This window comes from Nannobrachium achirus (genome assembly GCF_963921795.1).
Source record: "Nannobrachium achirus genome assembly, chromosome: 7".
Taxonomy (NCBI): Eukaryota; Metazoa; Chordata; class Actinopteri; order Myctophiformes; family Myctophidae; genus Nannobrachium; species Nannobrachium achirus.
Genome location: NC_137816.1, coordinates 71202896 through 71347074, shown reverse-complemented (window position 1 = coordinate 71347074; position 144179 = coordinate 71202896). Strand labels below are relative to the sequence as shown.

The window sequence follows — 144179 nt, the reverse complement described above, 5'->3', positions numbered from 1 at the left end:
TTGGTCAGATATGATCATGGGTGGTGTTTACCATCAGTTGGAGATGTTTGGTCAGATATGATCATGGGTGGTGTTTACCATCAGTTGGAGATGTTTGGTCAGATATGATCATGGGTGGTGTTTACCATCAGTTGGAGATGTTTGGTCAGATATGATCATGGGTGGTGTTTACCATCAGTTGGAGATGTTTGGTCAGATATGATCATGGGTGGTGTTTACCATCTGTTGGAGATGTTTGGTCAGATATGATCATGGGTGGTGTTTACCATCAGTTGGAGATGTTTGGTCAGATATGATCATGGGTGGTGTTTACCATCAGTTGGAGATGTTTGGTCAGATATGATCATGGGTGGTGTTTACCATCAGTTGGAGATGTTTGGTCAGATATGATCATGGGTGGTGTTTACCATCAGTTGGAGATGTTTGGTCAGATATGATCATGGGTGGTGTTTACCATCAGTTGGAGATGTTTGGTCAGATATGCTGCTACTGAGAGGATGGAGGGCAGAGTTGCATTGATCATTTTGAAAGCCAATCTAGAGATGGACCGATTGCAAATTTCTTGGCCGATACCGATCCCCCGGTTTTATGAAGGTCTGACCTGCCAAAACCCATTTTTCCGATAACGATTTCTTTAGCTAAGAACTAGAAAATAGGGTTGCTCCAATACCCTTTTTTCAGGCCAAGTAGGCCTACAAGACATACTTCAATTTGAGTACCAATAAGCTAGAAGAACACTAATGCCAAATCAATCACAATAGTACAATATCCAAAATCACAGACAATATCCAGTCTAATATGACCGTCTGGACTAGGCAGGAGGAAAGCAGGTGACACATGTTTTTTTTTTTTTTCCTTCTTTTTGAGAGACGACATTGACACAGGATTATGGAATATATCCTTACATTGCAAAGGCAATCAGCACCATCTGTATTCTGTAGGCTGCCACTAAGTAGACTGGCTGCTACTTGCTAATGTTTACTTTAGTCACAGGACCAGAGCATCATGCTCGGCAAATAAAACCAGTATTTATGTCAGTGACCTGCCGGTCACCGATTTGGATCATACCTGCCGATTTTTGATATTTTGGCCGATTCCGATTTCCATCCCTAAGCCAATCCCATGTTTAGTTGTTTAAAGGGCTTTGCAGACGGAAAGAAAATGGACAATTTCTTTTTTTCTTTTTTAAGAAAACAATTATTCTCTATGATCTCATATGTTCTCTATAGTATATATATATATATATATACTATATGTATATATATACTATATATATTCTCTATGATCTCATGCACACTGGCTCAGAATTCGCCGTGTGGCAAGTGGCTGCAGCCGTGTGTTTTCTTCCCGATCGAACCCAGTTCAAAAATGCAATGCGCTTGACGTTTACCCTGAGCCATCTAGCAAAATGTATGGGACAAACATATGTGTCCCAATCTCCCTGAGAGCCAGTCATTGCAATTTTTTTCATTTTCATGTTTTCATTTCATTTGAAAGCTGGGGATCATAGCTACAAAATGATATATTGGTTGTGGAGATTGACCCAACAGTTTTGAAGATATGGCTTATAGAATGATGCCATGCTGAAATAGTACTTTTGAGATATTCAAGTTTTAAATAAATTTCTAACCTGCAATGACCTGACTCCGCCACATGGGGAGCAATCTTCAATTCAATCTTCAATTCAAAGAAGCTTTATTGGCATGAGAACACAAACGTTTACACAGTGGTGGAAAAAGTACCAACATTTTATAATTAAGTAAAAGTATCAATTCTGCAATGTAGAATCACTCTGTTACAAGTAAAAGTCCAGAATAAAAAATGTACTTGAGTAAAAGTACAAAAGTATTGGTATCCAAATGTACTTAAAGTACCAAAAGTAAAAGTACAAAATGTTTGAAAATAGCAGATCTACAAGCTCACAACGCGTCGCACCGCAATGCGTTGTGAGCTTGTAGATCGTCTATTTTCAAATAGCCTTGGTATAACATAGGGCTAAAGTGGTTTATGTATGTTTTAAACTTTAGTTATTGCTCTCTAAAAAGATAATGCCACAACAGCATCTCAAGCATTATTGGGCTAAATGTAAAGACGCTACGCTGCGCCAACCGTGAATTCAACACAATCTGCTGTTGAGCAGTTTAACCAATTTGCTACATACGTCTACACAAACGGTCAGATTACAAAGATAAATTGCTTATTGAAGGCTCACAGATGTCACCATAGGGTACGCTCCAGCAGAATGTCCCGTAATGATCGTATTATTTAATGAGGAGCATTTTAATCCGATCGGTCGTCGTTTCCTTAAAAAGGTATTAATGTATCTAAGTGCAGTACACCTCGCAACCGATGGGGTCGCATGGCTGAAAAACAACAGAAAATGGCATCTGATCGGATTAAAATGCAGTTTATTAAACAATACGAAAGATACGGGTAATTCTGCTTGAGCGTACCATACTGTGACATCTGTGAGACTTCAGTAAGCACTTTATCTTTGAAATATGAAGGTTTTTGTAGACGTACGTAGCAAATAGGATTAACTGCTCAACACGAGGTTGAAGTGAATTTATTACGTGCGCAACAGGGCTAACTGTGCTAAATGTAGCATAATCAGTGTTTGTGTAACTTCAGTCAGAAGGATTATCTGACCTGATAATAAAACACAATCTACAGGCTTAACCGCCTCGCGTTGTGAGCTTGTAGAAGAGAGCAACAATAGAGTTGGGTCACGTTTTATTTGTTTATAGCCTGCAGCTAGCGCTAGCTAACGCTAGCTAGCGTTAGCCGTTAGCCACTCATAGCCAGTCAACCAGAATAGTCTACTCTAAAGTCAACTTTCCGACGGCGAGTGAACGATTGCATTCCATCCATGTTTTCTTGGCTGTCAATTTATTGTCCAAAAAAACAAACGCCCTGAACGTTAGAACTAGATAGTTTAGGACGACACTGATCTATTCAATGCTAAGCTAACTCAGTGACAAAGGAAGCTTCCGCACCGGAGCTTCACGGAAGACAAACGCATACGTCACAGACGTCTCCAGGCAGGCGATCATTTTCACCAGCGTAGAAGAAGAAACAGCGGAAGAACGGCGGAAGAATAATAAATAACATAATACACTAAATCATACATTACGTGGTTAATAATTGTTCATTTGGAACACACGTGGCATTAAATTAATGGGATAAATACTGTGGGTTGCATCGCTAAGTAATGGAGTCCCGATATTACCGCATTTGGCTACAAACGGCTAACAAAGGCGTATTTTGTTAGCATTAGTTAGCATTTTAGCTAATTTCAACTGGGAGGACTAACAGAATTATGTACCGATCTCTCACATTAATTAAAAAAAGTCTTATTTACATGCAGAGTTAAGCTCTGGCGTTTAAGTGAAATGTAGCCTAGATATTATGAGATGCTGTTGTGGCATTATCTTTTTAGAGAGCAAAAAAAATAAAAAATCATATTGGCTGCAGGGAATAATGACAGTCCCCGAAATGACTAGCTCTCAGGGGTGCTGGGACACATATGTATGGTTAGTATTCATTAGGGTTAGTTAGTTTTTTTTTTCTCAATACTAACTAACTAACGGTTAACTGTTAGTTGCTAGTTATGGATGACGTATTGAGGGACTCCTTTTAGTTGAGTTCTGCTCAGGACCCCCTGGACCTCTCCTCAGTGACTCCTGGGGGTCCCCGAACCACACTTTGGAAACCACAGGTCTTTAAGAGCACACCAACGTGAACAGAACTCTGTGTGTGTGTGTGTGTGTGTGTGTGTGTGTGTGTGTGTGTGTGTGTGTGTGTGTGTGTGTGTGTGTGTGTGTGTGTGTGTGTGTGTGTGTGTGTGTGTGTGGTGTGTCCATTCCATTGGGGGTTAGTGTGGTTGTTAATTAATAATAATTATGGTGTAATTATGACCATAATGATGGTGAACTTTGGCGTCTGTCTGTCAGTGCTTAAACCCCAGCATCCCTGTTCTGAAAAGAAAATACATAGCAGATCTACAAGCCCACAACACGTCATGTTCTGATGCGTTGTGACCTTGTAGATCTGCTATTTTTATGCGGCGAAGAGATCTTTAGTAGGCAGAGAAACACACACACACACACACACACACACACACACACACACACACACACACACACACACACACACACACACACACACACACACACACACTGTACATATACTGTATAAATGTGTAATTGATGTTAATTGCCTTTGGTTTTTAATTGCATAATGTTGTAGACAGTCGTCATCACATTCCTGCAGAGGTTTTTATAGAAGTGATCAAATCACTTTCCCAGGCCCTTTTATATCATTTATTCATCATTAGATCTACAGAACCACCGTTCCATGACATCTAGCCTCTCACAGCCAGAACTTTTGTTATCATAGGAATTATTTATACTTAGATATACAAGCTCACAGCCACAACCTTTGTTATCTTAGGAATTATTTATACTTAGATATACAAGCTCACAGCCACAACCTTTGTTATCATAGGAATTATTTATACTTAGATATACAAGCTCACAGCCACAACCTTTGTTATCATAGGAATTATTTATACTTAGATATACAAGCTCACAGCCACAACCTTTGTTATCTTAGGAATTATTTATACTTAGATATACAAGCTCACAGCCACAACCTTTGTTATCATAGGAATTATTTATACTTTATACTTACAGATATACAAGCTCACACCCACAACCTTTGTAGATTTTTTTTTTTAATCGTGAACATATTTGCAAATCTTTGAATATATATATTTTTCAAAGCAAACGTTTGTAACTCAAATCTCTGCTTCTGGGGGGTCCCTGGAACAACATGTTATTTTGAGATGGGGGTCCGCGGCCAAATGCATGTAATTCTGGGGGTCCTTCACATGACAACGTTTGAGAAGCACTGATTTAGAAGAAGGATTTAGCAGTCATTTATAGCATGGAGTGAATATATTTATATTCCAAGGTAGCAGTAGCTTTATGTGAACTCATGGTCAGCATGTGCACAGTGTAGGAGTCACCAGTCTGACTCATAGTTTGATGCTGGGTTTAATGTGAAATGTTTAACCCATTCAGGCCTAGAATTATTGACTGCTTTAACCAGTGAAAAATAGCAGATATACAAGCTCACAGCGCGGCACCGAGTGCCGCGCTGCGAGCTTATAGATCTGCTATTTTTTGGAAAAAGTCGTGAAAATGTGTGCAAATATGTATTTTCAAAGCGAACGTTTATATCATTTTGGGGGTCCTTCACATGGAAAAGTATGAGAACCACTGACATAGACTAACTGAGCTCCAGTTAAGTGAAAAGGACCTTTTCTTTGACGACGGCTGGCCAGATTGCTGACATAGAAACATAGGGTTTTTCAAAAAATCTTAGAAGGATTCAAAAGACACTTATAGAATCGGGTCAAAATTCTAATTTTCACGATTTTTCAACTCTTTCACACGTGGCCTCAAGTAGCACCACCCTTTCCCCCCGCCTCCACATTCCTCTGAGTTTGTGGAGAGTAAGAACCTCCAACCGATTCCACCCCAGGTTTCTCCCATGGGTCCACACTTCATTCCACAAGTCATTCCAATGACTTGTGGACCAAGTCATTCCAATGACTTGTGGAATGGTCTGTCGACACATGGGAGAAATCTGATATAATCAGATATCTGATCATATTTATTATTGTTTTCACAGAGGAGAGAAGCTCCTGTGTGAGCGTGTTTTTTTTTAATTTCCATTTCATTCTCTTTCTTCTCTCTAGTTTGGAAGATTTCTGAACGGGGAGGCAGGGGAGTGGGGTCCCTCTACTTGAAAGATAGGCAAGCGCGCGCGTGTGCATGAGTGTGTATTTCAGACCACATACACTATAATAGGTCTGTACTAGACTACTAGACTAGCAGTGGTTTCTCAAACCCTCTCTGACTCTGGTCAGCCCTCTACATCAGGGGTTTTCAAAGTGGGTGACGGGGCACCCTCGGGTGCCGTGACGGCAGTCCAGTGGTGCCGTGAGATCATTTGATATTTGAAATGTATTTGGACATATTGAAAATATTTTGAAAAGTACAAAGTTATTTTCAGTCAGTTCTAACCAAAATGGCTGTTATCTCAACATTTTCCTCGCAACATAATCACTAAAATATCGTCACTGTCGGGCAGAAACCTCGTATCTCCAAGTTTCAAATGTGTACGTCTTTTGGTAAAGCAAAGCCCTGCTTCATCATACAAGACTGTCGCACAAAACTAGTGAAAACAGATGATCTACAAGCACACAACGCCTCGCAACGCCAGTACATTTTATAGATGATAAATACAAAACGAACGGTTTTGGACATATAAGGTTTCCACCCGACAACGACGATATGCTATAAATATAAGGTGCTGGGAGTGAAAATTATAATGTAGGGGTGCCTCGGATTAAAACAAATATTTATGGGGTGACCTGAGACAGAAAACCTTTGGGAACCCCTGATACATGACTGTACAAGTACATGACTTCATCATCCACAGAACTCCTGAATTACACTGTTCTGTTTTTAGAATCTTATGTTGTGTTTACGCTATATACTGAATACTGAATATGCTAATCTTCCCCCCTAAGATACACTTCATATCATGGAGGAATGAATATCTGTTAGGTTTATGTAGTGTATCTTAGGAGGAATGAATATCTGTTAGGTTTATGTAGTGTATCTTAGGAGGAATGAATATCTGTTAGGTTTATGTAGTGTATCTTAGGAGGAATGAATATCTGTTAGGTTTATCTTAGGAGGAATGAATATCTGTTAGGTTTATGTAGTGTATCTTAGGAGGAATGAATGTCTGTTAGGTTTATGTAGTGTATCTTAGGAGGAATGAATGTCTGTTAGGTTTATGTAGTGTATCTTAGGAGGAATGAATATCTGTTAGGTTTATGTAGTGTATCTTAGGAGGAATGAATATCTGTTAGGTTTATCTTAGGAGGAATGAATATCTGTTAGGTTTATGTAGTGTATCTTAGGAGGAATGAATATCTGTTAGGTTTATGTAGTGTATCTTAGGAGGAATGAATATCTGTTAGGTTTATGTAGTGTATCTTAGGAGGAATGAATATCTGTTAGGTTTATGTAGTGTATCTTAGGAGGAATGAATGTCTGTTAGGTTTATGTAGTGTATCTTAGGAGGAATGAATATCTGTTAGGTTTATGTAGTGTATCTTAGGAGGAATGAATATCTGTTAGGTTTATCTTAGGAGGAATGAATATCTGTTAGGTTTATGTAGTGTATCTTAGGAGGAATGAATATCTGTTAGGTTTATCTTAGGAGGAATGAATATCTGTTAGGTTTATGTAGTGTATCTTAGGAGGAATGAATGTCTGTTAGGTTTATGTAGTGTATCTTAGGAGGAATGAATGTCTGTTAGGTTTATGTAGTGTATCTTAGGAGGAATGAATATCTGTTAGGTTTATGTAGTGTATCTTAGGAGGAATGAATATCTGTTAGGTTTATCTTAGGAGGAATGAATATCTGTTAGGTTTATGTAGTGTATCTTAGGAGGAATGAATATCTGTTAGGTTTATGTAGTGTATCTTAGGAGGAATGAATATCTGTTAGGTTTATGTAGTGTATCTTAGGAGGAATGAATATCTGTTAGGTTTATGTAGTGTATCTTAGGAGGAATGAATATCTGTTAGGTTTATGTAGTGTATCTTAGGAGGAATGAATATCTGTTAGGTTTATGTAGTGTATCTTAGGAGGAATGAATATCTGTTAGGTTTATGTAGTGTATTTTAGGAGGAATGAATATCTGTTAGGTTTATGTAGTGTATCTTAGGAGGAATGAATATCTGTTAGGTTTATGTAGTGTATCTTAGGAGGAATGAATATCTGTTAGGTTTATGTAGTGTATCTTAGGAGGAATGAATATCTGTTAGGTTTATGTAGTGTATCTTAGGAGGAATGAATATCTGTTAGGTTTATGTAGTGTATCTTAGGAGGAATGAATATCTGTTAGGTTTATGTAGTGTATTTTAGGAGGAATGAATATCTGTTAGGTTTATGTAGTGTATCTTAGGAGGAATGAATATCTGTTAGGTTTATCTTAGGAGGAATGAATATCTGTTAGGTTTATCTTAGGAGGAATGAATATCTGTTAGGTTTATGTAGTGTATCTTAGGAGGAATGAATGTCTGTTAGGTTTATGTAGTGTATCTTAGGAGGAATGAATATCTGTTAGGTTTATGTAGTGTATCTTAGGAGGAATGAATATCTGTTAGGTTTATGTAGTGTATCTTAGGAGGAATGAATATCTGTTAGGTTTATGTAGTGTATCTTAGGAGGAATGAATATCTGTTAGGTTTATGTAGTGTATCTTAGGAGGAATGAATATCTGTTAGGTTTATGTAGTGTATCTTAGGAGGAATGAATATCTGTTAGGTTTATCTTAGGAGGAATGAATATCTGTTAGGTTTATGTAGTGTATCTTAGGAGGAATGAATATCTGTTAGGTTTATCTTAGGAGGAATGAATGTCTGTTAGGTTTATGTAGTGTATCTTAGGAGGAATGAATATATGTTAGGTTTATGTAGTGTATCTTAGGAGGAATGAATGTCTGTTAGGTTTATGTAGTGTATCTTAGGAGGAATGAATATCTGTTAGGTTTATGTAGTGTATCTTAGGAGGAATGAATATCTGTTAGGTTTATGTAGTGTATCTTAGGAGGAATGAATATCTGTTAGGTTTATGTAGTGTATCTTAGGAGGAATGAATATCTGTTAGGTTTATGTAGTGTATCTTAGGAGGAATGAATATCTGTTAGGTTTATGTAGTGTATCTTAGGAGGAATGAATATCTGTTAGGTTTATGTAGTGTATCTTAGGAGGAATGAATATCTGTTAGGTTTATGTAGTGTATCTTAGGAGGAATGAATATCTGTTAGGTTTATGTAGTGTATCTTAGGAGGAATGAATATCTGTTAGGTTTATCTTAGGAGGAATGAATATCTGTTAGGTTTATGTAGTGTATCTTAGGAGGAATGAATATCTGTTAGGTTTATCTTAGGAGGAATGAATATCTGTTAGGTTTATGTAGTGTATCTTAGGAGGAATGAATATCTGTTAGGTTTATCTTAGGAGGAATGAATGTCTGTTAGGTTTATGTAGTGTATCTTAGGAGGAATGAATATATGTTAGGTTTATGTAGTGTATCTTAGGAGGAATGAATATCTGTTAGGTTTATGTAGTGTATCTTAGGAGGAATGAATATCTGTTAGGTTTATGTAGTGTATCTTAGGAGGAATGAATATCTGTTAGGTTTATGTAGTGTATCTTAGGAGGAATGAATATCTGTTAGGTTTATGTAGTGTATCTTAGGAGGAATGAATATCTGTTAGGTTTATGTAGTGTATCTTAGGAGGAATGAATATCTGTTAGGTTTATGTAGTGTATCTTAGGAGGAATGAATATCTGTTAGGTTTATGTAGTGTATCTTAGGAGGAATGAATATCTGTTAGGTTTATGTAGTGTATCTTAGGAGGAATGAATATCTGTTAGGTTTATGTAGTGTATCTTAGGAGGAATGAATGTCTGTTAGGTTTATGTAGTGTATCTTAGGAGGAATGAATATCTGTTAGGTTTATGTAGTGTATCTTAGGAGGAATGAATATCTGTTAGGTTTATGTAGTGTATCTTAGGAGGAATGAATATCTGTTAGGTTTATGTAGTGTATCTTAGGAGGAATGAATATCTGTTAGGTTTATGTAGTGTATCTTAGGAGGAATGCATATCTGTTAGGTTTATCTTAGGAGGAATGAATATCTGTTTGAACAGAGTGAAAATAACGTAATACTTTAACCAGCTGAACCCCAGCATACATATCGTCGTTGACGGGCAGAAACCTCGTATCTCCAAGTCTCAAATGTGTTCGTTCTTTCGCAAAGCAAAGCCCTGCTTCATCGTACAAGGCCGTCACACAAAAGTAGTGAAAACAGCAGATCTACAAGCTGTGTGCTTGTAAATCGGCTGTTTCTTGAGAAATGAGAAATGGACCTTGAGAAATGGACCTACACTTACAGGTCCATTTTGGTCATTTCATTTTACGCACTCCAAATAGTCTACGCTCTCTAAATTATTGCTCAACATCCACATTTCTTAATTTACCAGAAGTAACACCTATAGTCAACACGATCAGCGAATGTGGAAGAATTGTTATTATTGTAAAAATTGTGGACAAAATCTGTCTGTGAGGATAAATGCAATCAAACGGTGGTTCTATGGTTCAAATGCTGAATAAATGAAAGAGGTTTCCTCAGTGAACAGTACAATAACAGGGTGTCTCCTCAGTGAACAGTACAATAACAGGGTGTCTCCTCAGTGAACAGTACAATAACAGGGTGTCTCCTCAGTGAACAGTACAATAACAGGGTGTCTCCTCAGTGAACAGTACAATAACAGGGTGTCTCCTCCAGACAGTGAACAGTACAATAACAGGGTGTCTCCTCCAGGTGCTGATGGTTGGAGGAGAAGACTTCACGCTGATCGGCAGACCTCTGCTGGGGTAACACTCACTCTGTGCACACGCACGCGCACGCACACTCACACACACTCTCATACACACACACACGCACACACACACACGTATGGATTAGCCTGGAAACCAGACAGATCTGACATTGCATATTTTGTGGTGTGTGTGGAGAAGACAGAGTATTAACAGTATAATATATAATATGTTATTAACAGTATAATATGTTAATTAACAGTTTCATATGTTAATTAACAGTTTCATATGTTAATTAACAGTTTCATATGTTAATTAACAGTATAATATGTTAATTCCAGGGGTCATGTGGTGCATGTGGAGAAGACAGTGTTAACAGTTTAATATGTTAATTACAGTATGTTAATTCCAGGGGTCATGTGGTGCGTATTAACAGTATAATATATAATATGTTATTAACAGTATAATATGTTAATTAACAGTATAATATGTTAATTCCAGGGGTCATGTGGTGCGTATTAACAGTATAATATATAATATGTTATTAACAGTATAATATGTTAATTCCAGGGGTCATGTGGTTCGTGTGGAAGCCACCATCCTAGAGAAGACAGAGTATTAACAGTATAATATATATTATGGTAATTAACAGTATAATATGGTAATTAACAGTATAATATGTTAATTCCAGGGGTCATGTGGTTCGTGTGGAGGCCACCATCCTAGAGAAAACAGAATCCTGGCCTAAAGTTGTTCAACGCTTCAGGAAACGCAAGAGACATGAGAGACGGACATGTAGGTTATGATCTGTTATTATTATTATCACTGTTATTACTGTACATACTGTACATACTGTACAGGAGACATGAGAGACGGACATGTAGTTTATGATCTCTGTTATGACTGATATCATTATCCAACCCATGCATGCATGGATATGATATTTATTATCTGGGTTGGGCAGGCAGTAGTCTCGCGAGGCCAGACTGTTGACTCCGTGATTTGGTCAAATGCTCCCGTCTACAGTCTGGGGCATCGAGAGAATAACGATGAGTACCGGTTAAAGCGGAAGTGAAGCCTCCTCGTCACTTCCGTTTCAGTCTCACATGGCACACATTTATCATTATATAAATAAAAATCATTTAAGCATGTTTAGCTTGCTGCTTAGCAGAAATGACATTTTAAAATATATTTTCTTGAACGGTAATGACCGTTTCCATTACTCGCCGTTAGGGAGCTGCTGTTCCAGACTCTATATAGCATTCAGAGATTGTGGAATAGTTGTCTGTTAGGGAGCTGCTGTTCCAGACTCTATATAGCATTCAGAGATTGTGGAATAGTTGTCTGTTAGGGAGCTGCTGTTCCAGACTCTATATAGCATTCAGAGATTGTGGAATAGTTGTCTGTTAGGGAGCTGCTGTTCCAGACTCTATATAGCATTCAGAGATTGTGGAATAGTTGTCTGTTAGGGAGCTGCTGTTCCAGACTCTATATAGCATTCAGAGATTGTGGAATAGTTGTCTGTTAGGGAGCTGCTGTTCCAGACTCTATATAGCATTCAGAGATGTGGAATAGTTGTCTGTTAGGGAGCTGCTGTTCCAGACTCTATATAGCATTCAGAGATTGTGGAATAGTTGTCTGTTAGGGAGCTGCTGTTCCAGACTCTATATAGCATTCAGAGATTGTGGAATAGTTGTCTGTTAGGGAGCTGCTGTTCCAGACTCTATATAGCATTCAGAGATGTGGAATAGTTGTCTGTTAGGGAGCTGCTGTTCCAGACTCTATATAGCATTCAGAGATTGAAGAATAGTTGTCTGTTAGGGAGCTGCTGTTCCAGACTCTATGTAGCATTCAGAGATTGAAGAATAGTTGTCTGGCTACGCCAGACTAGGCAGGCAGTGGACCAAAAGCAGAAACACATTAAAATCTATATAATGCCATTAGATTTTACTAATATGGTGAGTAATATCGATATGGAGGTATTCAACAACGTTGGCCCAGCCTTACCGTACACCAGTGGTGGAATAGAAAGAATATTCATATTGTGTTGTGTGTGTGAGCCCTACACTGTACTATTATTAATAGACTTATTATTAATAGACTTATTATTTATAGACTTAAAGAATGCTTTAACCAGTGAAAAATAGCAGATCTACAAGCTCAAAGCGTGGCACCGAGTGCCGCGCTGCGAGCTTGTAGTTCTGCTATTTTTGAAAAAGTCATGAAAATGTGTGCAAATCTTTGTATATATGTATTTTCAAAGCGAACGGTTGTAACTCAAATTTTGCTTCTGGGTGGTCCCTGGAACTAGATATTTTGAGACGGGGGTCCGTGGCCAGATAAATATCAGTTTGGGGGTCCTTCACATGAAAAGGTTTGAGAACCACTGACATAGTAGTCTCTAAAGAACAGACTAACTGAGCTCCAGTTGAAGTGAAAAGGACCTTTTCTTTGACGATGGCTGGCCAGATTGCTGACAGAAACATAGGTTTTTTTCAAAAAACCTTAGAAGGATTCAAAAGACACTAAGGGTCCAAATTCTAATTTTCACGATTTTTCCAAAAATAGCAGATCTACAAGCTCGCAGCGCGGCTGTGAGCTTGTAGATCTGCTATTTTTCACTGGTTAAAGCAGTCAATAATTCTAGGCCTAAATGGGTTTTAATAATAATGTAATATTAATGTGTTTCAGGGATGGTTTAGCCCCAGACTGTATACTGTAATAATAATGTAATAATAATGTAATAATGTAATAATGTAATAATAATGTAATAATAATGTATTAATGTAATAATAATGTAATAATGTAATATTAATAATAATGTAATATTAATAATAATGTAATATTGTGTTTCAGGGATGGTCCAGCCCTACACTGTACTGTAATAATGTAATAATGTAATATTAATAATAATGTAATATTAATAATAATGTAATATTGTGTTTCAGGGATGGTTCAGCCCTACACTGTAATAATGTAATATTAATAATAATGTATTAATGTGTTTCAGGGATGGTCCAGCCCCAGACTGTTCTGAGGATCAACACCATAGAAGTGGCTCCTGTTCTCACATGAATATTAATGTTCACATGTTTTATATAAAAATATACTCCTCAATATAATGTAATAATGTCTTCTGTTCTGTACGTCATATAAAGATACACGTCAGTTAAAATGAAGCAGGTTTCACTTGGCTTTTTGTGGTGATGTTGTCATGTTGTGTGAATTAGGGCAATCATCAAATATTCGAATATCAAAGTCACTATTCGACGTTGTTCACCGAAGTCGAATATATATTTTTTTTATTGTTTTTTCTTTAAAATATCTATAGTTTATAAAGCTTGGCTAGATAGGAAGTTATAAGAATGAGTTGTCAATGCCCCTGGTGGATGAATGTGTTAATGCTCTATACCAGGGCTTCTCAAACCTTTTTAGGCCGTGACCCCCAAAATAAACATATTTGAACTGGGGACCCCCACCCTGACAAGCACTTGGATTTGTAGGTATTACATTTAATGTGACTCCGTTCCGCAGATAATTATTTGGAAAATAGCAGATCTACATGCTCACAAATCTGTAGGACAACCAAAAACAACACATCTAAAGATAAAATAATAAGTCATAATGACTTAGGAAAGAAAGAGAGTGCAAAAGAGCAAAGAGAATGTAAAAATGTGGGTATAATGAAACACTTAGCAGTGTGTTCTATGTGCAACAGGTGGGTATAATGAAACACTTAGCAGTGTGTTCTATGTGCAACAGGTGGGTATAATGAAACACTTAGCAGTGTGTTCTATGTGCAACAGGTGGGTATAATGAAACACTTAGCAGTGTGTTCTATGTGCAACAGGTGGGTATAATGAAACACTTAGCAGTGTGTTCTATGTGCAACAGGTGGGTATAATGAAACACTTAGCAGTGTGTTCTATGTGCAACAGGTGGGTATAATGAAACACTTAGCAGTGTGTTCTATGTGCAACAGGTGGGTATAATGAAACACTTAGCAGTGTGTTCTATGTGCAACAGGTGGGTATAATGAAACACTTAGCAGTGTGTTCTATGTGCAACAGGTGGGTATAATGAAACACTTAGCAGTGTGTTCTATGTGCAACAGGTGGGTATAATGAAACACTTAGCAGTGTGTTCTATGTGCAACAGGTGGGTATAATGAAACACTTAGCAGTGTGTTCTATGTGCAACAGGTGGGTATAATGAAACACTTAGCAGTGTGTTCTATGTGCAACAGGTGGGTATAATGAAACACTTAGCAGTGTGTTCCATGTGCAACAGGTGGGTATAATGAAACACTTAGCAGTGTGTTCTATGTGCAACAGGTGGGTATAATGAAACACTTAGCAGTGTGTTCTATGTGCAACAGGTGGGTATAATGAAACACTTAGCAGTGTGTTCTATGTGCAACAGGTGGGTATAATGAAACACTTAGCAGTGTGTTCCATGTGCAACAGGTGGGTATAATGAAACACTTAGCAGTGTGTTCCATGTGCAACAGGTGGGTATAATGAAACACTTAGCAGTGTATAATGTATATATTTATGCAGGGGCGCTGGAAGTGGGGTGCTGAGGGAGCTGCAGCTCCCCTGGTGGTGGGGAGAAAAAAATTGTTTTTTTTTTTGTTTTTTTTTATAAGTCTATATATATACACACACACAGAGCTATATTAAAACAATAATGTATTTGACTTTGGGGAATAAAATATGTTGAAAAAAGGTATTTGATTATCACATGGTGACCTAATCACATGGTCACCTTGCCACTTCCGGTCAGAAGGGAAGTCAAATTTAAATCCCGCTTTGATGGCACACTAGTCTCGCGTAGCCAGACAACTATGCCACAATCTCTGAATGCTATATAGAGTCTGGAACAGCAGCTCCCGAACGGCGAGTATCGAAAACGGGCATTAACGTTCAAAAAAATATATTTTAAAATGTCATTTCTGCTAAGCAGCAAGCCAAACACGCTTATATGATTTTTATTTATATAATGATAAATGTGTGTGATGTGAGACGGAAACGGAAGTGACGTGGGGGCTTCACTTCCGCTTCATCTTCGCACTCATCATTTCTTCCCCGGTCTGCCAGACTGTATGCTGGGAGCATTTGACCAAATCGCGGAGGCAACCGTCTGGCCACGCGAGACTAATGGCACACCAAAGTCTATTTATTTGAGAACTAGAAACTGTCTATAGGCTCATTGTTGCAAACTAACACCGTTGTATATGGGGAATAAAAAACAGTAGAAAACTGTTACAAAAATAATACCTGATTTTGTAGTGTGTGCGTGAGTGACTGTGTGTGTGCATGCGTGCTGTGTGTTGCACTGTGTGCTAAAATAACTAGTAACTATATAGCTCCTTGTTACACCGTTGTGCGGGGAATAAGCACCCGAAACCGTAATAAAAATAACTCAAAACCGGATAAAAAACGTGAATTTTTCGGCGTGCGTCCTTTGGCCGCACGCATGAACTCCTCCAGGCTCAGCTCCCCTTGGGATTTGGGAGTTCCAGCGCCCCTGTATTTATGTACAGTAGGTGCAGTTCAGCCTCATAGTATCGTATGTACTGTAGGTGAGGCTCCAGCATAGTAGGCATGGGGGGGGGGGGAGAATGTAGCCTACTGCAGTGTTTCTCAACCTTTTTTCAGCATGGGGTCACTTCATGTCCCAAGAATCTATGGTCACACCAACATAATACGGAGGTGTAAATATCATCACTGTTGGGAAGAAACCGAGAGGCGTTGTGTGCTTGTAGATCGGCTGTTTTCACAAGTTTAAATCATTTTTAAAATGATAAATACAAAACTGGCTTTCAAGCAGTTTCAAGGGGCACACTTGATCTGTAACTCTAACAGCATAACAGTGGTGTAAAGTAACTAAGTACATTTACTTTTACATTAGTTGCTATAGTTACTTTGCAGATATAAATTTATAATATTATAAAACATAAATTAATGCACTTTAGCCCTATTCTATACCGTGGCCATTTGAAAATAGCAGATCTACAAGCTCACTGTGAGCTTGTAGAGACCTTGACATTTAAAGGAGCGACACTGATTTAAGAGATGGTGCTTGGAGCAGCAGCGACCTCTACTGGCAACAAGATGCATGGACAGAACGGATCAGAATTATTACTTCAGATCGTTTGATTGATTGAAGACTTTATTGTCAGTTTGCATAGGAAAAGGTACAGTTTCATGACGGTACAGTTCACTGGTACAAGGTCTACTAGGAGATCCATGAAAAGACTAAGCAACCATTGAAGTATCTCATATAACATTGAATAACAGACGAATAGAACACAGTACTATGCAGTAGATATGGTCAGGAAAAAAATAAAGAAAAAGAAAAGGATAAAAAGTAAACATACAGTAGGCAAATAATACAAAGAAGGGGGAGGGTAGGGCTGGGCTAGGTTAGTTTTTTTTACCAGTTGCGAACGGTTGCTGCCTGTAAGTGGTTTTTCAAGGCGATTTTGAAGGATGCTAGTGATCCACACTCCTTTAAGACCTTGGACTGTCTTTCTGTCTGTGTGGGACCGTGTGGGACCCGCCTACAAGATGACGTCACTCTGTGTATTTGTAGTTTTATCAACGGGAGCTGTGAGAGTAGAGCTCATTCAGTCAGAGGACCTGGAGATGATCATGTCTGTCTGTCTGTCTGTCTGTCTGTCTGTCTGTCTGTCTGTCTGTCTGTCTGTCTGTCTGTCTGTCTGTCTGTCTGTCTGCTGTCTGTATGGACCAACCCAGGATTACATGATGTCTGCTGTCTGTCTGTCTTATTCTGACATTATGGACTGATCAACCCTGGATTATATGATTTCTGCTGTTCTTCAAGAGGACTGGGATTATTTACACCAGGGGTGCCCACACTTTTTTGACTTGAGAGCTACTTTTAAAATGACCAGCTCAACATGATCTACCCATCCAAAAACAATGCATCTAAGTGGGCTTCTTTGGAATAGCGGCACTGGCATTGCATATAAGACAAACACACTTAAATAGTAGGGAAAGAATAGGGAAATAGTAAGGAGAAAGGTCTTCATCCCATTCTGTATGGAAGTGGTAGGTATTTGGGTTCTTTATAACGCTAGTGACTCTTGAAAACAAAGTTGCTTTTGGGGTTTGCCTATACTTTAAAAGCCACGAAGGGAGCTGACAAGCCCTTAATTCTTGACCTTAATTCAAGTGACAGATACCATGATTTTTGTTTATAATAATCTTTGTTTTTATTGATATTATTATTTTTAGGGGCATGTCATGTGATCTACTGGTATAGATACCATCTACCTTTTGGACACCCCTGATTTACAGCATGTGATTAAAGTTGTGAAAGTGTGTGAGGACGTGAGAAAGTGAGATGGACGGCGGTACGGTGAATACAGTGTACGGTACGGTATGGTACGGTACGGTACGGTATGTATACGGTACGGTGAATACAGTGTAGTTAAACAGATGGACATGCATTAACTGATGAGTGGTTTTATTATATCGGTTATTAGTCATTTGGAATGTTTGTTTTATCACGAAGTGACATCGGTAAAGCTAAGACGGATGTTTGAGTGTTCATGCAATTTGAACTTTTATTACAAATTGAAATGTTAATTTTAGAGGAAAAGGACGGGCATAAATAAACTATTTTTTTTAATATATATTTTGTGATAAGTTTGATGTGGATCAAAATAAACTAAACTATTATAGCCTATTAACAGGGAGAGAGGGAACCTCTGTGTAAAACTGTCCATTTGGTCCCAAATGTTCAAAACAAAATATTTGGAAAACGTTCTCAAGTGTAATCATGTAAAATACACTTGATTATAACATGATTGAACATTTGGCATTTTAAACTCTATTCATTTAAATGTTCTGCAGTTGCTACAACACGTTTAAATCCCATCGTTATGAACTTGAACCAGAAATATTATTCTGTGTTGGACAGAGAAACCTCATGGATGTCTGGATCACTAGAGATGGACAGGATTGATTGGTTGGTTGGTTGGTTGATTGATTGATTGATTGATTGATTGATTGATTGATTGATTGAATACTTTATTTTGACAGTTTGCTAAAGCACAGAGGTACAGTTTCATCCAGAAGGGACATGAATACAGTAGGCTGGTTTAGAGATGGATAGCAGAACAGGACAGGACAGATTAAATGGACAGTTGCTAGATGGACAATATTATATTCTAGTAATGAACAGTTCAGATTAAATGTAAATTTACAGTAATTTTATATTATGTCTTCTCGTTTAATATCTGGTTCTTATAACGTTTTATTTATGCTGTGCATTTGACCTTGCTTATTGTAAATCGCTCTGGATTAATTATTATTATTAGAATGGCTGGATCAAACTAAATGGACAGTGAATGGTTGGGTCAAACTAAATGGACAGTGATTTCTGGGTCAAACTAAATGGACAGTGAATGGTTGGGTCAACTAATGGACAGTGAATGGTTGGGTCAAACTAAATGGACAGTGAATGGTTGGGTCAAACTAAATGGACAGTGATTTCTGGGTCAAACTAAATGGACAGTGAATGGTTGGGTCAACTAATGGACAGTGAATGGTTGGGTCAACTAATGGACAGTGAGTCCAGGATGTCTGGGTCAAACTTCAGCGGGTTCTCCAGGAGCCTACGGAGGACGGGTAGCCTACCTCTGACCAACCGGACGGTGAGGATCGTCATCCTGGGACAAGCTGCTGTCGGAAAGACAGGTTGTTGTTGTTGTTTTATTATTATTATTGTGGGCTGAAAGCGAGCATCATTATTGTATCAGTCTATCCTAGTCAGCCTCAAATCATGAACACAGCCTGCGATGTGCGTGAAATTTTGCACACACATTCCCACTAGGTCAAGGAACAGATGCCACCCTTCTCACAATGGCCTGTTCTAGCGCCACCAGCGGGTCAACTTTTGCATAACACATTTTTGGAACAAAATGCCTCAAATCATACCGTTAAGTTCATGTAATAACACTGCTTGTCTGCACTGTAGTTCGATTACCATTTTACAGTAACGTCAAAGAAAGCACTGCCTGCGATCTTGACATTTTGTACTTTTATAGCCATTGTTTTTTGGCTTGAAGCGAGCCCACAATTGTTTTGAAGGAACAATATTTTCTAGTTATTATTGTAGTTGTTGTCTCCACCAGGCCGAAAGGCATGGCAGAGAGAATGTTTTGCACCCTGTTTCACTTGGGCCTGTTATAGCGCCACCAGGAGGCCGGTTTGTACATTTTTGGTACACAGTAGGCTTTCATATTCCATCCTGATTGGCTAAGACTGGCTATCAATATTTGCAGGATGTGCTCCGTTTTTAACAAAATGACCACAGAGTGTGATTTCTGTGAATGTTTACACACCAACACCCATTAGGCAGAGGAAGAAATGCCACTTGAACATTTTCAAATTAGCCTCATGGTGGCGCTATAACAGGCTGATTTGTGTTTTTACCTATACCTGCAGCGATCTGTGTAAAACTTTGTATGCAAACTTGCATAGAGGCCAAGGCGCCACCTGGAGGCCAAAAACTAAGTAAAACTATCTTTTTTACATTACTGCTGCAGACTAATGGGTCCACAGTATCTCTATAGTCATGTGATCAAATGGGTACACAGTATCTCTATAGTCATGTGATCAAATGGGTTCACAGTATCTATAGTCATGTGATCTAATGGGTACACAGTATCTATAGTCATGTGATCTAATGGGTACACAGTATCTCTATAGTCATGTGATCAAATGGGTACACAGTATCTCTATAGTCATGTGATCTAATGGGTACACAGTATCTCTATAGTCATGTGATCAAATGGGTTCACAGTATCTCTATAGTCATGTGATCAAATGGGTTCACAGTATCTATAGTCATGTGATCTAATGGGTACACAGTATCTATAGTCATGTGATCTAATGGGTACACAGTATCTCTATAGTCATGTGATCAAATGGGTACACAGTATCTCTATAGTCATGTGATCTAATGGGTACACAGTATCTCTATAGTCATGTGATCAAATGGGTTCACAGTATCTCTATAGTCATGTGATCAAATGGGTACACAGTATCTCTATAGTCATGTGATCAAATGGGTTCACAGTATCTCTATAGTCATGTGATCAAATGGGTACACAGTATCTCTATAGTCATGTGATCTAATGGGTACACAGTATCTCTATAGTCATGTGATCAAATGGGTACACAGTATCTCTAGTCATGTGATCAAATGGGTACACAGTATCTCTATAGTCATGTGATCAAATGGGTACACAGTATCTCTATAGTCATGTGATCAAATGGGTACACAGTATCTCTATAGTCATGTGATCTAATGGGTACACAGTATCTCTAGTCATGTGATCAAATGGGTACACAGTATCTCTATAGTCATGTGATCTAATGGGTACACAGTATCTCTATAGTCATGTGATCAAATGGGTACACAGTATCTCTAGTCATGTGATCAAATGGGTACACAGTATCTCTATAGTCATGTGATCAAATGGGTACACAGTATCTCTATAGTCATGTGATCAAATGGGTACACAGTATCTCTATAGTCATGTGATCAAATGGGTACACAGTATCTCTAGTCATGTGATCAAATGGGTACACAGTATCTCTATAGTCATGTGATCTAATGGGTACACAGTATCTCTATAGACATGTGATCAAATGGGTACACAGTATCTCTAGTCATGTGATCAAATGGGTACACAGTATCTCTATAGTCATGTGATCAAATGGGTACACAGTATCTCTATAGTCATGTGATCAAATGGGTTCACAGTATCTCTATAGTCATGTGATCTAATGGGTACACAGTATCTATAGTCATGTGATCAAATGGGTACACAGTATCTCTATAGTCATGTGATCTAATGGGTTCACAGTATCTCTGTAGTCATGTGATCAAATGGGTACACAGTATCTCTATAGTCATGTGATCAAATGGGTACACAGTATCTCTAGTCATGTGATCAAATGGGTACACAGTATCTATAGTCATGTGATCAAATGGGTTCACAGTATCTATAGTCATGTGATCTAATGGGTTCACAGTATCTATAGTCATGTGATCAAATGGGTTCACAGTATCTATAGTCATGTGATCAAATGGGTTCACAGTATCTATAGTCATGTGATCTAATGGGTTCACAGTATCTATAGTCATGTGATCAAATGGGTTCACAGTATCTATAGTCATGTGATCTAATGGGTTCACAGTATCTATAGTCATGTGATCTAATGGGTTCACAGTATCTATAGTCATGTGATCTAATGGGTACACAGTATCTATAGTCATGTGATCAAATGGGTTCACAGTATCTCTATAGTCATGTGATCTAATGGGTACACAGTATCTCTATAGTCATGTGATCTAATGGGTTCACAGTATCTCTATAGTCATGTGATCTAATGGGTACACAGTATCTCTATAGTCATGTGATCAAATGGGTTCACAGTATCTCTATAGTCATGTGATCAAATGGGTTCACAGTATCTCTATAGTCATGTGATCAAATGGGTACACAGTATCTCTATAGTCATGTGATCAAATGGGTACACAGTATCTCTATAGTCATGTGATCTAATGGGTACACAGTATCTCTGTAGTCATGTGATCAAATGGGTACACAGTATCTCTATAGTCATGTGATCTAATGGGTACACAGTATCTCTATAGTCATGTGATCAAATGGGTCCACAGTATCTCTATAGTCATGTGATCTAATGGGTACACAGTATCTCTATAGTCATGTGATCAAATGGGTTCACAGTATCTCTATAGTCATGTGATCAAATGGGTTCACAGTATCTCTATAGTCATGTGATCAAATGGGTACACAGTATCTCTATAGTCATGTGATCAAATGGGTACACAGTATCTCTATAGTCATGTGATCTAATGGGTACACAGTATCTCTGTAGTCATGTGATCAAATGGGTCCACAGTATCTCTATAGTCATGTGATCTAATGGGTTCACAGTATCTATAGTCATGTGATCAAATGGGTACACAGTATCTCTATAGTCATGTGATCAAATGGGTACACAGTATCTCTATAGTCATGTGATCAAATGGGTTCACAGTATCTCTATAGTCATGTGATCAAATGGGTACACAGTATCTCTATAGTCATGTGATCTAATGGGTACACAGTATCTCTGTAGTCATGTGATCTAATGGGTACACAGTATCTCTAGTCATGTGATCAAATGGGTTCACAGTATCTCTAGTCATGTGATCTAATGGGTACACAGTATCTCTATAGTCATGTGATCAAATGGGTACACAGTATCTCTATAGTCATGTGATCAAATGGGTACACAGTATCTCTATAGTCATGTGATCAAATGGGTACACAGTATCTCTATAGTCATGTGATCTAATGGGTACACAGTATCTCTATAGTCATGTGATCAAATGGGTACACAGTATCTCTATAGTCATGTGATCTAATGGGTACACAGTATCTCTATAGTCATGTGATCTAATGGGTACACAGTATCTCTATAGTCATGTGATCTAATGGGTACACAGTATCTCTATAGTCATGTGATCTAATGGGTACACAGTATCTCTATAGTCATGTGATCAAATGGGTACACAGTATCTCTATAGTCATGTGATCAAATGGGTACACAGTATCTCTATAGTCATGTGATCTAATGGGTACACAGTATCTCTATAGTCATGTGATCAAATGGGTTCACAGTATCTCTATAGTCATGTGATCAAATGGGTACACAGTATCTCTAGTCATGTGATCAAATGGGTACACAGTATCTCTATAGTCATGTGATCAAATGGGTACACAGTATCTCTAGTCATGTGATCTAATGGGTACACAGTATCTCTATAGTCATGTGATCAAATGGGTACACAGTATCTCTATAGTCATGTGATCAAATGGGTTCACAGTATCTCTATAGTCATGTGATCTAATGGGTTCACAGTATCTCTAGTCATGTGATCTAATGGGTACACAGTATCTCTATAGTCATGTGATCTAATGGGTACACAGTATCTCTATAGTCATGTGATCAAATGGGTACACAGTATCTCTAGTCATGTGATCTAATGGGTACACAGTATCTCTATAGTCATGTGATCTAATGGGTACACAGTATCTCTATAGTCATGTGATCAAATGGGTACACAGTATCTCTATAGTCATGTGATCAAATGGGTTCACAGTATCTCTAGTCATGTGATCAAATGGGTACACAGTATCTCTATAGTCATGTGATCTAATGGGTACACAGTATCTCTATAGTCATGTGATCTAATGGGTTCACAGTATCTATAGTCATGTGATCAAATGGGTTCACAGTATCTCTATAGTCATGTGATCTAATGGGTACACAGTATCTCTATAGTCATGTGATCTAATGGGTACACAGTATCTCTATAGTCATGTGATCAAATGGGTACACAGTATCTCTATAGTCATGTGATCAAATGGGTACACAGTATCTCTAGTCATGTGATCAAATGGGTTCACAGTATCTCTATAGTCATGTGATCTAATGGGTACACAGTATCTCTATAGTCATGTGATCTAATGGGTACACAGTATCTCTATAGTCATGTGATCTAATGGGTACACAGTATCTCTATAGTCATGTGATCTAATGGGTACACAGTATATCTATAGTCATGTGATCTAATGGGTACACAGTATCTCTATAGTCATGTGATCTAATGGGTACACAGTATCTCTGTAGTCATGTGATCAAATGGGTACACAGTATCTCTATAGTCATGTGATCAAATGGGTACACAGTATCTCTATAGTCATGTGATCTAATGGGTACACAGTATCTCTATAGTCATGTGATCAAATGGGTACACAGTATCTCTATAGTCATGTGATCAAATGGGTACACAGTATCTCTATAGTCATGTGATCTAATGGGTACACAGTATCTCTATAGTCATGTGATCTAATGGGTACACAGTATCTCTATAGTCATGTGATCAAATGGGTACACAGTATCTCTATAGTCATGTGATCAAATGGGTACACAGTATCTCTATAGTCATGTGATCTAATGGGTACACAGTATCTCTATAGTCATGTGATCTAATGGGTACACAGTATCTCTATAGTCATGTGATCAAATGGGTACACAGTATCTCTGTAGTCATGTGATCAAATGGGTACACAGTATCTCTATAGTCATGTGATCAAATGGGTACACAGTATCTCTATAGTCATGTGATCAAATGGGTTCACAGTATCTCTAGTCATGTGATCAAATGGGTACACAGTATCTCTATAGTCATGTGATCAAATGGGTACACAGTATCTCTATAGTCATGTGATCTAATGGGTTCACAGTATCTCTGTAGTCATGTGATCAAATGGGTACACAGTATCTCTATAGTCATGTGATCTAATGGGTACACAGTATCTCTAGTCATGTGATCAAATGGGTACACAGTATCTCTATAGTCATGTGATCAAATGGGTTCACAGTATCTCTATAGTCATGTGATCAAATGGGTTCACAGTATCTATAGTCATGTGATCAAATGGGTACACAGTATCTCTGTAGTCATGTGATCAAATGGGTACACAGTATCTCTATAGTCATGTGATCAAATGGGTTCACAGTATCTATAGTCATGTGATCAAATGGGTACACAGTATCTCTATAGTCATGTGATCAAATGGGTACACAGTATCTCTATAGTCATGTGATCAAATGGGTTCACAGTATCTCTAGTCATGTGATCAAATGGGTACACAGTATCTCTATAGTCATGTGATCTAATGGGTACACAGTATCTCTATAGTCATGTGATCAAATGGGTACACAGTATCTCTATAGTCATGTGATCAAATGGGTACACAGTATCTCTATAGTCATGTGATCAAATGGGTTCACAGTATCTCTATAGTCATGTGATCAAATGGGTACACAGTATCTCTATAGTCATGTGATCTAATGGGTACACAGTATCTCTATAGTCATGTGATCTAATGGGTACACAGTATCTCTATAGTCATGTGATCAAATGGGTACACAGTATCTCTAGTCATGTGATCAAATGGGTACACAGTATCTCTATAGTCATGTGATCTAATGGGTACACAGTATCTCTATAGTCATGTGATCAAATGGGTACACAGTATCTCTAGTCATGTGATCAAATGGGTACACAGTATCTCTATAGTCATGTGATCTAATGGGTACACAGTATCTCTAGTCATGTGATCAAATGGGTACACAGTATCTCTATAGTCATGTGATCTAATGGGTTCACAGTATCTCTGTAGTCATGTGATCTAATGGGTACACAGTATCTCTATAGTCATGTGATCTAATGGGTACACAGTATCTCTATAGTCATGTGATCAAATGGGTACACAGTATCTCTATAGTCATGTGATCAAATGGGTACACAGTATCTCTATAGTCATGTGATCAAATGGGTACACAGTATCTCTATAGTCATGTGATCAAATGGGTACACAGTATCTCTATAGTCATGTGATCAAATGGGTACACAGTATCTCTATAGTCATGTGATCAAATGGGTACACAGTATCTCTATAGTCATGTGATCAAATGGGTTCACAGTATCTCTATAGTCATGTGATCTAATGGGTACACAGTATCTCTATAGTCATGTGATCAAATGGGTACACAGTATCTCTATAGTCATGTGATCTAATGGGTACACAGTATCTCTATAGTCATGTGATCAAATGGGTACACAGTATCTCTAGTCATGTGATCAAATGGGTACACAGTATCTCTAGTCATGTGATCAAATGGGTTCACAGTATCTCTATAGTCATGTGATCAAATGGGTTCACAGTATCTCTATAGTCATGTGATCTAATGGGTACACAGTATCTCTATAGTCATGTGATCTAATGGGTACACAGTATCTCTATAGTCATGTGATCAAATGGGTACACAGTATCTCTATAGTCATGTGATCAAATGGGTACACAGTATCTCTATAGTCATGTGATCTAATGGGTACACAGTATCTCTATAGTCATGTGATCAAATGGGTACACAGTATCTCTGTAGTCATGTGATCTAATGGGTACACAGTATCTCTATAGTCATGTGATCTAATGGGTACACAGTATCTCTATAGTCATGTGATCAAATGGGTACACAGTATCTCTAGTCATGTGATCAAATGGGTTCACAGTATCTCTATAGTCATGTGATCTAATGGGTTCACAGTATCTATAGTCATGTGATCTAATGGGTACACAGTATCTCTATAGTCATGTGATCAAATGGGTTCACAGTATCTATAGTCATGTGATCAAATGGGTACACAGTATCTCTATAGTCATGTGATCAAATGGGTCCACAGTATCTCTATAGTCATGTGATCTAATGGGTTCACAGTATCTATAGTCATGTGATCAAATGGGTACACAGTATCTCTATAGTCATGTGATCAAATGGGTACACAGTATCTCTAGTCATGTGATCAAATGGGTTCACAGTATCTCTATAGTCATGTGATCAAATGGGTACACAGTATCTCTATAGTCATGTGATCAAATGGGTACACAGTATCTCTATAGTCATGTGATCAAATGGGTACACAGTATCTCTGTAGTCATGTGATCAAATGGGTACACAGTATCTCTATAGTCATGTGATCAAATGGGTACACAGTATCTCTATAGTCATGTGATCTAATGGGTACACAGTATCTCTATAGTCATGTGATCAAATGGGTTCACAGTATCTCTATAGTCATGTGATCTAATGGGTACACAGTATCTCTATAGTCATGTGATCAAATGGGTACACAGTATCTCTATAGTCATGTGATCTAATGGGTACACAGTATCTATAGTCATGTGATCAAATGGGTTCACAGTATCTCTATAGTCATGTGATCAAATGGGTACACAGTATCTCTATAGTCATGTGATCAAATGGGTACACAGTATCTCTGTAGTCATGTGATCAAATGGGTACACAGTATCTCTATAGTCATGTGATCAAATGGGTACACAGTATCTCTATAGTCATGTGATCAAATGGGTACACAGTATCTCTGTAGTCATGTGATCTAATGGGTACACAGTATCTCTATAGTCATGTGATCTAATGGGTACACAGTATCTCTATAGTCATGTGATCTAATGGGTACACAGTATCTCTGTAGTCATGTGATCAAATGGGTACACAGTATCTCTATAGTCATGTGATCAAATGGGTACACAGTATCTCTGTAGTCATGTGATCAAATGGGTACACAGTATCTCTATAGTCATGTGATCAAATGGGTACACAGTATCTCTGTAGTCATGTGATCTAATGGGTACACAGTATCTCTATAGTCATGTGATCAAATGGGTACACAGTATCTCTGTAGTCATGTGATCAAATGGGTACACAGTATCTCTATAGTCATGTGATCAAATGGGTACACAGTATCTCTGTAGTCATGTGATCTAATGGGTACACAGTATCTCTGTAGTCATGTGATCAAATGGGTACACAGTATCTCTATAGTCATGTGATCAAATGGGTTCACAGTATCTCTATAGTCATGTGATCAAATGGGTACACAGTATCTCTATAGTCATGTGATCAAATGGGTACACAGTATCTCTGTAGTCATGTGATCAAATGGGTTCACAGTATCTATAGTCATGTGATCAAATGGGTACACAGTATCTCTGTAGTCATGTGATCAAATGGGTACACAGTATCTCTATAGTCATGTGATCAAATGGGTACACAGTATCTCTATAGTCATGTGATCAAATGGGTACACAGTATCTCTATAGTCATGTGATCAAATGGGTTCACAGTATCTCTATAGTCATGTGATCAAATGGGTACACAGTATCTCTGTAGTCATGTGATCAAATGGGTACACAGTATCTCTATAGTCATGTGATCAAATGGGTTCACAGTATCTCTATAGTCATGTGATCAAATGGGTACACAGTATCTCTATAGTCATGTGATCTAATGGGTACACAGTATCTCTATAGTCATGTGATCTAATGGGTACACAGTATCTCTATAGTCATGTGATCAAATGGGTACACAGTATCTCTATAGTCATGTGATCAAATGGGTACACAGTATCTCTAGTCATGTGATCAAATGGGTACACAGTATCTATAGTCATGTGATCTAATGGGTTCACAGTATCTCTATAGTCATGTGATCAAATGGGTACACAGTATCTCTATAGTCATGTGATCAAATGGGTACACAGCATCTCTATAGTCATGTGATCAAATGGGTTCACAGTATCTCTATAGTCATGTGATCAAATGGGTACACAGCATCTCTATAGTCATGTGATCAAATGGGTTCACAGTATCTCTATAGTCATGTGATCAAATGGGTTCACAGTATCTCTATAGTCATGTGATCAAATGGGTTCACAGTATCTATAGTCATGTGATCAAATGGGTTCACAGTATCTCTATAGTCATGTGATCAAATGGGTTCACAGTATCTCTAGTCATGTGATCAAATGGGTACACAGTATCTCTATAGTCATGTGATCTAATGGGTTCACAGTATCTCTATAGTCATGTGATCAAATGGGTACACAGTATCTCTATAGTCATGTGATCAAATGGGTACACAGTATCTCTATAGTCATGTGATCAAATGGGTTCACAGTATCTCTATAGTCATGTGATCTAATGGGTACACAGTATCTCTATAGTCATGTGATCTAATGGGTACACAGTATCTCTGTAGTCATGTGATCTAATGGGTTCACAGTATCTCTAGTCATGTGATCAAATGGGTTCACAGTATCTCTAGTCATGTGATCAAATGGGTACACAGTATCTCTGTAGTCATGTGATCAAATGGGTTCACAGTATCTCTATAGTCATGTGATCAAATGGGTACACAGTATCTATAGTCATGTGATCAAATGGGTACACAGTATCTCTATAGTCATGTGATCAAATGGGTACACAGTATCTCTATAGTCATGTGATCTAATGGGTACACAGTATCTCTATAGTCATGTGATCAAATGGGTTCACAGTATCTCTATAGTCATGTGATCTAATGGGTACACAGTATCTCTATAGTCATGTGATCAAATGGGTTCACAGTATCTCTATAGTCATGTGATCAAATGGGTTCACAGTATCTCTATAGTCATGTGATCAAATGGGTTCACAGTATCTCTGTAGTCATGTGATCAAATGGGTTCACAGTATCTATAGTCATGTGATCAAATGGGTACACAGTATCTCTATAGTCATGTGATCAAATGGGTACACAGTATCTCTAGTCATGTGATCAAATGGGTACACAGTATCTCTATAGTCATGTGATCAAATGGGTTCACAGTATCTCTATAGTCATGTGATCTAATGGGTACACAGTATCTCTGTAGTCATGTGATCAAATGGGTACACAGTATCTCTGTAGTCATGTGATCAAATGGGTTCACAGTATCTCTATAGTCATGTGATCTAATGGGTTCACAGTATCTCTATAGTCATGTGATCAAATGGGTTCACAGTATCTATAGTCATGTGATCAAATGGGTACACAGTATCTCTGTAGTCATGTGATCAAATGGGTTCACAGTATCTATAGTCATGTGATCAAATGGGTTCACAGTATCTCTATAGTCATGTGATCAAATGGGTTCACAGTATCTCTATAGTCATGTGATCTAATGGGTACACAGTATCTCTATAGTCATGTGATCTAATGGGTTCACAGTATCTCTATAGTCATGTGATCAAATGGGTCCACAGTATCTCTATAGTCATGTGATCAAATGGGTTCACAGTATCTCTATAGTCATGTGATCAAATGGGTTCACAGTATCTCTATAGTCATGTGATCAAATGGGTCCACAGTATCTCTATAGTCATGTGATCAAATGGGTACACAGTATCTCTATAGTCATGTGATCAAATGGGTCCACAGTATCTCTATAGTCATGTGATCAAATGGGTTCACAGTATCTCTATAGTCATGTGATCAAATGGGTTCACAGTATCTCTATAGTCATGTGATCAAATGGGTTCACAGTATCTCTATAGTCATGTGATCAAATGGGTTCACAGTATCTCTATAGTCATGTGATCAAATGGGTACACAGTATCTCTATAGTCATGTGATCAAATGGGTTCACAGTATCTCTGTAGTCATGTGATCAAATGGGTTCACAGTATCTCTATAGTCATGTGATCAAATGGGTACACAGTATCTCTAGTCATGTGATCAAATGGGTACACAGTATCTCTAGTCATGTGATCAAATGGGTACACAGTATCTCTATAGTCATGTGATCAAATGGGTTCACAGTATCTCTGTAGTCATGTGATCAAATGGGTACACAGTATCTCTATAGTCATGTGATCAAATGGGTTCACAGTATCTCTATAGTCATGTGATCTAATGGGTACACAGTATCTCTATAGTCATGTGATCAAATGGGTACACAGTATCTCTATAGTCATGTGATCAAATGGGTACACAGTATCTCTATAGTCATGTGATCAAATGGGTTCACAGTATCTCTAGTCATGTGATCAAATGGGTTCACAGTATCTCTGTAGTCATGTGATCAAATGGGTTCACAGTATCTCTATAGTCATGTGATCTAATGGGTACACAGTATCTCTATAGTCATGTGATCAAATGGGTTCACAGTATCTCTGTAGTCATGTGATCAAATGGGTTCACAGTATCTCTATAGTCATGTGATCAAATGGGTTCACAGTATCTCTATAGTCATGTGATCTAATGGGTACACAGTATCTCTAGTCATGTGATCAAATGGGTACACAGTATCTCTATAGTCATGTGATCAAATGGGTACACAGTATCTCTATAGTCATGTGATCAAATGGGTACACAGTATCTCTATAGTCATGTGATCAAATGGGTTCACAGTATCTATAGTCATGTGATCTAATGGGTACACAGTATCTCTATAGTCATGTGATCAAATGGGTACACAGTATCTCTGTAGTCATGTGATCAAATGGGTTCACAGTATCTCTGTAGTCATGTGATCAAATGGGTACACAGTATCTCTATAGTCATGTGATCAAATGGGTTCACAGTATCTATAGTCATGTGATCTAATGGGTACACAGTATCTCTATAGTCATGTGATCAAATGGGTACACAGTATCTCTATAGTCATGTGATCAAATGGGTTCACAGTATCTCTATAGTCATGTGATCAAGGCAGATCTGTTAGATTTTTCATATTCCATCCTGATTGGCTAAGATTTAAATCTAAAGTTTGTGAACAAAATGTTGAAAATCATGAACACAGCTTCTCACGCACATTCCCACTAGATTGTAGAAGAAATGTCACATGAATAAATACAAATTGGCCTCATGGTGGCGCTATAACAGGCAGAGTTGCTTCTTGACCTATAACCGCACAGATCAGCGTACATTTTGTATGTATTTTGTAAATGTGTCTGTCTGTCTGCCTGCCTGCCTGCCTGCCTGCCTGTCTGTCTGTCTGTCTGCCTGCCTGCCTGCCTGCCTGCCTGTCTGCCTGCCTGCCTGCCTGCCTGCCTGTCTGCCTGCCTGTCTGTCTTTCTTATATAATGTGTATGCATTTTATTTCAGCGATGGCTGTAAGGTTCATCACTAGAAGATTCATTGGAGAATACGACCCAACGTTGGGTAGGTTTGACCCTCATCTACTATTACATTTTTCTTAGAGCCGCATCCCACTTCCAAGCCCATACACGCCCATTTCGCCTCCACTTCAACTCATAGCTAGAGCAGATGTCGGTAGAGCGTAGGGAATAAAACCGCCCATAACTCTATCATTGGCCCCCCGTTGCCGTGGTGACCGCCGTCCATTGGCTCGTATTCCCAGCTATGGGACCCGCGGATCCAATTTCAACCGAGGGGGGCGTAGCCAGAACACACACACACACACACACACACACACACACACACACACACAAATAGCTAATAGTTAGCTCACAACTTTCCACTTTTCTCTTTCACCTCAATCGCAGTAACATCCGTATACACCACGTCATCGCATCACCAATACGTTTTATTTATTATTATTATTATATTTTTTTTTTCTATTTTTTTTTTCTCAAACATTTTTTTTTCTCAAAATAGTTTTTTCTCTAAATTTTTTTTTAAGAACATTTTTTTTTTGAGAATTTTTTTTTTTCTCAAACAATTTTTTTTTCTCAAAAAACTTTTTTTTTTCTCAAAAAACTTTTTTTTTTCTCAAAAAACTTTTTCCTCAAAAAACTTTTTTTTTCTCAAAAAACTTTTTTTTTCTCAAAAAACTTTTTTTTTCTCAATTTTTTTTTTCTCAAAAAAATGTTTTTTCTCTAAAAAATTTCGATTCGATACGAAAAATTTCGATTCGATACGATACAAAATAAAACAATACGATTCGATTTTAGCTGTTTTCATTTCGATCTACTTCGATTTTTTAAGTTAAAAACGATATTTCGATACAGTTACTATATCGTTACACCTCTACTAATTAGAGTACAGATTTCATGTTTTAATATTTAGAACATTTCTCCTCTGCTAACCCTTCCATATATACATGTTTTAATATTTCTAACAGAGAGCATCTACAGACATGAGGCTCTTGTTGGAGGAGATGTGGTGAACTTTGAGATTCTGGACACAGCAGGACAGGTGAGCTGTTAGGACTTATATTACATATTTATGTTATGATTTAACATGATGTTAGGACTTATATTACATATTTATGTTTTGATTTAACATGATGTTAGGACTTCATTAATATTGATGTTATGATTTAACATGATGAACAGGAGGTTCGTCTACGTTCATAATTCATCATTCATTCTGAACATTATTCATGAAGCTCTTATTGGACAGTATTCATCAAGCTCTTATTGGACAGCTCTTATTGGACAGTATTCATCAAGCTCTTATTGGACAGGTGAGCTAAACAAATACCCTTCAAATCCTGACCTACGTTTTCTGGCAAACATCACATTTTCATGAAAATGTGATGTTTGCCAGAAAACGACATAAAAAAGGGAAAAAAATAAAAATACGTACAAGTGGAGGGCTGGACTGGTTCAATGTTAATTTAAAACGTATTGAAATGATTACACATATTGAACCTGAACCTACAGTAACACATTATTGCACATTAATCATTACATAATTACTGTAAGTAAAAGTGCAAGTGAAAACTCGTAGGCAAGCGGCAATGAAGCGATGTCCCTTTAACCCATTCAGAACGGGTACACCTTATTGTGTATCATTATTTTATGCTTTAACTATTGAAAAATAGCAGATCTACAAGCTCACAGCGCGGCACTCGGTGCCGCGCTGTGTATCTGCTATTTTTCAATAGTTAAAGCATTCAATGATTCTAGGCCTAAATGGGTTTTAATACAAATGCAAAAATGAAACTGCATGCATTATTAAAGCTCATTTTGCTTCTCTATGGTCCTCACCAATCACTGCCTTCATATTGTAATGTACAATGAGAAAGTAAATCAAATCAGTTGCATTCATTTATTTTGGCTCCGATTACAAATTTTCAGTCCATTCAACTGGAAAAAAACTGCAGGAATATTATTAGAACAGCGGGCCGGTTCTACTTCTAACCCTAACCCAGTTCTAATAGTAATTAAATATCATCCCGCGGGCCAAAGATAATTCACTGGACTGATTTGGCCCTGGGCCTTGTAGCTCTGCTATTTTTGAAAAAGTCGTGAAAATGTGTGCAAATCTTTGAATATATGTATTTTCAAAGCGAACGTTTGTAACTAAAATTTTGCTTCTGGGAGGTCCCTGGAACTAGATATTTTGAGATGGGGGTCCGTGGCCAAATACATATAATTTTGGGGGTCCTTCACATGTAAAGGTTTGACATAGAAGTCTCTCAAGAACAGACCAACTGAGCTCCAGTTGAGTGAAAAGGAGCTTTTCTTTGACGATGGCTGGCCAGATTGCTGACATAGAAACATAGGGTTTTCAAAAAACCTTAGAAGGATTCAAAAGACACTTATAAAATTCTAATTTTCAAGATTTTTCAAAAATAGCAGATCTACAAGCTCACAGCGCATCACTTGGTGCCGCGCTGTGAGCAAGTTAAAGCATAAAATAATGATACACAATAATGTGTACCTGTTCTCAAAGGGTTTAATGTTTAACACACAACACCAGAGCTCACTAGCGCCCCCTCTCTGCAGGAGGAGGACGCTCTGCTGATCCAGGAGAAGATCAAATGGGGAGACGGCTTCCTGATCGTCTACTCTGTGACTGACAGGTGTCAATCATTCATTCATTACTATAGGATCAAAGAGAGACAGCGTAGCGTCTCAGCAAACTATAGGATCAGAGAGACAGCGTAGCGTCTCAGTAAACTATAGGATCATAGAACGCAGAGAGACAGCGTAGCGTCTCAGTAAACTATAGGATCATAGAACGCAGAGAGACAGCGTAGCGTCTCAGTAAACTATAGGATCGTAGAACGTAGAGAGACAGCGTAGCGTCTCAGTAAACTATAGGATCGTAGAACGCAGAGAGACAGCGTAGCGTCTCAATAAACTATAGGATCGTAGAACGCAGAGAGACAGCGTAGCGTCTCAGTAAACTATAGGATCGTAGAACGCAGAGAGACAGCGTAGCGTCTCAGTAAACTATAGGATCATAGAACGCAGAGGGACAGCGTAGCGTCTCAGTAAACTATAGGATCATATAACGCAGAGAGACAGCGTAGCGTCTCAGTAAACTATAGGATCATAGAACGCAGAGAGACAGCGTAGCGTCTCAGTAAACTATAGGATCATATAACGCAGAGAGACAGCGTAGCGTCTCAGTAAACTATAGGATCATAGAACGCAGAGAGACAGCGTAGCGTCTCAGTAAACTATAGGATTGTAGAACGCAGAGAGACAGCGTAGCTGGCCAGTGATGTATATCGGACCAGTTACCCATATATGGAGATCCATGTACTGTATATGGAGATATGCTGTGAGAGCCCAAACATGCTTACTCAGTTATGTGAAAGTCCTATGATGTCTATGACATCTGACATCATACATACAATCCCTTTTATGCCCATATATGGAGATCCCTGTCTGTAGAACCAGCCACACAGATATGGGCTGTCTTCATCCATATATGGGCATTCCCATATGAAGTCCTGTTAGATATGAGCTTAATATTGATGACATCCCCTAAGTAACTAACCTGACTCGGCCAGATGGTGAGAGTAGTGCGTATACTGCATATAACCGCCCTATCTTATATTTACAATTGAGTAAAAGCCGCATCCCACTTCCAAGCCCATTCACGCCCACTTTGCATCCACTTCAACTTAACGGTAGGGAGAACGTAGGGAATAATACCGCCCATAACTCTATCATTGGCCCCCCGTTGCCATGGTGACCGGTGATTGGCTCGTATTCCCAGCTATGGGACCGGCGGATCCAATTTCAACCGAGGGGGGCGTAGCCAGAACACAAACACACACACACACACACACACACACACACACACACACACACACACACACACACACACGCACACACAAAAAATAGCTAATAGTTAGCTCACAACTTTCCACTTTTCTCTTTCACCTCAATCGCAGTAACATCCGTATACACCACGTCATCGCATCACCAATACGTTTTTTTTTTTTTTTTTTTCAAAACTTTTTTTTTCTCAATTTTTTTTTTCTCCAAAAACTATTTTTTTCCTCAAAAAACATTTTTTTCTCCAAATTTTTTTTTTTCCAAAAAAAACATATTTGGCCATTACACACACCACACTGCCGCGACATGGCGGTGAGGGCCGCGCAGCGGCCTGAACTCTAGACTTTTGCGGCCCAAAGGGCCGCAAACTTCTAGTTTTTAACATCTGGGATTGCTCGGGCAGACCCCATGTAAGGGGCGATACACGAAAGAAGAAGAATATTGATGACATCAGGGATCTCCATATAAGGGCATAAAAGGGATTCTGTTAGTGTGGTTCCAGTGACATCACAGTGATGTCAGAGCGTCAAACCCATAGACCTTAAAAAAGCGTACATGGACGGAGACAATATGTGCCGTTTCTCATACTAAACTGCGACCTTTGGTCGCAATAAAATCATTATTTCTGTTTGAGTGACAGGTAAACAAACCAGTAAGACTCATCGGGAGATAAGCCACCGTCAGGTCACATACACAAACTTTAGAAGGCAATGGTAGCCAATCAGGAGGGAATATGGGAAATGGGACAGATCCATGTTGATGACATGACTTTAGACATACTGTGTACCGCTTTGTGTGATTTTAGGCCAAAATCTGTAGGAGCAGTGTCCAAAAATGTGTTTTTTAAATATTAGCCTGATGGTGGCGCTAGAAGAGGGCCATGTGAGAAACGAGGTTGTGGTTTGACAGCCAAGGAGTGTGTGTGCATAGTTTGGCATGGATCGGGGCAACGGTGGCGGAGATATGAGTAGGGGCAAAAAGTGTGACGTGACGGACTGACAGCCGGTGGAGCTTTAATCATGATCTCTGTGTGAGTGACAGGTGTCTCTCTGTGTGATTGACAGGTGCAGTTTTGACGAAGTGATGCGCCTGTGCTTCCTTGTCAATCACCTGAGCGGGGGGCGGGCCCTGCGGGCCGTGGTAGCCAATAAGAGAGACCTTCAGTACGACCGCATGGTCAGCCCCCAGGAGGGGCGGGGCTTAGCCCAGCACCTCAGGGTGCCTTTCTGGGAGATCTCTGCACGGGACGGCCTGGACGAGACCATACAGGTACCCCTGTTACCCCTGTTACCCCTGTTACCCCTACCCCTAAATACTAACCCATACCCCTAACCCTTCTATATTATATATATATATACCCCTAACCCTTCTGGGAGATCTCTGCACGGGACGGCCTGGACGAGACCATACAGGTACTCCTGTTACCCCTGTTACCCCTGTTACCCCTACCCCTAAATACTAACCCATACCCCTAACCCTTCTATATTATATATATATATATGCCTAACCCTTCTGGGAGATCTCTGCACGGGACGGCCTGGACGAGACCATACAGGTACCCCTGTTACCCCTGTTACCCCTACCCCTAAATACCAACCCATACCCCTAACCCTTCTATATTATATATATATATACGCCTAACCCTTCTGGGAGATCTCTGCACGGGACGGCCTGGACGAGACCATACAGGTACCCCTGTTACCCCTGTTACCCCTACCCCTATATACTAACCCATACCCCTAACCTTAATCCTTCTGGGAGATCTCTGCACGGGACGGTTTGGACGAGACCATACAGGTACCCCTGTTCCTCCTGTTACCCCTGTTACCCCTGTTACCCCTAACCCTAAATACTAACTCCTAACCCTAACCCTTCTGGGAGATCTCTGTATACCAGGGGTTCCCAAACTGTTTTGTCTCAAGGCACCCCATAAATATTGTTTTAATCCGAGGCACCCCTACATTATAATTTTCACTCCCAGCACCTTATATTTATAACATATTGTCGTTGTCGGGTGGAAACCTTGTATGTCCAAAACCGTTCGTTTTGTATTTATCACCTATAAAATGTACTAAACTAGTGAAAACAGCAGATCTACAAGCACACAACGCCTCGCGGTGCGAGGCATTGTGTGCTTGTAGATCTGCTGTTTTCACTAGTTTTGTGTGACAGTCTTGTATGATGAAGCAGGGCTTTGCTTTACCAAACCCGTCACCCAGGGTGCCCCGTCACCCCAGGGTGCCCGTCACCCCAGCACCCCAGGGTGCCCCGTCACCCCAGGGTGCCCCGTCACCCCAGAGTGCCCCGTCACCCCAGGGTGCCCCCCCCCCCCGTCACCCCAGGGTGCCCCGTCACCCCAGGGTGCCCCCCCCCCCCGTCACCCCAGGGTGTCCCGTCACCCCAGGGTGCCCCCCCCCCCCGTCGCCCACTTTGAAAACCCCAGCTGTACGGGACGGCCTGGAGTAGACCACACAGGTGACCCCTGACCCCTAACCCTTAACCCTAAACCTAACCAGTGTTGTTTTTGACTGCAAATGTTGATTTAGTTTTAGTCATAATTTAGTCACCTGAAAAGTTTTAGTTGTAGTCTAATTTTAGTCGACTAAATATCATAAGATTTTAGGCGACTAAATCTACAGTTTATTTAGTCAACTGAAATGTATTTTGTCCCGAGTTAAAATATGATTATTGGAAATGTTGAGAACCTTTTATCCGTCTGTAAGAAGTGTCCTCTCCTCTCCAGACCATGAATGCAGTTTTTACTATGGTGAAAGAAATGTCCTCTTTCCATGCCATACCTGAAGGCAGCATTCAAGAGAATTGCCTTGTCCAAACTCTCCTGAACTTGAATGCAGCATCTTATGTTGAAAGAATTGCCCTCTCTGTGTAGAAATCCATGCCGTTACGCCACATCTCCAGTATTCACTTGATTATGCTTAGTTCAGTGTGGGATCAGGCACCGAAAATAACCGACCTCCAAGCTCACAACGCGTCGCGTTGTGAGCTTGGAGGTCGGCTATTTTCGATATTTTCACCAAAAGGCCTCTAGACCTCTACTTGTAACAGAGTATGTCTACATTAGTCGGGGGCCTTAGGGAGATAGAATGGTCATTTCGCGCTAATCAGTCTAAAAGTGCCAAGTTTTGCACAGATGTAGATGTTTTTCTGGGTATTTTCCTCCTGTATAGAAAGTCAATGGGAGCCCAACTTGATTTGGCCGCTGTGGCGACCCTGAAGGTCGCCGACTCGGGCGCCCTTAAATCATTAGAGCAGCCCTGGGATACACCTGAGCTACACCTAACCCTAACCCATAGCCCTGAGCTACACCTGAGCTACACCTAACCCTAACCCATAGCCCTGAGCTACACCTGAGCTACACCTAACCCTAACCCATAGCCCTGAGCTACACCTAACCCTAACCCATAGCCCTGAGCTACACCTGTGATAAATGTGGTGCTTTAAGACTGATTGGAGTGAAAAAACCCTTAGGCCTCCGACTACATTGCAGTATTGATACTTTTACTCGAGTACATAATGTGAGTATTTCTGCAGGTGTTAGTACAGTACAGTATTGATACTTTTACTCCAGTACATAATGTGAGTATTTCTGCAGGTGTTTCATGACCTTTATGTGTTTATATTCCAGGTGTTTCATGACCTTTATGTGTTTATATTCCAGGTGTTTCATGACCTTTATGCCCAGCTGCTCCAGCAGGGGGCAGACTCTGGCCCCGCCCCCCGGCGAAGGGGCGTGTCCAAGCTGATGGAGAGAATCCCTCGCCTCAGCAGCTCCGCCAGAGGAGGGGGTCCCCGAGTGCTGGCCGGACCCCCGGCTGCTCTGAGGACCCCCAGCCTGTCTGGAGGACCCCCTAGGACCCCCACTCTGTCTGGGGGACCCCCTTGGACCCCCACCCCCTCTGGGGGACCCCCTTGGACCCCCACTCTATCTGGAGGACCCCCTTGGACCCCCAACCCCTCTGGACCCCCTAGGAACACCACCAGCACCTCCGTGGCCCCCTCTACCAACACGGTCGTTACCAGGGGTCCCTGGGCTCCCGGCACCCCCCCATGGCCCCCTGGGCTCCCGGGGGTCCCCGGGCTCCCGGGGGTCCCTGGACACAGTGTGAGCCTGGGCTCCTTCAGAGACCTGCAGTCAGACTGATGTGAGGACCCCCCCCCCCCCCCCCCCATGCAGTTATGGGAGGGGCCCTAAAAAATGATGGGCCCCATGCAGGGCCCTCACGGGGGTTGATCCTGGAGGAGACACAAACCAGGGGCGTCAACAGGGTATGGCAGGGGTATGCAGCTGCCATACCCAGGGTCCAGGGGGGAAAATAAAAGTTACTTTTAAATATAAATCCATGAATGTCTTTTTGTCTATCTGTGCTGGTTATTATGTTGTTAAATTACAGTAAAATAACTACAAATGCAAAATGTAACAAAATGGTCACTTTAACAAGGTATTATAATTATATTCTCCACACTTGTATTCTCCCCATCTTGACAGAATGGTTTATATTCCCAGGTTCCGCAGGTCAGCTGCACATGTTCAATGCATTATTGTTAATTGTGGCACGTTTACTAACATGCCAAGTTTAGCTGCACTTGAACAACCGTTCCAGTCTGCCATATCCAGCCCAAGAAACGGGGAAAAAAATAAAATATACTTCTTAATATAAATGTATCATGCCTGTTGCTAAGGTATGGCAACATGACTGGTGTTGCGCGCGTGCAAGACACCAGTCATGTATACTGTATGTACAGTATCTGTACATACAGCATTATGTCACTCAGAGATTTGGAGGACCCCCTGTAGTAACTCTGAGGACCCCCTAGGGGTCCCGGGCCCCCTGTTGACATCCTTTAACATCCAGTATCTGGGAAATTTGACCTATGACAAGTCTTTGATGAACACCAGAAAACTTGCCCTTTTTCAAAGTCACCCCAAACTCGTTTCCCAACGGGTCTGTGGCCTTAAGCTAGATGCAGATTAGACTAAAATCAAATCTGTGCTTCTGGGGGTCCCTGGAACAAAAAGGTTTGCGATAGGGGTCCATCCCTGGAACAAAATATTTTGAGATGGGGGTCCACAGCCAAAAACACATTTTGGGGGTCCTTAACCACTGATAGGCACATTCTACAAGAGGGCGACTTATCTGGCTACCTCTTTGATGTCCTTATATGGAGGCTAGGAATGTGTGTGTGTGTGTGTGTGTGTGTGTGTGTGTGTGTGTGTGTGTGTGTGTGCGTGTGCGTGTGTGTGTGTGTGTGTGTGCGTGTGTGTGCGTGTATTGTCTGTAAGCTTGTAATTAAATAAGGCAGCTTAATTGCTGGTCAACATCAAAGATCACGTCATCATCATCATCATCATCATCATCATCATCATAAGTCAAGCAGAAAGCAACCATCTCCTCCCTGTTGTCTTTCAACCCATTCAGGCCTAGAATTATTGAATGCTTTAACCAGTGAAAAATAGCAGATATACAAGCTCACAGCGCGGCACCGAGTGCCGCGCTGCGAGCTTGTATATCTGCTATTTTTGAAAAAGTTGTGAAAATGTGTGCAAATATTTGAATATATTTATTTTTAAAGCAAACATTTGTAACTCAAATTTTGCTTCTGGGGGGTCCCTGGAACTAGATATTTTGAGATGGGGGTCCGTGGACAAATAAATGTCATTTTGGTGGTCCTTCACATGAAAAGGTTTGAGAACCACTGACATGGTAGTCTCTCAAGAACAGACTAACTGAGCTCCAGTTGAGTGAAAAGGACCTTTTCTTTGACGATGTCTGGCCAGATTGCTGACATAGAAACATAGGGTTTTTCAAAAACACCTTAGAAGGATTCAAAAGACACTTATAGAATCAAAATTCTAATTTTCATGATTTAAAAAAATAGCAGATCTACAAGCTCGCAGCGCAGCACTCGGTGCCGCGCTGCGAGCTTGTAACTATTTTTCAATGGTTAAAGCATAACATAATAATACACTATAATGTGTACCCGTTCTGAATGGGTTAAATAATCACCACTATTGACCAGCCTTTATATATGTGTGGCCTTTACACATTCAACCAATGAAAAACATTAAAAATCTCTTCTGACTAAGACTCTTAATTCTATTGGATCCTCAAACTGTCAGTCAAATCTCCTGTATCACCAACTCTTTGTCTTTTTAATGAATGATGAACAAAACAACATCTCCTCTTTAAAGGGGAAGACCACCCATTTTCATATTGAACTGTGTCATTAATATACCTTAGAGGAGTTGTGTGGAAATAGAAAAAAAAGTTCCCCCCCCCCCCTTGATTCGGGGTTTGTATTGTAAAGTACAACGGTGTGATGTCATCAAGTTGTACTTTACAATACAAACCCCAAAATCAACCTTTCAGAGCGGATTTAAAGGGTTTTACACTCCTTTAAGGCCTTCGTTAGGGCGTTCCACATTTTAGCGGTATAAGCCCTATTCACGACCCGCCCACTCAGCATCCCCCCGGTGCTGAAGTCACGTTTTGAAGGGTAAACCCTGCTAAAAGCCCATAGAGTTAACACAGAAATCACACATTTAATGCAATGTCCGAATAGTAAAGTATAAAATACGGCTAGCATGATCAAGAACACAAGATAGTAAAAGGCACAAATCATTATAATTTACTTTACCGTTCGAAATAATGATTTGTTGGCTTTAAGTCCAGCTATTTCTGTTAAAGTTTCCCCTTCTAAACTGACCTCAGCACCAGGAAGTTGCTGAGAAATTTGCTGAGTGGGCGGGCCGTGAATAGGGCTAATAGCAGGAGAGTGAATTCCACATTTTGTATAAGATGAATCTGGGTTGAAAGTGATCTGTGTTAGGGTTAGGGTTAGGGTTAGGGTTAGGGTTAGTGATCTGTGGCGCTGCCTCTGGTGTTAGGGTTAGGGTTAGGGTTAGGGTTAGTGATCTGTGGCGCTGCCTCTGGTGTTGTAATTGTGGACGTCTGTGACATTTAGGAAGTATCTTGTCAGGTACATCATGGGTGTCTTAGTGTTCAGGGCAGAAACAGCCAAAACAAACCGTCTCTCCAGGGGTGTGGCACCAAATCCTGGGCCATGGGTACAAGGATTCACTGCGGGCCCCCCTGTGAATGTTCTTCATAGGGGAAGGCGTTTAACCCATTTAGACTGGGAATTTAGACCCCCCCACACACACACCAGAAGCAAAATTTGAGTTACAAATGTTCGCTTAAAAAACACATATATTCAAAGATTTGCACACATTTTTACGACTTTTCAAAAATAGAAGATCTACAAGCTCGCAGTGCGGCACTCGGTGCCGCGCTGTGAGCTTGTATATCTGCTATGTTTCAATATATAAAGTATAAAATAATGAAGGCCCCTCCACCTTGGGCTCTGGTAACTCAGTCCCACTTTTCCCCCCCTTGTGACGCCCTTGCCTCGATCGACTGTATTACGTTACTGAGCTTTCACATCGAGCCTCCGCATTCCTCTGAGTCTGAGCAGAGTCCAGGGACGTGCTGGGCCCCTGACTACTTTTGTGCGACGGCCTTGTATGATGAAGCAGGGCTTTGCTTTGCGAAAAATTTATACATTTGAAACTTGGAGATACAAGGTTTCTGCCCGACAGTGACAATTTACTTTGTTGGCCGCCCAGCCCCCAAAATGGAACAAAGGCCAACATTTTATTTAAACTTTTTTTCCTAATGGCCGGCCTGGACCGGCCGGGAATGAACCGGACGTTCGGGAGTTGTCCCGCTTTTCCCAATGGCCAGCACGTCCCTGGACCTAACCCTAACCCAATGGCCAGCACGTCCCTGGACCTAACCCTAACCCTTAGGGTTAGTTAGGGTAACCTAACCCTAACCCTTAGGGTTAGTTAGGGTTACCTAACCCTAACCCTAAGGCCAGCATGTCCCTGGACCTAACCCTAACCCTTAGGGTTAGTTAGGGTTACCTAACCCTAACCCTAAGGCCAGCACGTCCCTGGACCTAACCCTAACCCTTAGGGTTAGTTAGGGTTACCTAACCCTAACCCTTAGGGTTAGTTAGGGTTACCTAACCCTAACCCTTAGGGTTAGTTAGGGTAACCTAACCCTAACCCTTATGGTTAGTTAGGGTAACCTAACCCTTAGGCCAGCACGTCCCTGGCAGAGTCTGTCACAAACAACTGTTATTCCTGTGTTTCATACCAGAGGGAGTTATGCTTTATACTGTAACAATAATACTAATAATAATAAGAGTTATGCTTTATACTGTAACAATAATACTAATAATAATAAGAGTTATGCTTTATACTGTAACAATAATACTAATAATAATAAGAGTTAATATTTCTACCGAGGTGACAGGGATATGGTTACTGTACATACAGTAGGACAATACCATTACAGCCACTATGATGTCATGCTACTGTATATACAGTATACTCTACACCAGGGGTTTTCAAAGTGGGTGACGGGGCACCCTGGGGTGACGGCAGTCCAGGGGGGCCGCGAGATCATTTGATAATATTTGGGAATTTATTTGGACACTTGAAAAAAAATTATTACGTATAATTTTAAACAAGGTTATTTCCAGTCAGTTCTAACCAAAATGGCTATTATGTCAACGTTTTCCTCGCAACATAATCACTAAAATATCGTCACTGTCGGGCAGAAACCTCGTATCTCCAAGTTTCAAATGTGTACGTCTTTTGGTAAAGCAAAGCCCTGTTTCATCATACAAGACTGTCACACAGAACTAGTGAAAACAGCCGCTGAGAGGCGTTGGGAAACACTCGGCTGACTCAACAGGTGTTTCTACAGAGGAACATCACGTAGGAACTACCCGACCTCTAGACACAATCATGACCTTGTTTCTGGTTCAGTGAAGGTCATGATAATGATTTAATGTCCTGACAGACTTAATGAGATATTTACCCCAAAATATCATCTCTTTGAGGCACCAGAGTCTCTTTGATCAACCAGTCACGAGGTTTAAACGTAACCCTGTATGTATGCATGCCAGGGCTTTTCAAAGTGGGTGACGGGGCACCCTGGGGTGCCGTGACGGCAGTCCAGGGGTGCCGTGAGATAATTTGATAATATTTGGAATTTATTTGGCCACTTGGACACAAAAATATTTAGTATCATTTTAAACTTGAAGTACAAAGTTATTTTCAGTCAGTTCTAACCAAAATGGCTGTTATCTCAACGTTTTCCTCACAACATAATCACTAAAATATCGTCACTGTCGGGCAGAAACCTCGTATCTCCCAAGTTTCAAATGTGTACGTCTTTTGGTAAAGCAAAGCCCTGCTTCATCATACAAGACCGTCGCACAACTTTTACAGCCAGATTTATTATTTTTTTATTGGGGCTGGTGCCAGCAAAAAGCAGCTTATCTTTGCGATGTTATAGAAAAAGATCTATTGATTATTTCCAAACCATTTTTTTTAATTGGACCTATTATATGTGTACTTTAGCCAAGCTGGCGGCAGAGGGCAGCCTTATGCAAAGAATGGATGTGAAATGTCCCTCCCCTCTTTCCGTCGTTCAGAGCGTAGAAATGCATAATCTAGATCAGGTCCACAGAACACAGCCAAGGAAGATCAAAGAAGGAATGGACACCGACGTCATTTTAGGCTCCATGGCCATCCGCCATGACACTTTGGGTGGCCAAACTTGCAACGGAAGCTCGATGAATAACATTGCGTCTATGAGCTTCAGCTGGGACAGCTCATGAACAAAAAATTATTCTGAACGATAGAGACCTTCATAAAACACTCAGCTCAGGAATATAAAAGAAGACATGTGACACATTGTTTTGTGCTGTGTTGCTTTTCGGTGAGTACACTGTTTAACATTATAGAGGCATCTAAAGAGCACAATTTACGTTTCTGAACTAGATAGTATCGCGAGACTCTTTACCATTCCCTGTCTGGAATCCAAATCTCGCGATAGCTCCGAGACAGAAACGGCCGCCGCCGCTGTTTAGCTGCCTCAATAACATTATGTACCGTGCACATCGAAAAGCAAGTGATTGTAAAAATACCTGTGATATGTCTTCTTTTGTATTCCTGGAGCGATTATACAACAAAGGTCTCAATCGTTCAGAATATTTTTTTGTTCATGAGCTGTCCCAGCTGAAGCTCATAGACGCCAATGTTATTCATCCAGCTTCCGTTGCACGTTTGGCCACCCAAAGTGTCATGGCGCATGGACCGTGGTGTGGGCTGACTGTTCTTGCTGAGACTTTCTTTGAACACAGCCAGGAAGTGAATCTGACATCATTGATGTTTACGTGTGGTGGAGATTTGAGAGCAGCGTTACGGGAGATGTTTTTTACTGTACACACCCGCGCGACCCCTCATCAGCTTACAGTCATCAGACAAGGTAAAAGAACGAGCGTTCGTATCGGCTTTGAGCCGCGTTCAGATTTGGGAGGAGCGTTAACGTTGGAAGCAGTAAAAGAGTTTTAATCCGTTCATGGATTTTTTTACCAAAACATTTTATAAAGATGTTGCCTATAATTAATGATGTTCAAAACAGGAACTCTGGCATTGAAAGGGTTAAGTCCCAGGTGGAAGCATGTGTGTGTGTGTGTGTGTGTGTGTGTGTGTGTGTGTGTGTGTGTGTGTGTGTGTGTGTGTGTGTGTGTGTGTGTGTGTGTGTGTGTGTGCGTGCGTGCGTGCGTGCGTGCGTGCGTGTGTGGACAGGAAGCTCTCCAGCCACTTACTGTCACATGAGATTTAATGCCTGAGCAGCATGACCAGTGGGGGGCGGTAGAGAGTCATGTGTAATCCATTAAACTATTCAATAATTAGCCTCTTCATAACGACCCAGTCAGTGTTGCCATGTCTGTGTCTTATAAGCGACTTTAGGCTTGTTTTCCTCTACAGTCTGTTTTAAACATGGATAGTTTGTGGGTTGTGATGCTTGTTTCTTTTTTTTTTCTTTTTTTTTATAATTCAAATGTTTTTATTTGTTCTTCTTAATACAAAAAGTGGTAATGGATGGTACAGTGCAGCACAACAACAAGTACAAATATATATACAGTCAGTCCAAGATAATACAGAAATAAAAATACAAAAGAAATAAAAGTAGGAACCTCTTCACATCTTCAAATAAGTGTCATATATGTTAGAAAACTATCCCATATCTCTTTCATCTTTCTCATACCATTCACTCTTCCCAGCATGTACTCATACCATGTGATTTTGATCATCTCCTCGTTCCACTCTATAAAAACAGGGGTTCTTGGGGCTTTCCAGTTCTGCAGCAGGATTCTGGCTGCTGTGACCAGTCCAACCTTTACTATTATGAATGCTTTTTTATTTAACCTAGGGACCACTGTCCTGTCTCCTAAAAGACAGAGCAGGGACCAGTGTCCTGTCTCCTAAAAGACAGAGCAGGGACCACTGTCCTGTCTCCTAAAAGACAGAGCAGGGACCACTGTCCTGTCTCCTAAAAGACAGAGCAGGTACCACTGTCCTGTCTCCTAAAAGACAGAGCAGGGACCACTGTCCTGTCTCCTAAAAGACAGAGCAGGGACCACTGTCCTGTCTCCTAAAAGACAGAGCAGGGACCACTGTCCTGTCTCCTAAAAGACAGAGCAGGGACCACTGTCCTGTCTCCTAAAAGACAGAGCAGGGACCACTGTCCTGTCTCCTAAAAGACAGAGCAGGGACCACTGTCCTGTCTCCTAAAAGACAGAGCAGGGACCACTGTCCTGTCTCCTAAGAGACAGAGCAGGGACCACTGTCCTGTCTCCTAAGAGACAGAGCAGGGACCACTGTCCTGTCTCCTAAAAGACAGAGCAGGGACCACTGTCCTGTCTCCTAAGAGACAGAGCAGGGACCACTGTCCTGTCTCCTAAAAGACAGAGCAGGGACCACTGTCCTGTCTCCTAAAAGACAGAGCAGGGACCACTGTCCTGTCTCCTAAAAGACAGAGCAGGTACCACTGTCCTGTCTCCTAAAAGACAGAGCAGGGACCACTGTCCTGTCTCCTAAGAGACAGAGCAGGGACCACTGTCCTGTCTCCTAAAAGACAGAGCAGGGACCACTGTCCTGTCTCCTAAGAGACAGAGCAGGGACCACTGTCCTGTCTCCTAAAAGACAGAGCAGGGACCACTGTCCTGTCTCCTAAAAGACAGAGCAGGGACCACTGTCCTGTCTCCTAAAAGACAGAGCAGGGACCACTGTCCTGTCTCCTAAGAGACAGAGCAGGTACCACTGTCCTGTCTCCTAAAAGACAGAGCAGGGACCACTGTCCTGTCTCCTAAGAGACAGAGCAGGGACCACTGTCCTGTCTCCTAAGAGACAGAGCAGGGACCACTGTCCTGTCTCCTAAGAGACAGAGCAGGGACCACTGTCCTGTCTCCTAAAAGACAGAGCAGTGGCAGTGGGGGTAGGGTGAATCCCAACCATTTTGATAAGTAATCAAGAATTGTACACCAGAAAGGATACACCATGCAACATTCCCAAATCATATGCATATACGTGCCAACTTCTTCCTTGCACTTCCAACATGTATTACTCTCTGTAATTCCCATTTTCTGTAATCTAGTTGGTGTGTAGTAATATCTACACATCTATACTAATATCTATGAATTATTTTATATTGAATAAATGTTCCCCTTGCTTCTGTGATGCTTGTTTCTACAGTGTAGGTGTTTGTTTGGACTCAGACCTGTGTTGATTTTGTCGACTAAAACTATGATAAAAAATGTTTGTCTCTGCGTTTTTTTCACTGACGAAAACTAAATAAAAACTAAATAAAAACTAAGCTGTGATGACTAAAACTAAGACTAAATATATTGACAACAATTCGTCAACAAAATAGACTAAAACGTTAGGGAGGGACTGGTGGAGAAGAGTCATTTTATGTTTGGTTGCTCTCGGGTGTTGCATGTTGATAATAGCAGATCTACAAGCTCACAACGCGTCGCGCTGCGACGCGTTGTGAGCTTGTAGATCTGCTATTTTCAGCACGCAACCAAGTGTAAAATCAGCCATTACAGTGTCATCAAGGCCTGCCAAAATACATTTTAGTCGACTAAATCACCTGTAGATTTAATCTTATGATATTTAGTCGACTAAAATTAGACTAAAACTAAAACTTTTCAGGTGACTAAATTATGACTAAAACTAAATGACATTTTATTCAAAAGACCATGACTAAAACTAAATCAAAGTTTGCTGTAGGGTGTCAGGGCACCCTAGGCCAGGGCACCCCAGGGTGTCAGGGCACCCCGGGGTGCTAAGGCTCTCACTGTGAGGAACCCTGAACATTAAAACCATGTCTTTCTCCAGGCTTGTAACTTCAACACTGCTGCTCTGCTGCCCCCGTGTGGCTGCTACAGTAACAGCACCCTGCACAGTAAACACTGTTATTATAATTATTAATAATCTGTCAGATGAGGGCCCCCCCCCCCCCCCCCCCCCACACACACACACACACACACACACACACACCCTGACCAGTAAGACTCCCTAATCGGGAGATAAGAGACCGTTGGTCGCTTATCTCCACAAATAGGCCAAAAGTTTGTTTTACCAATTATCAAGACATACGGGCAGTTGACAGTTTGCCATGGTTACTCATTGAAGTTGAATCTCCATATATGGAGATAACCTACGCATCACACTAAGTCTGACCTCACCAGCCCATATTTGGGCATGAGCAACTTATGTCTCCATATATGGAGATATGATGACATCACACAGTCCTCAGCCGATGATGTGGCGTGATGTCATACAATACACAAACGAGCCCTACAGTATAAAGGGGCAATTCTTGCCAGGAAAGAAGCATTTCTTCGACTCAGACCTTATCGCCAGGGTTGGCTTATAGCAGCTGTCGGTAGGACCATATATGGATTCTGTTAGTGTGGATCTCCTAACAGGGCATCATCTGGGATACAATCCCTTTTATGCCCATATATGGAGATCCCTAACAGAATCCCTTTCATGCCCATATATGGAGATCCCTAACAGAATCCCTTTTATGCCCATATATGGAGATCCCTAACAGCATCCCTTTTATGCCCATTTATGGAGATCACTAACAGCTAACATAATCCCTTTTATGCCCATATATGGAGATCCCTAACATAATCCCTTTTATGCCCATATATGGAGATCCCTAACAGAATCCCTTTTATGCCCATATATGGAGATCCCTAACAGAATCCCTTTTATAGCCATATATGGAGATCCCTAACAGAATCCCTTTTATGCCCATATATGGAGATCCCTAACAGAATCCCTTTATGCCCATATATGGAGATCCCTAACAGAATCCCTTTTATGCCCATATATGGAGATCCCTAACAGAATCCCTTGTATGCCCATATATGGAGATCCCTAACAGAATCCCTTGTATGCCCATATATGGAGATCCCTAACAGAATCCCTTTTATGCCCATATATTATGGAGAAATCCCTGCTCTGAGTATCTGACATCAGTGTGATGTCACCTGTTTATGCCCATATATGGAGATCCCTGCTCTGCGTATCTGGTTGCTATGGTAAACAGTTGGTTGCTAGGGTAAAAAAACATGGTTGCTATGGTAAACAGTTGGTTGCTAGGGTAAACAGTTGGTTTCTAGGGTAAAACCATGGTTGCTAAGGTGGTTGCTAACGTATACTAACAGACCAGCAACAACAGACTGTTGCCACAGCAACGTACACAAAGGTTTGTGTACACATGTGGTGTGATGTCATACTGATGCGGAGATATGAGCAGGGCAAAGGTGTGACGTGTGACGTGTGACCGACGGACGGACGGACGGACGGCCGGTGGAGGTTTTCATAGTAAACTGCTCCCTGACGGTCGCAACAAGCACTTACATTGTTGAGTGTTGAGCCGTTACATTTAGTTACATTTAGTTACATTATTGAGGGAAAAAGCTGAGCTTGAAGATCAATGATTTTCAAAATGTTTGCCTCTTCCTTGTTAGGGTTAGGGTTAGGGTTCCTTGTTATTATTTGTTCCTTGTTATTATTTGTTCCTTGTTATTATTTGTTCCTTGTTAGGGTTAGGGTTCCTTGTTATTATTTGTTCCTTGTTATTATTTGTTCCTTGTTAGGGTTAGGGTTCCTTGTTATTATTTGTTCCTTGTTATTATTTGTTCCTTGTTATTATTTGTTCCTTGTTATTATTTGTTCCTTGTTATTATTTGTTCCTTGTTATTATTTGTTCCTTGTTATTATTTGTTCCTTGTTATTATTTCACACAATGTGTTTGAGCAGTTTTTATAGCAGGTTAAAGTTTGTTGACTAGGCTGCTATTGATGCAGTAATGGCAGTATTTTATTTCATGGTTTCATTTTTCATAAGGTATTAAAAATATCATAAAAGTCCTTAAAGTGTCTCTGTGATCTGGGGACCCCCGGGGGTCCCGGCCCACAGGTTGAGAACCACTGGTTTTAGTTTCCAAACAAAGGAAAAGCAACTTGTTTTACGAGACGAACAACAAACTACTGTTTGTTTGTTCACAATCTGCCAAACTTCCTGCTACCCGTGATGTCACAATGCACCGTAAACAATGGAGCCGCGCCCTCCTCTGATCTAAAAATGAACCCCGCCCACGCAGCCATCCAGGAAGCCTCTGGGAGACACTTATAGATCTGATATTTATAGCTGTGACATCATGGACTGATATGATATTTCCTCTTTCGGTGCAGACTCACCGGGTGGAAGGTGACGATGAGTTGACACTTACTGATATTACAGTGTGTTATAGACTGTTATGACACAGTTTACCAGGGGTTTTCAGGCCAAGGACCCCTTAGCTGAGAGAGAGAAGAAGCAGGGACCCCTTAGCTGAGAGAGAGATGAAGCAGGGACCCCTTAGCTGAGAGAGAGATGAAGCAGGGACCCCTTAGCTGAGAGAGATGAAGCAGGGACCCCTTAGTTGAGAGAGAGAGATGAAGCAGGGACCCCTTAGTTGAGAGAGAGATGAAGCAGGGACCCCTTAGCTGAGAGAGAGATGAAGCAGGGACCCCTTAGCTGAGAGAGAGATGAAGCAGGGACCCCTTAGCTGAGAGAGAGATGAAGCAGGGACCCCTTAGTTGAGAGAGAGATGAAGCAGGGACCCCTTAGCTGAGAGAGAGATGAAGCAGGGACCCCTTAGCTGAGAGAGAGATGAAGCAGGGACCCCTTAGTTGAGAGAGAGATGAAGCAGGGACCCCTTAGTTGAGAGAGAGATGAAGCAGGGACCCCTTAGCTGAGAGAGAGATGAAGCAGGGACCCCTTAGCTGAGAGAGAGATGAAGCAGGGACCCCTTAGTTGAGAGAGAGATGAAGCAGGGACCCCTTAGTTGAGAGAGAGATGAAGCAGGGACCCCTTAGCTGAGAGAGAGATGAAGCAGGGACCCCTTAGCTGAGAGAGAGATGAAGCAGGGACCCCTTAGCTGAGAGAGAGATGAAGCAAGGACCCCTTAGCTGAGAGAGAGATGAAGCAGGGACCCCTTAGTTGAGAGAGAGATGAAGCAGGGACCCCTTAGTTGAGAGAGAGATGAAGCAGGGACCCCTTAGCTGAGAGAGAGATGAAGCAGGGACCCCTTAGCTGAGAGAGAGATGAAGCAGGGACCCCTTAGCTGAGAGAGAGATGAAGCAGGGACCCCTTAGCTGAGAGAGAAATTAAGCAGGGACCCCTTAGTTGAGAGAGAAATGAAGCAGGGACCACTTAGCTGAGAGAGAAATGAACTAGGGACCCCTTAGCTGAGAGAGAGATGAAGCAGGGACCCCTTAGTTGAGAGAGAGAGACGAAGCAGGGACCCCTTAGCTGAGAGAGAGATGAAGCAGGGACCCCTTAGTTGAGAGAGAGACGAAGCAGGGACTCCTTAGTTGAGAGAGAGAGACGAAGCAGGGACCCCTTAGTTGAGAGAGAGATGAAGCAGGGACCCCTTAGTTGAGAGAGAGATGAAGCAGGGACCCCTTAGTTGAGAGAGAGACGAAGCAGGGACCCCTTAGTTGAGAGAGAGATGAAGCAGGGACCCCTTAGTTGAGAGAGAGATGAAGCAGGGACCCCCCACAACCTGTTCATAGATTCCATATAGTTTCATTGTTTGACAGCACAATCATCAGTGTATTTTGGAATCATGTCAATTTGTGTTTTCAGATATTTAACCACTTGAACCGTCAATACTTAATAAACTTGACCTTTCACTCTGTACTTAGTCTGTTCTTTTTCCCCCTCTACACCAAAGCTCTTTGTCGAAAAATAGCCGATCTACAAGCTCGCAGCGCCTTGTAGCGCAGTTCAGAATATGGACACTAGGGTTCAAGTGGTTCATATAAAAAGGAGAAAAAAAGTTTCTATCACACAAAGATTTGGAGGACCCCCTGTAGTAACTCTGAGGACCCCCTAGGGGTCCTGGACCCCCTGTAGTGACCATGACCCTGTAGTGACCCTTTATGATTCCCTTCACCTGGAAGGCCATGTGTGGCCTGCTTCCTGCTTCCTGCTTCCTGCTTCCTGCTTGGGCGCAAAGCGCAAGTTGTCACCTCGACAGAGTGCAGTTGCAGTGGCGTCACTTCAGAAAAAGCTAAGGTATGGCAACATGACTGGTGTCTTGAAGGCGCGCGTGCAAGACACCAGTCATGTTGCCATACCTTAGCAACAGGAATGATACATTTATTTTAAGAAGTACATTTCATTTTTTACCCCCAGATTTTCTAGGGTTTCTTGGGCTGGATATGGCAGCCTGGAACGGTTGTTCAAGTGCAGCTAAACTTGGCATGTTAGTAAACGTGCCACAATTAACAATAATGCATTGCACCTGTGCAGCTGACCTGTGGAACCTGGGAATATACCATTCTGTCAAGATGGGGAGAATATAATTATAATACCTTGTTAAAGTGACCATTTTGTTACATTTTGCATTTGTATTTATTTTACTGTAATTTAACAACATAATAACCAGCACAGATAGACAAAGAGACATTCATGGATTTATATTTAACAGTAACTTTTATTTCCCCCCTGGACCCAGGGTATGGCAGCTGCATACCCCTGGACCCCCCTGGACCCAGGGTTTGGCAGCTGCATACCCCTGCCATACCCTGGGTCCAGGGTATGGCAGCTGCATACCCCTGCCATACCCAGTTGACGCCCCTGCATGTCACCCAGGGTGACATGGTTTCTCCTAAGATACAGTTTATGTGACGAGAAAAAACCTTTTAAGAATATCTTTTTCCATGACTGAAAATAACTTGTATTCTTGATGTTTAACCACTTGAACCTCAGCATATTCTGGGGGGAACTTTAGACAAGAAATGCTTTCAAATGTATGAAAAATAAATCTGTTGAAAATAGCAGATCTACAAGCTCACAGCGTGTCACATTGACTTTTATTCATAAAGTATTCCTAGGAGTTAGGAAAGCCTTCAGAAACTATAAGTCACACAGTTCACCTCTGCACACACAAACATGCACACGCACGCACACGCACGCACGCACGCACGCACGCACGCACGCACGCACACACACACACTCAGAACATTTTGTTTGAGTGTTATTTTTAGAAAGACACAAAAGAGACAAAAATCTTTTTGTTTCAAAGTGAACAAACTGACATAACAGACTTATGTAACCTGTCTCCTATTGGTCGATATTTCTGAGACACAAACGTGTTGATTGGATCAAAGGTGAAATAACACCTTAAACTAGGGGTGTAACGATACATGTTAATATCGATGCGATACGCATCACGATACGATACATGGACGATATTGGTTCATTCATGGCGATATGATACGATTTAATGATTTAAAATCCATATAGTAACCATTTAGCAAAGAAATTAAATGTGTGTGAAACGTGTAAAAAATCTATTATTATGGAAGTAAACACTGTGATTCTCTAGCAAATACATGGACATTATATTTCAACACATGTGGACAAACCTGCACCTTGACATGAACACAGAGATTACACACATTTATCCATAGACCAAGAGTAGCTTTATGGAATGGAAAGGTAATTAAACCACTCTTTTACATTTTACATCTTAAAATTGACAAATACAAGGCACACATACAGTTTCCATACAATCAATTATTTTCACTGCAAAAGGATTCGATATCGATTATCTGCATTGTAAAACGATACCGATACGATACAAAGCCAAAACGGCACGATATTTTGCTTTTGCAAACAATATAGTGGATCGATAAAGTAGATCTAGTATATATATAGTATAGTAGATATAGTAGATCACTGCTGATCACTGTAGATCACTGTAGATCACTGTAGATCACTGCTGATCACTGCAAATTAAAATGGATGTTTCGATTCAGTTACTGTGGGTTAAACGTCTACCCTGGGTTTGTTGGCTGATGTAGAAAAATACCTTCTGTCGACCTGTGGTTTATTCTCAAATGATATTATATTACATAAGGACCCCCAGAATGATGTTGGTAGTCGTTTTTAACCATTCAATGCTTTATAAACCAACTTTGAAAATAGATTCTTTGACAGTTTATTTGACAAATCATACGTTTCAAAATATGTTTTTGAAACTAGCCGACCAATACAAGCTAAACGCGTGTAGGCGTTAGAGTAGTTAAAGAAATGTATTTTCCTTCGTTACGTAACCGGAACAATATGAAACATGCATTGAGGAAATAAGCTACTGTCTGTTGACACACACACACACACACACACACACACACACACACACACACACACACACACACACACACACACACACACACACACACACACACACACACACACACACACACACACACACACACACACACAATGGGCTGAGTCACTGACACAGGGATTAAGTCAGTAACAAAAGCCTGTGTGTGTGTGTGTGTGTGTGTGTGTGTGTGTGTGTGTGTGTGTGTGTGTGTGTGTGTGTGTGTGTGTGTGTGTGTGTGTGTGTGTGTGTGTGTGTGTGTGTGTGTGTGTACCAACAGATTGACAGAAGGTCATGCCCTTTTAGGAAAAGAAATGACTTGTCATGAAGTGTGGGGTCGGTTGTGACTGCGTTCACAGTAAAGAAGTGCATTTTTTCACCGAGGAAATTTAAATAGAAACTAATCTAAGACTAAACACACTGACAGTTTCACCAACACATCAATAATGATGTGTGTCAGTTATGGAACATAACATGATTAAATAGGATTGACCAGTGGTGTCAGTTCAGAAAAAGCTAAGGTATGGCAACATGACCAGTCATGTTGACATACCTTTAATATTTAATATAACTTTAATATTAGGAACACAGATGTTTACTAAAGAAAATGTCAAACTTTTTGAAATAAAACATAAAACTCAGTTGAGAGGCATGTTTCTGCTGGCATGTGACTTTTTTTGTAGGATATTATATTTTGTTTCATGTACACCAAAATGTACATTCTCAATTTAAAAAAGTAACTCAAGTTACTTTTTCTATGTAACTTGAAACTTTATAAGTTACATTTCTCCAGGGGTATAACTTTAACTTGATCAAGTTACTGCCATGGTGAGTTACTTGTAACTGTACAAGTTACACTTTCAAAGTAACTTCCCCAACACTACAGTTAATACATAGCCTAGTAAACGACCAACTTCCGTTATCCTTGCGAGAAACAAATGGAATGGTTTCCGGAAGAGGGCGGGTACGAGGCTAGTTATACACAGTGATACCATCACATAGCATAGCTCACATAGTAACACATGGTGTTGGTACCATGTGTAACTGACTCAGTTACACAGTGATACCATCACATAGCACAGCTCACATAGTAACACATGGTGTTGGTACCATGTTTAACAGTGATACCATCACATAGCATAGCTCACATAGTAACACATGGTGTTGGTACCATGTGTAACAGTGATACCATCACATAGCATAGCTCACATAGTAACACATGGTGTTGGTACCATGTGTAACTGACTCAGTTACACAGTGATACCATCACATAGCATAGCTCACATAGTAACACATGGTGGTGGTACCATGTGTTACTGACTCAGTTACACAGTGATACCATCACATAGCATAGCTCACATAGTAACACATGGTGTTGGTACCATGTGTAACTGACTGTATGGTACTGTACAGTCAGTTACACCTTGATACCACCACCACATAGTAAAACACTATAAAAACTAAATAAAAACTAAGCTGTGATGACTAAAACTAAGACTAAATATATTGACAATTTCGACAACAAAATAAAAACTAGACTAAACGTTGGGGAGGGACTGGTGGAGAAGAGAGTCATTTTATGTTTGGTTGCTCTCAGGTGTTCTGCGTCGCGTTGTGAGCTTGTAGATCGTCTATTTTCAGCACGCAACCAAGTGTCAAATCAAGTCATTACGATGCCATCAAGGTCTGCCAAAATACATTTCAGTCGCCTAAATCAACTGTAGATTTAGTCGCCTAAAATGTTATGATATTTAGTTGACTAAAATTTAACTAAAACTAAAACTTTTCAGGTGACTAAATTATGACTAAAACTAAAATACATTTTATTCAAAAGACTATATATGACTAAAACTAAAATACATTTTATTCAAAAGACTAAATATGACTAAAACTAAATCAAAATTTGCTGTCAAAAGCAACACTGGTCTGCATAATGAGTACTTTTACTCCCATTACTGTGGGTACATTTGAACAGCAAATACTTTTGTTCTGTTACTCAAGTAAGTTTTGAACTCCAGTACTTTTTCCACCCCTGATTTTAGTTGAGAATATACCTCCGTCACGTCACGTCACGTCACGTCACGTCACGTCACGTCACGTCACGTCACGTAACGTCACATACGCCCTACTCTTATCTCCGCCACCGTTGCCCTGACCAATCTGTCTACACTCCAAAGCAAAGCCCTGCTTCATCATACAAGGCCGTCGCACAAAAGTAGCGAAAACAGCAGATCTACAAGCACACAACGCCTCGCGGTGCGAGACGTTGTGTGCTTGTAGATCGGCTGTTTTCACGAGTTTAAATCATTTTTAAAATGATAAATACAAAACAAACGGTTTTGAACATACAAGGTTTCCACCCGACAACGACGAAATATAACTCATGTACAGTAATTGGCCCACTGGCTTGTCACTTGTCATGATCTGAAATGGCAAATCTTTGAGTAGCAGCAGCAGCGCTATAGAGAGAGATCTCTCTCTATAGCACGCAATGAGGGCCTCTGCAACTCTTTTTCCCGGGCTGAATCAGGGGCCCAGCACGTCCCTGGTAGTTAGATAATAGTTAGATGACAGACTGTGTGTGTGTGTGTGTGTGTGTGGGGGGGGGGGGGGGGGGGGGGGGTATCAGTTACACAACAGGTGAGTTATTTCAGTCTGTTTGTTTCCTTTGTGTTTGGTTTTCTAAAAATGTCCCCAAGAGAAATGAAGCGTTGATGTGTGACTGTGACTGTGTGTGTGACTGTGTGTGTGTGTGTGTGTGTGTGTGTGTGTGTGTGTGTGTGTGTGTGTGTGTGTGTGTGTCTGTGTGTGTGTGTGTGTGTGTGTGTGTGTGTGTGTGTGTGTGTCTGTGTGTGTGTGTGTGTGTGTGTGTGTGTGTGTGTGTGTGTGTGTGTGTGTGTGTCTGTGTGTGTGTGTGTGTGTGTGTGTGTGTGTGTGTGTGTGTGTGTGTGTGTGTCTGTGTGTGTCTGTGTGTGTGTGTGTGTGTGTGTGCGTGTGTGTGTGATGGTGACAGTGAGAACGGGTCAGAGGTCAGCAGGTCTTAGTGTCCCCTGTGTTTCCTTCCTGGACTTGTACTTTTAATCAAGTAAATGAAAAATAAGTGATCGATTATTATCCCAAGGGGGGAAATCAGTTGCCCAGAGGCAGCACAGCAGTATAAGGTTATTTACAAAGTTACAGAGAAGTAAGAAAAAAGTAAAAAATAAAAAAAAAGAGCAGAGTACAAGGTGTGTCAAGAAAGGGAACAAATTATATATACTAGACCTTACCCGTTTGAAGAGACATCCTAACTGTGAGATTGGTGGGTGTGGGGTTACAGATCCCATGGCCTGGAGGAACGGACCGTTGCCCTGACAACAGGCTGAAGTTGAGTTGAACAGAAGTGGTATAAAAACGCGAATAAATAGCTTGAATTTGGTGAAAATGGAAATCGGGCTCCGTCAGCCTCTGTCTAATGCTAATGGCCAATGAAAAATGTGAAAATTGGGATCAGTTGCTGAAGAGATAAAGGTGGAAATGCATTTGTGACTGAGTGACTGACTGACTGACTGACCTCTCTCTAAAATTATATAATGGATATATATATATATATATATATATATATATATATATATATATATATTATATATTATATCGGACTTTTACTCTGTAAAGTAACTCATGTGAGTATTTATACAGTATTGATACTTTTACTCTTTAAGTAAATCATGTGTTCTTCCTCCTCCTGTGTGTTGATTGACAGGTGACTCATCAGGCTCCACCCCCTGCAGGGGGAGGGGCTCCCCCTCTGGTAGGAGGGTATATAACACCTGACACACTCACACACCCCCTGCAGGGGGAGGGGCTCCCCCTCTGGTAGGAGGGTATATAACACCTGACACACTCACACACCCCCTGCAGGGGGAGGGGCTCCCCCTCTGGTAGGAGGGTATATAACACCTGACACACTCACACACCCCCTGCAGGGGGAGGGGCTCCCCCTCTGGTAGGAGGGTATATAACACCTGACACACTCACACCTCCACAGCACACCGACTGACCTGAGACCAGAGGTAAGATTCATCTAATATAATATAATCAACTTATTATAATAATTAACCCATTTAGGCCTATAGGATTATTGAATGCTTTAACTATTGAAAAATAGCAGATCTACAAGATCGCTGCGAGCTTGTAGATCTGCTATTTTTGAAAAGTCTTGAAAATTTTAGCAAATCTTTGAATATCTCTATTTTTAAAGCGAACATTTGTAACTCAAATGTTGCTTCTGGTGGGTCCCTGGAACTAAATATTTTGAGATGGGGATCCGTGGCCAAATACATGTCATTTTGGGGGTCCTTCACATGAAAAGATTTGAGAACCACTGACATAGTAGTCTCTCAAGAACAGACCAACTGAGCTCCAGTTGAAGTGAAAAGGACATTTCAGATTGTCAGCCAGATTGCTGACATAGAAACATAGGTTTTTTAAAGAAAAACCTTAGAAGGATTCAAAAGACGCTTATAGAATCGGGTCCAAATTCAATTCTTTTCAAAAATAGCAGATCTACAAGCTCCGAGTGCCGCGCTGCAAGTTTTTATTTACAAATCAAATATTTGGTCAATTAAATGAAGTCACCTAATCAGTCATTACGATGCCAAAATACATTTATGTCATTATAATTCATATCTCTTTAATATGTGTTTTATTCAGGTTTATAATCATCATCATCATGACATCACTTCCTGTCTTCATTCTGCTGTCTCTGACATGGACCGTCTTTACACTTCCTTATATGGTAATACACACACACACACACACACACACACACACACACACACACACACACACACACACACACACACACGCACACACACGCACACACACGCTCGCACTCGCACGCACGCGCACGCTCACGCTCACGCTCACGCACACAGCATTATCATCAGTGTTGTGTAAATGATATGTTGGTTTCATGTTGATGTGTTTTCACACATTTAATGTAAAACAATGTTCCTCACTGACATGTGGTGTGTGTGTGTGTGTGTGTGTGCGTGCGCGTGTGTGTGTGCGTGCGTGTGTGTGTGTGTGTGTGTGTGTGTGTGTGTGTGTGTAGGATCCAGCCGTTAGACACATCAGAGAGGTCGTTCCAGGTGAGTCTAAATATTATTATAACTTTATTACATTATAATATTATATAATATAATATAATAATAATAATAATAATTAATATAACATTCACATATACACATGATTATATATTCATGTTATATCATAACATCACCATGTTATAACATACATGTCAGTTTATTATCATCATGTTATACATATTATAGTAATTAATAGGGATGCGTATCGGTACTTGCAGTATCGGTACTCTCAGTATCGGTACTCACAGTATCGGTACTCACAGTATCGGTACTCACAGTATCGGTACTCTCAGTATCGGTACTCACAGTATCGGTACTCTCAGTATCGGTACTCACAGTATCGGTACTCACAGTATCGGTACTCTGAGTATCGGTACTCACAGTATCGGTACTCACAGTATCGGTACTCTCAGTATCGGTACTCACAGTATCGGTACTCTCAGTATCGGTACTCACAGTATCGGTACTCACAGTATCGGTACTCTCAGTATCGGTACTCTCAGTATCGGTACTCTCAGTATCGGTACTCACAGTATCGGTACTCTCAGTATCGGTACTCACAGTATCGGTACTCTCAGTATCGGTACTCACAGTATCGGTACTCTCAGTATCGGTACTCACAGTATCGGTACTCACAGTATCGGTACTCACAGTATCGGTACTCGCAGTATCGGTACTCGCCCCGATACCGTCCTATTTTGCTGTACTCGTCCCATATTGCTCACAGCAGCACCAGATACCATTTAGTTTCATAAATATGTTGGTAACAACATATCAAAAGTCCTAAGACACAGTTTTGTGTGTGTTAGTTCAACTAATGAACAGTGTTTTCACCTTCTCTCACTCTAGCCATGACAACATCATTATTTAAACCATTTTATTTTGGAGCGCCACACACTATTTAAGCACTCGTACAGAAACCTAACTTACAGTATCGGTATTCGGTATCGGCAAGTACTCAAAATAAGTACTCGTACTTGTACTTGGTCAGCAAAAAAGTGGTATCGGGACATCCCTAGTAATTACCATTGTAGCGTGACCAACGAACCGGTCGGGAGGCGAACCCGGGCTGCATTATAACAAGGCCTGTATGTTTACCACTCAGCCAAAGAGCAGAGAACCCGGGCTGCATTATAACAAGGCACGTACGTTTACCACTCAGCCAAAGAGCAGAGCTCAATGCGGCCGAGAGTAATGCAGCATCCTGGGAGCCTACACTATCTGTGTGTTTATATGAATGTGTGTGTGTGTGTGTGTGTGTGTGTGTGTGTGTGTGTGTGTGTGTGTTTGTGTGTGTGTGTGTGTGTGTGTGTGTGTGTGTGTGTGTGTGTGTGTGTGTGTGTGTGTGTGTGTGTGTGTGTGTGTGTGACTGTGTGTGTGTGTGTGTGTGTGTGTGTGTGTGTGTGTGTGTGTGTGTGTGTGTGTGTGTGTGTGTGTTCATCAGGAGACATCACTGAAGCCCTGGATGTTGGTGATATTATTGAGACAGTAAACACCAACCTGGGTGAGTCATCCCACATCATCCCAGACCTGTAGAATAGAGAGTTACCACACTTTACGTCGACTCCCATTGTATTTACTCTATGGTGGAAAGCTAGCTAAAGCCTCAAACAAAGTCGGGTCCGTTCCACCGCGGTGTAGTGCGGTGTAGTCTTTTTGAGCGTTAACGTTGTAGTTTTATGACTCAAAAAGACTACACCGCACGACTTTGTTCGAGGCTTTAGCCTAGCTTACTGGATCCTGTTCTCATTCTTAGCGAGCCTCTGCTGCTCTTCAGCCCCGCCCCCATTATAACCCATTATAACCCATTATAACCCATTATAACCCAGGCATTTTCACTCGCTGGTAAGTAGACTAAATCACGTCTTTTTACCCCTTTTAGTAATGTTCTCTACCTTGGAGAGGCCCGTGAATGAGTTAAAAGGGGTAAAAAGAGGTGATTTAGTCTACTTACCAGAGAGTGAAAATGCCTGGGTTATAATGGGTTATAATGGGTTATAATGGGTTATAATGGTTATAATGGGTTATAATGGGTTATAATGGGTTATAATGGGTTATAATGGGTTATAATAATATAATGGTTATAATGGGTTATAATGGGTTATAATGGGTTATAATGGGTTATAATAATATAATGGTTATAATGGGTTATAATGGATATAATATAATGGGTTATAATAATATAATGGTTATAATGGTTATAATGGGTTCTAATGGTTATAATGGGTTATAATGGTTATAATGGGTTCTAATGGTTATAATGGGTTATAATGGGTTATAATGGATATAATATAATGGTTATAATGGGTTATAATGGGTTATAATGGGTTATAATGGGTTATAATGGGTTATAATGGATATAATATATATGGTTATAATAATATAATGGTTATAATGGGTTATAATGGGTTATAATGGGTTATAATGGGTTATAATAATATAATGGTTATAATGGGTTATAATAATATAATGGTTATAATGGGGGCAGACGGGGCTAAGAATGAGAACAGGCTCCATGCGACGCCACTTCCGGTCTGCGGCGCCGGCGAGATCAAAGCGTGACGCCACTCTCTTCTAAACCACACTGACCAACTTAACCTTAACCCTAACCCTAACCTCAGTCAAACTAATGCTGGTGAATGATAACCTGGTGAAATGCTAACCTGGTCAGATTATTGAGAGGTCGGACTTATGATCAGCCCCCCCCCCCCCCCCCCCCCCCCCCCCTCCCCCCACACACCCATTGAAATCGAAATGGCTAAAACAATAGAAAGCAGTAAATGGAAACATGCTAACATTCATCTTTTCTTTTCTCTGATTACAATCTGAAATATGAACCCTTCTTGTAAAAAACAAGGGTTGTTAGATTATAATCAGAGCCATTTAAGCTTATGGTTAAAATTGTATGTATCTTTTAATATCATTCATAATAATAATACAAATCTATCATTGTGTCTATATCATGTTTTGTGTGTGTGTGTGTGTGTGTGTGTGTGTGTGTGTGTGTGTGTGTGTGTGTGTGTGTGTGTGTGTGTGTGTGTGTGTGTGTGTGTGTGCGCGTGCGTGCGTGCGTGCGTGTGTGTGTGTGTGCAGGTCGTGCGCGGGGCGACCCTCGTGTGATGTTTGGTGACGTTGCCATGCCAACCAGAAGGAACGCAGCGCCGTGTACACAGAGAGGCTGTCTGTGGCCCACAATGCAAAGCGGCAAGGTCTACATCCCTGTGACCATCTCTAATGCGTTCAGTACGTAGCATTCTGATTGGTCGATATATCTCTAATGCTTTCAGTACGTAGCACTGTGATTGGTCGATACTTCTCTAATGCTTTCAGTACGTAGCATTCTGATTGGTCTATATATCTCTGATGCTTTCAGTACGTAGCATTCTGATTGGTCGATACTTCTCTGCATAGGCGGCGCGTAATGAAGGCTAGGGGAGGTTATGCCTTCCCAAATTCTGCTGGGTATTTTTCAAATGATATAGGCTATAGCCCAGGGTTCCCCAATTAGTTTTCCCCAAGGGCCGAATTATGTCTAGGGTACCAAGCCGAGGGCCACAACTTTGAATTATGTCTAGGGTACCAAGCCGAGGGCCACAACTTTGAATTATGTCTAGGGTACCAAGCCGAGGGCCACAACTTTGAATTATGTCTAGGGTACCAAGCCGAGGGCCACAACATTGAATCATGTCTAGGGTACCAAGCCGAGGGCCACAACATTGAATCATGTCTAGGGTACCAAGCCGAGGGCCACAACTTTGAATTATGTCTAGGGTACCAAGCCGAGGGCCACAACTTTGAATTATGTCTAGGGTACCAAGCTGAGGGCCACAGCATTGAATCATGTCTAGGGTACCAAGCCGAGGGCCACAACTTTGAATTATGTCTAGGGTACCAAGCCGAGGGCCACAACTTTGAATTATGTCTAGGGTACCAAGCCGAGGGCCACAACATTGAATCATGTCTAGGGTACCAAGCCGAGGGCCACAACATTGAATCATGTCTAGGGTACCAAGCCGAGGGCCACAACTTTGAATCATGTCTAGGGTACCAAGCCGAGGGCCACAACATTGAATCATGTCTAGGGTACCAAGCCGAGGGCCACAACTTTGAATTATGTCTAGGGTACCAAGCCGAGGGCCACAACATTGAATCATGTCTAGGGTACCAAGCCGAGGGCCACAACATTGAATCATGTCTAGGGTACCAAGCCGAGGGCCACAACATTGAATCATGTCTAGGGTACCAAGCCGAGGGCCACAGCATTGAATTATGTCTAGGGTACCAAGCTGAGGGCCACAACATTGAATTATGTCTAGGGTACCCTAGCCGAGGGCCACAACATTGAATCATGTCTAGGGTACCAAGCTGAGGGCCACAACATTGAATCATGTCTAGGGTACCAAGCCGAGGGCCACAACATTGAATTATGTCTAGGGTACCAAGCCGAGGGCCACAACATTGAATTATGTCTAGGGTACCAAGCCGAGGGCCACAACATTGAATCATGTCTAGGGTACCAAGCTGAGGGCCACAACATTGAATCATGTCTAGGGTACCAAGCCGAGGGCCACAACATTGAATTATGTCTAGGGTACCAAGCCGAGGGCCACAACATTGAATCATGTCTAGGGTACCAAGCCCAGGGCCACAACATTGCAGGGGCGACGGTGGCGTTCCCGCTACTCCAGCGACAGTTCAGATATCGTCGTTGTCGGGTGAAAATCTTGTATGTCCAAAACCGTTTGTTTTGCATTTATCATTTTAAAAATGATATAAACTAGTGAAAACAGCCGATCTACAAGCACACAACGCCTCGCGATGGGAGGCGTTGTGTGCTTGTAGATCTGCTGTTTTCACTACTTTTGTGCGACGGCCTTGTATGGTGAAGCAGGGCTTTACTTTGCGAAAGAACATACAAATTTGGAGATACGAGATTTCCACCCGACAACGACGATATACTAGTGTTGTTGCTGCTCTTATACCACCATTATTACTGGGGTTGGTGGGGGCCAGACAGTAGCAACCTGCGGGCCGCAAATGGCCCGCGGGCCGCCTATTGGGGAACCCTGCTATAGGCTAATACAGTAGCCTATGAGCGCAGCATTCTATAGACAGCTGGCTGTACAAGCTTCAGCTTCAGACTCTGAGCTTGGAGGTCTGCCATTCTCTGCGCGCAACATCATCGCAGGACGGAGATAAATTAGGCTTGATCAATCATGGCCATGGGCTGCAGCTGCTGTGATCATAACCTACTCGTAGAGCGCTCTCTAGTCTCTGGCTTTCTGTTCTCCGTGGAAGAAAACGTACTCCGATTTTTTACTTACTTACTTACTAAAAGTATCAATACTGCATTACTGAAATACTCTGTTACAAGTTAAAGTCCGGAATTCAAAATGTACTTGGGTAAAAGTAGGCTACGAAAGTGATGGCATCAAAATAATCTCACAACGTGTCACAGTGTGACACGCTGTGAGCTTGTAGATCGGCTATTTTCTAATAGTCTATAAAACAGGGCTAAAGGGCAATGTTGTATAATATAATAATTTACATCTGCAAAGTAACTCGTAGCTATGTTTTCATATAATTGTAGTGGAGTAAAAGTACAATATTTGGACCCGAGATGTAGTGGAGTATGGAAATAAAAAAAATTAAAAAACTATGACGAAAAATGTTTGTCGTCTGCATTTTTTTCACTGACGAAAACTAAATAAAAACTAAATAAAAACTAAGCTGTGATGACTAAAACTAAGACTAAATATATTGACAATTTCGTCAACAAAATAAAAACTAGACTAAAACGTCAGGGAGGGACTGGTGGAGAAGAGAGTCATTTTATGTTTGGTTGCTCTCAGGTGTTGCGTGCTGAAAATAGCAGATCTACAAGCTCACAACGCGTGAGCTTGTAGATCGGCTATTTTCAGCACGCAACAAAGTGTAAAATCAGTCATTACGATGCCATCAAGGCCTGCCAAAATACATTTCAGTTGACAAAATCAACTGTAGATTTAGTCGCCTAAAATCTTATGATATTTAGTCGACTAAAATTAGACTAAAACTAATACTTTTCAGGTGACTAAATTATGATTAAAACTAAATAACATTTTATTCAAAAGACTATGACTAAAACTACATCAAAACTTGCTGTCAAAAACAACACTACGTAGCACTGTGATTGGTCGATACATCTCTGATGCTTTCAGTAGTATCATTTCTCACATGGTCCTCTTCTAGCGCCACCATGAGGGCCATTCTTGCAAAACACATTTTTGGACACTGCTCCTACAGATTTTGCCCTAAAATCACACAAATCGGTACACAGTATCTCTACACTCATGTCATCAACATGGATCTGTCCCATTTAGCGCCACCTGCAGGCCGATTTTTAACTGCGACCTGGCGGTCGCTTATCTCCTGATTAGGAAGTTTTACTGGTTTTATGCAGAGGCCAATAATTCTCCGTGACTGACTTTGTTTAATCTGATTTCATTTACATTAAACGTGTTATATAAGTTATATAAGCGTTTTATTGTTTAACCCATTCAAAACGGGTACACAGTATGGTGTATCATTATTTTATGCTTTAACTAATGAAAAATAGCAGATATACAAGCTCACAGCGCGGCATCGAGTGCCGCGTTGCGAGCTTGTAGATCTGCTATTTTAGAAAAATTTTGAAAATTAGAATTTTGACCCAATTCTATAAGTGTCTTTTGAATCCTTCTAAGATTTTTTGAAAAAAATATGTTTCTATGTCAGCAATCTGGCCAGCCATCGTCAAAGAAAAGGTCCTTTTCACTTAAATGGAGCTCAGTTAGTCTGTTCTTGAGAGACTACTATGTCAGTGGTTCTCAAACCTTTTCAAGTGAAGGACCCCCAAAATGAAATGTATTTGGCCACGGACCCGCATCTCAAAATATTTAGTTCCAGGGACCCCTCAGAAGCAAAATTTGAGTTACAAACGTCTGCTTTGAAAATACATATATTCAAAGATTTGCACACATTTTCACAACTTAAAAAAAAAAATGTATATCTGCTATTTTTCACTGGTTAAAGCATTCAATAATTTTAGGCCTAAAAGGTTCAGTGAACTAAGTGGTTGAGTTTGTCTCCCCCTGCAGGCAGCCAGGAGCGTAACACCATCATCAGAGCCCTGGTCACCTTCCATAGAAACTCCTGCATCCGCTTTATGTGGAGGAGCAACCAGAGAGACTACCTGCAGATCTACCCTGGGACTGGGTATGTACATAACACACACACACACACACACACACACACACACACACACACACACACACACACACACACACACACACACACACACACACACACACACACACACACACACACAGTGTTTATTGTGAGTCACTTTGGATAAATGACTACATTGTAAACTCGGTGCAGGTAGTATTGGTATATGGTAACATTGTAACGGGTGACCAGATGTCCCCCTTTGTGAGGGACAGTCCCACATTTCTATGACTTTTCAGGCGTCCCCCAAATTGAGACTCTGTCCCACATTGTGACTGGCAGGTGTTGATATACAGTAGGTGCGCTGATTGTTGCTGAAGCTCTTTAACATGAGCTCACAGCAAGCTAGACTGGAGCACACTGGACTACTGGAATACATTATAGGGCAGCAGGAGCAGGGACGTGCTGGGCCCCTGATTCAGCCCTGGAAAAAGAGTTGTAGAGGCCCTCATTGCGCGCTATAGAGAGAGATCTCTCTCTATAGCGCTGCTGCTGCTACTCAAAGATTTGCCATTTCAGATCATGACAAAGTGACAAGCCAGTGGGCCAATTACATGAGTTATATTTCGTCATTGTGGGGTGGAAACCTTGTACGTCCAAAACCGTTTGTTTTGTATTTATCATTTTTAAAATGATTTAAACTAGTGAAAACAGCCGATCTACAAGCACACAACGCCTCGCACCGCGAGGCGTTGTGTGCTTGTAGATCTGCTGTTTTCACTACTTTTGTGCGACGGCCTTGTGTGATTTGTGAAAGAACGTACAAATTTGGAGATACAAGGTTTCCACCCGACAACGACGATATACTAGTGTTGTTGCTGCTCCACCATTATTACTGTGGTGGGGGCCAGACAGTAGCCCCCCGCGGGCCACCCATTGGGGAACCCTGGTATATATGCTAAGATGGTACAATCATGTCTACAGGTGCTGGTCCTACGTTGGGCATCAGGGCGGAGCTCAGAGGATCTCCCTCCATTATATAGTATATATGCTAACGTGCTAACGTGCTAACATGCTAACGTGCTAACGTACTAACGTGCTAACAGGTGCTGGTCCTACGTTGGGCGTCAGGGCGGAGCTCAAAGGATCTCCCTCCATTATATAGTATATATGCTAACGTGCTAACATGCTAACGTGCTAACGTGCTAACAGGTGCTGGTCCTACGTGGGTCGTCAGGGCGGCACTCAGAGGATCTCTCTCCAGAATATAGTATATATGCTAATGTGCTAACGTGCTAACATGGTACCATCATGTCTACAGGTGCTGGTCCTACATTGGTCGTCAGGGCAGAGCCCAGAGGATCTCTCTCCAGTATATATAGTATATATGCTAACGTGCTAACGTGCTAACATGGTACCATCATGTCTACAGGTGCTGGTCCTACATTGGTCGTCAGGGCAGAGCCCAGAGGATCTCTCTCCAGTATATATAGTATATATGTTAACGTGCTAACGTGCTAACAGGTGCTGGTCCTACGTGGGTCGTCAGGGCAGAGCCCAGAGGATCTCTCTCCAGTATATATAGTATATATGCTAACATGCTAACGTGCTAACAGGTGCTGGTCCTACGTGGGGCGTCAGGGCGGAGCCCAGAGGATCTCTCTCCAGTCCAGAGGTTGTGTTTACCAGAGCACCGTCCAACACGAGGTTCTGCACGCTCTGGGCTTCACCCACGAACAGAACCGTTCTGATAGAGACGACCATGTGACCATCGTTACTGAGAACATACAACCAGGTAAACACTATAGAACCTTATTAAACACTAACCTTATGCAACTAACAGAACCTTATTAAACTAACAGAACCTTATTAAACTAACAGAACCGTTCTGATAGAGACGACCATGTGACCATCGTTACTGAGAACATACAACCAGGTAAACACTATAGAACCTTATTAAACACTAACCTTATGCAACTAACAGAACCTTATTAAACTAACAGAACCTTATTAAACTAACAGAACCTTATTAAACTAACAGAACCGTTCCGATAGAGACGACCATGTGACCATCGTTACTGAGAACATACAACCAGGTAAACACTGTGACAGAACCTTATTAAACACTAACCTTATGCAACTAACAGAACCTTATTAAACTAACAGAACCTTATGCAACTAACAGAACCTTATTAAATTAACCCTTACTAAACTAACAGAACCTTATTAAACTAACAGAACCGTTCTGATAGGGACGAGCATGTGACCATCATTACAGAGAACATTCAACCAGGTATTAAACACTGTAGCATCAATCAATGGATACAAGTTGCACCCTCGTCTTTTTTTCATCTTTCTAATTAATCGTTGCATGCAACGGCTTTGTCAGAGGCTTAAAGGACCTACACCATGAATTTTCACTTTTTCTATTTTAAAACCTTTTTTTGGGGTCCCACTGGCACCTTCTATCCTCACAAAGTCCTATTTCTGAACATTGTGTCTTTCTCTGGTTTTGGGAAGACAGAGATGAAAAGCTTTCCACGGGTTCTCAGAACAGTGCTGTTCTGAGAGTTGATCCGTGTGACGTCACACGGATTCCCGTTTTTTTTTCAGAGTCAAAAAAATAATAATTTTCAATTTTTTTTTTTCAAAACATTTTTTTTTCAAAAAACTTTTTTTTCTCAAAAACTAACTTTTTTTTTCAAAAACTTTTTTTTTCAAAAAAACTTTTTTTTTTCAAAAAACTTTTTTTTCAAAAAACTTTTTTTCCAAAAAACTTTTCTTTTTTTTCTCAAACATTTTTTTTCAAAACATTTTTTTTTTTTTTTTTTTTTTTTTTATACATAAATACAATGCAGGTGGGGTTGATTGTCTAATGTAGATTAACTTTCTGTAATGTCTGGTCTAGCAACGGTCGCCCTGTGTCATTTGACAGTAGGCCTATAACATACAACATAGGCCTACAGTAGGCTATAATCAGAGCTGCAACATTATCCTATTTTTGTATTGGCCCAATATTAACATTATTTGTTGTCAACGGGGGGTCCGGGGAGGAGTGAAGAGGAGGGGAGGGGGGAGGGGTGGAAAAACCCCACTAGATGCGCCCCTGAGCAAACAGAGGCCGTTTTGGTATTGCAGCTGGAGAGCCTCATTATAGTAGAGCTAGAACAAACAATAAGAATGGTCAGAGTGTTTGTTGAGGGTTAAAACCTGTCTAAGACTCAATTTTGAGCATATATTTATACAAAAAATATAGTTTTAAAAGCATGGTGTAGGCCCTTTAAAAGACGTTTAAATAAATACTTTATGAAATGTCTATGGATGAAATGCATGGGGGAAAACGCTTCCGACACCGGAGTGAGGACGGGGTGGGGCTTAAACTGCGATGCTCTATAGGTTATGGTGCTATGTGCTCTGTCATATCTGATTGGTTAAGGCATTATGTGCTCTGTCATCTGATTGGTTCTGGTGGTGTGTGCTGCTTTCTGATTGGTCCACTGTGCTTCTCTTACAGGAATGGAGCACAACTTCCGTAAGGTGGACACCAACAACCTGGCCACGCCCTACGACTACACCTCTGTGATGCACTACAGCATGTGAGTGTTGATTGGTTGATTGGTTGATTGATTGATTGAAGTATTTATTGCGACCGTCAGGTCGCAGTTACTATCAAAACCTCCACCGGCTGTCAGTCAGTCTGTCAGTCACACGTCACACGTCACACTGTTGCCCTACTCATATCCGATCCATGCCAAACTTTGCATACACACTCCTTGGCTGCCAAACCTCATTTCTCACATGGCCCTCTTCTAGCGCCACCATGAGGCCGATTCTTGCAAAACACATTTTTGAACACTGCTCCTACAAATGTTGCCCTAAAATCACCCAAATCGGTATACACTTGCTCTACACTCATGTCATCAACATGTACCTGTCCCATTTAGCGCCACCTTCAGGCCGATTTTTTCAAACACATTTCTGGACACTGCTCCTACACATTTTCCCTAAAATCACACTGCGACTTGACGGTTGCTTATCTCCCCATTAGAGAGTCTTACTGGTATATTACATGTGTGTGTGTGTGCGTGCGCGTGCGTGTGTGTGTGTGCGACTGTGTGTGTGTGTGTGTAGTTATGCCTTCTCCCGCCAGTGGGGGGAGCTCCCCACCATCGTTCCTAAGCCAGACCCCTCCGTGCCAGTAGGTGGCGCCAGAGACATGAGCAGCAACGACATCGCCCGCGTCAACGCGCTCTACTGCAGTGAGTCAATGTCTCTCTATCTCTCTCTCTCTATATCTATACATTAGTAACTATGCTAGTAAGTTGTCAATGTCTCTCTATCTCTATCTATATATATCTATCTATATACATTAGTAACTATGCTAGTAAGTATAAGGCTTCGGGTACAAACAGCTTAATTGCGACATAAATAAATGTTTCTTGCATGTTTTGTTTTGTTTTCCTCAGAAGCAAACTGACTTCCTGCTTGGTGAACTGAACAACCTACCATGCTAGTGAACAACCTACCATGCTAGTGACCAACCTACCATGCTAGTGACCAACCTACCATGCTAGTGATCAACCTACCATGCTAGTGACCAACCTACCATGCTACTGAACAACCTACCATGCTAGTGAACAACCTACCATGCTAGTGAACAACCTACCATGGTAGTGAACAACCTACCATGCTAGTGAACAACCTACCATGCTAGTGAACAACCTACCATGCTACTGGACCTAGCTGTGGTCTTCTCTCCAACACGTCACATCAAAGACTAAACCGCCTGTGCTGAGGTCACAGCAGTGGGCGTGGCTTACTGGTGCCACGAAAAGCATCCTCATCAAGATTTACAAAAAATATTTATAACAATTATTTAAATCGTAGAATCAAGACATGCCAGTCCAGGATCCCGCAGAACAATCTGATAACATTTAGAATTCATCAACATCACTTCACTGTGCTTAGTAGAAACTGAGCTGATTTGCACTGGACTTGATGAGTTGTTTTTCCATCCACCGCCAACTCCTCCAACAAAATAGCAAATCTACAAGCTCACAACTGATCAGCTTTTTTTGGTGAAGAACGCGAGGCGTTGTGAGCATGTAGATCGGCTATCTTCACAACTTCTAATATTTGACAATTTGGACAATGTTTAATTTGTCATTTTAGAGGTATTAAAAAGTCCTTAAAAAGTCACTTTATAAATGTGCAGATACCCTCTATACACTTAAACTTTATGTTGGTTTGTTTACTGTTGAGAGAGAAAACAATGTTGCACATTAAGTTAATCATCTGGGGACCCCCCAAGGGGTCCCGGCCCATAGGTTGAGAACCACTGCTCTACACCAAACCTCTTTACCCCAGAATAGCAGATCTTCTTCTGTGCTTGTAGATCTGCTATCCCCCCCCCCCCCCCTACAATATGAATACCTCAGAGCAGACTGTTTACAGTATGAGACAATGTAACATAATGTAACCATATGTCAAATGTATCGCCTCAGATATTAAAGCAAAACATGTAATAATAATTATCTCACGACTGAATTATTTGTATCATTTTTGGCCAAAAGTTTTCAAACTGTGTGTTTTTTTGTCTATGAAATGCAGAGAATGTTGACTGGGGGGGGGGGGGGGGGGCTGTCTTTTTTAGGCCCAAACAATATTGAATAATACTAATACATTTAGGGCAGGGGTCTTCAACAGGGGGTCCGGGACCCCTAGGGGGTCCTCAGAGTTACTGCAAATCTTTGTGTGATAGAAACTAGTTTTTTTCACCCTTTTTTATTATAACCACTTGAACCCTAGCGTCCATATTCTGAGCACTTTAGCCAAAAATAGCAGATCTACAAGCTCGTTGTGAGCTTGTAGATCTGCTATTTTTGGCAAAGAGCTTTGGAGGGGGAAAAGAGCAGACTAAGTACAGAGTGAAAGGTCAAGTTTATTAAGTATTGACGGTTCAAGTGGTTAAATATTAAATATCTGAAAACACAAATTGACATGAATCCAAAATACACTGATGATTGTGCTGTCAAACAATGAAACTATATGGAATCTATGAACAGGTTGTGGGGGTCCCTGCTTCATCTCTCTCTCAACTAAGGGGTCCCTGCTTCATCTCTCTCTCAACTAAGGGGTCCCTGCTTCATCTCTCTCTCTCAACTAAGGGGTCCCTGCTTCATCTCTCTCTCAACTAAGGGGTCCCTGCTTCATCTCTCTCTCAGCCAAGGGGTCCCTGCTTCATCTCTCTCTCAGCTAAGGGGTCCCTGCTTCATCTCTCTCTCAGCTAAGGGGTCCCTGCTTCATCTCTCTCTCAGCCAAGGGGTCCCTGCTTCATCTCTCTCTCAGCTAAGGGGTCCCTGCTTCATCTCTCTCTCAGCTAAGGGGTCCCTGCTTCATCTCTCTCTCAGCTAAGGGGTACCTGCTTCATCTCTCTCTCAGCTAAGGGGTCCCTGCTTCATCTCTCTCTCTCAACTAAGGGGTCCTTGGCCTGAAAACATTTAAGACCCCTGATTTAGGGATAACATAACAGACCGAATCATTGGCAGATGCCAGCTCCAAATCAGTGGACTGTAGGCGATAGGATATGTTTATTGTGAGGCTGAAGACACTTTCCAGCATAGTGACATGCAGAACAAACTGTCCATATAGTATGGTTTACATAGAGGTCAGTCAGTTGTCCTTCACATATTCACATATATTTCTTTTTTTTTTTATTCCATGAATATTTTTCATCACAATTGCGTTTGTGGGGAGGGGTTCCCCACATGCCTTAAAATCAAAGCTCCAAAACAAAGTGATTTAGGGTCCTGCTTGGTCTTCCTTGTCAGGCCCACCTCACCGCTTATCACTACATTATACATAAATGTGGGGTGGCTCACAATAGCTGAACAAGTTACATTTCTCCAGGGGTATAACTTTAACTCGATCAAGTTACTGCCATGGTGATGAGTTACTTGTAACTGTACAAGTTACGCTTTCAAAGTAACTGTTCCCCAACACTGCCCAGAAGCAAATATTTCAGTTACAAATATTTCAAAAAAAAAAAAAAAAAAAAAAAATCAAGATATTTCATAAAAATAGCAGATCTACAAGCTTGCAGAATTATTATTATTATAGTTCAAAGTTTCTGCTTAACCCATTTAGGCCTGAACGCATTATTTTATGCTTTAAATATTAAAAAAAATAGCAGATATACAAGCTCAGCTCACTGCGAGCTTGTATATCTGCTATTCATTAGTTAACTGTACATTGTTATTATCATCACCACCGCCCGCCACGAGGGGGCGCTGCAGCGCGGAACTGCCAGGTCAGCTGACCCAGCGTCGTGTCGTCGTGTCACGTGACCCGGCCTCTTCTTCCGCGTTGGGTTGTTGTTTACATCCACAAGCAGCAGATCTCCACAACATCTGAACGAACCAACTGATCTACAAGACCAGCAGCATGGCGACCACCATCAGCACGCAGAGGGGACAGGTACGACATAATGACGTCATAATGATCTAGAACAAACCATGTGTGGTGTTGTTTTAATGACGTTCTTCAATCATGACGTTGCTAGGCTAGGCTAGCAGGGCTAGGCTAACTGTAGAACAGTGGTCGAGGACCCCCACAGTGTCTCTTCTATCAGCCCGCGAACCCCCGTTTGGAAAGATGTGCCAGGGACCCCCCATCCATGAGAGAACGTGTTTAACCACCCTAGCAGTTCATCTCAAGCATTTTAACGTCAAGGACCCCCCAGTTTGACATGCACCAGGCTGCGGACCCCCTTTTCAATGTCACTAGGCTGCGGACCCCCTTTTCATTGTCACTAGGCTGCGGACCCCCTTTCAATGTCACTAGGCTGCGGACCCCCTTTTCAATGTCACTAGGCTGCGGACCCCCTTTCAATGGCATTTCTAATCTCTGAGATCCCGATTTCTATTGTAATCAATGTTTATTTAACTCTGAGAGTACAAATGGAACCAAATGGACCCCAGAGTTACAGAGCTGTGAGGGTCCTTTTGGTTCCTAGCTGTCATTTTAGCTGGGGACCCCCTGGAACTCCCTGAAGGACCCCCGCTTTGAGAACCAGTGCTCTATAGGTTGAGGTTCTCAACCTTTTCAGGCCTCGACCCCCCAAATAATCATATTTTAACCGGGGACCCCCCACATCATATTTTAACCGCGGACCCCCAAATAATCATATTTTAACCGGGGACCTTCCAAATCATATTTTAACCGGGGACCCCCAAATAATCATATTTTAACCGGGGACCCCCAAATAATCATATTTTAACCGGGGACCCCCCAAATAATCATATTTTAACCGGGGACCCCCCAAATAATCATATTTTAACTGGGGACCCTACCCATCCTTAGAGTTGAGCTATTACGTTTTGTACAACACATAAAATAGCAGATCTACAAGCTGCGAGGCGTTGTGTCAGGATCATGATATTTTACATGACCAGAAGGAAACCCTGATCAATTTGTTTCAGGCTTTTTGGCAGTGGCGTCAGTTCAGAAAAAGATAAGGTATGGCAACTGGTGTCGAGCCATACCTTAGCAACAGCCATGATACATTTATCCCCCCCCCCCCAAATGTACATGATACATTTATCCCCCCCCCCCCCCCCCCAAATGTACATGTGTCTGCTATTTGTCTGGGTTGTTGTCTGTCTGTCTGCCTGCTATCAAGTGGGATGACATTAAACATAGCTGAGCACATCTCTCTTTCAATTGTTTCACAAAGTTATTTATGACTGCCCACTTTCAACACAAATGTTTTTTTTACAGAAAATAAATAGTTATGGCTGAGGAAAATAAAATAAAACACAATCTACTTAAAATAGATTACCCAGACTGTTTAGCTACCAAATGTCTGATGATGCAGTTGTTAAGTAGAGCTAACAGTACATCTCTCTTTCATTTGATTTGCATTAAGCCTACAATGTCGTTTTGGGTCTGCTAATCGAGTTTGAGTATCACTGGTGTAGACCAGGGGTTCCCAAACTTTTTGTCACCTCATAAATATTGTTTTAATCCGAGGCACCCCTACATTATAATGTTCACTCCCAGCACCTTATATTTATAGCATATCGTCGTTGTCGGGTGGAAACCTTATATGTCCAAAACCGTTCGTTTTGTATTAATCATCTATAAAATGTAATAAACTAGTGAAAACAGCAGATCTACACGCACACAACGCCTCGCATCGCGAGGCGTTGTGTGCTTGTAGATCGGCTGTTTTCACTAGTTTTGTGCGACGGTCTTGTATGATGAAGCAGGGCTTTGCTTTACCAAAAGACGTACACATTTGAAACTTGGAGATACGAGGTTTTTGCCCGACAGTGACGATATTTTAGTGATTATGTTGTGAGGAAAACGTTGAGATAACAGCCATTTTGGTTAGAACTGACTGAAAATAACTTTGTACTTCAAGTTTAAAATGATACTAAATATTTTTTCAAGTGTCCAAATAAATTCCAAATATTATCAAATGATCTCGCGGCACCCCTGGACTGCCGTCACGGCACCCCAGGGTGCCCCGTCACCCCAGGGTGCCCCGACACCCCAGGGTGCCCCGTCACCCCAGGGTGCCCCGACACCCCAGGGTGCCCCGACACCCCAGGGTGCCCCGTCACCCCAGGGTGCCCCGACACCCCAGGGTGCCCCGACACCCACTTTGAAAAGCCCTGATCTAGACGCCCAGGCAGCCACCGGCTGTCTGTCTGTCCGTCCGTCCGTCAGTCAGTCAGCCAGTCTGTTTGTCACGTCACACTTTTGCCCTGCTCATATCTCCGCCATCGTTGCCACTATCAAGGTGACATTTTCCACACACACTCCTTGCCTGCCAAACCACAACCTTCAGGACCCCCGGACCTCCACGGACCCCCAGGGACCCCCAGGGACCCCCTGCCACCGCTGCCAAATAGTGCAAAAATGACCAGATCAACATCCCAACTGGGCTGCTCACAGGGAATTCCCGGGACTCCTGCTGCTCCAACAGTCCTTCACCTTCATTGGTTTAACTTTGCCCCGCCCCCTCCCCTCATTGGCCAAAACTTTATTTGGCTTTACTCATCAACAGTTTGTCGTACAAACTTGTGGGTGGAACCAATGCCACTTACAGGCCTCTTTGTGTAGACTGTGACCTGACGGTCGCTTATCTCCCGATTAGGGAGTCTTACTGGTGTATATTGATGTGTTTAATAACAGGACTTCCTCCGCATCCTGCCCACCTAGCAGCAACAGTATAATGTAATGTATATAACATATATGATAATGTATAATAACAGGTATATGTAGGAGAACTCCCCCAGGACTTCTTACGCATCCTGCCCACCCAGCAGCAACAGCATAATGTATATAACATATATTATAATGTATATTATAATGTATATAATGTATATTATAATGTATATAACACATATATTATCATATTTAATAACAGGTATATGTAGGAGAACTCCCCCAGGACTTCCTTCGCATCCTCCCCACCCAGCAGCAACATAATGTATATTATAATGTATATTATAATGTATATAACATATATATAACATATATTACTGTGTATATTAACAATTTCTCTGCCATTTTAAACATAGCTGTAGTAAGCAGCTGCCAAATTGTCCTTACCTTTTAGCGTGGGCACGCGCACGCATCGTGCACAATCTGTGCGCGACTCATCTAGTAGACGTGTAGACTCGGTGACAAGCTTTCGAATACAAAAAACCCCATTGAAATAGACATATCCGTTGCCACGCTGTATTCCTGCTTATCAGCCAGTGTTTACATGAAAAAACATTGAAAAAAAGCCAGGCATGCGCTATGGTAACACGTGGACACGTTCGCGCACAAAACGCACGATATGTGCGGGGATCATAATCCAGGCGTGTAGAGACTGGATCAAAGTTTCCAAACGCAAAAATCCGATTGAAAAACGAGCGTTCCATCGCCGAGTAGCTTCCACTTCTGTTACACAGTAAACCAATGGAGGCGGGACTATGGCCCAGGCTCAGACTGGATACGGAAAGCTGGATCCGGTCCAGACCGGAAATGACCGGATACAGTTAGGGGGGCGGGCCTAAAGAGCCAGAATCAGCGAAAATCTGCGCTAATACTTTTAATCCTTTCATAATGATTAAAGCTAATTAAACTTTACGGGCTCTACGGGCATGGCAGCGCGGTACAGCGGGAAATCTACGGTTTCTACGGGGATCGCGAGGTATGAGTTAACAGGTATATGCAGTGATGTCATTACGTGCGCATCCCGCATCAAAAACTCATTCAAGTCGCCCAGGGACTCATTCATGTCATGGTCCTGGGGTCCCGGGGATGCGCCTCCATTGGAGTCCATGTTAATTTACTTCTTCTACTTAAGTTGCTATATTAGTTTAGATAGTTTAATTTGTTTTTTAATGTATTGTGTAAGATAAACACTGTAAAGATGTATTATCAGTTAAACCTGGAACAGCTAAAAACTATTTTCACTAGTGGTTCTCAAAGTGGGGTCATGGGTCCTTGAGGGAGTTCCAGGGGGTCCCCAGATAAATGATAGTTAGGAACCAAATTTATGGGTCCGTAACTCGGTGAACAAATGGAAACAAATGGACCTGTTCCATTTGTACTCTAGTATTTTAACATTTAATATAAATTGGGGTCCCAGTGATATAAATATAATTAAATGGGTGTCTGTAGCCTAGTGTATTTAGAAATCCTAGTTCTAAGTTCAAACATTAGCCAAATTGTAAAATAAATATAAGAAATAGGCAAACATTTTAAAAATAGCCGATCTACAAGCTCACAGCGCTCGAAAACATTGTATTGAGGACTCATAAAACTTTTCTGGGACCCATTTGAATGACCACCTGTGGGTCCCGGGACCCATTACATTGAAAACCTAGTAACATCACTGATATGTAGGAGAACTTCCCCAGGACTTCTTACGCATCCTCCCCACCCAGCAACAGTATAATGTATAATGTATATAATGTATATTATAATGTATATAACGTATATCTTATTATTTTAGGTATATGTAGGTGAACTTCCCCAGGACTTCCTTCGCATCCTCCCCACCCAGCAACAACAGCAGGTCCATCTGGACGCCCAGGCTGCCAGACAGCTGCAGTACGGAGCTGTGGCCACCGGGGGCAGCGTGGGGCGGCTCAGCATCACCGTGGTGCAGGTGGGTGCAGTACACTCTGTGGACGCTAGGGGTCACTGTGGTGCAGGTGGGTGCAGTACACTCAAAGTGAGCCCGGCCCGGCCCGGCCCAGCCCGGCCCGGCAGAACGTCAGCCCAAGCTCGGCCCAAAGCCCCATACAAAATTGACAATTGGAGACGGACACAGCCCGCAGCCCCACATTATAAACTAGCTTAATTGCTGCAGAATGCAGTAGCCTTTTTCCTCATAAAATATTGGTGATTGGTTAAGAACAGAGTCATTCTACCATTTTCCAACTGTCTTTATATAAAAGACATTGTAGCAGCATCGTCCTAATTATGGGACAAATAAACATGGGAGCCTCGCTGGAGAACACAGCTGACGGCCACCGCTAAATCAGGAAGCAGGCGTACAGGCTGTTAAAGCTACAACATTCACACTACGTCTATCATATTATTAGGATACAAAAGTGTCTGTGAAAGGTTTCAACGATCTCCGCTCTGCTCAGGCAGTGCATGCATGCACACGCCACAGCAGCCACACACACACACACACACACACACACACACACACACACACACACACAGTCAACGGGAGCATGCACACTCACACGCTCAACTGAAAGTTGCGCAGCAGCGCACATGCAGTCACACACGCTCAACTGTGTCAAGTTGCGCATGCAGCAGCGGCACAGCGCAGCCATAGTCATGAGCGAGCAGCTTTACACAGTCACAGAGACATCATGTTACCGCGCTGCGCTTGCCTACCGGATTATAAAAGCCAGACGCAACCATAGACTGTAAAAAAATATATGGACGAAGCGAAGCCATTGGTCTCTATGCTGCGAAAATGAAGTTTTTTTGTCCCTTGTATGGGTGTCTCCATTATTGTTTGAATGGTACCCCAGGAATCATAAGGAATGCTATTGGCTACCAACGGTCACGTGGAACCGCAGGGATACATGGGAGAATGTGGTCGGAGCCTCCCGAAATACAGCACACGAAGAAGAACACAGCCGGCTGGTATCAGTTTAGTTGGCCACGCCCCCCGCAAATGCGTTGCACAAAACGCATATCATGGTGATTGAAAGGGAGTTTTTCTCTTGCGACAGGAACCATAAAGTATTTATGACAACGTTTATTAAGGTTAGAAAATCAAAGGGGAAAACGAATGGGGTCCAATGTAGACAAATTCTTGTTGGTACCTCGCGGGGGGAAAACAGTGCAACTAGCGGCCAAACATAGGAAGTTTTATTTCCGTATTGGATTCGTTTTAAATGGGCGGAACTATGCCCCTGGACGCAACCCAAAGGAACTCTGCCCCTGGACGCAACCCAAAGGAACTATGCCCCTGGACGCAACCCAAAGGAACTATGCCCCTGGACGCAACCCAAAGGAACTCTGCCCCTGGACGCAACCCAAAGGAACTATGCCCCTGGACGCAACCCAAAGGAACTCTGCCCCTGGACGCAACCCAAAGGAACTCTGCCCCTGGACGCAACCCAAAGGAACTCTGCCCCTGGACGCAACCCAAAGGAACTATGCCCCTGGACGCAACCCAAAGGAACTATGCCCCTGGACGCAACCCAAAGGAACTCTGCCCCTGGACGCAACCCAAAGGAACTCTGCCCCTGGACGCAACCCAAAGGAACTATGCCCCTGGACGCAACCCAAAGGAACTCTGCCCCTGGACGCAACCCAAAGGAACTATGCCCCTGGACGCAACCCAAAGGAACTATGCCCCTGGACGCAACCCAAAGGAACTCTGCCCCTGGACGCAACCCAAAGGAACTATGTCCCTGGACGCAACCCAAAGGAACTATGCCCCTGGACGCAACCCAAAGGAACTATGCCCCTGGACGCAACCCAAAGGAACTCTGCCCCTGGACGCAACCCAAAGGAACTCTGCCCCTGGACGCAACCCAAAGGAACTATGCCCCTGGACGCAACCCAAAGGAACTATGCCCCTGGACGCAACCCAAAGGAACTCTGCCCCTGGTCGCAACCCAAAGGAACTATGCCCCTGGACGCAACCCAAAGGAACTATGCCCCTGGACGCAACCCAAAGGAACTCTGCCCCTGGACGCAACCCAAAGGAACTCTGCCCCTGGACGCAACCCAAAGGAACTCTGCCCCTGGACGCAACCCAAAGGAACTATGCCCCTGGACGCAACCCAAAGGAACTCTGCCCCTGGACGCAACCCAAAGGAACTATGCCCCTGGACGCAACCCAAAGGAACTCTGCCCCTGGACTCAACCCAAAGGAACTCTGCCCCTGGACGCAACCCAAAGGAACTCTGCCCCTGGACGCAACCCAAAGGAACTCTGCCCCTGGACGCAACCCAAAGGAACTCTGCCCCTGGTGGTTACCTGGTATTATGAACTATGCCCCTGGACGCAACCCAAAGGCCCACATATACGTGACAAATTGAGCCCGGCCCGCGCCGCACTGCGCCGACCCGTTGGGCTCGGGCTGAACTTTGAAGCTCTAGTCAGAGTGAAAGCCTCCATCAGAGTACAAGGTGAAGAGCTATCACCTCACCGTGGTGCCATCACCTCATAGGCTCTGTTAGACATGTTTAGGTGATAGCTAGAAAACTACACCGCGGTGAGGTGATCGCTCCTCATCTTGGACTATGAGAGAGGCTTTAGGGTCCCAAAAGGAACCCAGAGTCCCCACATTGAGGACCCCTGGTCTAAATGGTCTGTTACTCCTTTTTCTTTTAGTTAGTGTTACCTAACCAGCACCACCAGCACCACCAGAAATTAGGTAGCACCATCTTTTTCTTTGTATAGCGTGGTATTAATGCATAGCCTTATCATGCTGATGATAGTTGTGTTCATTTCCATACCATATGTTGCCTTGATGTAGGCTAAAGATTAACAATGACCCAAACTTGGTATTTGCTAAATATTTTAATCTGAACTTTAGGTTCCTCTGCATGAGCAGCCGTAGTTGACAAAACACTAAGGCTGTGTGATTTGAGGAAAGCCTCAATATTCAATATAATGTTGAATACCTCGATAACAATATGTCTCATGTTAAGTATAAAATGATGTATTAGCCTATGTATTTTTGCTTCAAGTTAATTGAAGCTAACTAATTAATTCAAGAAAAAAAAAACAAATATCTAGCCTAAAGGCCCATTCCCACTGGGCCAAACAAAATATCTGCCACATTCAAAGTGGATGGTAGATACAGATAAAATAAATATCTGCCGCAGATATTTATTTTATTTGTATCTACCATCCACTTTGAATGGAAAAATATCTGGAGAAAGAGATTTTTTTTTATCTGTTATCTGGCCCAGTGGGAATGGGACTTAACAAAGGCAATATAACTGTAATACCTAGAACTTTGACTTTCAGTTGCATTAATGCACAACATACTGTAGACTAAATGAAATAATAATATTTGGCCTAGTGCCATTCAGGATGGAAAAATAAAACTGTCCCTTTGGAGTGAAGTAGAAGTCAGTTTCAAGAGGAGATACTGGGAAGTAGCTGGCTACTTGATATCATTCACTTGGACACGCACACACACACACACACACACACACGCACGCACGCACGCACGCACGCACGCACACACGCACACGCACACACGCACGCACGCACGCACGCACGCACGCACGCACGCACACACACACACGCACACACGCACACACACACACACACACACTAACAACACGATACACACGCTATACATCAAAGACAGAAAAGTTTGGGCACGGTGGCGCAGTCAGTAGTGCTGTCGCCTCACAGCTAGAAGGTCCTGGGTTCGATTCCCGCCGGGGGACACTGTGGGTGCTGGGGGCGTGTTCCCTCCTCCGCGTCATCAGTGCCCACACCCTAGGTGGGGTTGGCAAAAGGGCCTTTCTGTGTGGAGTTTGCATGTTCTCCCCGTGTCTCCTAGGGTAGATACCCTCACAAAAACATGCAGTAATCCTGGTCTCTATAAAGCCTCCCCCTGGCCAGCCGGGGCGCCTGATGGAGGGGAGTGGAACTGGTTGGAATAACGTGTTCCTTCCACGCGCTACGTCCAACCGGGGAAGCTCCCCCTGTCAGGTGATAAGAAGCGGCCTGCTCACTCCTCATGCATTGAAGGAAGCATGAGCTCAGTTCGGGGCCCTCCCCAGGTTGGCAGAGGGAGAGTAGAGCCCAGGATCACAGCTTAGGCAATTGGCACCGGGTGAAAAAATGGGTTACAAAAATCGTGGGATAAAAAAAAAAAAAAAAAGAAAAAAAAAAAAAAGACAGAAAAGTTTTCAGGTGGCGTACATTTCAGCTAATCGTCTATGAAGTGAGAAATGCGCATTTTGGAACTTAACGAGCCACAGCTGTTTCGCACGTAACAGTAGTTTAATGTCTGTAACCTGAGGTTGAAGACATACACGAGTGATTGCTAATCAATAGCTAATCTAATAGCAAACAACCCACCACAGCTCCATGGATTATAGATTATCCAGTTTGAGGTGACAACAGCAAAAGCATGGTTATACAAAGAAAGGTTAGTATTTGAGAATTGAGATCTATCCATGGTGATTGGTGAGTGAGAGAGAAGGAGAGTGAATCTGTCTCTCCACGATGAGTCTCCGCTCTAGTTTAAGTGTGTGTATGTGCGTGCGTATGTGTGTGTGTGTTTGTTTGTGTGTGAGAGAGAGGAGGAGCGATGAGGCTCTTCTGCACAGCAGGCAGACACAGAGAGAGAGAGAGAGAGAGACGGTCCTCCAGGATTTTTTATTTTTCACTCATCCTCCAACCAAGTCGCACAGGTGCGACCTGTTTAAATTTTAACTTGCACGTTATGAAATTAGGTCGCATATAGGTTGCATATAGGTGGCATATAGGTGGCATATAGGTCGCATATAGGTGGCATATAGGTCGCACCCTGGAGCCCTGCTTGTAGGTCATACATGGGCGACTGGCGGCCCCCACCTTCACTTAATGCGGCCCGCAGGTTAATATCAGAATACTATGATAATATATCATTGATTTCAGCTGTTAAAATTCCAAACATGCAAACATGACCCGCTTTAATTACTTCAGTCTACAGTAGTAGTCTACAGTAGTAGCTTAATGTCTAGTAATGGTCTTTTTTTTATGCACAATGTATTTGTATTTAAGTTCATACAGTTAACATAAGAACATATAAATGCATTTGAAATTAAATACAAATTTAATTTTTCAGGATTCCAATTCAAGAATAGCGAAAAATAATGTAGGATTCCAATTCAAAAATAGTGTTCCACTGCGCTGCGTTTTGAGCTTGTAGATCGGCTATTTTTGCTATTTTTGACTGTATGCATTGTGGCCCTCTGGAGTGAGTGTGAAAATATAGTGGCCCTCTCCATAATCAAAGTTGTACTGTTAAAGGATCACCTCACCTCTGGGACAACCAGATCTTGTTGTAGCCATGCTGAAATACTAAAATATCTAAAAACACAGAGATTGAACACAAATAATAACTCAGGATTGTGTTGATCGTGTCCCAAACAACAATAAAATAACATCTGGTTGTCCCAGAGGTGAGGTGGTCCTTTAAGTAACTTGACAAATAACCATTGAGGCAAAGAGTTTGAGAACTGATTTAGAAACATTTAGTAAAATCTGCACCTTTGGTCTTAAAGGAGTAGTTCATCCCCAAAATGACTTTTTTTCTATTGATTACTCAGGCCATGGAGAGTAGAGTTCAATAATATTTTTTGGTTTTTGTCACATTCCTAAGACAATTTTTTTTTTTCCCCAGTAAATTTACCCCCCATTGATTCCGGATGGTGACCCGTTTCGAAACGGGTCACCATCCGGAATCAATGGGGGTAAATGTATTGTTATCACATTTTTGTCTTAGGAATGTTACAAAAAACAAAAGATATTATTGAACTCTACTCTCCATGGCCTGAGTAATCAATAGAAAAAAAGTCATTTTTGGGGTGAACTACTCCTTTAAAGGACAACTTTGTTTTTTTACAACAAGGGTTCATATTTTAGATTGTAATCAGAGAAAAGAAAAGGTGAGTTTTAAAGTGTTTTCATTTGCTTCGTTCTATTGTTTTATCGTGTTTACCGTGCTAACATGTGGGGCATGCGTATGCATGGGGGCATGCGTACAAGTGGCTAAATATGTCTTTTTAGACACAATAAGCCAGCAGTTTCTTTATTGCTATTTACAGTAACACTTCTAGCCCCCATAAGTCACATCCAACCATGAAAGGTTGCATTGTATCTTGGGAATGGGCTTATTCTGTGAAAAATTACATATTTACCAACTTGTACGCATGCCCCCAACCACTGAAATAAGAATCTCTAAAGCAATAGAAAGAAGTAAATGATTTTTTTTTAACACTCATATTTTATATCCTTTAATTACAATCTAAAATATGAACCCTTGTTGTAAAAAAACTAAAGTTGTCCTTTAACTCAGTCAGTGGCATATTTAAATTCATTTGGGATGACCTTGGACGATATTGGTTCATTCATGGCGATACGATACGATTCGATTTAATTATTTAAAATCGATATAGTAACTATTTAGCAAAGAAATTAAATCTGTGTGAAAGGTGTGGATAGTGCAGGTTTTTAAGGGAAACATGTATTATTATGGATATAAATAAGTAAACACAGTGATTATCTGCCAAATACATGGTCATTGTATATTGACAAACCTGCACCTTGTAGCTATATGGAACGGAAAAGTAATTAAACCCCTCCTTTTATTTTTTTCTTCTTAAAAATGCTAAATACAATGCACAAGTAGGTAGTATCGATACAATCGATTCTTTGCACTGCCGATTCGATACGATACAAAATAAAACAATACGATTCGATTTTAGCTGTTTTCATTTCGATATACTTCGATTTTTGAAGTTAAAAACGATATTTCGATACAGTTACTATATCGTTACACCCCTAATTGCCGGTTCGCCAACAAAGGGTTAAAAAAATAGTGTGCACGCTGGTGCACACATTCGTGCACAGATCATGCACTATGCATGTGCATGCTTTTCACAGCTTTCAAACAAAAAAATCTGCTTGGAAATCCGTTCAGGCATTCAGGAGAAGGCAGCCCTTATGTTTTCTTCAAATGTAAACAAACATGGCTGCCATGTTTGAAAGATGGGGTTGGTATGGGGGTTAAACATGCAATTTCGCGATCGCCATCATGCCTAGTACACTGTTGGAGGTCCAACATTTTTTTTTTCAAAAACATTTTTTTCAAAAATGTTTTATTATTTTTTTTTAAAAAGACGTTCAGAAGACGTCTGGCAGGGAGGTCCATAGTGAGGTCCATAGTGAGACGTTTTAAAGACGTTTTTATCATAGAAACGTCTTTTTTGGCAGGGTATGAGTTAATGGGTTAATCTCTCTCTCTCTCTCTCTCTCTCTCTCTCTCTCTCTCTCTGTGTCTCTGTCTCTGTCTCTCTCTCTCTCTGTGTCTCTGTCTCTCTCTCTCTCTCTCTCTGTGTCTCTGTCTCTCTCTCTCTCTCTCTATGTCTCTCTCTCCCAGGCTAAGCTAGCTAAGAACTACGGTATGACGCGCATGGACCCGTACTGTCGGGTGCGTCTGGGCTACGCCGTCTACGAGACGCCGACCGCGCACAACGGAGCCAAGAACCCTCGATGGAACAAAGTCATCCAATGTAGCGTTCCTGCTGGAGTGGATTCCTTCTATCTGGAGATCTTTGATGAGGTTATTATTAAACATTATTATTAATATTAAACATTATTAATAATATTAAACATTATTATTAATATTAAACATTATAATGTAGCGTTCCTGCTGGAGTGGATTCCTTCTACTTGGAGATCTTTGATGAGGTTATTATTAAACATTATTATTAATATTAAACATTATTATTAATATTAAACATTATTATTAATATTAAACATTATAATGTAGCGTTCCTGCTGGAGTGGATTCCTTCTATCTGGAGATCTTTGATGAGGTGATTATTAAACATTATTATTAATATTAAACATTATTAATATTAAACATTATTATTAATATTAAACATTATTAATATTAAACATTATTATTAATATTAAACATTATGTAGCCTTCCTGCTGGAGTGGATTCCTTCTACTTGGAGATCTTTGATGAGGTTAATATCATTATCATTATTATTATTATATTATTCTACTTATTTTTAACCCATTCAGGCCTAGGATTATTGCATGCTTTAACCAGTGAAAAATAGCAGATCTACAAGCCCACCGCGTGCTGTGAGCTTGTAGATCTGCTATTTTTCTTTTTAAAACATAAAATAATGATAAACAATACAGTGTACCCATTCTAAATGGGTTAAATTGTTATCGTTTACCGTGATAAAAACAAACGATAATCACATAATGGAGATTTAAATTTATCACTGGGATAAGTTCACCTTTTATCTGCTGAGCTGCATATCCGGTACCATTTAAACCCTCTAGAATTGGTCAAACAGATACAGTCTCTTTTTTTTCACTCTCGACCAAATCTCTTGGCTATGAAATAGCAGAGTGACGAATTTTTAGGCATTGACTTTATGCAGGGGTTAAAGTTCTCAGTCCTGGGGACTGATTTCAGTCTGGAGGATTCCATAGAGCAGGGGTTCCCAAACTGTTTTTGTCTCAGGTCACCCCATAAATATTGTTTTAATCCGAGGCACCCCTACATTATAATTTTCACTCCCAGCACCTTATATTTATAGCATATCGTCGTTGTCGGGTGGAAACCTTGTATGTCCAAAACCCTTCATTTTGTATTTACCATCTATAAAATGTACTAAAACAGCAGATCTACAAGCACACAACGCCTCGCAACGCTTGTAGATCGGCTGTTTTCACTAGTTCTGTGCGACAGTCTTGTATGATGAAGCAGGGCTTTGCTTTACCAAAAGACGTACACATTTGAAACTTGGAGATACGATGTTTCTGCCCGACAGTGACGATATTTTAGTGATTATGTTGCGAGGAAAACGTTGAGATAACAGCCATTTTGGTTAGAACTGACTGAAAATAACTTTGTACTTCAAGTTTAAAATGATACTAAATATTTTTTCAAGTGTCCAAATAAATTCCAAATATTTTCAAATGATCTCGCGGCACCCCTGGACTGCCGTCACGGCACCCCAGGGTGCCCTGTCACCCCAGGGTGCCCCGTCACCCACTTTGAAAAGCCCTGCTTTAGAAGATAAAGAAGCGTCCTCACGCTGCAGCCAAAGTGCTAACATTTATTTTAGGAGAGAAAGTTGATCCATGCCAAAGCACCAGCGTTCACCCAGCAGTCTGCTGTCACCCAGGCTGATGCGGCCACGCCCCCATGTTCATGTTCTGGCCACGCCCCCATGTTCTGACCCTCAGGGTTAGAGATGAAGCTCGTTAATTCTTATTGATAAGGAGCACCTTAAAGGAGCTATAGTCAACTTTTTCTTGAAAAACGGATGCTAAAATAAAAACAATGTTTCGAAAATATTTTATTAAAACATAAGCTTCATACATGTGTTTCTATTCAAAAATGACCACAAAAAGCGTAAAATAATGATAAAATAATCATTTTGGCCATAGACCAACACTTTGTTTACATTCTAGTCTATAGACTAGGATGTAAACAAAGTGTCGGCCCTACAATGAAAAAGTTGACTATAGCTCCTTTAAAGATCCTGATTATTGATCCTGCTTATTGATCCAGGCTTTTATCAGACCACTGTTGAGCCTTTTATAATATGTTGTGGAAAGATGCAGTATGAGACGACACATTCTGAACAGAACTGGTATCTTTATTAAAGATGCAGTATGAGACGACACATTCTGAACAGAACTGGTATCTTTATTAAAGATGCAGTATGAGACGACACATTCTGAACAGAACTGGTATCTTTATTAAAGATGCAGTATGAGACGACACATTCTGAACAGAACTGGGCTTCCAAGTGCCCCACTACAACATCCATACCCAATGGAACATATCCAAGTGCCCCACTACATCGCCCAATGGAACATATCCAAGTGCCCCACTACATAGCCCAATGGAACATATCCAAGTGCCCCACTACACAGCCCAATGGAACATATCCAAGTGCCCCACTACATCGCCCAATGGAACATATCCAAGTGCCCCACTACACAGCCCAATGGAACATATCCAAGTGCCCCACTACATAGCCCAATGGAACATATCCAAGTGCCCCACTACATAGCCCAATGGAACATATCCAAGTGCCCCACTACATAGCCCAATGGAACATATCCAAGTGCCCCACTACATAGCCCAATGGGACATATCCAAGTGCCCCATTACATAGCCCAATGGAACATATCCAAGTGCCCCACTACACAGCCCAATGGGACATATCCAAGTGCCCCACTACATAGCCCAATGGGACATATCCAAGTGCCCCACTACATCGCCCAATGGAACATATCCAAGTGCCCCACTACATAGCCCAATGGGACATATCCAAGTGCCCCACTACATAGCCCAATGGAACATATCCAAGTGCCCCACTACATAGCCCAATGGAACATATCCAAGTGCCCCACTACATAGCCCAATGGGACATATCCAAGTGCCCCATTACATAGCCCAATGGAACATATCCAAGTGCCCCACTACACAGCCCAATGGGACATATCCAAGTGCCCCACTACATAGCCCAATGGGACATATCCAAGTGCCCCACTACATCGCCCAATGGAACATATCCAAGTGCCCCACTACATAGCCCAATGGGACATATCCAAGTGCCCCACTACATCGCCCAATGGAACATATCCAAGTGCCCCACTACATAGCCCAATGGGACATATCCAAGTGCCCCACTACATAGCCCAATGGAACATATCCAAGTGCCCCACTACATAGCCCAATGGAACATATCCAAGTGCCCAGGGAGCTATCAAGATACCCTTACTCCCACACCCACCTGAAGGGCTCCTTATAGGTCCACTAAACTCTTAGACGAGCCCGCTTACCTTTTCACCCACCCCGGCCCCATCCCCATACTCTGCACCCTAGGCCTTATTCACCAGCTCTGCCTATAGGCACCCAGTAGACAAGTACAGTAGGCTCAGACAGCTCTGCCTATAGGCACCCAGTAGACAAGTACAGTAGGCTCAGACAGCTCTGCCTATAGGCACCCAGTAGACAAGTACAGTAGGCTCAGACAGCTCTGCCTATAGGCACCCAGTAGACAAGTACAGTAGGCTCAGACAGCTCTGCCTATAGGCACCCAGTAGACAAGTACAGTAGGCTCAGACAGCTCTGCACTAACCTCCATACTCACCAAAACCCCTCTTTGCACACTCATACTGTTCCTAGAATATACACCTTCCTAATATATGAGAAAGTTGTTTTGAAAATCTATTTAATGTATTTCACGTTTTGCCCCTACAAGATGACACTGTGCTTGTCTGCAAGAAAAATAAAAAAATTAGTATGTACAGTAGGGGTGGAACTATGACATTTCAGTCTTGTTCAAGTGAAACACAAATGTAAAGAAATAACTATGTGGTATTTAATACATATTAAGTTAGGTAACTTGAAACGGTTGGCCCTTTCAGTGGGTTATAATAGAGTCACAGACACAATATTAGATTTCGGAATTATGTAATTGTATTTTTGCAATTTGGACAAGTCCAATGGATTCCTAGGCCACATAAACATAGGGTTTGACACAAAAAATACTTGTCTAGGGTAAATAATGAAGGAGTTAGAGTATTTTAATGAATGTTTGTCCATCCTGGACGCCATCTTGAAAATGACACCTTTCCAGTGGTCAGACTTTGGTAGACTTTTAGTATGTTATTAACACATCGGATGCCCACGTGGTGTCTACAAGTCAATTTCTTTGATGTCGCTGGAGGCCCAACGACGCGTTTGACGCGTTGTACAGTAAACTATACTGTACTGTAGCTACTGCACTTGGCTACCGCGGTGATGAAACAAACTCCATTTCCCAACATGCAGCGCGCAATTACGTCACCCGGACGTGCTGTGTGTCTCGTTGACTTCCTGTTTAGCGGCTGCACAAAAATGCTGTTATCTCCGGATTCTCTTCCTTTTTTCATTTTTTTCTTAAAACGGCAGCCTCTTCTACATGCCGTAACACAAACACTGTGGCTTAGAAATGATAAAAAACGGTCCTGACTGAAAGAAAAGATTTTCGCGAAATAAACAGGACATACTCGGATTACATTTACTCGGATTACTTTTCTCGCCAGTACTCTCGCCGGTAGGTAAAATGAGCACCAGCAAATTAAGACGTCAAAACCACGTGGGCGTCCGATGTGTTAACTCATTCTGTGCCAGATGCCAAAATGCCTCCAAGGTAGCTGTGCCGAGATTTTGTATGTTTTTCTTTACTATGCAATGAAAAAAAATGATTTTTTTTTTATAATTTTTTGAATGAAAAAAAAGTGTCCATCCACTAGAATGGACACACATTTTCACACATTTTCTCAATCAGCTAAACGAGGGAGCGAACACACAAACAGAGAAAAGCATCTCTCTGATCTCAGGTCATTTTGACATCTTAAAAAAAAAAAAAAAAAGATTTTTATTTTTTTTTCTATGTAAAAAACACAAAAAACGTCATAAGCCGTCATTGGCACACAGGGCTATTGGAAAAAAAACGTCAAAACCGTCATGTGGCACAGAATGAGTTCTTAAGGACACCTAATCTATACTTACATTCCTCCTATTGCCGCATCCCACTTCCAAGCCCATTCACGCCCACTTCACATCCACCTCAACTCATAGCTAGATCAGATGTAGATCAGATGTAGGTCCGTAGTAGGTCGGTAGAACTCACAGAATACCGCCCTAACTCTATCATTGGCCCCCCGTTGCCATGGTGACCGGTGACCGGTGTCTGGCTCGTATTCCCAGCTATGGGACCGGCGGATCCAATTTCAACCGAGGGGGGCGTAGCCAGAACACACACACACACACACACACACACACACACACACACACACACACACACAAAAATAGCTCACAACTTTCCACTTTTCTCTTTCACCTCAATCGCAGTAACATCCGTATACACCACGTCATCGCATCACCATTTTTTTTTTTCAAAACTTTTTTTTCCCAAATTTTTTTTCCCAATTTTTTTTTCTAAAATTTTTTTTTCTCAAAAAAAATTTTTTTCCTCAAAAAACTATTTTTTTCTCAAAAAAAAATTTTTTTTTCTCAAAAATTTTTTTTTCTCAAAAATTCTTTTTTTCTCAAAACATTTTTTTCTAAAAATTTTGTTTTTCTCAAAAAAATGTTTTTCTCAAAAACTATTTTTTTCTCAAAAAACTATTTTTTTCTCAAAAAACTATTTTTTCTCAAAAAACTGTTTTCTCAAAAAATTATTTTTTCTCAAAAAAAACATATTTGGCCATTACACACACCACACTGCCGTAACATGCTTCTAGTACTACACAAAACAGTTGAAAAACCTTTTGTTGCAATTTTTTTGGGTTAGGTGCTTTTTTTTCATAACTGCACCCGCCTACATTCATTAGTGTGCAATAAAAAAGAATAAAAAAGAAAATAATGAGTTCTTAACACATTCCCCGCCATTAACCCTCTAAGGCCCGCATTAAGAAATACTTGAAATAAAAAATTGAAAAAAATCAGATGGTGTTGCAGTGATGTTAATAGGTTTTCAAAGTAATGGGTCCCGGGACCCACAGGTGGTCATTCGAATGAGTCCCAGAAAAAAATTATGGGTCCCCAATTTGGGTCCCCATTTTATTTATTTTTTGCATTGTGAGCTTTTAGATCGGCTATTTATATTTGCCTCTATCTTATATTATTTTACAATTAGGCTAATGTTTGGACATTTTTGATAGTATAGTTTTAGCTTGTTGATTACTTTGGTGCAATAATGTTCTTTTTTTTTCTTTTCTTGAGGTAATAAAAAGGTAACTTATAAGTACAATTTAAGGTACTTTTACTTTACTGGAGTATTTCCAATTTTCATTACTTTTACTTCTACTCCACTACATCTCAGAGGCAAATATTGTACTTATTCCACTACAATTACTTGAAAACTTTACTAGTTACTTTGAAAAGTATAGCCTACACAACCACTTCAGCCATGGCTATTTTCAAAGGATATTATTTGGTAACATGTGATACAGAATAATTGTGCATAATGAGTACTTTTACTTTTAGTCCTAAAGTGTAGCCTATACTTTTACTCAAGTACATTTTGAATTCCGGACTTTTAACTTGCAGTAGAAGATACTTTTACTTAAGTAAAACATTTGAGTATTCTTCTGTGTATGGAGAGACCACTCGACGTAATACTATGAGAAAGTGGAGCGCTCCGGAGAACTGCTGTTGTAAATCACAGATAATTAGTTTCTCCGCTTTGAAAATCAGACGTCTTTTTATGACTTAATGAGTTTATGACCCTCTGCCAGCCTCACTGACTGTGCCAGAGAGCAGCCACGGCAGTAGCTTTAGCATGTAGCTAAACGTAGCAGCATCACATCAGAGTGACAGAGAGAGCACGTTCATTCATGCTGCTGCAGTGCAGAGTGCGGTGGCTCCGCTGCATGCAGAAAGAGACAGACAGACGGCAGGCAGTTTCTGGCGAGGATATTAATGAAACGAAATGCTGTTTGCGACACGTTCATTCCGCAGGGACCCTGACCGCGACGCTGTTGTTTTGCCAGTGTAGAGACGTCACGTTTCTGCGCCGTCAGTTGCACACGTTCTGTGGGGGAACCCCTTTGTGGGGGAACCCCTTTTTTGCTGTGCCACTATGATCAGAGAGCGGCCCGGTGCTACGCTAAAACTCAGGCACCCATTGAATTCTGTGACCATCTATGGGCGCACAGAATGGCGTCGGTGGACGATAGAACGCACTGTTAGTTCTATCGTCTGTTTTAAGACTTTCTACGCGGATTTCATTTGTGTTAACGTAGGGTAAAGTAACATGCCTTCACCCATGAATAATGGTGGCGTCTGTGGACTTTTTAAAATATATATTTTTTCGCGACGTGGTAAATTATTTTAACGTGGATGCGTCCGTGGGACCCCAGGGCAATGACGTGAATGCGTCTCTAGGCAACGTGAATGCGTCAGAGACGCGGGACGCGCACGTAATGACGTCACTGTGTTGTAGGAGTCCTATTAAGAGGAAAATGTAATGTTTTTTTCAAAAAAATGTTTTTGTAAGATTTTATAGCCATAAATCAAAAATCATAAATCATGCTCTAATTTACATATGGGGGATATTTTTCACAATAATAACATATGTACATGTTCTAGACATTCTAATGATCACCAAAAAAAATAGTACAGGCATTTTACTTATGTTTTTGTGAGGTATAGCTTCCATGAAAAAGTGAGATGTTGTTCGTCAAAACTCTGGAATTTCAGCGGGTGTGGCGGGTGTGAATGTCAGCCCCTGTGGGGGGTATTTATATGCAAATATTTTGGCCAATGGCATTGTAATACTAAACAATAGAATCCAATGGTGGTGTTTAGGTGGTAGGGGGAGCTAAAATAAAATGATTTAAACCTTTTTTTGGATAAAATACAAACGTTGTAATATTACAACCGTGGGCCTTAGAGGGTTAAACAATACCTTCGTACTCTACCATGCCTCCAGTCTCCATAGACTTCCATGTAATTCATAGTGCACGGATCATGCACACCCATGCCTAGATAATGCACCACGTGTGTCCACATTGCTCACAGCTTTCAAACAAAAAAATCCGAATGGAAATCCGTTCAGGCATTCATGAGATAGAAGCCATTATGTTTTCCTAAAATGTAAACAAAGATGGCTGCCATGTTTGATAGATGGGGTTGCTATGGGGGTTAAACATGCAATTTCGCGATTTCTATCATGCCTACTACATTTTTTGGGGTCAGAAAAAGAAATTGATTTTTTTTTCAAAATGGCAGAAATTCTCGGGACTATCGGGCCTGGCAGGGAAAGACATTGAAATAATCTCGGGACTATCGGGCCTGGCATGCAATGAGTTAAGGACACCTAATTAAGTGTGCCTGCCATGCAATGGCAAAACACTTATTGTAATCCGCCATACTTAAGTAATTAAGTTCCTTGCAAATTTCGGCACGTAATAAGTGCTGCGCGATTTACGCCACCGCCGCAATATATACATCAAAACGTGCGGCTCGGCCGGGAATGGGGTGCTATTACTTTTCTAAGAGAAAAGTTGTATCGTTTAATTGATATTAATTTATTAGTGAATTAATTTTACCCATTGACTTATAATGGGAATCGCAAAAACTCACATTCAATATTTTTTTTCTTGCAAACCATAGGGGCTACAGTTTCAAAACTTGGAGAGGAGATTTATAATGATATCAAGGATTAAATAAAAAATAATTACGTCAGTTGGCCTCATGGTGGCGCTATAACAGTCCACTTTACCTTTCGGCTTGTAACTCTTGAACCGTGGGTCGGAAAATTAAAATTCCTTTTTCCCTGGATTCCTTGGGTCATGACGCATCTCCTCATATAGGCCACGCCCATTTGCATCAGGATAGATTTTCCGCCATTTTGAATTTTCTTCAAAAAACACTTTTTGCTCCTTTTCCTACATATTTTCTCCAAATTTCACAAAAATCGATACACACGATCTATGGACTCATGCGATAAACATATTTAAACGATATTTTGATAGTCCATACCGTTCTTCCGTAACAGGGTTCCAAGCGGGAGGAGCGGGAGGAGCCCGTTTTGTAAGAAGTAGCCATAAATCACAAACGAAACATCCAGTCAACACCAAATTTTAACCACAAGTGGGGGGCGCTATACTGAACATATACCCAAAAGCATTTCCACTTCGACCCATAGGGGGCACCATAAACGCGCAAAACGTAACCGTTTCATGCCAAAACGTAACCGTTTCATGCCAAAACGTGTTTTTCAGGGGGAACGACCCTCTCAAAACGAAACACTAACACCAACCGCTACACAAGGTTGCACAGACTTAGCGAGCTGCAGGCACACTTAAAATTTCTTAGAAATTTTCTTTTCTAGTCTATACTTACATTCCTCCTATTGCCGCATCCCACTTCCAAGCCCATTCACGCCCACTTCACATCCACCTCAACTCATAGCTAGATCAGATGTAGATCAGATGTAGGTCCGTAGTAGGTCGGTAGAACTCACAGAATACCGCCCTAACTCTATCATTGGCCCCCCGTTGCCATGGTGACCGGTGACCGCCGTCCATTGGCTCGTATTCCCAGCTATGGGACCGGCGGATCCAATTTCAACCGAGGGGGGCGTAGCCAGAACACACACACACACACACACACACACACACACACACACACAAAAATAGCTCACAACTTCCCACTTTTCTCTTTAACCTTAATCGCAGTAACATCCGTATACACCACGTCATCGCATCACCATTTTTTTTTTCAAAACTTTTTTTCCAACATTTTTTTTCCCAATTTTTTTTCTCAAATTTTTTTTTCTCAAAAATTTTTTTTTCTCAAAAAACTATTTTTTTCTAAAAAAAATTTTCTCAAAATTATTTTTTCTCAATTTTTTTTCTCAAAAATTCTTTTTTTCTCAAAACATTTTTTTTCTAAAAATTGTTTTTCTCAAAAATGTTTTTTTCTCAAAAACTATTTTTTTCTCAAAAAACTATTTTTCTCAAAAAACTATTTTTTTTCAAAAAATATTTTTTTCTCAAAAAAAAACATATTTGGCCATTACACACACCACACTGCCGCAACATGGCGGTGAGGGCCGCGCAGCGGCCTGAACTCTAGACTTCGGGCCGCAAACTTCTAGTACTACACAAAACAGTTGAAAAACCTTTTGTTGCAATTTTTTTGGGTTAGGTGCTTTTTTTTCATAACTGCACCCGCCTACATTCATTAGTGTGCAATAAGGGTTATATTGATAAGTCCAACGCTTATTGATAACGGGTAATCAATAATAACTGTTACCGGGTTATCAAGCTACCCGTGTCTTACTGGTACATGTTGTTGTGTAACACTGATATGGCACAGACTTATATGGCATCTTACTGGTACATGTTGTTGTGTAACACTGATATGGCACAGACTTATACGGCATCTTACTGGTAACAGGTTGTTGTGTAACACTGATATGGCACAGAATATGGCATCTTACTGGTAACAGGTTGTTGTGTAACACTGATATGGCACAGACTTATATGGCATCTTACTGGTACATGTTGTTGTGTAACACTGATATGGCACAGACTTATATGGCATCTTACTGGTAACAGGTTGTTGTGTAACACTGATATGGCACCGACGTGGAACAAAACAAAGTATTTTCTTGCTTACAGCAGTGAAAGTATTCCACATGTGTTGCACTGGGCATCTCCCCAGCACAACACGGCCGTTCGCCTTTGGAAAACAGGGAAATGTTGATCAAATAGAATCCATTCAGATGTTTGTAAAAACATTCTTGAGTGCAACGTTTAGTTGTAAATGACGCTGTGTGTTTGTTTACATGGCTGACATGTTGGATACGGCACTAAATCCACACAGTGCAGCCTGACTGCAGCAGCTGCTCTGAGTCTTTGATTAGCAGTGGTCTGTTATCAAGAAATAACACACCGCTGATTACAGTGATTGACCAATCAGAATCAAGCATTCAAACAAGCCGGGTAATAACAAGAAATAACAAACCACTGATTTCAGTGATTGACCAATCAGAATCAAGCATTCAACCAAGCTGTCTAATAACGTTGATTATGTGTGTGTGTGTGTGTGTGTGTGTGTGTGTGTGTGTGTGTGTGTACGTGTGTGTGTGTGTGCGTGTGCGTGCGTGTGCGTGCGTGCGTGCATGTGTGTGCGTGCGTGCGTTAGTGTGCGTGCGCTCCACAGTAGGTGTGGGCGATATGGTGATAATTATCGTTGAGACGATACAATGTCTCCACGATATGCCTTTTCAGAGGTATCGTATATATCGTGATACAATTGAAGGAGCCTTGTAAAAAAATCCTGTTTAATCGTTAATACAGAGATTTGTTGCAGAATTCAATTTAAACCTGCATTTTGGTCTAAATCAGTAGTTCTCTCAAACTTTAAAATGTCAAGGTCTCCACTTAACTCTGACAGTATACAAATGAAACCAAATGGACCCCCCGTAAGGGTCCATTTGGTTTCATTTGTATACTGTCAGAGTTACATACTTGTAAGGATCAATTTAGACCTCCCAAAAGGAACCCAGAGAGTATAGTTTTCGTCAAGTAACTTGAAAAATAACCATAAAAAAACACTGTGAAAAAGAATGGTGATAAAATGGTGTATCGTGATACGGCTTGGGAAAATATTGTGATATTGTATTTTTCCATATCGCCCCCCCCCCCCCACAGAGAGCCTTCTCCATGGATGACAGGATAGCCTGGACTCATGTCTCCATCCCTGTGTGTGTGTGTGTGTGTGTGTGTGTGTGTGTGTGTGTGTGTGTGTGTGTGTGTGTGTGTGTGTGTGTGTGTGTGTGTGTGTGTGTAGAGAGCGTTCTCCATGGATGACAGGATAGCCTGGACTCATGTCTCCATCCCTGCCAGTCTCAGAGAGGCCAGCGGGGGGCAGTGTGGAGGCAGCGTGGTGGACGAGTGGTTCAGTCTGAGTGGAAGACAGGGAGATGACAAGGAGGGGATGATCAACCTGGTTCTGAGCTACGCTGTGAGTAATATACTGCCTCTAGTGGTCTGGAGACACATTACATATATATATATATACTATACATGATTAACCTGGTTCTGAGTAACGCTGTGAGTAACATACTGCCCCTAGTGGTCTGGAGACACATTACATATATATATATACTATACATGATTAACCTGGTTCTGAGTTACGCTGTGAGTAACATACTGCCCCTAGTGGTCTGGAGACACATTACATATATATATATACTATACATGATTAACCTGTAACATACTGCCTCTAGTGGTCTGGAGACACATTACATGTATATATACATGATTAACCTGTAACATACTGCCTCTAGTGGTCTGGAGACACATTATATATATATATACTATACATGATTAACCTGTAACATACTGCCTCTAGTGGTCTGGAGACACATTACATATATATATATATACTATACATGATTAACCTGTAACATACTGCCTCTAGTGGTCTGGAGACACATTACATATGTCCTCGGCTTGGTACCCTAGACATGATTCAATGCTGTGGCCCTCAGCTTGGTACCCTAGACATAATTCAATGTTGTGGCCCTCGGCTTGGTACCCTAGACATGATTCAATGCTGTGGCCCTCAGCTTGGTACCCTAGACATAATTCAATGTTGTGGCCCTCGGCTTGGTACCCTAGATATAATTCGGCCCTTGGGGAAAACTAATCGGGGAACCCTGGTCTAGGCTATCACACATACAGTAGTTAGTTTGTATGCTCTAGGCTATCACATACATAGAGTAGTTAGTACACTAGTTAGTACACATACAGTACAGTTTACAGTTTTTACTTCAAAGCGATTTACAATAAGCAGATAAAACATCACAATAATAAACACGATAATATGTCAGTACATCAACAGCAATATAACAAATGCAAAACTACAGTAGTTAGTACAGTAGCTAGTACACATACAGTAGTTAGTTTGTTCCACAGAGCAACAGAACATGCAATGCTGCATCCCAGGCCGAAAAACGAAGGCCTTGGACAGGATACATGACTGTCACTGGCCTTGGACAGGATACATGACTGTCACTGACCTTGGACAGGATACATGACTGTCACTGACCTTGGACAGGATACATGACTGTCACTGGCCTTGGACAGGATACATGACTGTCACTGGCCTTGGACAGGATACATGACTGTCACTGGCCTTGGACAGGATACATGACTGTCACTGGCCTTGGACAGGATACATGACTGTCACTGGCCTTGGACAGGATACATGACTGTCACTGACCTTGGACAGGATACATGACTGTCACTGACCTTGGACAGGATACATGACTGTCACTGACCTTGGACAGGATACATGACTGTCACTGGCCTTGGACAGGATACATGACTGTCACTGGCCTTGGACAGGATACATGACTGTCACTGGCCTTGGACAGGATACATGACTGTCACTGACCTTGGACAGGATTAGGGATGCGGTATCGGTACTCGCGGTATCGGTACTCGGCCCGATACAACCCTATTTTGCAGTACTCGTACTCGCCCGATACTTCTCACGCCAGCCTCCGATACCAAGCAGGGGCGTCACAACAAGGGGGAGAAAAGTGGGACTGAGTTACTAGGGCTCAAGGTGAAAGCCAGGGCCTTAATTATTTTTATACTTTTGCTATTGAAAAATAGCAGATATGCAAGCTCACAGGGCCGCACTGCAAGCTTGCAGAGCTGCTATTTTTTAATACCCCATGAAGAACATTCATGGGGGGCCAGCAGTGAATCCTTATACCCAGGGCCCAGAATTTGGTGCGACACCCTTGGCAGTGAGTGCACATGTGGGGGGTGGGGCAGTGAATCACGGAACAGACAAGCAGCAAGTTGGCGCGGTGCAGTGTTGTTTGTGAGGAGGAACAATGTCGGCAATTTGGACACATTTTAAGATTTGTGAGGATGACAACACCAAAGCAGAGTGCAAACAATGCACCAATAAAATATCACGAGGAGGTACGAAAGTGAGCTCATTTAACACAAGCAATTTGATCAAACATCTAAAAAGCAGACACGAGGCTGAGTACTTGTTGTTTACGAACGCCAGCAGCAGCGGAAGGACACAACCAACTTTGGAACAAACTTTGGAAAAGCGAGAAAAAATGGCACACGACAATCCACGGGCAGTACAACTCACAGAAGCACTCACAGCGATGATAGCTCTGGATGACCAGCCCTTCTCAATGGTGGAAAATAGGGGATTTCGCCATCTCATGCATGTAGCAGTCCCGAGGTACGCTATTCCCAGCCGTCATGCCATCACTGACACACAAATGCCAAGGCTGCTCATCACTGTGAAAGCGCACATGCAAGGGCTGCTGCTGAACATAACGTACATCAGCTTCACCTCCGACATTTGGAGTAGCTCTATCACCCCTATGTCTTTGATAAGCTTAACTGCGCAGTGGATCAAGGATGATTTCACTCGCGAAAATGCCATTCTACACGCAAAGCAGTTTCGGGGTTCTCACACTGGCCTAGCCATCGCAGCTGTGTTTGAGGAAATGCTTCAGAATTGGGGGATTCCCAAAAGCTCTGTCCATGTTGTTGTCAGGGACAGCGGCGCAAACATGATCAAAGGCCTGAGAGATGCTGAGCTGCCCAGCCTGTCGTGCGTCGCTCACACCCTCCAACTGGTTGTGAATGAGGGGCTGCTGTCTCAGAAGAGCGTACAAGACGCGCTGGCAATTGGACGCAGAATTGTGGGGCACTTCAAACATTCTCCACAAGGCTACTCCTACTTGGAAGACGCCCAGATCCAGCTTGGACAGCCGATAGCAAGACTACAACAAGACGTGAAGACGCGCTGGAATAGCACGTACTACATGATGCAGTCTCTCACAGAGCAGAAGCGCGCTCTGACACTATATGCATCGGAACACGACCTCCCCGCCACCCTCGCCGCTAGCCAGTGGACCCTCCTTGAACACGCTATGACTGTCCTGGCTCCGTTTGAGGCGTTAACTAGAAAAGTGAGCTCATCTGACGCCCTGGCATCCGACGTGATTCCCGCTGTGATGGTGCTTCACCGAGTTTTGAGCCAAACAACAGAAGAGGACCGTGGCATCAAAACCATGAAGGCAACTTTGGCTGCAGCCGTCAAGACACGCTTCTCTGACGCAGAAAGAAACCCACTCTACAGCATCGCAACTGTACTCGATCCGAGGTAAACATTAAAGTGTGTGTGTGTGTGTGTGTGTGTGTGTGTGTGTGTGTGTGTGTGTGTGTGTGTGTGTGTGTGTGTGTGTGTGTGTGTGAGAGAGAGAGAGAGAGAGGGGAAGGGAGGGAGGGTGTGTGTGTGTGTGTGTGTGTGTGTGTGTGTGTGTGTGTGTGTGTGTGTGTGTGTGTGTGTGTGTGTGTGTGTGTGTGTGTGTGTGTGTGGGGGGGGGGGAGTGAGAGAGTGAGGGGGAGATAGTGTGTGTGGGGGAAAGAGATCTGTACTAAGACATTTTATTTATTTTTCTCTGTTTAGGTACAAAGTTTCTTTCTTCTCAAACGCCAACACTGCTGCAGAAGCCAAAGAGATGGTGAGACTGGAGCTGCAGAAGCTGTCTGCCCCTGAAGGAGAGGTTGTGGAGGGCCAGGAGGCACCTCCTGCCAAAAAGAAACACAAGAACCAGGCCAGTAACAGTCTGGACAGTGTGTATGATCAGATAGCAAATGAGCAAGCAGCAGCAGCACAGAGCGCAGCACCAGTAGGTGGGGCCGTTCAGTTCGAGAAATACCTGGGAGAGTCCCTGTCTCCCAAGGATACCAACCCACTACAGTACTGGGGTGTTAACAAAGTGCGCTTTCCCACTCTGGCCCAAATGTCTCGCAGATATCTCTCAGCTCCATGTTCCAGTGTAGACAGTGAAAGGCTGTTTAGCTCAGTGTCACACATTGTAGATGAAACCAGAAACAGGATCACAGCTGAGCATGCAGAGATGCTGCTCTTCATAAAAAAGAACCTGCCCCCTTTCCCAGAGGAGAAAGAGAATTAGTCTTCCTCACAGATGGCCTCCTCACAATTATATGTTTAAGTTGCTCTTCTTAAGTTTGTATTTTGTATGTGGTACTGAAAGTTACCAGTTTACTTTACTGAATGTGTAGCACTGCATGTAGCATGTCATTGAGGAAAGATGTTTACTTTTATTTCATATTCAGGGAAGATGTTTTATATTATCATCACTATCAGCCTAGTCTTTTCTTGCCCTCTGTATAATTCTCTCTCTCTTTCTCTCTCTGACAGACACACACACACACACACACACACACACACACACACACACACACACACACACACACACACACACACACACACACACACACACACACACACTCTCTTTCTTTACCATGCTGATTTACTTTAGTGCTGATTTATTTTAAATAAGTGTTATTTTATTTTATTGTATTTATTTTTTGAAAAAAAACCTGACTTGTCTGTAAAAGCCTTAGTAGTACTAAGTTATTATTACCCACAGGCAGCACTGTTTTTGTATGCTATGTGCTACTGAAAGAAATGCACTGAAAGACTTAGTCCTGGACTTTGTCGTTGCTACTTGTTTTATTTTTCTGTTATTATGTGCTACTGAAAGAAATGCACTGAATGGTATTGGCTAAACTTGAAAAGAAAGTGAAATGTGCGGCAGTTGTGCCATGTTCTGGTAAAGCAATGCCATTTAATGTGTTACAGCCAGAAAGTGAGGAACATCTGATGAGAAAATAAAAAAGCGACATAATTTAAAGACATTGTTTTTTTTTTATTATTATTATTTTTTTTATTATTAATTGTACTCGTATCGGTACTCGGTATCGGCGAGTACTCACAATGAAGTACTCGTACTCGTACTCGGTCAGCAAAAAAGTGGTATCGGGACATCCCTAGACAGGATACATGACTGTCACTGACCTTGGACAGGATACATGACTGTCACTGGCCTTGGACAGGATACATGACTGTCACTGACCTTGGACAGGATACATGACTGTCACTGACCTTGGACAGGATACATGACTGTCACTGGCCTTGGACAGGATACATGACTGTCACTGGCCTTGGACAGGATACATGACTGTCACTGACCTTGGACAGGATACATGACTGTCACTGACCTTGGACAGGATACATGACTGTCACTGACCTTGGACAGGATACATGACTGTCACTGAAGACCTTGGACAGGATACATGACTGTCACTGACCTTGGACAGGATACATGACTGTCACTGACCTTGGACAGGATACATGACTGTCACTGAAGGCCTTGGACAGGATACATGACTGTCACTGAAGACCTTGGACAGGATACATGACTGTCACTGAAGACCTTGGACAGGATACATGACTGTCACTGACCTTGGACAGGATACATGACTGTCACTGACCTTGGACAGGATACATGACTGTCACTGACCTTGGACAGGATACATGACTGTCACTGAAGACCTTGGACAGGATACATGACTGTCACTGACCTTGGACAGGATACATGACTGTCACTGGCCTTGGACAGGATACATGACTGTCACTGACCTTGGACAGGATACATGACTGTCACTGACCTTGGACAGGATACATGACTGTCACTGAAGACCTTGGACAGGATACATGACTGTCACTGACCTTGGACAGGATACATGACTGTCACTGGCCTTGGACAGGATACATGACTGTCACTGAAGACCTTGGACAGGATACATGACTGTCACTGACCTTGGACAGGATACATGACTGTCACTGGCCTTGGACAGGATACATGACTGTCACTGAAGGCCTTGGACAGGATACATGACTGTCACTGACCTTGGACAGGATACATGACTGTCACTGGCCTTGGACAGGATACATGACTGTCACTGACCTTGGACAGGATACATGACTGTCACTGAAGACCTTGGACAGGATACATGACTGTCACTGACCTTGGACAGGATACATGACTGTCACTTGGACAGGATACATGACTGTCACTGAAGACCTTGGACAGGATACATGACTGTCACTGACCTTGGACAGGATACATGACTGTCACTGGCCTTGGACAGGATACATGACTGTCACTGGCCTTGGACAGGATACATGACTGTCACTGAAGACCTTGGACAGGATACATGACTGTCACTGACCTTGGACAGGATACATGACTGTCACTGCCGGCCTTGTTTCCAGTCATGCTGGTTCTCTCAATTCCCCTCGAATGTCGCCACGATATTTTGGGGGAATTGACCACACGTGACTTTTAAACAACAAAATGCTACATTCTGCGTCACAGAAAGGAATTTTGGGGGCGTTTAAAAAGGTTTAAAAGTACGGCAGAGGAAAAAATGGGGGACGTTCGTTTTTTTGGGTTTTTTTTTTTCAACCGGAAGCTCTCGGCTTGGCTCTGCACTTGCTAGTGCTGTCTCATTTCACAGGACAAAGCCCTACCCCACACTAGCACTACACTAGCTAGGGCTGCCCTTTGAAGGGTGTTTCCTAAACCCACCAGGATTGAGTTAAGACCCGCCTCGCGGAAACGCCCCTTTCAATAATCTTAAGTATGAAAGTGCATATATGAACGTTAGACTTAGTGCAAAGCATTACTGTACCTACTACCTACCTACCCATTACAATAATACACACAGCATAATATGCCCAAAGCCAGATCCAAACGAGGCGGGTCTTAACTCAATCCTGGTGGGTTTAGGAAACACACCCCTTTGAAGGGTGCACACTCTGAATTGGGAAGTGGCGAAGGACTCGTGCATGGACACGCACGTGTCCGTGTGCCCTCGAAAATACGGTAAACTGGATACCCCTGGCATAGAAGGAGTTTCTGCACAATTTACAATGTAAGCATTTAGCAGACACCCTCCTGGCCCCCAAACTGTGGAATAAACTCCCTGTCGCACTTAGAACAACAGACTCACTCGCTAGCTTTCACCGTGGACTGAAGACTCACCTTTTCAGACTCCACCTAAACCCATAGCACTACTGTAACACTCAATGACCATACATGAAGCTAGTTAGCATTTGTTTTTTTTGTTTTTTAGAATCCTTTTTTCTAATTATATTGTTTTTTTTTAGATTGATATTCATATGCATTTGTTATATTGTTGTTGATGTTCTATCATATTATCTTGTTTATTATAGTGATGTATTATCTGCTTATTGTAAGTCGCTTTGGATTAAAAGCGTCTGCTAAATGCCTAAACTGGAAACTGTAAGGCACACACACACACACACACACACACACACACACACACACACACACATCCAGTCCTGTGTATAATGTTATAAGGTGTGCATTGTGCTCTCTGTCTCCTCTCCTGGCGGTGTGCCAGTCGATGCCCGCGGGGATGATGAGCCAACCGGTGGTCCTGATGCCCTCCGTCTACCAGCAGGGGGTGGGCTACGTCCCTATAGCAGGTACCACCCATACCCACCCATACCCTTACCCATACCCACCCATACCTTACCCTTACCCACCCATACACCTAACCCTAACCCTCCGTCTACCAGCAGGGGGTGGGCTACGTCCCTATAGCAGGTACCACCCTAACACTACCACCCATACCCATACCCACCCATACACCTAACCCTAACCCTCCGTCTACCAGCAGGGAGTGGGCTACGTCCCTATAGCAGGTACCACCCTAACACCCCCATACCCATACACTACCACCCATACCCATACACTACCACCCATACCCATACCCATACCCACCCCTCCGTCTACCAGCAGGGGGTGGGCTACGTCCCTATAGCAGGTACAACACATACCCATCCATACCCATACACTACCACCCATACCCATACACTACCACCCATACCCACCCATACCCTCCCTACACACACACACACACACCTCTGTCTGTCTGTCTGCTACGTCCCCATAGCAGGTACCCATACCCATACACACCCATACCAATACCCCCTCATACCCATACACTACCACCCATACCATACCCTCCCATACCCATACACACCCCACACACACACCTCTGTCTGTCTGCTACGTCCCCCATAGCAGGTACTGTCATTTTCACGATCACTCAATTCCAACCTGCAGATTCGTCAAACTGCAGCCGGAAGTTCAGTAGAATGCACTGGAGTCAGTGGAAGTTCAGAATGCACTGGAGTCAGTGGAAGTTCAGTAGAATGCACTGGAGTCAGTGGAAGTTCAGTAGAATGCACTGGAGTCAGTGGAAGTTCAGAATGCACTGGAGTCAGTGGAAGTTCAGAACGCACTGGAGTCAGTGGAAGTTCAGAACGCACTGGAGTCAGTGGAAGTTCAGAATGCACTGGAGTCAGTGGAAGTTCAGTAGAATGCACTGGAGTCAGTGGAAGTTCAGTAGAATGCACTGGAGTTAGTGGAAGTTCAGAATGCACTGGAGTCAGTGGAAGTTCAGAATGCACTGGAGTCAGTGGAAGTTCAGTAGAATGCACTGGAGTCAGTGGAAGTTCAGTAGAATGCACTGAATGAATGAATGAATGAACTTTATTTATATAGCACATCTTCACAGCACGAGTGCACAGAGTGCTTTACAGATACACAATATTCAATAAAAATAAAAATAAAAAGTAAGTAAGCTCTACAGTTGCAGAGATACAAAGATAAAAAATAAGCTCTACAGTTGCAGAGAAAACACCAATAAATTAAAAACACCTACAGTAACATAGAAAACAAAAGAACAGTGAAAACAGGGATGCCTATAAGTGACCAAAGGCCTGTCTGAACATGTGTGTTTTCAGATGCCTCTTAAAGGAGTCCTCTGAGGGGGCCGTTTTTAGTTCCACTGGAGTCAGTGGAAGTTCAGTAGAATGCACTGGAGTCAGTGGAAGTTCAGTAGAATGCACTGGAGTCAGTGGAAGTTCAGTAGAATGCACTGGAGTCAGTGGAAGTTCAGTAGAATGCACTGGAGTCAGTGGAAGTTCAGAATGCACTGGAGTCAGTGGAAGTTCAGTAGAATGCACTGGAGTCAGTGGAAGTTCAGTAGAATGCACTGGAGTCAGTGGAAGTTCAGTAGAACACACTGGAGTCAGTGGAAGTTCAGTAGAATGCACTGGAGTCAGTGGAAGTTCAGTAGAACACACTGGAGTCAGTGGAAGTTCAGTAGAATGCACTGGAGTCAGTGGAAGTTCAGTAGAATGCACTGGAGTCAGTGGAAGTTCAGTAGAATGCACTGGAGTCAGTGGAAGTTCAGTAGAATGCACTGGAGTCAGTGGAAGTTCAGTAGAACACACTGGAGTCAGTGGAAGTTCAGTAGAACACACTAGAGTCAGTGGAAGTTCAGTAGAATGCACTGGAGTCAGTGGAAGTTCAGTAGAACACACGAGTCAGTGGAAGTTCAGTAGAACACACTAGAGTCAGTGGAAGTTCAGTAGAATGTACTGGAGTCAGTGGAAGTTCAGAATGCACTGGAGTCAGTGGAAGTTCAGTAGAACACACTAGAGTCAGTGGAAGTTCAGTAGAATGTACTGGAGTCAGTGGAAGTTCAGAATGCACTGGAGTCAGTGGAAGTTCAGTAGAATGCACTGGAGTCAGTGGAAGTTCAGTAGAATGCACTGGAGTCAGTGGAAGTTCAGTAGAATGCACTGGAGTCAGTGGAAGTTCAGAATGCACTGGAGTCAGTGGCAGTTCAGAATGCACTGGAGTCAGTGGAAGTTCAGTAGAATGCACTGGAGTCAGTGGAAGTTCAGAATGCATTGGAGTCAGTGGAAGTTCAGAATGCACTGGAGTCAGTGGAAGTTCAGAATGCACTGGAGTCAGTGGAAGTTCAGAATGCATTGGAGTCAGTGGAAGTTCAGAATGCACTGGAGTCAGTGGAAGTTCAGTAGAATGCACTGGAGTCAGTGGAAGTTCAGAATGCACTGGAGTCAGTGGAAGTTCAGAACACACTGGAGTCAGTGGAAGACTGTGGTGCAGCTCATTTATGTTTATTATTTTATGATGAACTCTAAAGGAAATGTTTGGACATCTCACAACTTAGAACTCCAGCGTCGGCAACCAGTAGTGCAAAGTACGGGGACTTGGGCACTACGCTGTCCATAGCAACAGGTATAATATTAATCTTTAGGGTTTCCTGGTCTAATAAACACCCAGGCTGCTTTTTGGGGAAACACGGTACATTGTTGCGACCGTGAGGTCGCAGCTAGTATGAAAGCATCCACCATGTGTCCGTCACGCTTCTGACACTAAGCTGTGTCAGCTGTGACACGCACACAAAGTGCAGTCAAAACTCAAACATTATCTCCCAGTAAAAAAAAAAAAACAAAAAAAAAAGAAACGTTGCAACTATTTAACCCAATGCAGTGTTGTTTTTGACAGCAAAATAAAATGTAATTTAGTTTTAGTCATCATTTAGTCACCTGAAAAGTTTTAGTTTTAGTCAAATTTTAGTCGACTGAATATCATAAGGTTTTAGTCAACTAAATCTACAGTTGATTTAGTAAACTAGAAAAGAAAATTTCGAAGAAATTTTAAGTGTGCCTGCAGCTCGCTAAGTCTGTGCAACCTTGTGTAGCGGTTGGTTGGCATTAGCGTTACATTTTTTAACATTAGCATTTTTTGCATAAGCTTTAACATTATGGTTCTTCATATGACACCACCCACATGTCTGTACGACAAACAGATCACAAGATAAAGGGTCACTTCCTGTTTGGTGAGGGGCACTTCCTGTTTGGCAAAATAGGCCCCAATTAAGGTTAAGGACTCTTAATCAAGTCATTTCACACCACCCGCGCGTCTGCACGACAAACGGTTCACGAGATAAAGGGTCACTTCCTGTTTGGTAAGGGGCACTTCCTGTTTGGCGAAATAGGCCCTAATTAAGGTTAAGGACTCTTATTCTTGTCATTTGACGCAACCCGCGCATCTGTACGACAAATGGTTCACGAGATCAAGGGTCACTTCCTGTTTGGTGAGGGGCACTTCCTGTTTGGCGAAATAGGCCCCAATTAACACATTGACCGCCATTTTAACATACCTCCGTACTCCCACCTGCCATTCGTCTCCATAGACTTCCATGTAATTGGGTGTGCACGGATCATGCACACCCATGCCTAGATAATGCACCACGTGTGTCCACATTGCTCACAGCTTTCAAACAAAAAAATCCGAATGGAAATCCGTTCAGGCATTCATGAGATAACAGCCACTATGTTTAACAAAGATGGCTGCCAAAATGGCTGCCATGCTTGAAAGATGGGGTTGCTATGGGGGTTAAACATGCAATTTCGCGATTGCTATCATGCCTACTCCATTTTTTGGGGTCAAAATTTTTTTTTGAAAAAAAATGTTTTTTTGAATTTTTTTTTTTTTCTTTTTTTTTTTTTAAATTCTCGTTTTTTTTTTTTAATTCTCGGGACTATCGGGCCTGGCGGGGAAAGACATTGGAATAATCTCGGGACTATCGGGCCTGGCAGGGAATGAGTTAAGGTCATGGACGATTAATGAATTAAAGCTGCAAGCAGCGATGACCGGGCCCTCGCAGCTCTACCCACGTCACAAGGCCAGCAGCCAATCAGAAACCAAACAGGAAGTCAGCCATTTCGACTAATTAGTGGCGTTTTGGCACATTTTTGGCCGTTATCACGGGTCGCACTTTAACGACAGTTTTTTGAGAAAAAATTGTTTTTGAGAAAAAAAAAATTGAGAAAAAACTTTTTTTGAGAAAAAAAATATTTTTGAGAAAAGAAATTTTTTGAGAAAAAAAGGTTTTTGAGAAAAAAAGATTTTGAGAGAAAAAATTTTTTTTTGAGGAAAAAAAACATTTTTGAGAGAAAAACATTTTTGAGAAAAAAAAGATTTTTGAGAAAAAAAAAATTGAGAAAAAAAAGATTTTTGAGAAAAAAAGAATTTTTGAGAAAAAAAACATTTTGAGAAAAAAAAATTTGAGAAAAAAAAGATTTTTGAGAAAAAAAAAAATTGAGAAAAAAAAAATGTTTTGAAAAAAAAAATTTGAGAAAAAAAAAAGTTTTTTGAGAAAAAAGAATTTTGAGAGAAAAAAAAAAATTGAGAAAAAAAACATTTAAAAAAAAAACATTTTTGAGAAAAAAAAGATTTTTGAGAAAAAAAAATTTTGAGAAAAAAAAAAAAAATTGAGAAAAATGCAATGGCAAAACACTTATAGTCCACTTGCCAGAATCTGAACCCTGGCATATTGAGTACAGTAAGGTTTTATGTTAGAAATGTTGAGTATGGGTCCCCAGCATGTAGAAACTACCGGATGCTAACTTGCATATGTTGAGCAATTTTCATAATTTGCATAATTCGATTTATTTAGCATAATCCCCCATAATAATGGATAATATGTCAAAAACTGATTGGCCGATTTGAACAATATTAGAGTGGTTTTGGGGGTTATTGAGGATGCTGAATCCATTTTTGACATTTTCTAAATTCAAAATGTCCGTTTTAAACCGGAAATGGCCATATACCAACTGGAAAATCAACAAAAAAGTATCAAAATCACCCACTTTAAGTTGGTATAAGGCCATTTCCGGTTTAAAACGGCCATTTTGAATTTAGAAAATGGATTCAGCATCCTCAATAACCCCCAAAACAACTCTAATATTGTTCAAATCGGCCAATCAGTTTTTGACATATTATCCATTATTATGGGGGATTATGCTAAATAAATCAAATTATGCAAATTATGAAAATTGCTCAACATATGCAAGTTAGCATCCGGCAGTTTCTACATGCTGGGGACCCATACTCAACATTTCTAACATAAAACCTTACTGTACTCAATATGTCCGGGTTCACAATGGGGCTCTATGGGCTGGCAAGTAGACTATTATTGTAATCCGCCATACTTAAGTCAGTAAGTCGGTCATGTTCTTGCAAATTTCGGCACGTAATAACTGCCGAACGATTTACGCCACCGCCGCAATATATACATCAAAACGTGCGGCTCGGCCGGAAATGGGGTGCTTTTACTTTTCTTTCCGATCCGCGTTACCATTGCGACGTAATTCGCAAAAAACGACGCCAAAAAACACCATTGACTTAGAATGGGGGAAATTTCGCCACGTAATAACTGCCGCACGATTTACGCCACCCCCGCAATATATACATCAAAATGTGCGGCTCGCCGGGAATGGTGTGCTATTACTTTTCTTTCCGATCCGCGTTAGTAATTCGCAAAAAACTACGCGCAAAAACCCCCATTGACTTTGAATGGGGGACTCCGAAAAAAAACAGAAACTTTGGCGCCACATAACTCTGCCATACTTTTGCCTAGCAACGTGATTTAAACTTTAAAATGCACACACAACTTTGGTCTTTTCCAGCCAATAGGGATGAGCTGTAATTGATTAAGCCCCGCCCCCTCTATAACAGGAAGTGCCCTTTGCCAAACAGGAAGTGCCTCTACATCTCATGAACCGTTTATCGTACAGAGTTGTGGCTGGTATCATATGACTTGATTAAGAGTCCTTAACCTTAATTGACGCTTCCTTCGCCAAACAGGAAGTGCCCTTCACCAAACAGGAAGTGCCTCTATAACTCATGAACCGTTTGTCGTACAGACTCGCGGCTGGTGTCATACATTTTTTTTTCTCAAAAATTTTTTTTTCTCAATTTTTTTTTTCTCAAATTTTTTTTTTCTCAATTGTTTTTTTTCTCAAAAAAAAATTTTTTCTCAATTTTTTTTTCTCTCAAAAATCTTTTTTTCTCAAAAAACTTTTTTTTTCTCAAAAAACTTTTTTTTCTCAAAAAACTATTTTTTTCTCACAAAACAATTTTTTTCTCAAAAAACTGTCGTTAAAGTGCGACCCGTGATAACGGCCAAAAATGTGCCAAAACGCCACTAATTAGTCGAAATGGCTGACTTCCTGTTTGGTTTCTGATTGGCTGCTGGCCTTGTGACGTGGGTAGAGCTGCGAGGGCCCGGTCATCGCTGCTTGCAGCTTTAATTCATTAATCGTCCATGACCTTAATTGGGGCCTATTTCGCCAAACAGGAAGTGCCCCTCACCAAACAGGAAGTGACCCTTTACCTCGTGAACCGTTTGTCGTACAGACGCGTAGATGGCATCAAATGACTTGATTAAGAGTCCTTAACCTTAATTGGGGCCTATTTCGCCAAACAGGAAGTGCCCCTCACCAAACAGGAAGTGACCCTTGATCTCGTGAACCATTTGTCGTACAGATGCGCGGGTTGCGTCAAATGGCAAGAATAAGAGTCCTTAACCTTAATTAGGGCCTATTTCGCCAAACAGGAAGTGCCCCTTACCAAACAGGAAGTGACCCTTTATCTCGTGAACCGTTTGTCGTGCAGACGCGCGGGTGGTGTGAAATGACTTGATTAAGAGTCCTTAACCTTAATTGGGGCCTATTTTTCCAAACAGGAAGTGCCCATCACCAAACAGGAAGTCACCCTATATCTCATGAATTGTTTGTCGTACAGACGCGTGGGTGTCATCAAATGACTTGATTAAGAGTCATTAACCTTAATTGGGGCCTATTTCGCCAAACAGGAAGTGCCCCTCACCAAACAGGAAGTGACCCTTTATCTCGTGATCTGTTTGTCGTACAGACATGTGGGTGGTGTCATATGAAGAACCATAATGTTAAAGCTTATGCAAAAAATGCTAATGTTAATGCTAACACCAACCGCTACACAAGGTTGCACAGACTTAGCGAGCTGCAGGCACACTTAAAATTTCGTAGAAATTTTCTTTTCTTCATTTCTTTTCGTCATAGTTTTAGTCACACTGACTCAATGGTGCTTCTACTATTTAACTCAATGGTGCTTCTACTATTTAACTCAATGGTGCTTCTACTATTTAACTCTATGGTGCTTCTACTATTTAACTCAATGGTGCTTCTACTATTTAACTCTATGGTGCTTCTACTATTTAACTCAATGGTGCTTCTACTATTTAACTCAATGGTGCTTCTACTATTTAACTCAATGGTGCTTCTACTATTTAACTCAATGGTGCTTCTACTATTTAACTCTATGGTGCTTCTACTATTTAACTCAATGGTGCTTCTACTGTTTAACTCAATGGTGCTTCTACTATTTAACTCAATGGTGCTTCTACTATTTAACTCTATGGTGCTTCTACTATTTAACTCAATGGTGCTTCTACTATTTAACTCAATGGTGCTTCTACTATTTAACTCAATGGTGCTTCTACTATTTAACTCTATGGTGCTTCTACTATTTAACTCTATGGTGCTTCTACTATTTAACTCTATGGTGCTTCTACTATTTAACTCTATGGTGCTTCTACTATTTAACTCTATGGTGCTTCTACTATTTAACTCAATGGGGCTTCTACTATTTAACTCAATGGGGCTTCTACTATTTAACTCAATGGGGCTTCTCGCCATTACGCCACGTTGCTTGTAAGTTGTTATCATGTTGTTGTACATACGTGTGTGCGTGTGCTTCCAGGTGTGCCAGCGGTCTACAACCAGGGCATGATGCCCATGGGCATGCCGCCGCCCCAGCAGATGGGCGTGGTACCGGCCCAGCAGATGGTGGGCGTGGCTCCCCAGCATGGTGGGGGCGTGGCTCCCCAGCAGGGGGGCGTGGCCTGCGTGCAGGAGGAGGACCTAAAGGCCCTGCAGGACATGTTCCCCAACCTGGACCCCGAGGTCATCCGCTCCGTGCTGGAGGCCCAGAGAGGAGACAAGGACCAGGCTGTCAACTCCCTGCTCACCATGACTGAGGAGATGTAGACACGCCCCTAGACACACCCCTAGCCACGCCCACCACCCCTGAGGCCCAGAGAGGAGACAAGGACCAGGCGGTCAACTCCCTGCTGACCATGACTGAAGAGATGTAGACACGCCCCTAGACACACCCCTAGCCACGCCCCTAGCCACACCCACCACCCCTGAGGCCCAGAGAGGAGACAAGGACCAGGCTGTCAACTCTCTGCTCACCATGACTGAGGAGATGTAGACACGCCCCTTTAGCCACGCCCCTAGCCACACCCACCCCCCTGGAGGCCCAGAGAGGAGACAAGGACCAGGCTGTTAACTCCCTGCTCACCATGACTGAGGAGATGTAGACACGCCCCTTTAACCACGCCCCTAGCCACACCAGGAGGCTCAGAGAGGAGACAAAAACCAGGCGGTCAACTCTATGCTGGAGATGTAGCCACGCCCATAGCCACGCCCCAAACCACGCCCTAACCACACCTCTGACCACACCCACCCCACCGACTCTCTGCTGACGATGACTGACACGCCCCCAACCATACGCAGTGGCGTCGGTACAGCAAAAGCTAAGGTATGGCAACAAGACTGGTGTCCTGTTGCCATACCTTAGCAACAGGCACGATGAATTTGTTTGAAGAAGTACATTTCATTTTATTTCCCCTGTCGCCACGTTATGGCAGCAGCCATACCCAATGTACGCCTCTGACCACACCCACTACCAATTCTCTGCTGCCATTGGCTGGGGAGCTGTAGCCACTCCCCCATCAATTCACTGCTGACCAGGGGATTGGACGTAACCTGACTTCCGTCAGATGGTGGCAGTAGTGCGTAGGCTACCGCTCTACTTTACCATCTGAGATCACTCGGTGGGAGTTGATAACGCTCGTAAAGCCCCGGGCCGGACCAATCAGCGGCAGCTACGGGCGGGCTCTGAGCCAATAGAGTCTGATTGCAGACCACGTGGATGCAGACAGGCCAATATGAGTGGTTGGAGTTGGCACTCCCAGACTGTGACAGAGAGACGGCCACATCCAATCACCTGCTAAAGAAATTCAAAAAATGGCCCGCCCCTTACATCGAGTCTGCCCGAGATATCAGATGGTAAAGTAGAGCGGTAGCCTACGCACTACTGCCACCATCTGACGGAAGTCAGGTTAGATTGGACGATGATGAAAGAATTACGCGTCAAGATTTTCGTGGCAAATAGATTATTTATTCTTTTCTTTTTTTTCTTTTTTTTTTCAAAAATATGCTTTTAAGACTTCAAATGGCACTTAGTATACGTACAACCACTGGACCCTATTCTAGCATCCTTATTCTAGAAACATGTTTCCCTAATTTATGGAATTTCTGCCATTTTTCTTTTATTTGTTAATGAAATTACTTTAAAAAAAACACATATATATATTTTTCATGAAAATCTTACCATTTTGGCGAATATTTTTTGAGAATGTTTTAAAATAATAATTGATAAAAAGTAAATGAAGAAGGGACCAATAAGAATGTGTCTGTGACCACACATGGGTCCCGCTCCACTGTTTGGAAACCACTGCTCTAGAGTGGAAGGACACACCCACCTGTCAATCAATCTGACCACGCCAACTGACACGCCCCTATCCAATGATTGTCATCGGAAAATTAAAATATATAAATATATCATGATAAATAAAAGTTATTTTTAAATAATGAGTTCGGCCCGTGAGTCCATTCAGGGTTTTTATTCCCTCCCCCCACAAACGTTGCCCCTCCCATCGTTAACTATTTAAACATCATACCATTCAGAACGGGTGTATCATTATTTTATGCTTTAACGATTGAAGAATAGCAGATATACAAGCTCACAGTGTGGCACCGAGTGCCGCGCTGCAAGCTTGTAGATCTGCTATTTTAGAAAAATTGAATTTTGACTCGATTCTATCCACGAGTTTCCAACGCCCCATAGTGCATTGTGCAGACGTTGTACCGAGCTTCCGGCGCCGCAGCCGAGTGTGATTTACAAGCTCACAACAGGCTGCATCTGCGACGCGACGTGAGCTTGTATGTCTGCTGTTAAACCGGAAGTGTGGTCCAAACAGGTCCAAATAATCTCCAGTAAACTCCCGCGGAAACAGGTGGATACGTGTCTTTTGAATCCTTCCTGTTTCTGTGTCAGCAATCTGGCCAGCCATCGTCAAAGAAAAGGTCCTTTTCACTCAACTGGAGCTCAGTATATTATGTACATTCCTGTCCAATATTGGAATACTTTGAGGTTGAATAAAAAATCACTATTCCTGAAAGCCCAACATCGCATCACACCAAGCCTGTTCCTACAGTCAGTGTAATGTAAAGTACAGTATGTACAGTATGTGTGCACTGCATGCATTATTAACCCTTTCATTCCTGTTCTACTAGATGTCTTATAAGACCAGAGACCTCGTCTACAGAACCATCAGTGCTTCTCAAACTGTCTCATGTCAGGGACCCCTGTCTGAAAACATGTTGTTCCAGGGACCCCCGTCTGAAAACATGTTGTTCCAGGGACCCCCGTCTGAAAACATGTTGTTCCAGGGACCCCCGTCTGAAAATATGTTGTTCCAGGGGCCCCCGTCTGAAAACATGTTGTTCCAGGGACCCCCGTCTGAAAACATGTTGTTCCAGGGACCCCCGTCTGAAAACATGTTGTTCCAGGGACCCCCGTCTGAAAACATGTTGTTCCAGGGACCCCCTATCTAAGAACATGTTGTTCCAGGGACCCCCTATCTAAGAACATGTTGTTCCACACACATTCCTTACATTCACACAGTGTTGTCAGAGTAAACCATGCTTGGCACCAACCTGCTCATCAGGAGCAGTTAGGGGTTCAGAGTCTTGATAATTAACACCAACCTGCTCATCAGGAGCAGTTAGGGGTTCAGAGTCTTGATAATTAACACCAACCTGCTCATCAGGAGCAGTTAGGGGTTCAGAGTCTTGATAATTAACACCAACCTGCTCATCAGGAGCAGTTAGGGGTTCAGAGTCTTGATAATTAACACCAACCTGCTCATCAGGAGCAGTTAGGGGTTCAGAGTCTTGATAATTAACACCAACCTGCTCATCAGGAGCAGTTAGGGGTTCAGAGTCTTGATAATTAACACCAACCTGCTCATCAGGAGCAGTTAGGGGTTCAGAGTCTTGATAATTAACACCAACCTGCTCATCAGGAGCAGTTAGGGGTTCAGAGTCTTGATAATTAACACCAACCTGCTCATCAGGAGCAGTTAGGGGTTCAGAGTCTTGATAATTAACACCAACCTGCTCATCAGGAGCAGTTAGGGGTTCAGAGTCTTGCTCAAGGACTCTTCAACACTAACTCTGGGGGAGCCCTGGATCGAACTGAGAACCTTCTGGTTGCCAATCGGCCACTCTTTTCCCCCTTTAATCCCAGGCCCTCGGGATACCCCCAACTTTGATTGGTTCTCACAAAGTCCCACAAGGGAGCTGTGATGGAGAAAGTTCAGAGGTGATAGTTGACACCTTTATGAACACATTTGTGAAGAAAGATATTGATTTAGATTTAGTTCCCAGATTGGTTTAACATTCGGCTAACTTTCCCTTACTAATATCAGTGTTTGCTCTGAACAAGACCCAAATAACTATTTATTCAGCCTCATTTCATATGTATGACCGTTTCATATGTATGACCATTTCATATGTATGATCAGTTCATATGTATGATCAGTTCATATATATGATCAGTTTATATGTATGATCAGTTCATATATATGATCAGTTCATATGTATGATCAGTTCATATGTATGATCAGTTCATATGTATGATCAGTTCATATGTATGATCAGTTCATATTTTCATATGTATGATCAGTTCATATGTATGACCGTTTCATATGTATGATCAGTTCATATGTATGATCAGTTCATATGTATGATCAGTTCATATGTATGATCAGTTCATATGTATGATCAGTTCACATGTATGATCAGTTCACATGTATGATCAGTTCACATGTATGATCAGTTCATATGTATGATCAGTTCATATGTATGATCAGTTCATATGTATGATCAGTTCATATGTATGATCAGTTCACATGTATGATCAGTTTATATGTATGATCAGTTCATATGTATGATCAGTTCATATGTATGATCAGTTCATATGTATGATCAGTTCATATGTATGATCAGTTCATATGTATGATCAGTTCACATGTATGATCAGTTCACATGTATGATCAGTTCATATGTATGATCAGTTTATATGTATGATCAGTTCATATGTATGATCAGTTCATATGTATGATCAGTTCATATGTATGATCAGTTCATATGTATGATCAGTTTATATGTATGATCAGTTCACATGTACAGTGTATGACCTGCATGGTGAAAACACAACAGAATAGCCTTTCTTTAAACCCCAGGGAACAAGGAAACACATTCATCTAAAGGTTAAGAATGATATTTACAGTTTTAGTTTTCATTTGTGATGCTGTAAATAAAGTTACAGTGTTGGCTCCATAATTGACGCAAAAATCCATTGATTGATCGGTGAAATACCCCCCCCCCCCCCCCCCCCCCCCCATTAGAAGGTCAGATTGGTGGTCCCTGTCTGAGTGGTCCCTGGGGGGTCCCTGTCTGGGTGGTCCCTGGGGGGTCCCTGTCTGGGGGGTCCCTGTCTGGGGGGGTCCCTGTCTGGGTGGTCCCTGGGGGGTCCCTGTCTGGGTGGTCCCTGGGGGGTCCCTGTCTGGGGGGTCCCTGTCTGAGTGGTCCCTGTCTGGGTGGTCCCTGGGGGGTCCCTGTCTGGGTGGTCCCTGGGGGGTCCCTGGACATTTTTCAAGCGGTCCTTGTACTAGACATGGTTGAGAACCACTTAAGGACCCCTTACACCTAACAACTTTGAAAAGATTTCTCAATCGTAATAAAATCGGGGCTATTTGCGGCGCGCTCCCGTGACTCAGTCGTTACTCAATCGTTAAATGTGAGGTAGTGGTCCGACTCTATTCTTACCCCAACTTGAGAGCCAGATTCTGTTACGAGAATATCAAACAGGTTTAATATTTTCACAAATCGGGGCTGAGTGAATGAATACAATGACGTAGCCTAGCGGCTAGCCTACAACTACAACCAAAACAGAACAAGCCAAAAGCCAAGCCATTCATTCCCCAAAAGACGCTGCCTGAGCTGCCAGCCTGGTCGTTGTTGATGCGGCTTCTACGACAGCCCTTTATTAGTTATTTCTCCGCGTTTCCATTATTCCAAACATTCAACGTTGATAATAGTTGATAGGATCGATCTGTGCCGGCTAGACTGAGAGGAGAGAACTAGAGAGGAGAGGCACAGAGGGCTGGGGAGGGAGGAAGGCGGAGCTCGGTGTGTGTGTGTGCAGACTGTGCACGGCATGTGCAGTGATGAAAAAAGTAATCAAGTAAAAGTATCAATACTGCAATACTGTGATGCGACGCGCTGTGACTGAGTGTGTGTGCGTGCGTGTGCGTGCGTGCGTGCGTGTGCGAGTGTGCGTGCGTGCGTGTGCCCTGCTTCTCCTTGTTGCGTAGCGTCTATATATAAAGTATATAAAGCGTATAAATGTGTATAAATAAATGTAGATCAATAAATTATATTGTTGAGTTTGTAAATGATGAAGATGTTTAGACCATGCTTGGTTTCCCAGAGGCAGGAGCAGCTTTAAAGGAGCAGTTCACACACAAGTTATGTTGTTTTTTTACAACAAGGGTTCATATTTTAGATTGTAATTCGAGAAAAGAAAAGATGAGTGTTAAAATGTTTTCATTTTCTGCTTTCTATCGTTTTAACGATTTTAGTGTTTTGATTTCAGTGGGTGGGGGCATGCTGTGTACAAGTGGCTAAATGTGTCTTTTTAGACACAATAAGACGGCAATTTCTTTGTTGCTTTTTATACCATCAGCCCTCATAAATCACATCTGACCTTGACAGATTCCCAAGATGCACATCTTGGGAATGGGCTTATTGTGTCTAAAAAAACATATTTATTATTTAGACACTTAGGGTTAGGATTACCCCCCCCCCCCACCTGGGGGCGTGCATGCAAATCAAAATCATTAAACTCACTAAAACGATAGAAAGAAGTAAATGAAAACATTTTAACAGTATTTTTTTTCTAATATTATATAAATGTATTACAATCTAAAACGTGAACCCTTGTTGTAAAAGAACAAAGTTGTCCTTTAAGCTTTGTGTTGGATCTTTTGTCTAGTCTTGTCTTTGATCCATAAATAATATTTCATATTTTAACCTCTTCCTCTGTGAAGACCGAGCTGGATTATTATATTATTATTATCTTTTTTTAAGAGGGATTTGATTCGTTGTTTTTGATGCCATAAATATGAATCTTTTATCGTGTCAAATATTGTACAGAGCCTGATTGTGTTGTTTTAGTAGAACTTATGGTTGTACAGTTGACCAGTCTGACCCCCCACCCCCCCCCCCCCCCGACCACTGACACCAGAAGCCCAAATAATCAGTACGCTTTTAGAACAATTACCCCCCGCCCCCCTAAAAAAAAAAGAAAAAAAAAGAAAATCAAAACCACATTTATTTTGCAAAAAGCCCAAAGAGTTGGATTTCAACCTGCAAACATCAAAATGTCCTCTCGTTGTTAATGAAACAACGGTCAGTGTGTTATTTTTATTACTGTGATTCCTTTGTTAATGACACGACATGATGATTGACATGATGATTAAAAAGAAATACAAAAAATCATTTTTATTTGCATGTCTGATCTGTCATGTTTATCTCTGGGTTGTCCTTACGTTGTTTCCAAAGAAAGCTCCCAAAATATTCTCTTTAAAAGACTGTGTGTGTGTGTGTGTGTGTGTGTGTGTGTGTGTGTGTGTGTGTGTGTGTGTGTGTGTGTGTGTGTGTGTGTGTGTGTGTGTGTGTGTGTGTGTGTGTGTGTGTGTGTGTGTGTGTGTGTCATGGCACAAAGTGATCTGCTATTTTTTTTATATTTTATAAAATTAGGCAAAGAAGAAAGTATGAAATGGCACAGAATAGATTGCAGGTAGGGGTGTAAGGATATAGTAACTATCGAAATATCGTATATGCAGGCGTTCAACCAGAGATGAAACATGGTTTGAACTTGGTGACCTCATGTTTCTAGTACACTTTTTTTTAAATGTTCTCCTTTACAGTAATATCTCCTGGTCTGCAGAGCAGGGGTCCTCAACGTGTTCAGGCCAAGGACCCCTGAGTTGAGAGAGATGAAGCAGGGACCCCTTAGTTGAGAGAGATGAAGCAGGGACCCCTTAGTTGAGAGAGATGAAGCAGGGACCCCTTAGTTGAGAGAGAGATGAAGCAGGGACCCCTTAGTTGAGAGAGAGATGAAGCAGGGACCCCTGAGTTGAGAGAGATGAAGCAGGGACCCCTTAGTTAAGAGAGAGATGAAGCAGGGACCCCTTAGCTGAGAGAGAGAGATGAAGCAGGGACCCCTTAGTTGAGAGAGAGATGAAGCAGGGACCCCTTAGTCGAGAGAGAGATGAAGCAGGGACCCCTTAGTTGAGAGAGAGATGAAGCAGGGACCCCTTAGTTGAGAGAGAGATGAAGCAGGGACCCCTTAGTTGAGAGAGAGATGAAGCAGGGACCCCTTAGTTGAGAGTGAGATGAAGCAGGGACCCCTTAGTTGAGAGTGAGATGAAGCAGGGACCCCCACAACCTGTTTGTAAATTCCATATAGTTTCATTGTTTGACAGCACAATCATCAGTGTATTTTGGATTCATGTCAATTTGTGTTTTCAGATATTTAATATTTAACCAGTTGAACCGTCAATACTTAATAAACTTGACCTTTCACTTTCACTGTACTTAGTCTGCTCTTTTCCCTTCTCTTTTCTACACCAATTAATACGTCTTTGGTAGTTTGTCAGTGGTTCTCACCCAGTGGTCCTTGAGGTGTTTCAGGTGGTCCCCAGCTAAATGATGGAGAGTTGGTAACCAAATGGACCCTTATAGACTTTGTATTGTTATTTTGTGTTCAATTTCTCATTTTAAACTTGGTTTCAGTACAAAGGAGCATCTCAGGTGCAGTATAGTGACTCAGCATGTTTTTAAATGTTTTTATTTCTCCAAAAATGATGTTTTAGCAAATTCAACATTAAAAAGGCGGAACCAGGGTGGGACAAGGCAGATAGAGCCTGCTGGTTGGTCAGTCAGGGACCAACCAGAAGGCTGACAATTGAAGACGGTGAATTGGGCAAAGAACGTCTCAGCAAGAAGGGACAACGACGTGTTTTTTGGCTCCACGTCCATCCGCCATGACACTCTGTGTGGCAACACTAGCACCGGAGGTTCAGTGAATAACATTGGAGTCTATGAGCACCGGCTGGAGCAGATCATGAACAAAACAATTATTCTGAACGATAAAGACCTTTATTAAACACACAGCTCAGGAATATAAAAGAAGACATGTCACACATTGTTTTGTGCTGTGTTGCTTTTCGGTGAGTACACTGTATAACATTATAGAGGCATCTAAAGAGCACAATTTACGTTTCTGAACTAGCTAGTATCGCGAGACTCTCCACCATTCCCTGTCTGGGAAGCCAAATCTCGCGATATCTCAGAGACAGAAACTATATGTTTAGCTGCCTCAATAACATTATGCACTGTGCACATCGAAAAGCAAGTGATTGTAAAAATACCTGTGATATGTCTTCTTTTATATTCCTGGAGCGATTATACAACAAAGGTCTCTTATCGTTCAGAATTATTATTTGTTCATGAGCTAACACAGCCGGCAGCTTAGATCCACAGACATAAAAAGGTAGACGCCTCTTCCGGCTCTCTGGTACCCGTCTCGCCTTGGTGGGCATTTTTGATTGACAGGCTTGGAATTCTTCTGTGTGCGTAACAGACAAGGTCGGTAGGCAAATCAGAGGCAGGTTTGAATGGAAAAGTCCCGGAAAAGATGCGTTGTGATTGGCCAGTAGTTTTTTTGAGTGGCAGCCTGCCCTTGACACTTCCTCTTTTGTGCCTATCAAGTTGGACGGGTCGCTCCAACCAACAGCAGCGGTGGACGAGGTATCTAGCTTTTTATATCTGTGGGTAGATCAGTTGCTCTGGATGTGGATCAGTTGCTCTGGGCTCCACACACCTCCCTGTAGAGGCTGTAGATCAGTTGCTCTGGGCTCCACACACCTCCCTGTAGAAGGCTCTCAGCTGCTCCATCTGGGCGGAGCGGATCAGGATGTGAGGTCTGACGGAGCTGAGGGTGGAGCAGGCTTCTTCTGGACTCACCCTGTGGAGCTGAGAGGGGAGAGGAGAGGAGAGGAGAGGAGAGGAGAGGAGAGGAGGGGAGGGGAGGGGAGGGGAGGGGATACCAATTTGTATTGTGTTTTATATCATTGTTATCGTTGATTTGTCACCTTTACAACAAGGTACAGCTTGTAAGGATCTGGCATTCATGGAATGAGCAACACAGCCAAACGTGTGGGCAGAGCCCCTCCAAAAATGGTCGAAATGGCCTGGCAGGCCTGCAATACTGTTCTTTTGGTGTTCACCTTTGTTGCTTGGAGCACTGAATGATTGCACTCTCTCACAGTAATAAGGAAAATAATAAAACAACACATATTGGCCATTTTTACACTTTGTTAATGTTAAGCTCAGTGTCAGGGAAGCCCAAAACCAGAGTAAAAGCCAGCAGAACAGAATAGTGCAAGCATTTTAGCAAAGTTTTGGTTGGCGCTACCCACACGTTTGGCTGTGAAGCTCATGCCTCGAATGCCCGATGCTTACAAGCTGTACCTCGTTGTAAAGGTGACAAATTAACGATAAAAATTATATAAAACACAATACAAATTGGTATTATTAAAGTGGAGATATAATGGACCGAGATCAAGTTTCCTTTCTTTTTGTTCTGAGTTTACATAAGGTAACATTATTACCATGTATATGTATTACCATGTATATGTATATGTGTGTGTATGTGTATGTGTATGTATATGTATATGTATATATATATATATATATATATATATATATATATATATAATATATATAACATACATAAGGTAACATTATTACCTTGATGAGGTAAGCAGCCACCATGGTTGCACTGCGAGAGCGTCCGGCCTTACAGTGGACGTAGACACTGGACCCCTCCTCTCTGAGACGCAGGGTAAACTCCACCCCTCTGTGGAGGTCCCTGAGGCTGGGGACCCCCGTCAGGTCCACCGTACTGAGGACCACCTGTTGGACCCCCGCTGACTGCCACTCCTAGAGGACACAAAGAGTATTACATCTAACATCACTGCTAGTGGACACAAAGAGTATTACATCTAACATCATTGCTAGTGGACACAAAGAGTATTACATCTAACATCACTGCTAGTGCTGGGGTCTTCAGTCCAAGGACCCCTTAGTTGAGAGAGATGAAGCAGGGACCCCTTAGCTGAGAAAGAGATCGGCTATTTTTGGCTGAAGTTCTCAAAAAAAAGGAGGGGAAAAAAACAAGTTTCTATCACACAAAGATTTGAAGTGGGACCCCTTTAGTAACTCTGAGGACCCCTTCTTTATGAGCTTGTAGATCGACTATTTTCACAAGTTCTGCCTTGACAGTTTGGCCAATGTTTAACTTGTCATTTTAGAGGTATTAAAAAGTCCTTAAATTGTCACTTTAGAAATGTGCAGATACCCTCTATACACTTAAACTTTATGTTGGTTTGTTTACAGTTGAGGGAGGGAACAATGCTGCACAATAAAGTTAATCATCTTAATCATCTCAAAAATCCACTCGTCCGAGACAGTTTGCCCTCCTGGCCCCCAAACTGTGGAATAAACTCCCTGTCGCACTTAGAACAACAGACTCACTCGCTAGCTTTCGCCGTGGACTGAAGACTCACCTTTTCAGACTCCACCTAAACCCATAGCACTACTGTAACACTCAATGACCATACATGAAGCTAGTTAGCATTTGTTTTTTAGGTTTTTAGAATCCGTTTTCCTTTACTGATTATATTGTTTTTTTAGATTGATATTCATTTGCATTTGTTATATTGTTGTTGATGTTCTGACATATTATCTTGTTTATTATAGTGATGTATTATCTGCGTATTGTAAGTCGCTTTGGATTAAAAGTGTCTGCTAAATGCCTAAACTGTAAACTGTATGATAATCATAACTAGAAAAATATTGTTCCTTCGAAACAATTGTGGGCTCGCTTCAAGGCAGAAAGCAATGGCTATAAAAGCACAAAATGTCAAGATCGCAGGCAGTGCTCTCTTTGACGTTACTGACGTCAAAGATTGGTCCATTTTGTTCCAAAAATGTGTTGTGCAAAAGTTGACCCGCTGGTGGCGCTATAACAGGCCAATGTGAGAAGGTTGGTATCTGTTCCTTGACCTATTGGGAATGTGCTTGCAAGATTTCACGCACATCCCAGGCTGTGTTCATGATTTGAGGTGTTTTTGGCTTTGGACACTTTATCGCTGCTTGCAGCTATATTTATTATTATTATTTTATAATTTTTTTGTGTGCACTTCATAGGCATGTTAGATAAAGGTCCTTAGATTGCGTGTAGAATGTTTCATGCAAATTGCAAAAAAAAATCCTAGAATAAAAACGGGTTTAAGCGTTTTACAAACTGCTCAAAATTATATAGCGCCCCCCTTTGGCCATTTGGGGTAAGATTGGTTTCAGTGATATTTGAACTAACCCTCTACACTATTTTGTCATGAAAATGTGACTTTGCATGTATGTTTTAGAGGCAGAAGAATAATTTGCATAAAAATGCAATATTGTTTGAATTATTTAAAAAAGCATGTTTCAATGTTAAAGAAATCCGATCTGACAGATCTTTAGATATCGGTCCAAAGTTCACGTAAAAAAAGTTTTGTGCACGTGACGTGAAAATTCCAGAATAAAAGCGGGTTTACGCGTTTTACAAACTGCTCAAAATGGCGGAGAATCTTAGGGCGGAGCTTACTTAACAACGACACAGATGTCTTCCGTTTGAGTCAAAGCACGCGTGTAACAAGTTGCATGTCTTCAAACGAAACGAGTCATGACTTATGCCCGTTTGAAGTTTGAATTTTCAGACGCTTCGTATAGCGCCCCCCCTTTGGCCGATTGGAATAAAATTGGTTTCAGTGATACTTTGACTAACCCTCCACATCTTTGCCAAATGCCATGAACTTGTAACTTTGCATGTATGATTTAGAGGCCGAAGAATAATTTGCATAAAACCGCAATATTTATTGAATTATTAAAAAATTATATTTCACTTTAAAAAAAATCTGGTTGATCAATCTGACCGTATTGGTCCAAAGTTCATGTGAAAAAAGTTTTGTGCACTTGACGCGAAAATCCCAGGAGGAGATAGATTTTTACTGTTTTTCATATAATTCCGAATTGTGGGAGACCTAAAGGTCAGAGGTCAAAAGTTACAGGGTAAAAGTTGTTCGGCATGAGGAGACGCATAAGTGTATACAGGTTTCATGGCTGTATGTATAACACAGCATGAGCTATACCTGTTCAAAGTTCGCACTTTCGAAGGCTTCCTACAGCGCCACCATTTGGCCGATTGCTGTAAAAAGTAATAGCACACGTCGCCACTGTAAGCTGAACACATTGATGTTTTTATTTTCATTTTCTCACTAAGTATGTAGGAGTAGAAAGGAACCGAAGTTCCCGTCTACTTACTAGATAAATAAATAAATAAATAATGACAATATCTAAAGTGTGCTCGCCAGGTACTGGCGAGCCCACAATAATACTCACTGAAGCAGAGTTGCAGAAATACTTGGTCTCATATTCTTCATTCATGGTGACAACACCTCTCACGTTCTCCTGTTCTACCAGCTGCACGCACGGTCGCACGCACGCACGCACGCACGCACGCACGCACGCACGCACGCACGCACGCACACGCACACGCACACGCACACACACACACACACACACAGAGACAAACATTACATGTCAATACATATTGACAAACCCGCACCTTGACATGAACACAGAAATTACACACATTTATCGATAGACCAAGAGTAGCTACTGTATATGGAATGGAAAAGTAATTAGACTCCTCTTTTTCATGTTTTTAAAGCTATACTATGTAACTTTTTTAATAAAACACATCTTAAAATTGTCCTAACTATTAAATCACTAAAGTTTTAGAACATCCACTCTGTTAATTTCAGCCCCAAAAGCCATTTCTTTATATGTGTTCTACTGAGCCTTTGTGGCCGTGACCGGGACTATTTTTCCCGGGGAGAATAAAAGTTACTTTTAAATATAAATCCATGAATGTCTCTTTGTCAATCTGTGCTGGTTATTATGTTGTTAAATTACAGTAAAATAACTACAAATGTAACATTTAACAAAATGGTCACTTTAACAAGGTATTATAATTATATTCTCCCCATCTTGACAAAATGGTATATTCCCAGGTTCCGCAGGTCAGCAGCACAGGTGCAATGCATTATTGTTAATTGTGGCACTATTTTATGCCAAGTTTAGCTGCACTTGAACAAACCATAGAAACGGGGGAAAAATAGAATGTACTTCTTAAAATAAATGTATCATGCCTGTTGCTAGCTAAGGTATGGCAACATGACTGGTGTCTTGAACGCACGCCTTCGCGAGCCTGCAAGACACCAGTCATGTTGCCATACCTTAGCCTTTTCCCACCCCTATTACTGTGCAACAGACAGATTGTTGATATTGACATTGGTTCTCAGTTAATGAGGTATGTTTAGAAAAGGCAGCCTACTGGCTGCACCTTGTTTAACATAAAAGCACAAACATATTAATCTGTCTATTATTTTAAATATCTTAGTATTAGAATGAACAATAACATGAAGGTAACTACTGTACCTCTGACCTCAATTTACATCCTACTATCTAAACACTGACGCAGATTACACTGATGACATCACAGTGATGACATCATAGTGAAAGCCATTCTGATGATCAAACACTTTGATCACCAATCACAGCCTTCTGTTGTCCTGTCAATCATCAATGAGATGATGATGTCAATCAGTCCTTTATCTACTGTGTCACTATCTGTGTGCGTGCGTACGTGCGTGCGTGCGTGCGTGCGTGCGTGCGTGTGTGTGTGTGTGTGTGTGTGTGTGTGTGTGTGTGCGTGTGGGTGTGCTTGTGTGTGTGTTTGTGTGTCACTGTTAACCAAATCAAAAATAGCAGATCAACAAGCTCACAACACATCATGTTGTGATGTGTTGTGAGCTTGTAGATCTGCTATTTTTGGTGAACCTTCCCCTCCAGAATAAAGATGCTGGGGTTCAAGTGGTTCAACATCAAGTATAAAGTGATGTTCAGTCAGTTCTGATGGAAACTGATATTTCTCAGTGACAGACTGTAGCCTACTGTATCTCAGGTGGAAAGATGTGTAATTGTGCATATTTCTTTATTACATGTTTGAATAATATTTGAAGTTTTCTGAAAGTTTTCTATGAAAGCCAAAGGTTTAAAGCTATCGAATAGTTTGGTAATGCTTCTAGCTGCTACAGAGGCAGAGTGATATGTTTTCCAGAAAAAAACAACTTAGGTTTTAGCGGTCATTTTCAAATCGGCCTTGGGTTTTTAAGGCTTTTTTTCCCTTCTTCTAATCAGACTAAATGGGATAAAATAACTACCTGTCCTCTCTTGTTTCTTTCTTTTTCTAGTTGTTGTTTTTATATCTCACTGACCTTTGGACATTCTGCACTACTAGGTTGTATTTTTGCTTGTGTTTGACATGACAGTGACAAGCATTGACTGTTATGGTCACTTTGATTTGGGGGCACTGTATCTATCTAGGTCGTCCTCAGACGAGCCCTCCATCGTTGTTTCCAGTCCTATGTACTATACTGTACTATATTGATATTTGTGCCTAAGGACACTTTATTTACCTTTTTTCTTACTTCTCTGTAACTTTGTAAATAACCTTATACTGCTGTGCTGCCTCTGGGCAACTGATTTTCCCCCTTGGGATAATAAAGGTATCTATCTATCTATGGATCTAAATGAATACATTTATACATAAATGAATAAATGCAGTACCTGTTTGGTCATGGATCTGAATTAATAAATAACTGAATAAATAACTACCTGTTTGGTCATAGATCTGAATGAATAACTGAATAAATGAACTACCTGTTTGGTCATAGATCTGAATGAATAAATAACTGAATAAATGAACTACCTGTTTGGTCATAGATCTGAATGAATAACTGAATAAATGAACTACCTGTTTGGTAATAGATCTGAATTAATAACTGAATAAATAACTACCTGTTTGGTCATAGATCTGAATTAATAACTGAATAAATGCGTACCTTTTTGGTCATAGATCTGAATAAATAAATGAATAAATGCAGAACCTGTTTAGTAATAGATGTAAATACATAACTGAATAAATAACTACCTGTTTGGTCATAGATCTGAATAAATAAATAACTGAATAAATGCGTACCTGTTTGGTCATAGATCTGAAGGGCAGAGCTCCCAGCAGAACGGTGTCGTCTACTCTGTTGAACCACAGTCTGGAGGAGAGCTTCTCCATCACCACGTTGTAGGCCAGGGTGGGGTAGAAGAAGACCCTGGCTGCTGCTGCAGACAGCATGCTGAGATCTATGAGAACACAATACAACACAACACATATTAACTATGTTCTAACCCTAACCCTAACCCTAACCCTAACCCTAACCCTGGAGGACAGTTTCTCCATCACCACGTTGTAGGCCAGGGTGGGGTAGAAGAGCAGCCTGGCTGCTGCAGACAACATGCTGAGATCTATGAGAACACAACACATATTAACTATGTTCTAACTACTAACACTACCCCACTAACACTGCAGACAGCATGCTGAGAACACAATACATATTATCTACTGTATGTACAGTAACTACTAACACTACCCCACTAACACTGCACACAGCATGCTGAGAACACAATACATATTATCTACTGTATGTACAGTAACTACTAACACTACCCCACTAACACTGCAGACAGCATGCTGAGAACACAATACATATTATCTACTGTATGTACAGTAACTACTAACACTACCCCACTAACACTGCACACAGCATGCTGAGAACACAATACATATTATCTACTGTATGTACAGTAACTACTAACACTACCTCACTAACACTGCACACAGCATGCTGAGAACACAATACATATTATCTACTGTATGTACAGTAACTACTAACACTACCTCACTAACACTGCACACAGCATGCTGAGAACACAATACATATTATCTACTGTATGTACAGTAACTACTAACACTACCTCACTAACACTGCACACAGCATGCTGAGAACACAATACATATTATCTACTGTATGTACAGTAACTACTAACACTAACCCACTAACACTGCACACAGCATGCTGAGAACACAATACATATTATCTACTGTATGTACAGTAACTACTAACACTACCCCACTAACACTGCAGACAGCATGCTGAGAACACAATACATATTATCTACTGTATGTACAGTAACTACTAACACTACCCCACTAACACTGCACACAGCATGCTGAGAACACAATACATATTATCTACTGTATGTACAGTAACTACTAACACTACCTCACTAACACTGCACACAGCATGCTGAGAACACAATACATATTATCTACTGTATGTACAGTAACTACTAACACTACCTCACTAACACTGCACACAGCATGCTGAGAACACAATACATATTATCTACTGTATGTACAGTAACTACTAACACTACCTCACTAACACTGCACACAGCATGCTGAGAACACAATACATATTATCTACTGTATGTACAGTAACTACTAACACTACCGCACTAACACTGCAGACAGCATGCTGAGAACACAATACATATTATCTACTGTATGTACAGTAACTACTAACACTACCCCACTAACACTGCACACAGCATGCTGAGAACACAATACATATTATCTACTGTATGTACAGTAACTACTAACACTACCCCACTAACACTGCACACATCATGCTGAGAACACAATACATATTATCTACTGTATGTACAGTAACTACTAACACTACCCCACTAACACTGCACACAGCATGCTGAGAACACAATACATATTATCTACTGTATGTACAGTAACTACTAACACTACCCCACTAACACTGCACACAGCATGCTGAGAACACAATACATATTATCTACTGTATGTACAGTAACTACTAACACTACCGCACTAACACTACAGACAGCATGCTGAGAACACAATACATATTATCTACTGTATGTACAGTAACTACTAACACTACCCCACTAACACTGCACACAGCATGCTGAGAACACAATACATATTATCTACTGTATGTACAGTAACTACTAACACTACCTCACTAACACTGCACACAGCATGCTGAGAACACAATACATATTATCTACTGTATGTACAGTAACTACTAACACTACCCCACTAACACTGCACACAGCATGCTGAGAACACAATACATATTATCTACTGTATGTACAGTAACTACTAACACTACCCCACTAACACTGCAGACAGCATGCTGAGAACACAATACATATTATCTACTGTATGTACAGTAACTACTAACACTACCTCACTAACACTGCACACAGCATGCTGAGAACACAATACATATTATCTACTGTATGTACAGTAACTACTAACACTACCCCACTAACACTGCACACAGCATGCTGAGAACACAATACATATTATCTACTGTATGTACAGTAACTACTAACACTACCTCACTAACACTGCACACAGCATGCTGAGAACACAATACATATTATCTACTGTATGTACAGTAACTACTAACACTAACCCACTAACACTGCACACAGCATGCTGAGAACACAATACATATTATCTACTGTATGTACAGTAACTACTAACACTACCCCACTAACACTGCAGACAGCATGCTGAGAACACAATACATATTATCTACTGTATGTACAGTAACTACTAACACTACCCCACTAACACTGCACACAGCATGCTGAGAACACAATACATATTATCTACTGTATGTACAGTAACTACTAACACTACCCCACTAACACTGCAGACAGCATGCTGAGAACACAATACATATTATCTACTGTATGTACAGTAACTACTAACACTACCCCACTAACACTGCACACAGCATGCTGAGAACACAATACATATTATCTACTGTATGTACAGTAACTACTAACACTACCTCACTAACACTGCACACAGCATGCTGAGAACACAATACATATTATCTACTGTATGTACAGTAACTACTAACACTACCCCACTAACACTGCACACAGCATGCTGAGAACACAATACATATTATCTACTGTATGTACAGTAACTACTAACACTACCCCACTAACACTGCACACAGCATGCTGAGAACACAATACATATTATCTACTGTATGTACAGTAACTACTAACACTACCCCACTAACACTGCACACAGCATGCTGAGAACACAATACATATTATCTACTGTATGTACAGTAACTACTAACACTACCCCACTAACACTGCACACAGCATGCTGAGAACACAATACATATTATCTACTGTATGTACAGTAACTACTAACACTACCCCACTAACACTACAGACAGCATGCTGAGAACACAATACATATTATCTACTGTATGTACAGTAACTACTAACACTACCCCACTAACACTGCACACAGCATGCTGAGAACACAATACATATTATCTACTGTATGTACAGTAACTACTAACACTACCCCACTAACACTGCAGACAGCATGCTGAGAACACAATACATATTATCTACTGTATGTACAGTAACTACTAACACTACCCCACTAACACTGCACACAGCATGCTGAGAACACAATACATATTATCTACTGTATGTACAGTAACTACTAACACTACCCCACTAACACTGCAGACAGCATGCTGAGAACACAATACATATTATCTACTGTATGTACAGTAACTACTAACACTACCTCACTAACACTGCACACAGCATGCTGAGAACACAATACATATTATCTACTGTATGTACAGTAACTACTAACACTACCTCACTAACACTGCACACAGCATGCTGAGAACACAATACATATTATCTACTGTATGTACAGTAACTACTAACACTACCTCACTAACACTGCACACAGCATGCTGAGAACACAATACATATTATCTACTGTATGTACAGTAACTACTAACACTAACCCACTAACACTGCACACAGCATGCTGAGAACACAATACATATTATCTACTGTATGTACAGTAACTACTAACACTACCCCACTAACACTGCAGACAGCATGCTGAGAACACAATACATATTATCTACTGTATGTACAGTAACTACTAACACTACCCCACTAACACTGCACACAGCATGCTGAGAACACAATACATATTATCTACTGTATGTACAGTAACTACTAACACTACCTCACTAACACTGCACACAGCATGCTGAGAACACAATACATATTATCTACTGTATGTACAGTAACTACTAACACTACCTCACTAACACTGCACACAGCATGCTGAGAACACAATACATATTATCTACTGTATGTACAGTAACTACTAACACTACCTCACTAACACTGCACACAGCATGCTGAGAACACAATACATATTATCTACTGTATGTACAGTAACTACTAACACTACCCCACTAACACTGCAGACAGCATGCTGAGAACACAATACATATTATCTACTGTATGTACAGTAACTACTAACACTACCTCACTAACACTGCAGACAGCATGCTGAGAACACAATACATATTATCTACTGTATGTACAGTAACTACTAACACTACCGCACTAACACTGCAGACAGCATGCTGAGAACACAATACATATTATCTACTGTATGTACAGTAACTACTAACACTACCCCACTAACACTGCACACAGCATGCTGAGAACACAATACATATTATCTACTGTATGTACAGTAACTACTAACACTACCCCACTAACACTGCACACATCATGCTGAGAACACAATACATATTATCTACTGTATGTACAGTAACTACTAACACTACCCCACTAACACTGCACACAGCATGCTGAGAACACAATACATATTATCTACTGTATGTACAGTAACTACTAACACTACCCCACTAACACTGCACACAGCATGCTGAGAACACAATACATATTATCTACTGTATGTACAGTAACTACTAACACTACCGCACTAACACTACAGACAGCATGCTGAGAACACAATACATATTATCTACTGTATGTACAGTAACTACTAACACTACCCCACTAACACTGCACACAGCATGCTGAGAACACAATACATATTATCTACTGTATGTACAGTAACTACTAACACTACCTCACTAACACTGCACACAGCATGCTGAGAACACAATACATATTATCTACTGTATGTACAGTAACTACTAACACTACCCCACTAACACTGCACACAGCATGCTGAGAACACAATACATATTATCTACTGTATGTACAGTAACTACTAACACTACCCCACTAACACTGCAGACAGCATGCTGAGAACACAATACATATTATCTACTGTATGTACAGTAACTACTAACACTACCTCACTAACACTGCACACAGCATGCTGAGAACACAATACATATTATCTACTGTATGTACAGTAACTACTAACACTACCCCACTAACACTGCACACAGCATGCTGAGAACACAATACATATTATCTACTGTATGTACAGTAACTACTAACACTACCTCACTAACACTGCACACAGCATGCTGAGAACACAATACATATTATCTACTGTATGTACAGTAACTACTAACACTAACCCACTAACACTGCACACAGCATGCTGAGAACACAATACATATTATCTACTGTATGTACAGTAACTACTAACACTACCCCACTAACACTGCAGACAGCATGCTGAGAACACAATACATATTATCTACTGTATGTACAGTAACTACTAACACTACCCCACTAACACTGCACACAGCATGCTGAGAACACAATACATATTATCTACTGTATGTACAGTAACTACTAACACTACCCCACTAACACTGCAGACAGCATGCTGAGAACACAATACATATTATCTACTGTATGTACAGTAACTACTAACACTACCCCACTAACACTGCACACAGCATGCTGAGAACACAATACATATTATCTACTGTATGTACAGTAACTACTAACACTACCCCACTAACACTGCACACAGCATGCTGAGAACACAATACATATTATCTACTGTATGTACAGTAACTACTAACACTACCCCACTAACACTGCACACAGCATGCTGAGAACACAATACATATTATCTACTGTATGTACAGTAACTACTAACACTACCCCACTAACACTGCACACAGCATGCTGAGAACACAATACATATTATCTACTGTATGTACAGTAACTACTAACACTACCCCACTAACACTACAGACAGCATGCTGAGAACACAATACATATTATCTACTGTATGTACAGTAACTACTAACACTACCCCACTAACACTGCACACAGCATGCTGAGAACACAATACATATTATCTACTGTATGTACAGTAACTACTAACACTACCCCACTAACACTGCAGACAGCATGCTGAGAACACAATACATATTATCTACTGTATGTACAGTAACTACTAACACTACCCCACTAACACTGCACACAGCATGCTGAGAACACAATACATATTATCTACTGTATGTACAGTAACTACTAACACTACCCCACTAACACTGCAGACAGCATGCTGAGATCTATGAGAACACAACACAACACAGTATAAACTATTCACTGACACTTTAAACCTTCACTGTTTGCAGCTTGTAGTAAACTATAGGATCGGTTTAGGCATTTAGCAGACACTCTTAAACCGGAGCCACTAACAATAAGCAAGGTGATAAATACATCACTTTCTTTTCCTGACTATATCTACTGCATAGCACTGTGTTCTATCTGTCTGTCATTCAATGTTATATGAGATACTTTACTATATCTACTGCATAGCACTGTGTTCTATCTGTCTGTCATTCAATGTTATATGAGATACTTTACTATATCTACTGCATAGTACTGTGTTCTATCCGTCTGTCATTCAATGTTATATGAGATACTTTACTATATCTACTGCATAGCACTGTGTTCTATCTGTCTGTCATTCAATGTTATATGAGATACTTTACTATATCTACTGCATAGCACTGTGTTCTATCTGTCTGTCATTCAATGTTATATGAGATACTTTACTATATCTACTGCATAGCACTGTGTTCTATCCGTCTGTCATTCAATGTTATATGAGATACTTTACTATATCTACTGCATAGCACTGTGTTCTATCCGTCTGTCATTCAATGTTATATGAGATACTTTACTATATCTACTGCATAGCACTGTGTTCTATCCGTCTGTCATTCAATGTTATATGAGATACTTTACTATATCTACTGCATAGCACTGTGTTCTATCCGTCTGTCATTCAATGTTATATGAGATACTTTACTATATCTACTGCATAGCACTGTGTTCTATCCGTCTGTCATTCAATGTTATATGAGATACTTTACTATATCTACTGCATAGCACTGTGTTCTATCCGTCTGTCATTCAATGTTATATGATATACTTTACTATATCTACTGCATAGTACTGTGTTCTATCTGTCTGTCATTCAATGTTATATGAGATACTTTACTATATCTACTGCATAGCACTGTGTTCTATCCGTCTGTCATTCAATGTTATATGAGATACTTTACTATATCTACTGCATAGTACTGTGTTCTATCCGTCTGTCATTCAATGTTATATGAGATACTTTAATGGTTTCCTGTGGAAATAAGCTTAGTCTTTTCATGGATCTCCTTTTAGTAGACCTTGTACTAGTGATTAGTGAACTGTACCGTCATGAAACTGTACCTTTTAGTTGACCTTGTACCAGGGCCGGTTCCTGGCATAGGCAACATAAGCGGTCGCTTAGGGCCACAACCATAAGGGGGCCACATCACAGGGAGAAGACTGCAACGCGTTTTGAGCTTGTAGATCAGCTATTTTTCACTATATGCATTGTGGAGTGAGTGTGAAGTGGCCCTCTCGACATGTGGCCCACAGGTTAATATCGGAATACTGATATATTATTGATTTCAGCTGTTACCCACTTTAATTACTTCAGTCTATAGTAGTAGCATAATGACCAGTGCTATAATCTTTTTTGTCAATGTATTTGCATTTCATAAGGTTAACATACGAACATATAAATGTATTTGAAATTAAATAATAATGTTACTTTTCAGGATTCCAGTAAAAAAAAAAATAGCTAAAAAGAATACAGGATTCCAATTTAAAACAATTTGAAAATAATGGATCACCGCAATGCTTGTAGATCAATTTTTTTTACAATATGCATTGTGGCCCTCTGGAGTGATTGTGAAATATAGTGGCCCTCTCCATCATCTAAGTTGCGCACTCCTACCCTATCCAAATGCAACTTAGTATTTTAATGCGCAATAAAATTTAGATCTCACACAAGACAACAGAACTGAAATTATGCCACATACTGTAGAGTTGAATAGGCCTACAAGTTGCAATTTGAGACCAAAAGAACACAGGATGAAGGTGTGTGATGTTTTGTATGAATCTGATTCAAATCAATTGTTGTTTTTTCTTGTTATAACATTACACTCATGTTTTTGGACAAATTAAACAGTGTCTAGAAATAGATAATGTATTATAATAGTTATATCTTGGTTTTGAAATGTTTTTCATTAGAGCATAGGCCTACATGTTTCTGTTTTAATAGCTTTTAACCAGAGAGAATGATCTAATAATGTTTTACCTCCATTGTAAACTTTATTGTGTGTTATAGGTAGAACTGTCTGATCTGTGCCAAAATGCAGATTTCTATGCATTTCTGGGGTTTTGACCGCCCCTCAAAACCTCAAATATTTTTGGCCGCCCGCCTTGCGGGCGGCCAGGATGTATCCCGTATTTGAATCTCTGGGAGTTGGCAACCCTATGTGTAGTTAGTAGATACATGCTTGAGTGCTAACAACAGACACCACATGTTCGACTAGATAGAAGAAGACATTATTATTTATAACTTTGGTTTTGGCGATTCAAAGACAGTTAATAAGTGCGCGCGTCCGTCAGTGGGGGGCCACCTAAAATAATCTTGCTTAGGGCCACCTGAACCCTAGAACCGGCCCTGCCTTGTACCAGTGAACTGTGCCGTCATGAAACTGTACCTTTTAGTAGACCTTGTACTAGTGAACTGTACCGTCATGAAACTGTACCTTTTCCTATGCAAACTGACAATAAAGTCTTCAATCAATCAATCAATCAATCAACCAATCAATCAATCAATCAATCAAATGCATAGAAATATTATTCTAGACGGAAAAGTCTGAGAACTACAGCTATTATACATCAGATTTAACAAATAATAATAAATAGCAGATCTACAGCATACCTTGTATGTGGGGATTAATCTGGGGGTCCTTGGGAGTCTCTAGGGGTCCTTGAGGGTGCGGGGGGTCCTTGGGGGTCTCTGAGGGTCCGTGGGGGTCCTTGAGGGTGCGGGGGGTCCGTGGGTGTTTTCAAGCACTAAATGAATGAGTTTATAAATGTCAGCTCACAGTCACACACATTACCATGAAAATATCTAACTGAACTAAATGAAACACAACAGTCAAATAAAACAGACTAGAACTGACTGACTGACTAACTTAACTAACTGATCAACTAACTAACAGACTAACTAACTAAAACAATACTGAACTAAACAGTTTAAATCAACTGTCTCTCTCTTCATTCATAGTTAAATGTTGCTCTGACCAAACAGCTCATATTTATAGACAACATTCCTGGCCGATTGCAGGAGGTTCTGGTTTGTTTTCTGAGAGCTTGCCTGAAGGTCCAGCCTCCATCCCATTGGCCGGCGGGATGCCCCAGTGGCGTCAGTTAAAAAAAACCTAAGGTATGGCAACATGACTTCACGCGCGTGCAAGACACCAGTCATGTTGCCATACCTTAGCAACAGGCATGATACATTTATTTTACGAAGTACATTTTATTTTTCCCCAGGTTTCTATGGTTTCTTGGGCTGGATATGGCAGCCTGGAACGGTTGTTCAAGTGCAGCTAAACTTGGCATGTTAGTAAACGTGCCACAATTAACAATAATGCATTGCACCTGTGCAGCTGACCTGTGGAACCTGGGAATATACCATTCTGTCAAGATGGGGAGAATACAAGTGTGGAGAATATAATTATAATACCTTTTTAAAGTGACCATTTTGTTACATTTTGCATTTGTAGTTATTTTACTGTAATTTAACAACATAATAACCAGCACAGATAGACAAAGAGACATTCATGGATTTATATTTAAAAGTAACTTGTATTTCCCCCCCCCCTGGACCCAGGGTATGGCAGCTGCATACCCCTGCCATACCCTGGAGCTGCCATACCCAGGGTATGGCAGCTGCATGCCCTGTGATTGGCTGGCCAACTCCATGGTTGTCCAGGGCAACGACAACAACTTGAGCGCTCGTTTGGTTGAAGAGGGCGTGAGTTCGGGGTTTCCATGACAATCAAACCTAGCCAATCAGTGAGCGGCTAAACTGCCCGTCCTTCCGGACGATGGGATCATCTGGGCTAGCTCTTCTTCTATCATTTCTTTTATTTGTTCTTTGGTTCGTTGCTGCCCCCTGCAGGCCGTTCACAACATGACATGTATGTCACGCGTCCACTTTTTGATGACGTCAGCGTGGCATCCCCAAGGTGTCCAAATCAAGCCCAGATTGTAAATCTTTATTGGCAGAATGTTTACTGTTTGGCTTTGATAATAAATAATAAACTATAACAACAAATAGACAAATTTCACATCCATATTAAAGGAGTAGTTCACCCCCAAAATGACTTTTTTTCTATTGATTAGTCACGCCATGGAGAGTAGAGTTCAATAATATATTTTGGTATTTGTCACATTATAAGACAAAAATTTGATTCGAGTAAATTTACCCCCATTGATTCCAGATGGGGACCCGTTTCGAAACGGGTCACCATCCGGAATCAATGGGGGTAAATTTACTGTTATCACATTTTTGTCTTAGGAATGTGACAAAAAACGAAAAATATTATTGAACTCTAGTCTCCATGGCCTGAGTAATCAATAGAAAAAAAGGCATTTTGGGGGTGAACTACTCCTTTAAAGTCTAAATGTAGTCACTCTATTTCTAACTAAAGCCATCATTCATGTTATTTGAGATAAAAAATAAAAAAAAACAAAAAAACAAAAAAAAACAAGCGGTACATTCAAACAATTCGTGACTCAAACAATAATGAGGCTAAAAATAAAATAAAATAAAATAAAATAAAATTGTGTTCAATGAACAAAATGTTATTTTAATATTTTCGATTAGTAATTCCTTCTGGCTATAGTTATAACTTTTTTTTTTGTATCGATTCATTGATAACTTGTCATTTGTGTTTGTATTGTTCTGTACTGTACTGTACTGTACTGTACTGTACTGTACTGTACTGTATCTGTTTGATATTGTCTTCTTGTATGTCATGACTTATAATAAAGATTAAAAAAAAAGCGTCGGGCGTAGCATTGTGATGACGTCAGTGTCGCATCCTGTGTGGGAATGTGTCAGCCTGCCATTTTACAGCCAAACACAACATATAACTGAATACACACAATATTAATAACAATATCAATAATAATTATGATATTATTATAGCTGCTAACCTGCCTATAGCAACATCTGGTCTCACACACACACACACACACACACACACACACACACACACACACACACACACACTCTCTCACACACACACACACACACACACACACACACACACCGTGCGTGTGAACTGGACTGTACAGCTAGCAGAGTGACTTCTTTATTGAAGGTAACTTTATACTTTATTACACTAATAAACACATGAAACAGCCTGGTGGAAGCTAGCAGCTAGCTGTGTGTGTGTGTGTGTGTGTGTGTGTGTGTGTGGGGTGTATAAACATAATAATAATAACAAATAATTAATATGTGACAGTTACAGTCAGACAGAACCATGTAACTGTCAGATTCATGTGAAACACACACTTGTTGTTGTTGTTGTTGTTGTAACGGCTGCCATGGCTGGGTAGCTAACTGTAGGCTGTAGCTAACTGCCATGGCATTGGTCCGAAGGTTCATTAGTCCGAAGAATTGTTAAGAATACTATGCATAACTCTATCCCTAACCTCAGTAACAACCCGGGGACTGCCCATAAGTCCGAAGGTTCATTAGTCCGAATGTTCATTAGTCCGAATTTAGATAGGGTTACTGATGATAGTATTCTTAACACAATCGGACTAATGACGCTTCGGACTAATGAAGCTTCGGACTAATGGGCAGCCACCAGTCCCCCAGCTGTACAGCAGCATAAACACTTAGCTTATATCTTAGCTAAATGTCAGCCATGGTTTTGCAGACCAAAGGCAGCTGTTTGTTACCTTAGCCTGTCTGTATAATAGCTAACTGTTAGCTGTTAGCTGTAAACAACACCAGCTGTTTATGTGTGTGCTTTAAACCACTGTGACAGACAGTTAGCCTGGAAGCTAAAGCTACAGCCAAACAAAACAAACAGCACTTAAAGGCAGCTCATAGAGAAACGAAGCCATGTCGTCATTTGTGCGTAATGACGCCCTCTACGGGGTTCATGCTGGTATTGTTTTGTATTCAAATCGCCATTGGGAAATTTGCGATTGCCGCATATAAGGACTGTGTTAAAAAAATAAACACACCATGTGCGCGTTTCTGTCAGCGGGGGGGTTCTGCATAGTTTATGATGTTCATTCATATCTGATATAGCCTGTTGTCAGAGAAAATGTAATCAACGCTGTCCTAAATGTTGGAAACTACAGAGAGACACTCGTGTCTGGGACAGACTGTCGCTGAGAGCATGTCCGCGCACATGGTGTGTTTATATTTTTAACACAGTTCTTATATGCGGTGATCGCAAATTCCTCAATGGCGATTTGAATACAAAACAATACCAGCATGAACCCCGTAGAGGGCGACATTTCACGCCATTTCACGGAAGTGACATCACACTTCGCTGCTGAATTGCTTTAACCTGGCGTCCAAGCTCTATGAGGTGCATGATCCACTGGGCTTAGAACCGTTTGGAATGTAATGTTGTATAGTTAAGAGTTCTGCTCAGTGTGGAAGGGACCGTACCTATGTTCCCCAGGTTCTATGTTCCCCATTTAGCCCCCCAAAAAAGGTTCTATGTTCCCCATTTAGCCCCCCAAAAAAGGTTCTATGTTCCCCACTTATCCAAAAAAGGTCCTATGTTCCCCAGGTTCTATGTTCCCCACTTACCCCCACAAAAAAGGTTCCCCGCTCAACTTACAATAGGTTCTATGTTCCCCACTTATCCAAAAATGCAGGAAACATTCCTTTATAATTATTAATAACATAGATTAATAGAACCTTTTTGGGGGGGAAGTGGGGAACATAGAACCTGGGGAACATAGGATGGACCCCGTGTGTAAGGACATTTATCCAGACATCAGCATCATCTGAGTAGAACTGCTGTTTGCTTGGCTGTAGCTTTAGCTTCCAGGCTAACTGTCACACATGTTTACAGTTGTTAAGTAACGGTTGTTTCCACACAGCTAACAGCTGTAATAATCTATGCTTCACAGTGTAACATGTAGGCTGTATGTGTATCCATGTATCCAGTTGGCTAACTGTTTTCTATGCTTCATATCTGACAATTATAGTTGCGACCGTCAGGTC

At 41.5% G+C, this 144179-nt stretch overlaps 4 protein-coding genes across 4 annotated transcripts in view; 3 read left to right on the top strand and 1 right to left on the bottom strand.

Moving 5' to 3' along the window:
* Positions 1 to 13635, top strand: part of mrpl21 (mitochondrial ribosomal protein L21) — a 39450-nt gene extending 25815 nt beyond the window's left edge. The window contains exons 5-7 of the mRNA XM_080729926.1: positions 10481 to 10533; positions 11168 to 11271; positions 13487 to 13635. Of these exons, the coding sequence (XP_080586052.1) occupies positions 10481 to 10533; positions 11168 to 11271; positions 13487 to 13551 (222 nt within the window). The 3' untranslated portion in view covers positions 13552 to 13635. The remainder of the gene's footprint in view (positions 1 to 10480; positions 10534 to 11167; positions 11272 to 13486) is intronic.
* Positions 13636 to 63916: 50281 nt separating this feature from the next.
* On the top strand, positions 63917 to 72387 carry LOC308288960 (high choriolytic enzyme 1-like; the record flags this gene model as incomplete). The annotated part of the gene is made up of 7 exons (XM_080730433.1): positions 63917 to 63965; positions 67841 to 67958; positions 69343 to 69393; positions 69527 to 69705; positions 71425 to 71506; positions 72042 to 72169; positions 72377 to 72387. The coding sequence occupies 7 exons, from the start codon at positions 63917 to 63919 to the stop codon at positions 72385 to 72387; spliced, it is 618 nt and encodes a 205-aa protein (XP_080586559.1).
* A 2870-nt stretch (positions 72388 to 75257) lies between these two features.
* Positions 75258 to 118354, top strand: tollip (toll interacting protein). The gene is made up of 6 exons (XM_080729898.1): positions 75258 to 75386; positions 79927 to 80082; positions 87568 to 87750; positions 99530 to 99703; positions 107032 to 107116; positions 115101 to 118354. The coding sequence occupies exons 1-6, from the start codon at positions 75354 to 75356 to the stop codon at positions 115385 to 115387; spliced, it is 918 nt and encodes a 305-aa protein (XP_080586024.1). The 5' UTR covers positions 75258 to 75353; the 3' UTR covers positions 115388 to 118354.
* A 5241-nt stretch (positions 118355 to 123595) lies between these two features.
* ptpmt1 (protein tyrosine phosphatase mitochondrial 1) lies at positions 123596 to 140220 on the bottom strand. Its single transcript, XM_080729461.1, has 5 exons — positions 139851 to 140220; positions 130812 to 130969; positions 128108 to 128188; positions 125414 to 125605; positions 123596 to 124636 (listed from the first exon to the last, which is right to left on the bottom strand). Exons 2-5 carry the CDS (start codon positions 130959 to 130961, stop codon positions 124505 to 124507), a joined length of 555 nt encoding a protein of 184 aa, XP_080585587.1. The 5' UTR covers positions 130962 to 130969; positions 139851 to 140220; the 3' UTR covers positions 123596 to 124504.
* Positions 140221 to 144179: the final 3959 nt, after the last annotated feature.

Excerpts from the sequence above, each read along its gene's own strand:
- ptpmt1 (XM_080729461.1), bottom strand. The coding sequence starts at position 130,961 with ATGCTGTCTGCAGCAGCAGCCAGGGTCTTCTTCTACCCCACCCTGGCC. Across the intron at positions 125,606-128,107 it reads ATTTCTGCAACTCTGCTTCA|GAGTGGCAGTCAGCGGGGGT; the intron begins GTGAGTATTATT and ends TGTGTCCTCTAG. Across the intron at positions 124,637-125,413 it reads TGGCTGCTTACCTCATCAAG|CTCCACAGGGTGAGTCCAGA; the intron begins GTAATAATGTTA and ends CTCCCCTCTCAG.
- tollip (XM_080729898.1), top strand. The coding sequence starts at position 75,354 with ATGGCGACCACCATCAGCACGCAGAGGGGACAG. Across the intron at positions 80,083-87,567 it reads TCAGCATCACCGTGGTGCAG|GCTAAGCTAGCTAAGAACTA; the intron begins GTGGGTGCAGTA and ends TCTCTCTCCCAG. Across the intron at positions 99,704-107,031 it reads ACCTGGTTCTGAGCTACGCT|TCGATGCCCGCGGGGATGAT; the intron begins GTGAGTAATATA and ends GCGGTGTGCCAG.